The sequence below is a fragment of the Dermacentor albipictus genome, chromosome 10 (assembly GCF_038994185.2).
Source record: "Dermacentor albipictus isolate Rhodes 1998 colony chromosome 10, USDA_Dalb.pri_finalv2, whole genome shotgun sequence".
Lineage (NCBI taxonomy): Eukaryota > Metazoa > Arthropoda > Arachnida > Ixodida > Ixodidae > Dermacentor > Dermacentor albipictus.
The window spans coordinates 87,271,105-87,415,283 of record NC_091830.1 but is presented as its reverse complement, the minus strand read 5'-3'; the positions used below and the strand labels follow the sequence as shown (position 1 = coordinate 87,415,283).

Genomic DNA, 144,179 nt, shown 5'->3' with positions numbered 1-144,179 from the left:
GGTGAAAAACAGCTGTGTACAAACACACACGCACACACATACGAGCATAGCTCCCGGAATACAATAACTATACAAATCTAGCAACACAGTGGACATAGACGAAAACTAGCCATAAAATTATACAGTGTAAACTTTGAAGATTCAACTAACCACAATGTAAACAAAATTTAATCAATCAAAATTGAAGGAACTCGTACACATAAAATGCTACCTGCAAGGGTGTTATAAAAAGATCGTTTGACATGGTAGTTGCAATATCACCGGGCAGCTTGTTCTCCTCCGATAGTCAACTGTGTTTAACTTCTCTTTGTTCATATGATCTGTCTATGCACATTTTCGAAAAAAGGATATTATGAAAATATTTTAGTTTCTATTCTTGTGTTGAATGTTTTCCCATTTTGAAAGTTTCTTTAGCTCTCTGATAAGCTGCATTCAAGAGTGTAGTTGTGGATAGCAAACAAGATTCCCAATTCTTTTCTGTATTTTCTATGTCCAGCTTACTCCACTGATCTCACACCATCCACACATACGCAAATATTGGCAACACCTCGAATCTTATACAAACATTACATTGTTTCTTGTGAAGCGCTTTTGCCTGATGCGATCGATATGACGATGCCAGAGAAATTCTGGTGACCGATAGATGCCAAGGTATTTGAACTCGTTAATCAAAGTCATCAGCCCCTTTTCTTGTAATGGCATTATGAAAACTTATTGTCATTCTGAAAAATAGTACAATCACCCATGTTACTAATTATGAGGGTCAGTCGGAAAGTATTTTCCCATATTTTTTATTAACTAGAATACGACGCGATCCCCCGACCATGAGGTCAGCAGCTAAATGATGTAGCCGCGCATTAGCGCAGCATGTATTGAAGACCCTTATAGCATTAAATTGAATGTATTTGTCGTTAAAAAGGTGAAGATAATTCACCGTTCTGTGGTCGCTAAGTGTAAGTACTTGCTGTACTATTATTAGGATACATTCCTGGTGGAAATTTTTGAATCTAATTATGAATGTGTGTAATGAATGGCTGTTTGATATATCATTCTGGCAGTCAAAGATCTAAAGATTTGCCGGTTCAAGTGTCATGCACTTCATTTTTTCTTACTAAGCTCGCGAGTGAAAAAGAATGCTCATTGTATGCATAATAATAAATTTAATTATTGTTCTACAATACATAAATTCCTCGAACTGGCAAAAGTGGCAGTGCTTTCTGTGTTAAATCTTCCCATCACAGTGGGTTTTCAGATACGTCACATTCTATGTTTTTAACATCTTTGAATATGCATTCTATTTCTGACATGTACATAATTGTGTTTGAATGCCATTTTACATTATTTCATTTATTTCATCATTCATCATTAGTACAGAAGGAGGTCCCGGAGTTACAAGAACTGTCAGGGGGACCACCTATTAGTAATTTAACATTGCATGAATTAATACATTTTGGCAACATAGCAACGACAGACATCAGAAAACGCGAAGTTAATGAAAAAAAATAAACAAATCCAACAAGTTGCTTACAATAATTGCAGTTCAAAACACAGCAAATGAAACAGATACAGCGTATGAATAAATAAATATGTGGTAATTGACACGTTAATGAAACACAGGAATGACACATGTCAAAGAACACGGGGTTATTGCAACAGATAATTAAAAATAAATATGTGCTTACAATACGCAGAGTACAAATGTTATATAGGCTATGCGACAAAAAATTTGAAATGTCTAAGAAAGGATTAAAAAGAAGACAAAGGAAGATATAGAATAGCCAATAAATAAAGGCTGTCGATACAATAGGTAAGTACAGAATCATTGAAAACTGGGAAATAGATTTGCACACAATATATACTTATAGTAATGAATCAGTAGCCCGTTAGTAAATATTTCTTCGTCTCTCTCCTGAATGTTAATGTTGTGCGGCAGGCTTTAATATGGGGTGGTAATTTGTTCCAGTATTTAATGGCCGTAAAAAGGGAAGTAAACATTCCATAATTAGTGTTTATTCGAGGGAGTAAAAAATTGTTGTTAGAGGAAAATCTCGTATTGTTAGTGTTGGCAAGAGCAGAGTTATTAAATGCATCTAAAATTATTTCATGATTTAGTGTGCGGTATATTAGTAAAACCAATTTGAGCTGGAGCATGTAACGTAATGGTAGTATTTTTGAGGAACTGAAAATTGGTACTGCATGTGACATGTAACTGGAGAAAGTAATGATCCTCAAGGCTTGATTTTGTAAATGCTGTAGATGTATTATGTGCGAGCAATATGTGTTTCCCCAAACTGCGATGCAGTATTGCAAGTGACAGTGAATAAATGCGTAATAAAGTGAAGTTCTAACGTTTTGTGGAAAATACGAGCGCGTTAGGATTAGTACTCTTATTCCAAAGGCAATTTTTTTTGAGACCATGTCAGCATGCAAGTTAAATTTACGTTGGGGATCAAGTTTGACGCCAAGGAAGACAACTTCATGTGCAGGTGAGAGAACATGAGTTTGTAAGACGAGTGGTGGCGTGGGTGCGATGACGCGTCTATGTGTATGAAAAAGCATAAACTGAGTTTTCGAAGGGTTGATGTGAAGTTTGTTACTTGTGCGCCACGCAGATAAGTTGCTTAGGTCAGAATTTAGTCGTTTTATTACAGTATTTACGCATTTGCTATGAGTAAATATAGTCGTGTCGTCAGCATATAGAATAGATGAAGTACTGGTTAAACAGTGAGGAAGATCATTAATGTACACCAGGAAAAGTAAAGGGCCTAAAAGTGAGCCTTGTGGGACACCCCTAGTGACTGGTTTAGTACGTGAAAGTGAACCTCCGAAATTTACAACTTGAGTTCTGTTAGTCAAATAACTGCGGATGAGCGTAAGAGCTGGGCCACGAATGCCCAGAGCTAACTTGTAAAAAAGGATGTTATGACAGATGGTGTCAAATGCTTTACTGAAGTCAATGAAAACTGAACCAAAAATATGGGAGTTGTCAAGGGCATGTTTTATTTTGTCAGTGAATGATGTTATAGCTGTTTCAGTCGAATAACCGTGTTGGTCAGGTGAGAGAAGATTAAATTTGTGAAAGTAGTTTGTTAAGCGGGTTACGAGTAGTTTCTCAATGACTTTGCTAAAAAAAGATAGCATACAGATAGGACGGTAGTTTGAAATTAATTCTTTGTTACCTTTTTTTAATATGGGAGTTATTTTACCGTGTTTTAATTCATCGGGGAAAACGCCTGTTATGAACATGCAGTTAACAATGTGCGCGAGTACATCGGCGATATGGGATGATACTAATTTGATTTTAGAAGGGTGTAAATTATCAAGGCCGGGACCTGTAGTTCGTAAACTAGCGATTGAATCAGATACTTCTTTGGGTGATGTAGGGAACAAGTAAAATGAATAAGGGGTTTGCCTGAGTACTGGCTGTGGTATACTGTCTAGTGAATGATCATGTGTAGGACAGAAAAAACTATTGAATTCATTTGCGATGTCAGTGGCTTCCGTTACTACCCTTGTTCCTGTATTAAGTTGGTTCAGTGCGTGGTTTGGTGAAGACAGATGAAGAAATGACCTATTTGGTATCCCAGGTTTTGCGGGTGTTATTTGTGTGTTTAACAACCATTGTCTCGAAGTAGGAACGCTTGGCTTCTTTCAAGAGTCTGGTAAGTGTGTTAAAATAAGTTATGTACCGCGACTTTAAAGTTACATTAAAAGGTTGGCGCTTTAATTTTTTGTGGAGGTTATCACGTTTTTTAATACTTTTTAAGAGGGATCCCGTTATCCATGGGTTTCTAGGGGCGGAGAACATATGTTGTGTTAGGTTAGTACACTCCGAGCGTACACGCTTTTAACTTTGTTGTTAAATTGTTCGAATGCTAGGATTGGGTCTGTTATAGAAAGAATCGGGTTTCAGTCGATTTCAGCAATTTGACTAATGAACTTAGTGGTGTGAAAGTTTGCCGTTTTTATGTTTCGTTGGTACGGTGTGTTAATAGACTTTAATAGAACGAATATGGGGTAGTGGTCTGTTATGGGAACAGTGACTACGCCAGCACAATGCTCTAGGTGTAAGTTTGATAATACATGATCTATTAAAGTGTGAGATCCGGACGGAGGACATCTTGTGGGTACGGTTATTAATGAATCTAGGCAGTGTTCTGTGTAGACTGTTGTTTATATCTGTATTAAGTCATCTTGTTTTATCATCAGCCTCTTTTATGTCCACTGCAGGACGAAGGCCTCTTCCTGCGATCTCCAATTACCCCTGTGCTGCGCCAACCGATTCCAACTTGCGCCTACGAATTTCCTAATTACATAGCTCCACTTAGTCTTCTGCCGCCTTCGACTGACTTTCCTTGGTATCCATTCTGTAACCCATGGTCGAACGGTAATCTAACCGGCACATTACATGACCTGCCCAGCTCCATTTTTTTTTTCTCTTCGTGTCAATTAGAATGTCGTCTATACCCGTTTGCTCTCTGATCCAAACCGCTCTCTGTCTGTCCCTTAACGTTATGCCTAGCAATCTTCGTTCCATCGCTCTTTGCGCGGTCCTTAACTTGTCCTCAAGCTTCTTTGTCAGTCTCCTAGTCTCTGCCCCATATGTAAGTAACCGTCTTTTTCAATGATAATGGTAGCTTCCAGTCAGGAGCTGACAATGTCTGCCGTATGCGATCCAACCCATTTTAATTTTTCTGTGAATTTCCTTCTCATGATTAGGGTTCCCTGTTAATAATTGACCTAGGTAAACATACTCCTTCACAGACTCTAGAGGCTGAGTTGCGATCTTGAACTCTTGTTCCCTTGCCCAATTATTTATGAATATCTTCGTCTTCTGCAGATTAATCTTCAGCCCCACTCTTACACTCTCCCTGTTAAGGTCCTCGATTATTTGTTGTAACTCGTCCGCAGTGTTGCTTAATAGAACGTCATTGGCAAATCGAAGGTTGCCGAGGTATTTGCCGTCGACCTTTGTTCCTGAACCTTCCCAGTTTAATAGCTTGAATACTTCTTCCAAGCACGCAGTGAATAGCGTTGAACAGATTGTGTCTCCTTGTCTGACCTCTTTCTTTATGGGTATCTTCCTGCTGTGTAGATTTGAGGTGGCTGTGGAATCTCTGCAGATATTTTCCAGGGTATTTACGTAAGTGGTCTGTACTTCTTGATTACGCAATGCCTCTATGACTGCTGGTATTTCTGCCGAATCAAATGGTTTTTCTTAATCTATGAAAGCAACATAGAGAGGCTTATTGTACTCTGCGGATTTCTCGATAACCTGATTAATGACATGGATGTGATCCATTGTAGAATATCCCTTCCTGACGCCAGCCTGTTCCTTTTGAAGACTAAAGTCCAGTGTTGACCTTATTCTATTGGATATTATTTTGGTACATAGTCTATATAATACTGGGAGTAAGCTAATTGCCTATAATTTTTCAATTCTATAACGCCTCCCTTTTTGTGGATTAGTATAATGTTTGCATTCTTCCAGTGTACTGGGACCCTTGCAGCCGATAGATACTTCGTATAGAGAGTTGCCGGTTTCCTAAACATTACATCTCCTCCATCTTTGATTAAATCAACTGTTATTCCATCTTCTCCTGCCGCTCTTCTCTGTTTCATGTCTTGCAAGGCCCTTCTGACCTAATCGCCAGTTATAAGAGTAGTTTCTGTATCCTATTCATTACTGTTTCTAATGGAGATATCCTGACTCCTGAGGGTATTGTACAGGTCAGTATAGAATTGTGCTTGTTTTACTATATCTTCTAGGTTGCTGATGATCTTACCCTGCTTATCTTTCAGTGCATACATCTTGTTTTGTGCTATGCCACGTTTCGTTCTCACTGATTTCAGGCTGCATCCATTTTTTACGGCTTCTTCAGTCTTTCTCACGTTATAGTTTTGAATAACACTTATTTTTTCCTTGTTGATCAGTTTCGACAGTTCCATGAATTCAATCTGATCTCTTGAGTTGGACACTTTTATTATTTGTCGTTTCTTCATTAGGTGGCACCTAGAGCCCCAGGCGTGACACCACGGCTGGGGGAGGGGAGAGTCCCATTGACCCCCTGTTGCGTACTCCAGGGTAGCGTATCGTACTGCTGCCGAGTTCTGTACTGCCGATTACTGCCGAAACTCTAATCGAAGCTTGACCGACGGTACTTATTGGGTAGCGTGGCGTTGTCGGCGGGCTGCAGGCATCCGGTATTCCATGGCGACCAAGTAAGGGTGAGACGATTTCTACTGCGAAACTTGCACAATTTATTCAAAGGTTAGTGAAGATGAAGAAAAGAGAATAAAGTGATCTTAAAAGTACATTTCAGAGCCCCTTAAATAGGCTCTCTACAATCGTGGGAGGGATCTTGCTTCCGTTGACGTCACGTGACCAGCACACAAAGCCTGCTGCAAGGAGGAGACCGTCCCGCCTCCTGGAATTGTAGACGCTCGTCCGTCTCCTTTGCGCCTTGCTGGTTCGTGGAAGTTCTCCCGTAGACTTTGGCCGTTCTAGGAAAGGGTCCCTCTAAGGTAGCGCACACACACACAAAAGAGGCCTGTAAACACTGCGGGGCTTCCGGCAGACACTCGAAATGGTCATGGCGAATTATGAAGTCACATTTCATTTCGACGAGGCAAGGTGTGTGAAGGTCAGGTGAGAGAAATTCCTTTCTGCACGTGGTGCGGGATGCCAACCGTAGCAGGAACAGTCACACCTCATTTCGACGAGGCATGCTGAGAAGGTCGGGTGAAATCCCTTTCTGCACGTGGTGCCAGAGGCCAACCATAACAGCATCTCAGGCGGGGGAGGAAGATCCCGACGCGTAGGGACCAGCAGCCACTGTGCGAGGGATCGGCGTTTCAGTAGCAGAATTCCCCTTATAGGTGACAAAACCTTAGTTCGTAGCTAGTAGATTCCTGGGAGTTGTCATCAGTCCCTGTGGCGCTCTTGTGACTTTTCTCCGTGGTCCCGTCCGGTGAAATTGGGCTTGCAAGCAGGTCTCGCAACTTTTCGTCTTCTGTGTGGGCAAGCAATTACCCCAGAACAGTGCCGGACCCACAACCACAAAGCAGCGAGCACAAGGCCACCCTACACCAAGACACACGCGGCTTTAAAAAAAAAGCCGCTACACCTTTCCCATTCCCTATGCGCGTTCTCCCCACCTGGACACTAAAAACAGCCATTTTTTGAAAGCGTTAAGACGTGGTTATTAAAATCAGCTAACAATCGACTACACTTTGGGAAAAAAAAAACGTATGATTGAGCGTAAAAATGCCACGGAAATCTGGGTGAGCATGAGGCTTTCGTTACTTTGTGCCGGTGCAACGACTCAAACCGTCGGCATTGCCGTTAAGCTTACCCTTCCTGTAGCGAATATCGAAGCTGTACTGTTGAAGAGCCAAGCCACAGCGCAAAAGACGACCGTTTTTCGTAGACATGGCCTGCAGCCACGTGAGGGGACAGTGGTCAGTCACTATGGTGAACCTTGCACCAGCGATATTAGCCCCGAGAATTAGGAGTGGCGCCCTCTCGCGAGTGACGTCAGGGCCAGGACGCCGCTCGCTGCGGTACAGTGTACTAGAATACTGTAGCTCCGGCTCGCTCGGCTGCCGCGCGCGCTCGTTCCCTTCGTGTATGCTTGGGGTACGGGTGGCTCGAGCCGTACGTATTGAAGAATACGTCGGCTTCTTTCAGCTGCCATACCTTAAACACAGTTTCTTCTTCAAAAGCGTGTGAGCCGAGAAACTTTGCGGCTTGGATATCGCAAGCTAAGTAGTGTTAAAGGGGTCTACTAGGTTTTGCAATGCATATATGCGCCATGTCTATCGGTAAATTTTGACTAAAAAAAGAGTATCTGCAAATTCAACGCGCGAAGTTGTGTATGATGCTTCGCTAAACACTTAACATTCCTTTAGTATTTGGCTATGAGAGGCATTGCATTTTACGTGTTAGAAAAATTTGGTAATTGGCGTCAACATGTTATCTGATTTTAGAAAGACACTGCCCAGCGAAGCTCTCATCATGATTCCTATTACTCTGGTGTGTTGTTCTATTCAAATATGGCCATTCATTAATGCGTAAAAAATAGTTAGGCGTGCATTTCTTATGAAAAAGTTTGCTGCTACTTTCATCCCCCTCTGAAACAGGCCTCCAAAAAACGAATTGCTCATGGCTGCTAACACGATGGCGCGTCATGTAGAGTATTTACATAGTTAATTCACAAACACCATAGTAGCAATCACCTGAGAGAAAAGTTTCGTTGTTAAGATCGAGAGCCACTCAATTGAAAGTTATGAAATGTTTCATAGTGGCCCTCAGTAGCCTTTATCGACAATATGGCACACCCCTGATCACGTAACGGTAGCAATCGACTGTCCGTATGACGAGACACGCTATGTTCGCGAAACCCATCAGTTCATTACAACTTCGAATTAAAACCATAAAGCATGTTTTTTACAGCGCCAACTGGAATGGCTAAAGTATTCTCGAGCTACTACACCGCAGCTTAGATTTCCTGTATACAAAAGGAAAATTCAAGCACCTTCTGTCGCTTCGGCGTCGCTTCGGCTGGCACTGTAGCGTTGCCTTCAAGAGCTGCATTGTTGTCTAAGAAATTAGCTCTTTGAATAAATGTTCGCAAAGGAAGACGTCGTAAAAATATATTTGAGACGACCACCATAAGTATACAAGCAGAGAGAACGAGGGCGAACAAACGAAAACACCGCAGAAAGCGCCCGGACAACGCCCGAACTGTAGCAGACGACAGGCGCGAGTCCGTGCCCTGACGTCACGCGAGCAGCACTCGCAGCGCCGCTCGCGTTCGTTCTCGGGGCTAATAGCAAGCTAGTTTCTGCACCGCCCATGCTACGCAGGCGCATTCCTTTTCTGGTGCACTGTATGCTTCCTCACGAACTGAAACATACAGGGTGTTCGTTCTTGTCATCTCTCTTTTGACAAAGCACCACCCCCATACCCCTGTCGCTGGCATCACACTAAAGAATGAATGGCTTAGAGTAGTCCGGCGCGTTCAACACTGGCTGACTCGTTAATGCTTTCTTCAGCATACTAAAAGCCTTTTCTTTCGCGTCATCCCACTTTACCGTTTGTGGTTCTGTTTTTCTGAGAGCATCCGTTAAAGAACCCGCAATCTTGGAATACCGCGGGATATGTCTTTGGTAATAACCCGCCAAGCCCAGGAATGATCTGATGTCCCGCTTGGTGCGTGGTTGCGGGAAGTTGTCTATTGCGGTCAGTTTAAACTCAGAAGGCCGACGATGACCTTATCGTATTACGTAACCTAGAGAAGCTACCTCCGCGCGCCCTAATTGGGAGCCTTAACAGTTAAGTTGGCCTCTACGGTCTGCAGGTGTTTCATATGGTCGGCCCATGATGAAGAAGATTGCTATATCATCGAGATAGGGAAGTGCAAAGTCCTCCATTCCTCGTAGCACCTGGTCCATAAGGCTAGAGAAGCATTATGATGCATTCTTCAGTCCAAAGCTTGGGACTTTCGGACTAAAGGTTCCTATCGGGGAAATAAACGCTGCAAGCCTTCTTACCCTCTCGGTCAACGGAACCTGCCAGTACCCTCTGACTAAATCAAGCGTAGAGATGAAATTAGCATTGCTGACTTTCTCAAGCCTTTCCTCGATACGCGGTATTGGATATGTCTGGTCCTTCGTGAATAAATTGTGCCTGCGGTAGTTGATACACTGTCGCGGCTCCTTTCCTGGGCCTCAACTAAGATAAGAGGCGAGGTATAATTACTCTCTGCAGGCTCTATTACACCTAGCTCTAACATCTTGTTTATTTCAGCAGCCATGACTTCACGTTGACGAAGTGAAATGAGATAAGCTTTCGAACGAACCGAGTCATCCGATGAGGTTAACTCTATATCGTGAACGATCGCAGTGGTCCTGCCCGGTGTGTCTGAAGATACGTCTTTAAATTCATACACGAGTTCCCTCAGTTCGGCCCTTTGATTGGGATTCAACTCCCCCTGTTCTACTAACTTGTCAGTGGTGAATGGTCTCGTGAATGTCTTTTGCCTCCGTCGCTGCTGTTAACTCTGGAAAGTCGACAGGCATCTCCACAGGTTGGTTATTCAACGAGGGTTTCAGGATCATTACCTTATCCCCAACTTCAACGCGTCGTGTGCGAGCCGTCCTGTCATATAGGAATGCTCAGCATTGCTTTGTGCCTTACGCATTTCCTGCTCGGCTTACGTTCAAAAACTTTCTGCATTCTGCATTCTGCTTCGTGAGACATTTCAGGCTCTGCTGCTTTCCCGACCTCTTCATTAGCTGGTGTCAGTGGCGTAGCCAGAAATTTCGTTCGTGGGGGGCTCACTTTGCCGCTCGGCCTCCTCCTTACAGAATTAGTCGAGGGATATATATATATATATGGGAATCTCAAATGGGAAAATCTCAATGACGCTGTCCTTTGTTCGAATGTATGTTAATGTATTGCGCAGGAGCAGCTGTCACCGCTCGTGTATTGCGAGCAATTGCTCCGAAATTATAGTCGCAACAGAGAGCACATGTAAAAAAGCAGGAGTTCAGCAAAATATACGAGGGCGAGTCAAATGAGAGTGAGCCAATGCGAATATGTGATAAACGGGGTACTTTATTTAAAAGTAGTCACCATGAGTATTTAGACACTTGTCCTACTAACGAGTCGCGTAATTCCTGTCTCATAAAACTCCTTCGGTTGCTGCCTCAAAAATCTGTAAATGACTACACGTCATCTTCCGACACGAATCTGGTTCCCTTGAGCAGTTTTTTCAAATTTTACCAAATGTGGAAGACGCAGGGAAACAGGTCGGGGCTGCATGAGGAATGTTGCAACGTTTCGCACTTGAACTTTGCCAGTTTCGTATTAACCACATCAGCGACGTAGGAACGGGCAATGTTGTGAAGCAGCATGTTCCCAATGCTCAATTTTCCACGTCGTTTGTTCTTGATTGCGGCACGCAGCCGATGCGACCTTTCACAATATCTGAAACGATTTAGAGTCTCTCCAGGTTTAGAAAATTCGATAAATAATGGCCCCTAACGATCTAAAAAGAAGTCGACACTTTTCCGGCAGAAATGACGGCCTTTGTTTTCCTTTGGAGTGGTGAATCCAAATGCTTCCACTGTAAGCTTTGCCCTAGTGTTTCAGGCTAGTAGTAGCGGCACCATGAGTCATCCTCGGTCACAATTGCAGACAAAATGTCGTCACCCTCACCTGGGGTTCTTTGACGTGCACTTAAATCTAAGTACGCGGGTGTTTTCGCATTTTGCCTCCATCGAAATGCATCCACCTTGACCGGGATTCGATCCCACGACCTCGTGCTCAGCAGCCCAACACCATAGCCACTGAGCAACCACGGCCTTTTCAATTGTGTTGGGGATGATTGCACGGTGGCTTTGGCCCGGCCATGGATCGTCTTTGTAACTTTCATGTCCTTCTTTGAACAGTTTGCTACAATGCTTCACAGTGGCCAATGAAACGCATTGTTCAACGCATACGGCAGCCATATGGCGAATAATGTTTTTGGGGAAACATCTTCATTTGTCAAAAACCTCACGACACCAAGCTGTTCAACTTTTGGAGTGTCCATTATGCCACGTAACCCTGCTCAACCCAGTGTATGAGAGCATTAAAGAACATTTAACCTCACCTCTGCATGTCACTTGTAAATGAGATGCGTATGTGCTACGCGCATGCCTCGAAAATAATGAACCGAGCCATTATTGCCCGTGGCGGGTTGTCTCACTTTCATTTGACTCGCCTTCGTATATTAGGAATGCGAAGATACAATGGAATATACATATGTGAAGATACAGCGTGATACAGGGCAAAAATTAGCACTGGAAACGAAGTTCAGTGCGCATATACAGAAAACCTCGCAACAAGATGTTTAAATATACGTATAAGTCTCCAATAAATCTACGTACCTAAGAAAAAGTCACTATATATAATGCGTAAAACAAGGCAAATCAACAGGTTGCGCAACCACAGATTCACAGATCACAGCACCCCCCCCCCTTCCCTCCTCTCCCATAAGGTATCGCGTGCGACAGAAGGCGGCGCGCTTCCTCCCCGCTTTTCTCCATTGCGCACACAAGCGAACGCGCTGCAATCCGTCGAGTCCCCGCAATGCTGGTGGCGAGCGACTATGCATTGTTTCTTTTTCTCGTCTGCTAGCCAGAAAGCGTCCAAAACTCTGCCAGGTGAAAAGGCAGTCGGCCAGAGAAAAAACGAATGCGCATCCAAGTGCGCCGCGCGCACTTGGATGCAGCACGAGAAAAACGCATGCGCTCTGGCTGGATTGGCAGCTCGCGGGTTGCGAGAAAAAAAAAATATGAGAAAGAGGCTTAATGTATCCTCGCGAATAAAAGTCTAGGTAGAAAAATAAATAAGAACTTAGTTACAATGTTGGCTTTAGTGTCTTGACATGGATGCTTTGGCGCAAGTGAAAAAAAATTCATATTCTTTTCTGCGACCTTATGGCACAAATGAACCACCACAACGCTTTGTCTCATCGGACCTCGCTGCGTGCTTTGTCAACTTGTCTGATAGTATGTTGATTTGGCTTGTCTCGTTGTATGGCCCGACGTACGACTTCAGAAAGGTCGATGCACCTTTGGCGTCAAATGTTTAGAACAGCATTAAAGCCACAAAATTCCGGAATCCAAAATCTAAAGCACGACTTTGGAAATGTCAATGCACCTTTCGTATCAAAATATTATGAGAACTTTATACCCACAAAGTTTCAGAATTGAAATCCAAGCGCTCGGTAGATTCCGCGGCCTCCACGAGATGCTGAGACGAGCCTGCTCGCCATCAAAACGCCCTTGAAATTTTGTGCTTGGTGGGGCTCCTTGCGTTTCGGTATGTGACTCCCGATGCATGGGCATTTCCGAGAAATCCAGCCCGATTTCGCTGTGTTCGCGCAAAAATGTCTTTTCGAGCATGAATTCAGGACATTCTAGACAAAATCGAGCATGATTTCCGGCGCCGGGGGTTGTTTTGGTCGGCGGCGCATGACAGCGCGAAAAAATTTCGGGGGGGGGGGGCTCAAGCCCCATAAGCCCCCCCCCCCCCCTGGCTACGCCCCTGGCTGGTGTACTTTCCGCATTATCCCCTATAGGGCAGTCTTGTTCGGTACTGGTTGACGAATCCTCCGTCAAACCTGTTTTCTCCACCACTGGACACTCATACACTGCCTTGGCCGCGAGCTCCCTTGCCTTGGAATGAGTTAGGGCTTGCACTGTTCCCTCACTAAACCCACTTCCCTTGCGTCGTAGCAAATCTTTTGATTTTATAGAAAAGAAATACGGATACTGCGGCGGGAGATGTGCCGAGACGGCGGCTTCAGTGTCCAGTACTCCAAAAGGGCCTTCGATATGAATCTTGGCCAAAGGAAGACAAACACTGGAGGCATCTACGGCTTGCCTTATCGAAGCACATTTTCCTATGAATTGGCCTTCCTCTACGTACGAAGGATGCAGCACGTCCATTGTGGATGCCGAGTCGCGAATCACCCTACACGGTTTGCCGTCTACCACGAGGTCTCAAATGTATGGTTCTAGCAAGTTCAGATTTTCTTCATTACTACTTAGTGACATTAACACTAGTTTGCGATTCCTGCATCCCACGGAGATATGCCCCGTTTGCTGGCAGTTGTAGCAAACTATTGGTTTCTTGGCCTCGAAAGTTTTTTCTTCTGCCTTTCTGCACTCTTTACGGCTGGTTCCTTCCCTCCCTCGCTGTCCCCGTCACTAGTTTTCACCGAATCTGACTCTTCTATTGTTTTACACCGACTTGACTTTGACCGCCGCTTTGGCTTGTTGGGTCTGTATTTATTCATTTCCTTTTTAGGAGCTTCGTTGCCTTTGTCCGCACGGCGCCTTACGTACTCCTCAGCGAGATCGGCTGCTCTTGTGATAGTGTCTACGCTTGGCCTATCCTTAGCACAATATTTGATGTTTACTGGCAGCCGGTGGTAGAACTGTTCTAAAGCAACGCACTCTGAGCCATTCCTTCAGGTTTACCTCCAAGGTGTATGCAAAATCTGAGTATGGCTCACTTTTCATCTTCTCGACTTCCCTGAATTTTCTCCTAAATGCTTCTGCTGATAATCTCCACATGAAAATGGGCTCTGAATTTCGAGCTGGAAATGGTCTTTCCAGCCAGGTTTCCAACTGGAATCAGCCCTTCCAGCTAGAAATTTTCCAGAGCCAGCTGGAAATGGCACTTTCCAGCTTGAAGTGGGATCCACCTCAGCTGGTTTTTCAGCTGGAAGCAGCACTGCCAGCTGGAAGTTTTCCAGCTTCAGCTGGAAACAACTGGATACAGCATTTTTTAGCTGGAAACAGCGCTTCCAACTGGAAACAACTGGATGGAGCATTTTCCAGCCGGAAGTAGAATCTATCGACTGGAAAGTGGAGCTTCCCACTTGCATTAAGACATTTTTTGTATCTGCAACATGCCCATATTTAGCCCAAGGTGGTGTTTGTATAAGAACGAAGAGCTTTTACTCTTGCAGCAGCAAAAAAAAAAAATTATTTTTTTTCGTTTGTGTTGACAACAATCGTAATTGCATGAACTGCATGGAAATGCTCGTCACTCCGGGTACCTTTGATCGCGATCGGGATCGATAGCAATCTAAAGTGTCCTGTGTGATCGAGTTGCCAAAAAAAATATATCTCCAGGAAAAACTGCCACTTTTATTGAACCTTGCTTGTAGCAAACAAAAGCGACGCGCTCTTGGTCGACACTGAGTTATCTTGCTACATTGTCGACGTCGTCTAGCGAGGAGCTTGCCCGATTGGTCATGATGAGCCGTTGCACAAACGGCTAGTGTTTACAGCATAGCAATTCCTTCTCTAACAAAAAAGAGCCTTAACACGTGGCACCTTCAGCAGTTCAGGCTGCAATGACCGCTGCTCCTATTTTTTCCTGTCTGCACGACGCCGCTACAATCGCCGCCATATTTGTTGAATACTTAGGAGCTTTAGTCTCGTATCTTGTCTTGATCTGCTATTTTGACACTAATAATAATATAATAGCGTGTTATTGCAATATCAGTATTTCTCAAAAAAGCTCGGGTTTTTATTTTTTACAGCAGCATTACAAAGGCAGGCCGAATATAAAAAATGTCACGACGCCACGGGGCCCTAGTTTCGCACAGCACATGGCGGAGACTGTCACGGCGAGGCAATTTTGCGAGACAACGAGTCTCTCTCGGGTGTGCGTGTGATCAAGTTTTTGTGAGGAACCTGCATGATCTTGCGCATGAAGTAATTATTTTTGGACAGTTCCTTCTCTGGACGGTGTTACAAGTACAGGCAAGCGGCTATCAACGGTTGTTATTGCTGTACTTTGTGGTGTTGTGATTCACCAGTGCGGATCGAAGAGCACCGTTTTCTCCAGCCCAGATTCTACAATTTGGAGGTAATTATTTCACTTGCTTATGTTTTGAGCGTAAGTTAATGTTTATTTTTATCCTGTATGTTGGCAAGCTTGAGCATGATATCATAGGTCCCTGCTGTACGTGATGTTCGTATACAGGTTGATCATTTTTTTGTTTTGCGGAATTTGGTAGAAATGGCCTGTGGCAGATATAATTCTTGTCGCTGAGCGGAATTATTCGAAAAGGTGGACATTATTAGCATGCGAAATCGAAAGACATCTTCAAGTAATTAGCAAAAATTGACAAATTAACTTATTACCTTGCTGCGCACATTGCAATGTACGAATTGTAGCCTGTGAGTTTGCAAGATGGATCCACCTTAAATGAATTTCCAGAATTACATCAGTTTCGATATATTATATTCTAAAGTGTGAGACGAATAAGTGGGCGTTCCAGTTACTTTTGTGCTCCAATACATAAAAGAGCGTTTTGTTAAAAAAGTAAGTAGACCAACAGTGCACTTTTACGACGAGTTTGATGACATATTTCTAACTGGTGTCATTCTGGAAAGTAAGTCCAAGTGGATACGCCTGGCAATCTCAATGGCTACAATTCGTAGATTGCGATATGTGCCGTAATGTAATAAATTAGGAAGTTCATTATTGAATTTTTTAAAATTAGTTCAATATGTGTTCCGATTTTTCGTGCAATAATCTCCTCCTCTGAAGGATCCAGCTCAAGGACTAGAATTACGGTATCTTCAACAGGCGATTTGTTAAAAATTGCATAAAACTTAAAATTATCACGCAGCATATGTGAAGTGCTTGCCAGTTTGCGTAAGCCCCTTTTGTCTCCAATAGCCCACTTGAATATATTGCCGTGCAGTGTTTGTGCCCAATGTTGCACATACGTACGTCTATTAAATACCAGTGGGTATATGTCAATCTGCCCAACGCAGTAGAAGCACATTTATGGCGTGCTTTCACTGCAAGTGCGTGCTCGCAAACACGTTGCGTCGAATGGCAGGCATTTGAATTGGTGCAAAACAACAATAACATAAAAAGATTGGCCCTCAAGCTCCTGTGTTATTCAGCAGAGAAATGCTTCTTGGGAGGCTGTTGAGTTACATCACACGCCTAGTTCAAAATACAAATGAGCTCATTTGAATTCTATTTGCACTATAGCCACAGTCAATGGCGCTAAACAATTTAACAATCATTGCATAGCGTCTGCAGCTCAAGTTGAGAGCCTCTTGAGAGCTCAGGTTGAGGCCTTGCGCCACATAAACTGTAGAAGGGTCTGTGATAAAGGTAAACTGTGGTACTGTCCAAAGGCTGTTGATACAATCCACGTGATTTTGGTAAAGGTCACTGTTTACTAGAACTGAGTGGATTAAAGTGATGATTGTTTTAAAGTTCAGTCACTATGTCTAAATATTTTTTTCAGATGGGGTACAAGGAGAAGTGCAAGTGTATTCCACATCTTGAGGGAGATGCAAGATATGCTTCCGCAATCCTTGCTGCAAGTGTTCAAATAAATGGTTGCAAGTTTCAGTACCGTGCTGTTTCGGCTGCATGTATTTTCACCGGACCAGCTGGTCTTGCGGCCAGTCACATTAGGAACTAACTGTGACTTGCGACAGCAAGCTAAGATCCATGCGAGTTCTGGCCAGTTTGTATCCTGCTTGATGCGAGCTTACACCCTGAGATTTCACCTAAGCATGGCTAAACACCATGGTGTTGTCGCCAAGGCTCAACACCATGGCGACCGGTGCTGTGTGCCAGCCCGGTCTGTGGGTCTGTATACCCACAGTCCGGGCTGGAGGTTCTAGCTGGAACCTCTTCCAGCTGAATTACAGCTGGCATTTCTTGCAGCTGGATCCAGCTGGAAGACCTTCCAGTTGGGACATATGCCAGCTGGATTATGGAACCGGAAATTTCACCCAGCTGGATTTTTTCCAGCTGCCTTCCCAGCTAGAAAAGTATCCAGCTGGGTGAAATTTCCAGTTCCATAATCCAGCTGGAAGTAAAAACATTTTCATCTGGGGCGTACTTTTTAAGCAGCTTCGCTTTGACTTCATCGAAGTCCTCTGCTTCTTTCCCCATGTGGGCGGTGATATCAGCTACTTCACGTAGCAGTAGCGTAAGCAAGCGTTGCGGCCATGTGTTTCTCGTGAATTTTGCCTTCTCACACGTGTGCTCAAACTGTACCAGAAAAAGACCTATGTCCCCTCCTACTGCGTAGGGTGTCATCAAGTCTGTCATTCTGGACGAAAGTGGAAATTGGTTACAGTGCTATATGTGGTCATACTCGCCTTTACAAGTACGTATTTATAAACATCGTCTCAATGAAGGCAAATAACAGCCCTACTCTGTGGCTGGTTTAATAAGTACAGACAACTCTTTTTTTCCAATTTGACTCACCGACTTTGTATTGAAATGGGGGCGGAATGCAAAGACTCCAGTTTACCATATGCATTGAGTGCACGTTAAAGTACCTCAAGTGGTAAAAAGTAATCCAGAGTCCTCCCTTCCCCCCCTCCCTCCTCTCCAGTGATGTAGCCAGAAATTTCGTTCGGGGGGGGGGGGGTCACGTTGGAGCTTTGCCTCCCCACAGAATTTGTCGAAGGATCAAATACATGAATAATAACTGCATTATCATTGTCAAAGATGCTTAAAACCAATTCTTGAACGCTATGCACTGTCAAGACAAGTAAAATATGTTTTTTTTCACAAAAGAATGTATTCTTATGCTCTAAAATTTCTGCCAAAAATAACTGATATCAATGCTTCCATGTTGTTTGTATATTTATTAAGAAAGAAAATATCACACGAACTTTAGAGCTATATCAGTGCGAAACCAGCAAAGCAGTGCTTGCTGCTGATATGATAAATGTAAAGGCCGTGAAATGAACAAGTTGAGGACAAATGTGTGAATGATACTTTGTCATTTGAAAGCCTTGTTTACATTTTTGTACATATGCAACGGCCAGGGAAAAATCTCAGTGACGCTGTCCTTCGTTCCAATGTATTGTGCAGGAGAATTTGCTACCGGTTGCGTATTGTGATTGCGCCGAAATCGTAGTCGCAAGAGAGATGACATATAAAAAGCAGCAGTTCTGCAAAATATTAATTAGAAATTCGAAGTACAATGGAATGCACAAATGCGAAGATTGATAAAAAGCAAGAAAAGTGCCTCTAGAAACAAAGTTCACTGCATGTATCCACAAAATCTCGCAACAAGATATAAATCGAATCTATGGAATAAATGAAATGGGATCTGAACCTGGCAACATTTAACGTTAGAACGTTGTCTAGTGAGGTGAGTCTAGCAGTGTTATTGGAGGAATTAGAGGGTAGTAAATGAGATATAATAGGGCTCAGTGAGGTTAGGAGGACAAAAGAAGCATATACAGTACTAAATAGCGGGCACGTCCCGTGCTACCAGGGCTTAGCGGAGAGACGAGAACTAGGATTCAGATTCCTGATTAAAAAGGATATAGCTGGTAACATCCAGGAATTCTATAGCATTAAAGAGAAAGTGGCAGGTCCTGTGAAACTTAAGAGGTACAAATTGAAGGTCGTACAGGTCTACGCCCTTACATCTAGTCATGATGACCAGGAAGTCGAAAGCTTCTATGAGGACGTGGAATCGGTGATGGGTAAAGTCAAAACAAGATGCACTACACTGATGGGCGAGTTCAATGCCAAGGTAGGCAAGAAGCAAGCTGGAGACAAGTCAGCGGGGGGAATATGGCATAGGCTCTAGGAATAGCACAGGAGAATTATTAGTAGAGTTTGCAGAACAGAATAATATGCGGATAATGAATACCTTCTTCTGCAAGCGGGATAGCCGAAAGTGGACGTGGAGGAGCCCAAATGGCGAGACTAGAAATGAAATAGACTTCATACTCTGCGCTAACCCTGGTATCATACAAGATATGGACGTGCTCGGCAAGGTGCACTGCAGTGACCATCCGATGGTAAGAACTCGAATTAGCGTAGACATGAGGAGGGAACGGAAGAAACTGGTACACAAGAAGCCAATCAGTGAGTTAGTGGTAAGAGGGAAGCTATAGGAATTCCGGATCAAGCTACAGAACGGGTATTCGGCTTTAACGCAGGAAGAGGACCTTAGCGTTGAAGCAATGAACGACAACCTTATGGGCATCATTAAGGAGTGTACAATAGAAGTCGGTAACTCCGTTAGGCAGGATACCAGTAAGATATCACAGGAGACGAAAGACCTGATCAAGAAACGCTAATGTATGAAAGCCTCTAACCCTACAGCTAGAATAGAACTGGCAGAACTTTCGAAGTTAATCAACAAGCCTCAGACAGCTGACATAGGGAACTATAATATGGATAGAATTGAACATGCTCTCAGGAACGGAGGAAGCCTAAAAGCATTGAAGAAGAAACTAGTAATTGGCAAGAATCAGATGTATGCATTGAAAGACAAAGCCAGCAATATCATTACTATCATAAAGTGAGGTGGGCGGAACAGATTAAGAAGTTTGCACGGACAACATGGCCATAATTATGTAGTACATGACAGGGGTTGTTGGAGAAGTATGGGAGGGGTCTTTGCCCTGCAGTGGGCGTAAGAAGGATGATGATGATGATGATGATACCAAGCAGAGGGCTCTGGGCTCTTGTGGAATCTACTGAAGTGAACCTTGGCTCATTTTGTTACAGATTCTCAATTCTATAATTTATGGCCCATTATTTCAACTTGAAAAAAAGATGATCGGTCCCTAAGAGGGGGTTCCACCTAAGAAACATCAGAAAGAAAAAAAACGCACAATTTTTTTTTAATTAGTCATTAATTATGACCACAATGCATCAATCGCCACAAAACCTGTTATTGCCATTCCAAGGTGCATTAAGAGTGCGGTCGACACTTAGTACATAGCCAGAAAGCCAGCCATAGAGGCCTTGATGTTCCAAGAGCACAGCCTGTAAGATAATCCCAGATTCTCCGGAAACTGTAGTTGCAGATCACGCCGATGCAATTACACTGTGCCGCACTATAAGCGCTATGAAAGGCCTCATCTCTGAAAAAGATTTGCTGAACAGGAAAGACAAATATTCTAGATGCACAGCATGACCACATGGTTACTGCCATGTGGCCCATAATAGTGAAAAAGGCAAGCAAAGATATGAATACCCTACACCTGGTCCTCACATTTAACTGAATATCTCTGCCTGAGAAACGCACTGGAGCTCTTTGCAGCATTCCACTCAGACTACATTTCAAGTTCAAGAAGATGCTTCAAGTGCCAGTGCTATTGGCACAGTTTACAGTCTTGCCAGGGGAAACTTGCATGTGCAGAATGTAGTGTCCGTGAACACATATCTCGAACAACTGTGCAAACACATTCATGAAGTGCCCTAACTGCAGTGGTTCACGTGCTGCCTGCTCTGACTCGTGTGGTTTTTTCAAAAAAAGAAATAGAAATAATACAGCTAAATGTTCGAGAAAACATGTATTACCCCAAGGTGTGGAACACGCTCAGTTTTCAAACGTGAACTGTGCCATGCAGTTTGCAGGGTTGCATTTGTTGTTGACAGAATGTCAGTGCCTTGCTGACCAGCGTCAATGCTCCACTTCCATTAAGGCCCGCCACAGATGCATGGCTTGGAAGAATGAAAATTCCGCAGAAACTGTGCTGGAAAGACCATGCCACCTCCTCCAGCACTAAGACCAAGCTCACTGAGCTCTGCTCTCTTGACTCCTTGTCAAAGCCCAAGTTCTCCCTAGTAGAGACAATGCGAAGATTATCTATCAATACATTAAAATGGGTTGGCGAGGAATCGTTCTCTAGCTCTTTGCTAGGGCCTGTGGCTTTAGCATCTGGCGTATCAGCCTTGGGACCGAGAGAAAAGCAAGCACCCAAGAGTGCCAACAAAGACAGGCTGCAAAAAACTCCTCCAGATAATTACTCCGCTTAGTTTGAGTGCAAGCCATGTATGACAGTTACTTTTAATTCTCTCACACCTTGCATTGGCAGCTGCGTGAATATCGCAATAGAATGTTACCAGTCGGAAGTCTTTATGAGACTTACCTCAACCTGAAACTTACTAATTTATTAAAAATGATGGCATCACATGCCCATTCCACAGGTGGAGTGGCAGTTGCTCTATGAAGTTCCATATGTGAACCTCCATTTGTCATTGTGCTATAGTAATTTGAGTGATTTTTGATAACGGTGTAACGTATAGTAGTTCGAGTACTGACACTGATTACAGTCGATTCTGTTGGGAACACACACACATTTATTTCAATGAAACTGCAGCCATCTTGGAAGCCCCCGAACCCCAGGGTTGCCTTCCTTCATTACAAAGAGTGCCATACATGGACACTACATCATCCCCTCAGAGAAGGAAAAATCAGTTTTGCTTAAACACGAAGTCTTTCAGGTGCCTAGGTCGTTGCCTGGATCGTTGGGGGTACCGCTTAGAGACGGTCTTGGGAGCTGCTGATATGGCTTGGCTAGGAGTAGCTATGCTGGGGGTTGGAAGGTCACTGTTACTCGGCACAGCTTCATCATCCAGATATGGCATGTCGGTCGGGTCCTGATGTCGTTCCACTTGAACTGTGCTTGCATCTTTGAAGAAACTTGAGTTGCGACAAATCGACACTCCATCTCTGGATGCTGTGATTCTGGAGCCATTGACTTTGGTGATTGTGTATGGGTGTGGGTCATAGTAAGGCGAAAACTTGTTTGACCTGTCCTGTTTACAGAGGACTTGTTGTCCCACACACAGCTGGTTGTTACTTGTATGCCTCCGAGTGTCGACGTACCACTTGTTGTATGCTTTTCTTTTAGTGTCATTCTGTCTGGCCTCGTACTGAGCCGAGTTGTGAGTACCAGCGACAAGTGTCGGTAGAAGATTCTTCATGGGTCTCCCAAACAGAAGTTCAAACGGAGATTTCCCTGTGGAACTATGAGGTGTGGACCTATAAGCCAGGAGGAACGACTGAAGCTCATTAGTCCAATCCAAGTGGCTGACACGACTTGCGAGTATAGACTTCTTGAGGGTGCGCATGAATCTTTCTGCTTCCCCATTAGCCTCTGGCCACCGTGGGGTGATGCGGTGATGCTTGAACCCGAGCTCACTGGCGAACTCTGCAAAACTCTCACTCTGAAATGGTGAGCCATTGTCTGACTTTACAACTTCTGGACAGCCGAACTGAGCGAAAACAGTGCGCAGCTGCTTGATGACTGTAGGTGCTGCAAGAGTGTGTAGGATGCTAACAACTGGGTACTTGGAGAAATCATCCACCACTGCCATGGCATACTTGCCATCAGGGAAAAGGCCAGCAAAATCTAACGACAGTTCAGTCCACGGGCCTCGAGGCAGCTCCTGGATTGGCAAGGGATCTCGATGGTGTACTGGTGTGTTTGCTTGGCATGCCAGGCAACTCTTAACTGTCTGGTCCACCAAAGAGTCTATCCCTGGAAACCACACTTTCTCACGCAACAGCTGTTTTGTCTTGACGATGCCTTGGTGTCCTCGATGTGCAAGATGCACTGCCTTAGCGTGAAGTTGTGCTGGCAGTACTATCCGCGTGCCTCTTAACACAAGGCCTTCTTTGGAAACTGACAGTTCTGTCGCAACGCGAGAGAAGGGCATCAGAGTTGTGGTTTTCCACTCTTTGCCTTGCTGGGGTTGCTTTAGGGCTTTCTTGAGCGAGTTCATCACCGGGTCAGCGAGCGTTGCTTCGGTTACCTCCTCTCTGGTCATGGCACGAGGCAGGCTATGAGACACAATGAAGTTCACATACTGTTCGGCAACAGACTCCATGCACCGATATGGTGACGTGGAGTTTACTGGGTGTCGGGACAAGTAGTCAGATGGGTTACTTGGACCACTAGTGTGTTGCACTTCATAGGTGTATTGTTGAATTCGAAGTGCCAGACGCTCCAGCCGTGCTGAAGGCAGGGAGCAAGGGTTGCTGAGAATGCTGACCAATGGCTTGTGGTCTGTCAGTAGGCGGAATGCTGTCCCATACAAGTAGATGTGAAAATGCTCAATTCCCCACACCACGGCCAGCATTTCCCGTTCAATTTGAGAGTAGCGTGCCTCCACAGGAGAAAGAGCACGACTCCCATATGCTACCACTCTGGTTTCGCTTCCGGATGTCTGCGTGAGAATGGCACCAAGGCCATGAGGAGCAGCATCTACAATGAGTGCGATGTTCTTTCCTGGATCGAAGTAGGCGAGAGTTGTGGCCTCGGAAAGCTTTCTCTTCAGTTCGTCCAGGGCGTCTTGCTGTTTGTCTGTCCAACACCAGTCCTCTCCTTTGGCCGTGAGTTTCCTGAGTGGTTGGGTGAGGTGGGCCAAGTTGGGTATGAACCGACCACAGTAGTTAACGAGCCCGAGGAGACTCTTCACTTCACTGGCGCTGGAAGGTGGTGATGCACCTAAGATCGCAGACACCTTAGTGGGGTCCGGTTGCACACCGTTGCTGGAGAACACATGCCCGAAAAATGTAAGTTCCCGTTGGTAGAACCTGCATTTCTTGACGTTCAGTGTGAGACCACTTGCAAGTAGGCATTCCAATGTGGCCTTCAAAGCCTCATCATGTTCTTTCTCAGTCTTTCCATACACCAATATGTCATCGCTTACATTGAGCACGTTGGGGATGTTAGTTAGAACCTGACGGATGGTGTCCTGAAACACTTCGGCTGCCGAGTTGATTCCGAAGTTGAGTCTCTTGTATCGGAAGAGCCCAGCATGTGTGGAGAAAGTGGTGATCACACGGGATGATGCGTCAAGTTCTAGTTGGTGGTACCCATCTTTCAGATCGAGTTTGGAGAATAAGATGGAGCCGTTCAAAGCAGCAAAGATGTCGTCCACTGTGGGTGTGACGTGTCTCTCACGCTGGATAGCTTGGTTGGCACAGCGCATGTCAACACACATTCGAATGTGCTCGGGGTCATGTGGCTTCGGTACTGCGACAATTGGCGATACCCAGGGGGTTGGTCCTTCAGTCTTTTCGATTATGCCAAGGGACTGTAGCCTTTCGAGCTCTTTTTCCAGTGGCTTTCGCATAGAGAAGGGAATGCGTCTGTGAGGTTGGGCTACTGGTTGGACACTGGGGTCAACATGGAGGTGCACCTGGAAGTCCTTTAGACAGCCCACTCCCTTGAAAAGGTCTGGGTAGGCCATCCTCGGATCCAGTCTGTTGGTAACGTCTCCCACACTATACGTGATCTGGACTAGTCCTAGACGGGAAGCTGCAGAGAAACTGAGCAGTGGTGCACAGTCTCCAGACACAACGTAGAGAGTTTCATGGCTGCTGCTCTCCTTGTAGGTCATGACAACATCAAGCTTTCCAAGTAGCGGTAAAGGAGAACTTGCCCCATAAGCAAATACTTTCTTAGATGTCTTGGACAGCGTTTCCTTGCTTAGACGATTTTTTAAGTTGTTCGAACCGACGACAGACACGGTAGCGCCAGTATCAATTGTAAAACGGACGTCCTCGCCATCAAGTTTGATGTCTACCTGTGGAGATCCCTTAACTGCGTGACAGTGAGCGGAGGTCATGAAAACGTGTTCATCACTGTCAGGGCTGCTGTCGCGCACGACTGCGTGTACGGCTTTGTGTGCTGAACGACACACACTAGCAAAGTGTCCCGTTTTGTGACACGCAGTACACCGTTTGCCGAGAGCGGGGCAACTGGAGCGTCCCTTACTGTGAGGCCATGGTTTTCCGCAGTTGTAGCACGTCGCGTTTGCCCGTTGATGGCGCGGAGGCTCACGAGTCCGTGACGGCTCTTTCCCATGGTGCTTCGGCTGATGAGGTCGCGAGGTGCGCTCGGAGTTTACTGCAAGTGTAGACGCTGACGCCGAGTTTTCCTTACACTGCCGGCTTTCTTGCTCGATCACGGAGATGTCGTGCTCGACCTCTTCAAATAACCTGCCTTGTTTGAGAATTCCTTGCAAGTCGAGGTCATGCTGCATGGCATACCGGCGTAGACGTGTCGACGTTGTAGACAGCAATATTTGATTCTTGATTTCGGTGTCGTCATCGGCGAAAGCACAGTGCCTAACAAGCTGTCGTAGCCTGGCGTAAAATGCGTCGAGCGATTCGTTTTCCATTTGCTTGGCTTGACGGAAGCGGTATACCTCGAAGGTAGTGTTTACTCGGGGTGCGAAATAGTCATCGAGCTTCCTACGTGCTGCGGTGTAGAGAGGGGTTGCGTTACTGGAGCCACCGGTGCTTGAAATGGTAGACGCAGCTGCGGCTGCGGGAGGATCGGGTAGTGCACAGTACATGTCATACACTTCTTCCCCCACGTAGTGTAGTAGTATGGCCGTCTTCCGGGCATCGTCTGTGATACCGCAGGCTACGATGAAGTTTTCGAAGCGTTTCACCCACTTCAACCACTCGGTGCCGACGTTGTTGGCGTCAGTGGCACGCGCGTCGAAGAAAGGGAATGATGGAAGCATGTTGTGCGCCATACCGCAAAGTAGAAGCTTCGACAATGTGTGTTGATATCTTCGTTCTGCTTAAAATCGTTGCTTGGCAGCCTTCGCGAAGTTCAGACGCATCTTCGTCGCCATTGTAACGTATAGTAGTTCGAGTACTGACACTGATTACAGTCGATTCTGTTGGGAACACACACACATTTATTTCAATGAAACTGCAGCCATCTTGGAAGCCCCCGAACCCCAGGGTTGCCTTCCTTCATTACAAAGAGTGCCATACATGGACACTACAAACGGTGATAACAGTGTGCTCGTTATTCATACCACCAGCTTGTAGGCTGTTTCGGAAACTACGTTTATTGGCTTCGTTCTCCATGTGTTCTTGTTAGAGACGTAAACACTTACATCTCGTGGGTTGGGGTAGCATTCGATACTAGAGGCAAATTTATTGAGACTCTTCAAATGTCCTCCTGTTCAAGTATATTTAATACAAAGGAGCCTAGTTTTGCATTGGCTGTATTTCTGTTTAGACAAACACCTTAATTTTCACTGTATCATAGTGTAAACGGTGTTGAAGGTCTCCTCTTGGAGAGAGATTTCTTAAACGGCAAAAACACAGACATTCTAGATACGCTGCATGGCCAAGCGGGTACTGCCGTTTTGCGCACAACGATGAAAAAGCCAAGAGAAATGTGAACACTACATGCAGTCCTCACATTTAACTGAATGTGTCTGTCCACGAAACACATTGGAGCTCTCCTCAGCATTCAGTGACACTGGACATTTCAAATCTGGTACGTTCCAAATCCCAGCAGACTGGGCTAAGAGGCTTTCGGCTACTCCTGTTAGGAGTGAACCAGGGAACCCAGCTGAAGCCAGCCTAGCCAATTGATTGTCTAAACTCAAAGTCATCTTGTGAACACACGACTTCCTGAGCGCGGACTCAAGGCAGAGTAACACAGTTTCCCTCTTCACCAATTTCGAATGCGCTGAGTCAAATGGCAGAAGCCCTTTTTTTGCACGTGGAGAATAGCACGAATAAACATGATCCTTACCGAACTCAGTGCTAAGATCTAAAAACTTTAAAATGTTTCTTTGCGATAGTTCATGTGTAAAATCTAAGCCTTATCCATGTTGTCTAAAAATGGATAAAACATTAGCCACAACCTCTGTTGAGTTTAGACTCCCGTCCTTAGTTAAAATAATTAAAAAATCATTTACATACCTAAACACTTTAGAAACGTTTAGCTTGTGAAACATGGTACAATACTTGGTCCATTTGTGAAAGAAAAATGTTACATTACACAGGGGCGACACAGGATCCTATGCATATACCAGCTTTCTGCAGAAAAAACCGCTGGTCAAACATTATAAAAGTAGACTCCAGGTAAAACTTTAAAAGGGTTAAAAAGTCCTCAATGGAAACACCAGCAGAGTTCTGAAAAGAAATAGAATCATTCATTTCAATGCACTCCCTAACCGTAAAGACCAGAGCATCTTGGGGGAACATAATAAAATAAATCAACAATATCCACAGAAAAGGCAAAGCCCACACTGCTTTCAGTTCTCAGGATTTCACATACTTCATCCGATCGTTTCGTTAAAAACGGATCTTGTACATCTAGCTTACGCAAATTTTTTAACAGGTAAGAGCTAAGTTGCTTCGGCCATGCCCTTTTTTCCGTCACTATTGTTCTGATAGGCAGGTCTTGCTTGTGCATTTTTACTGAAAAGAGCACCTTCAGCGCATTACTTTTGCTTTTGTTAATTTCTTTCGCAAGACTGGCCAACCCCAGCCGCTCACACATTGCCACAGCGATGGCTTTGACTTTTGTAGATTTTACTGGAATAGGTGAAAAATTCTTTTTAATTGCCTGAGCTGCCCTTATCGAGAAGTTATCATCTGACATGACTACAAATCCGCCTTCCTTATCGGCTTGAAGAAGCGTTAGGCCATTCCTGCTAAAGAAAGACACAATGGCTCCGGTTGACATATCCTTGCGCCGTGTCCCGCTAGTGTTTTCAGCCCCAAGGAAGCTCGGAAGCGTTTGCTCCCAAATCGCCGAAACAAAAGAAAAAGGAACTGAAAAAGGCTGTGGAACCACACATGGGCGACGTTTCATGAAGTGTGCCGAAGGGACTGTCTACGACATCCTCCTTTCGTGCGGTAGTTACTATATATAGGTTAGACCGGGTGCTGTGTTAATGAGCGTGTCAGGGAGCATGAAAGAAATGTTGAGCAAATGAAAGAGGGCCCAAATTTGCCTAAGCACATCGGGACTTGTCCCTCACGCTCTTGTGAAGCACATAGGCAAGAAAGGCAGCTTGTGCATTAGCGATACTTCAATATCATTATATAAGGCCAAGTTGAGGTTTCTTGAGCGTGGTGCGTCATGAATGTTTGATCAGATGTGTGAATGAATGTTTGCTGTGTGCGCATGTGTTGACTGACGGTATATATGTGCCTGCGTTCTGTAAATAGAACAGTTGCGAGTGGCGCCCCGTCCCGTTCTCTTCTCTTGTGTGTGTCCGCTTAGTTGGCGTCTTCATGTTTTATAATGAACAGCTACCAACTAGCCCAACAAGAAGTACCAAAACAATTGTATCCTCTAAATTCTTGTATGCATGTACACACAAAATTTGGCTTAGATTGAGCCACACAAACTATTAACATTTTTTTTTGTACAAGATCTTGTAAAAACCCTGTAAGATTCAAGAGAAGGAGAAAAACTAAGTTTAAAATTCATAAAAATTTTTTTACTGTTGCATATGATCCATTTGCATGAAATTTGCCGAGAATGCAGAACAGTCTCTTCCAGTTTAACATTTTCCTACTGCGTTGGTTGTATCCTGATAACCCTTCTGAGCTTCCCTTTCCAGCCGGGCTTTCTTTGCTGTTCTCTGATGAAAGGATTTACCTTCAGCTCTCTGTGTTCCACATAATTTTTCATCCTTCTCTTTTCTCCTTGGTTTCCCATAGCTAACAATTGCTTAGGCATGATAACCAACTCCTGTAGAACCTCCTCGTAACCTATGTTGTACAACAGTATCGCTTTACAAGTGCCTATCCCCACGACATAAAGCCAATTGTTTGTCGCTGAAATACTTAGCCACGTTTTGGAGTTTACCCTATATACATTGAAACAGCACATTTCCCGCATAAGCCTCTCATGTGTAGGAAGCACAGCCTTCGCCTGAGCACTGCTGAGAAGTGAAGAATCAGCGAGTGTCGACTCGACCAGGGCCAGTGCTCGTTTGTTGTTGCACCAGGGAAGCTCGTGATGTCGCCAATAGCTGTGGTTGTTGCGAACCCTATCTGTAGAGAATGAATGGAATTATGAAGCTCCTACAGCTACCATGCCCCCAATAGATTCATTTTTTGCAATATTCTGGCTGTAGAAATGTCTTAGCACTCTTGCATGTATAAATACGATGTTGAAGCGTAAATATAGGATCAATATCGAGAAACATCATTTTTTAAAACAAAAATAATTTTTCGACTTGTACCTCTCCTTAATCGGCTAAGTCACACAATGGGATAGTTGATGGAGTTCCAGACAAACACCTCACACATAGTTTACGTTAGGCTCGACAATGCCTGTGGTCTTGGCAATAGTATACTACGGCAGGTTATTAGTTGCATTACCCAGAAATTACCGAGTGCGGTGCTTGCACAGAGGTGAGCCAGCTCATGCATACACTGCAAGAAGGCATTTTGGGCGCAGTTTCTATGTAAGGTTAGCGTAATATTTTTCTTAGGTTTACATTATTTATGAGTGCATTTGATTGTGTCATCTTTTGGGCTTAGCAGTACAAAATGTCTTGCAGTGAAACACCTCAAATTATAAAAATGTACACTAACAGTATTGCAGCAGCATCTAACCATTGAGCTTGGTTGTGTTAAATTTTGGGCACAGATGTGTATAGTGCAAGTAGAGCCCAGTTTCGGAAAAGAATGCTCTGACAGGTTGCCATATTTTCCGGGCAAAAATTTTTGTTTGCTGTGCAATGTATAGTATTTAGCTCAGAAAACTTGTATATGACCACCAATAAACCATGAAGTACTTGTAACAAAGTATTACGCTCAACATTAAAATGCAGCTTACAACTGCATTGCGTGTAGCAATGTTTGTGGGGCTGATACCCATGCTATGCATATGCTTCAGGTTTTCTTCATTGTTGATAATACTATCTCGTCGTGTGTCACTGGTGGACGAAGAGCGCCATGTTGGGACCCCCATCGTCTGCCATCTTGATATTAAGCGATGTTACTTTTTATTCGTGACTGTACATTGTAAAGCTTCCTGCATCTTCGTGACTGGTCCCTCCAGTAGTGTTGCTTTTGTACACACTATGATTTTATCTTTTTCTGCTAGGCTCACATATTTTCCCCTCTAGGTTCCTTATTGGAGTTTCATTATTGTTCTCTTTCAGCCTTTTCATTATAATTGCATGTAACCATTTCTCTTAGTAGGAATTCAGTGTTCAATATTGATTTTAAAAATTCAATTGGCGAAATTTGTCTCAATTCAAAAGTTGAAGTGTTTAGTGAATGTATATGGACACTGGGGTTCATATATGAATTTTTCATTCTTGTTGATGTTTTAATTTTTGCACTTATAATAGGTAATCTGTTGGTATAATTACCATTTTATTGTTTTGGGTGCTCCAAGTTGAGCTATCGCACTTGGAAGTGCACTTATTAGATGCAATAAATCCTAATTACACAACTGTTTTAAAAAACCAGTCACACAAATTGGTATCATGGTATATTTTAATTCTCTATATGTTCTAGCTACCTTTTAGTTTGCCTTCTTTGGTGCCTTTGCAAGAATCCTCTTCCTCTTTCTATTGTTTTAGTTCTGAAGGATTAATTGCAGATTGAAGACATCGTTTATTTTGTCTCTGTCGCTCTGGACGTAGTATGTTTTGGTTTTGCTTTGTTTTGTGAGACACATTTCATATATACTTACTAAAAATGCCTTTTACATAAAGTATATTTATTGTTGAGACGGCAGTGCTGGGACATTGGCAGCAATTAAAACCGTTTTATGCCAACTGGTTCCAGCTTTAATTCTATAGATTACCTTTCCCGTTTTGATCTTTTTTTTTGGAAGAACAGCCATCTTTTTTAGACAGCAGTCATTGAGGCAGAGTGTTTCATACTTTGCTGTTTTCATTTTTAGTCTTTTGCATAATCCGTGTGGTTTTTTTTCTTGCCCACACATGCATTTGCATGGCTATTTTCTGCTCATCAGCAATTGAGTGTTGCAAGCTTCTGATTATTGTGTTCATTTGTAGCACTGCTTGTCTTGAGTTAAACTAGTTCCTGCACAGCAAAACAAACATCTGGATCAGCCTCCTTGCAAAGTTAGCATCATTGTCTTAATTGGACACTTTTTATCTGTGTATGTGTTTATGTGTGCTAGAATGTGTTAAGATTGCTCAGAACTTTTATGCTTAAGAAAAGAAAGTATAGCAGAATAATGTAGCCGAAATAATTTTTGTGAACAAGAGCGTTTGTGGAGCAACATCCAAACCACTGAATACAGTTCTTATCATCGTTGCATGAGCATTGGTGTGTTTTCTAGATGTTCCACATCACAAGCAGAGGTGTTTGCGATCTACTGTGGAACCCCGTTGTAGTAATGTATCTAACAGCCGCTGCCCACGATGCATGTTCTGACAAGTGAAATTTTATTTTACAGATTGTTATGCAGTAATAACGGAGAGAATAAATACCTTCCATAAGACGAGAAAATGGTAATAACATTATTTGTGCACTCAACCAAAAGTGACTGGTATCAGTTCAAAGCTGCATGCTGCTAGCATTCTCATCTGTCGAATGTACACTGCGTTGCTTCTTGCATTTAAAAAGCAGTCGTTGCTCTTGTATGGCCCTATTTAAAGAGGTCACCTCAAGTGTGTTTTTGAAGCCAGCATCTATGTTTTTTACTGATGGGCTTGGGTACCCGACTGCTTGTTTTGGTATTGAACTTCCAGTTTCTTAAAGAGAAAAACTGAAAACCCTGCAGCAGCAGCTTGCAGTAATACTACACTCCCTGCCCTCTCACTTTATGATGTTATTACAATTCAAAATTTTTTCTCGGCAAAAGTATGTGTGAATTTTACCAGCTAGGTCATCGAGCAATCACACGTAAATATATCAGGCAAATCATGAATGGTCGACCAGCTGTGCTCTGTTCGGTCTCATCTTCATGAAATTACCTTCAATACTTCTTCAATGAAGAAAAAAGCAATCATTAGTATTACTGTCTATCTTGTGTTCTTTCGTTGGCGTTGCATAACTACAATTTTGTTTTCAAATGAAAAGCGTTACTGTGGTAACCTGTTCTAATTTATTTATGCAGCATTGAGGCCTTGCAGCTGTCAAGCTGCAACTACAATAAGTGAGAAGTCACATAATGGACGCCGCTACCACTGTAACTTCTGTGACTATAAGAGTGATAGTGTGTCTCATCTGAAAGCACACACCATAGTCCATAGAGGCGAGCAGCCGTTTGAATGCCATTTGTGCCCTCAGAGAGTCTCACTACAGAGCAATCTCAAGGTACACCTGCGCACTCACAATGGGGAGAGGTTATTTCAGTGCCCTTCATGCCCTCAGAGCTTCTAAGAGAACAGTCAAGACACACCTGTGCACTCATACAGTCAAGAGGCCATTTCAGTGCCCTTCATGCCTCTAGAGCTTCCATCAAAAGAGTAACCTCACCGTACACCTGCGCACTCACACAGGCGAGAGGCCATATTTCAGTGCTCTTGATACCCTCAGAACTTCCAACAAAAGAGTAATCTCAATGCACACCTGAGCGCTCATATAGATGAGAGGCCATATCACTGCTGCCTGTGTACTTGAGGCCTTTTCACATAGAAAACAGCTACGTAGGCACATGCGCCACCACAAGTGAAAGGGACAATTGGAGTGATAGATGTTGTGTTAGAGCTTTTTCTAACAAGTCATTCGACTGGTCATTCCAGGAGACCTTTAGAGTGCAAAAAAAGTCATGTAAGGTAAATCTAAAGCTGTAGCTCTATTATTATAATGATATGTCTTCATCATTACTGCTGAAGACTTCTATGCTTCTAATCAACTGCTGTAAAGTAGATTGTGCTGTCAGTGTGCATGTTTATACTTGCATGGAGTTTTACTTGATTTTACTTGTTTGTCTGATTTTGATTGTGCTTATTGTCTGACGGGTTTTAGAAGATTGCTGCCACAAAATAAACGATTCTTGTTCTGGCATTCTACGTTTGGTGTGTCTTGGATACTGCGTTCTCAGCCCTCGGCGCATGGTGTAGCAATGGCGATGAGAAACGTACCCACAATTTGAAAAGCAAGTTCTTTACTTAGTTCAATGTTGTGCCAAGTTACACCGTTTGACGATTGTCATGGCAAGTACACTTTAGTTGTCATTAGACTTGAGTCCTCCTTCTAAGGTAACAGCATTTCGGAGGATGCACCGAACAGAACACATCTTGTTTTGGCTCTCCTGGTCAAAGTGAATTGAAGTCCCCAGTAGGTGATGTTCTTCTTATAAAATGAAACAGTTCACCTACAACGAGGCGCTTGACATTTTGGAGGACTTCTAGGACCGGACGCCCAGCAAGGTAATCCTGCTGTGTTGGTGGTAACCTGATATCCCTTGTGAGCTTCCAACTGCAGCCGGGCTTTCTTTGCTGCACTCTGATAAAAGGATTTAGCTGCAGCTGTCTGTGTTCGGGAGATATTTTGATCCTTCTCTGGTTGCTCAGAGATCAGAATTCTTCAGTTGTCAGGATAGCCAACTCTTATATAACCTCCTCAAAGCCTATGGCCTTTGCTGAACAGCATGGCTGTAGGAGTTTCCATGTGCACAGGAAGAGACAAATTATTTTGTGGCACAGCGACCAAATCTTTCCGCCGAAATGCTCCGCTGTTTTGGAGTTTGCCCCGAATACAGCGAAACAGCACATTTTCGCTCATCATCCTTTCATAGTAGGAAGCACAGCCTTTGCCTGAGCACTGGTAAAAAGTGAAGAATCAGCTGTAGACTGAGCCAGGTCTAGTGCTCGTTCGTTGTTACACCAGAAAGCTCGTGATGTGAGCAATAGTTGTGGTATTTGTGTGCCTCATCTGTGGAGTACAAATGGAAAAATAATGACTCTACAGCTATCTATGCCCCAATTATTCTTCACAATCTTCTGGCTGGAGGAATGTATCAACCTTCTTGCACGTAGAAGTAGATTGTTGAAGCATAATTATGGAATCGATTAAAATCTAGAAACGATTTTTAGAACAAAAATTTCATTCTTTGGCCTGCATATCCCCCTACTAATCCCAGTTACACAATGAGATGGGCGATGGAGTTCCAGACGAACAAGTTACAGATAGATTACATTAGGCTACACAATGCCCGTTGTCTTGTAATTCTTTATGGGTAAGAAGGCAGTAGTAAACTATGGCAGGTTCTTAGTTGCATTCTCCGGGGCTTATGCAAGACCATTTTGGGCTTAGCTTCACTAAAATGTACCTCCATAAGTTATAATCTTTTTCTTCGGTTTAAAGTACTGATCAGGTAGCTTTTTCAGTTTCCTTTGTGATATTTATTGTAGTTGTTCGTCAGCTGAGGTTATGACATTTTCCGTGCTTAGCAAAACAAAATTCGTCATTGTGAAACAACTCGAACTAGGAAAATGTACACAAACTATGCTGCAGCAGCCTCTGACCATCGAAATGTTCTGTGTGATATATGTTAATTTGCGGCACAGATATCGATGTGTACCATACACGATAGAACCCAGTCTCAGAAAAACACTGCGACAATTTCACCATATGGTGGCACAAAACGTTTTCTTTGCTTTGTGGTTATATGGTAAATAGATCAGAAAACAACTACGGCAAAATCCCTGGCAAGACCCCTCCCCACTTCCCACTTTCGAGAGATTTGAAATTGGCGCTAACTACCCAGCAATGCCCCCTTCCCCCTTTAATCATTTTTACCGCTTTATCATTTTCACCGAACCTCCCGGCTACAGTCTATTTCGGTCAAATATTTAGAAACTTGCATACTAAATTAGATAACGTGAGGCAATTTAGTGAGAAAGGAATTTATTGCTTAGCTGCATTTCTGCCGAGGCCGGCCGAATATCTGGAGAGCCATCGCCATAGCCATAGTTGTGTCGTCGCCGCCAGGCGGCTTGGTCAAATGAATGTATTCTGAGTGGTGTTACATGTGAATTCAGCGCGAGATACATGTTGTGATTTTTCGTGCGATCCGTCGTACGACGCGTTGGCGTTTGACTTGCCGCATACGATGATTCGGTACACAAGGTAAGAAGATCGCCCCTGCTATTTTTTGAATGCCAGTGCAATAGCTCGCTTGGTGGGCCTTAGTTCTGTGAGTTGCCGCGATGCTACGCTATCCGGATCGTACTAAAGCCTAGAGCTCTTTAGGTACGGCGGGAACGACGAGGGCACAGGACGAGGGTGCCTGAACGGTCTCTCCCTCGCCGACTCTGCGTACAGGCCAACCGCGTCGTCCACTATTACGTCCGCCATGACATGTCTTGCTCCCTACCATAGCCTCCTTTATTTTTTTCTGAGGAGGCTATGTCCCTACGGAGCGCACTGCCGGTGTGTGTTTTGCAGCCAAAGCCATTTCGTGCAAAAGAGGCTGCACATAATAGGCATGCCTGTGCTCATACACTGTTTGCAGGCTTAAATTACATTAATTTAGCTCTCGCACTCGGTCTCCTATCACCGCAACTTCTCGGCGGTCGTGCCCGGGTCGTGCGCCCTGTCAGCCGCTCGGTGCAGTGTTAACGCGATAGCGTTAAGAGGCCTGTCTCGCAGAAAATCCGGTGTCCACGTTGGACTTCCCATCAGGAAGAGGAGGAATAAACGTTTATTTTTGAAACAATATTCTGGGGTAAGCCCCGGTTCTACTCTAGGTGGGAGGTCTCCTCACTCTAGGAACCGTCTGGCCTTCGCTGCCTCCTTGGCCCTGGCGACGAGACGACGTTGTTGTTCCAGGCCTTCGGAGACTAGCTTGGTCTCCCACGTTTCAATGAGGTCTTCGCTTTCTTGTCTGTCGTTATATTCTTTCGGTAAGGCGATGCGTCTGTATCTAGATGCCATGGACATCCAGGATCAGGTGCACCAAGGTGTCCGGTATGCCGCAGATTGGGCAGTGGTATCCTTGTAGCGTTGGGTATAGTCTGTGCTTGAGCATTCGGTGGGTGTAAGTTTTACTCTGTTGTCTTCGGAGTGTGGTACTTTCCTTTTGGTGAGCTTTGGGTGAGGTGGTGGGTACACCCTGCGTTCCAGCCTGTGATGTTGAAAGATCGCTGAGTAGGTGATGGGTACGGTCTCTGCCCCAACTCACACAGACCGAGCATTCACCGCTTCGTTCCCCTTAAGCCCCTCGTGCCCAAGAAGCCACGTTATGCAGGTGTAGGGGATCAGAGTGCTGAGGTGCTTCAATATCTCCAGTGCTTCTGTCGACACACGACCCTTATCGTAGGTAATGACAGCTACTTCAGAATTGGAAAAGGCAACAGCTGCGTCCATAGACGTGGTAGTTGCTAGGGCAATCGCTGTCTCTTCTGCAATTTCAGAGTTTTGTTCACGGATTGTGGCAGACGCTAGCTCTCTGCCCTGAGAATCTGGCGCTCAGGGTGTAAGCGTTTCTTTGCAGGTATTTGGCTGCGTTGGTGTATCTGGCATCCGGATTCTTGTGTCTTCGCCGTATGGCATCCACTTGGGCTTGTCTTTTTCCTTGTGGTGCGTGGGGTGCGTGTTGCGTGGAATTGGTGCTATGCACAGGGATTCGCGAATGTTTGGAGGAATTCTTTCCTTTCGGTCCGTGGCGGCTATAAAGGTTTCACCCTAGCTCAGCCATTGCAGCATTGATCTTCCAGTGGGCGTGAGCTTCAGTCGTTCCAACTGACTGGCTTTATGAGCTTCATCTTGTTCTTGCCATTTGTTGTGTACATCCATCTTGAGAAGTCTCGTAGTCGAAGCCGTAGATGGTAGGTCCAGGGTGATTTTAATGGCATTGCGTATTTCAATGTTAATTTCTTCAACATCTACATTCTTCAGCGCGAGGTGGCGCATGCCGTATGTTATTCGACTGGTGCGGAGTGCTTGCATCGTCCATAGCGTTTTGCGTTCTTTGAGTCCGCTTCTATAGCTCGCAACTCTCCTAACGAGATGTGTGAGCTGGGATAGCGTTCGCTGTAGGCGCGGGAAGGTGGCCGACCCAGACTTGTTTTTGTGGATGTGCAGCCCTAAAACTCGTAGGGTTCCCACTTTTGGAATAGGCGTTCCATTGAGTGTGACGTCAGGATCAGGTTCATCATAGCCGGGTGGTCTGCCTGTCATTCTTGAATTAAGAACGACGTGTTCCGACTTCTCGGAAGCACAGCAGAGGCCACATTTGTGCAAGTAGCTCTCGATCATATCTAGTGCTTCCTGTGGGCATGTTTCTTGCATTCCGGTGTTTGAGGCTGTTATCCATAATGTGATATCATCTGCATAAAAAGCACATCCTAGGTCTGGTATTGTGTTGAAGAGGCAGGGTAGCTTGATTATGGCGACGTTTAAAGCAATGGCGATATGACTGAACCCTGCGGGGTGCCTTTGCTCGGTAGTCAGAAGCTGTCGCTGCGCAGGGTGTATATTCCAACTATGGCCATGTGGCCCATGACGAAATACCTTACGCAGTCGTATGTCCGAGATTCACAGCCCAGGTCTTCGAGGTTGCAGAGGATAGCTTCGTGACTGACATTGTCAAAAGCTCCCTTTATGTTGATCGCTAAAATCAATGATTTGCTTCTAGTGCATTAACACGTTCTGCCTGAAACAGAACATAAAGTTTCGAAAATATCCATTGTCTTCGAGGTATGAGTTTAGCCGGTTGTGTATCATATGCTTGAAAAGTTTCCCTACACACAAGGTAAGGGAAATTTCAAGGTAAGGGAATTCTCAAGGCTGAGCTGTTTATCCCAGGCAGCCAGTAGCTCTCCTTTCTCCTAGCATGCATTGAAGTACTGGGGCAGGGTTGCGGTAGCCTGCTGTCAAAGGTTCCAGAGATGCTCGTTGATGATCGGATCTTTGCCCGTTCTGGTGTTTCTGGTGAGCGTCGATAGTGCTGCAGAGAGTTCAACATGTGTAAAGGGTTGGTCAAGTTCGGGGTTTGGTTTCCCACTGTAGACTTTGTCATGTGCCGTCATATTAATGGGTGGGTTGCCGCAGAGCTTCTGAATTTCTCGGAGGAGATTCTCTTCCAATCCAGCATGGTTGTGCACGAGGCTACAGAGGTGCTGTCTCTGCTGACTCTTTCTAGGGCCGCTGTCGAGAAGGGTGCAGGAGGTGCCACGTCTTCTTTGTGCTCAGGGTTCCCTGGAGGTTGTCGCAAAATGCGTGCCAGTCTGTCATCCTAATGTCTCTGTGTATGCCTGTGCTTTCTTGGTGAGGAGAGGAAATTTCCTTCTTTAATTTCTTGTTTAGCTTCTGTGTCTTCCACCTTTTGAGGAGAGCTGTTCTGGCTTCCCAGAGGTGGAGAAGCTGCGTGTCGATGGCTGGCGCTACTTCATTCAGCTGTATTGTTTTGGTGTGATGATCTGCCGTGTTGAGGACTTTGCTCAGCCCGTCATCTATGTTCTCGATGGCGGTCTCGACATTTAGCTCATCTAAAAATGACTTCCACTCCGTTACCCAGGCTGTTCCTACCCTTGCGGACGACTTGGGAGTGTGAGCCACGGTTAGTTGGAGGATGTGGCGATCGCTGCCCAGGGTTTCTGGGAGTCGGCTCCATTTCTTCGTGTCTTCCCAGTGGGCTGTGCTTGCAATAATCAGGTTCTCGATTCTCTGCACTTGAACACACTTTTTCACCAAAGTCTCGCTACGAGAAACCGCTGGCTCTTCCCATGGCTTGCATGAGGACGACATTGTTCCACTTTGCAAGCTCGAAGCCTGCTTGTGGGCTGAATACAACCTTGTAGTCGTCAACTGGTAGAGGTAGCATTCGGGGCTTTCGCTGTTGCGGTGGTGGTGACTTTTTATTCAATTGTTGCTTGGTTGGGCTGCTTTCTTGTGTCATTTGATTCTCTGTGTCCTTCTTGCCATTTCTGCCCCTCGTAATCCAGATGCTCTTGCGTTCAATAGTTCTTCCGCTGCTTGCATCATAATTCCAGGCAGTTTCTGCATTGCTTACTTCAGCCGGGCCCATCTGCATTGTGTTTGTATCTTCTAGCTGTTCTCTTGGTATTTTGATTGCTTCTACTGCTGCTTTGCTCATCTCGAGTGCTCTTAGTTGCTGCATGGGCAGGTGCCCGTGCTATGCCCTCAGATACGCTCGAGTGGCGCCAGCATGCACCACGGGGTTGCAGTGGCTTGTTCGGCATCTGCTTTACCCAGGTGGGTGTGCAGCCATTGCAGAAATAAGTAAATGGGGTACTCACTTGATGCTGGCTAGAGTCCGCCGATTTCTCTCGTCGTGCCAGTTATGCAGTTGGCGTAATTAGGTTGTTCACAGGCCATGATCCCGCTTAAGAGGCACGAGAAGCGCGGCTGTTCTCCACGGCCTCATTGCGGCTTTTTCCGACGTCCCATCAGCAAAAATATTTTTGAACCGCACATACCCAGGCCCTCCATATGCTGGAAGGAATTTACTGAACTAATTGAATTTTGCAAAGATACGTGGGAAAATACTAAACTACTCCTTACACACAACCTACTGACATGATAGACTCTTAGATTATAATGTGACTATACGAGAAAATTATTCTGTTACGCGAAAATTGAGACCCCTTTTCCAGCGTTTCTACAATTCATAGACTGCCAACGGCGTCCGCCATTTGCACGCACCGGTGCAGAAGTCCACGTAGCGGCGCACTCACTTCCTTGATACACTTATAGATGGCGCTTGCCTGCGCCAATTTTTAAAGCCCCTTAAAACTTCGTAAATTAACGGCACTCTTCTCTTCCGTCTTCACTCCTCTTTGTCCTTCCTCCCTCCCTCCTCGATCATGGCACCACCTACACCGCTCGAGCATAGCGGATGGCCTTTTCCACAGTTTACTGCATGCATTTCAAGGCAGTGCGCTTTAAGCGTTAGCATCGGCTTCTAGCTCCGAGTAACTTCATGTACAGCATAGCATAACAGAACTAGCCTGAAATCACGGGCTCGTGGCGCTGAAGTATTTCCATCTCAGCTTTTAATGCAATGGCGTTAAGGGCACTGTGCCACAGAAAATCCGGCATCAAACATTGTTTCGGCAAAAAGATGCTCGAACCGCACATACCTAGGCCCTATATGTTGCCCATGGCAGCTACTGAACTAAGTGAATTTCTCAAGCTAAAAGTCAGAAAAATCATAAAGCACGGCTTACACACAATGTATAGACAAAGTAGCGTCGGATTGTACTTTGACTACACTCGAAAAGATAATTCTGTTACGCGAAAATTCAAAGAAAACCCCTTTTAGGCATTTCTGCCATTCATAGACCGGCCACAGCGTCTGTCGTGCACGTGAAGGTGCGGCTGGCTTCGCCTAATTTGTACAGCTCACATGAAGATGTCATCGTCACACGAAACCGTATCATTCGTCACAGACTCCTAAATTCATCAAAATCTGCTTGTTCTGTCATTAGAGCTCGCCCCTGCCTTTTCTTTGCATTGTCCTCGTGTCTCCGTGCAAACTTTTTCAGTATTCATTAAAATGAATTGTTTTCTCATTCAAATTTACTTTTTTCGTTTGCCCGATAATATGCATAATTTTGCGCCCCCTTTACATATAAGAAAGTTCTATCGGTGACTGTACTTACTTGCATAAAAAGTCCAGTTTCAGTTCAACGAAATTTCAGTATAATGAGGCAAATTGCAAATTTTGCCGGCTTCATTATGTTGAGGTTTAAATATCTTTCCGAAGTGTGCAAAAGGCACATACAGTTTTCAGGCGTTAACTGTGCCAATGCAACTCACGGGGTTGCAAGGCAGCATATGGTGTCCACAGGAGGACAGTATATCTTTGCTGACCTCACCCTATTCTCAACCGACGGTAAGCCCCACCGCGTATGGGTGGTTTGGAACAGTAAAAATTCCACAGGAACTGTAGTGGAGCGACCAGCCATCTCCTCCTCCAACTCGCCAATGCTCCCAGTGCTCTGCCCAAGCCCATGGAGGTAAGCTGTTTTTACTCATGCCAAACCACAAGACCCCTCTTGTAGAGATGAGGTGAAGGTCACCTAGCATTACCTATTTAAGTACAGTTAAACCTCGTTACTACGAACACCACATTAACAAAGTTTTCAGAAAGCCCCTCCTGACTTCCTATAGTTTCGATGTAAAAGTATTTCAGTACTGCAAACTTCAGAATACTGAAGTTTTCAGAATTACGATCATTATTCCGTTTCCTTGTGAGGTCAACGCCTTGGTACCATGAGCTAATATTTAAAAATTTAAGGATTCTTGATTTCTTGGTAATGGAAGAGGGAATAGTCCAGAAAAGTTTGACATCCCACAAGTTACGCCGGAAGAAGTAAAGAAAGCTTTGGGAGCTTTACAAAGAAGGAAGGCAGCTGGGGTGGATCAGGTAACAGCAGATTTTTCCAGAAAAACTGTCCACCCTGTATATGCAATGCCTCTGGACCTCGAGCGTATTGGAAACTTGGAAGAACGCCAACATAATCTTAATCCATAAGAAAGGAGATGCCAATGACTTGAAAAATTATAGACTGATGGTCTTACTGTCCGTTGGCTACAAAGTACTTACTAAGGTAATTGCAAACCGAATCAGGAACACCTTAGACTTCTGTCAACCAAAGGACGTGTTCCGACTTCTCGGAAGCACAGCAGAGGCCACATTTGTGCAAGTAGCTCTCGATCATATCTAGTGCTTCCTGTGGGCATGTTTCTTGCATTCCGGTGTTTGAGGCTGTTATCCATAATGTGATATCATCTGCATAAAAAGCACATCCTAGGTCTGGTATTGTGTTGAAGAGGCAGGGTAGCTTGATTATGGCGACGTTTAAAGCAATGGATTTTGTAAGGACTACTCAACAATAGACCATATTCACACTATCAATCGGGTGATAGAGGAATGTGAGGAATATAACCGACCTTTATATACAGCTTTCATTGATCACGAAAAAGCGTTTGATTCAGTCGAAACCTCAGCAGTCATGGAGGCATTACGGAATCGGGGGATAGACGAGCCATATGTAAAATTACTGAAATATATCTGTAGCGGCTCCACAGCCACCATAGTCCTCCATAAAGAAAGCACCAAATCCCGATAAAGAAAGGCGTCAGGCAGGGAGATACGACCTCTCCAATGCTATTCACAGCATGTTTACAGGAGGTATTCAGAGACCTGGAGGTGGAAGAATCGGGGATAAGAGGTAATGGAGAATACCTTAGTAACTTGCGATTCGCTGATAATATTGCCTTGCTTAGTAACTCAGGGGACCAATTGCAATGCATGCTCACCTACCTGGAGAGGCAAAGTAGAAGGGTGAGTCAAAAAATTAATCTGCCGAAAACCAAAGTAATTTTAATAGTCCCGGAAGAGAACAGCAGTTTACGATAGGTAGCGATGCACTGGAAGTGGTAAGGGAATACATCTACTTAGGACAGGTAGGGTCTGCGGATCCGGATCATGAGACTGAAATAATCAGAAGAATAAGAATGGGCTGGGGTGTGTTTGGCAGGCATTCTCAGATCATGAGCAGCAGGCTGCCATTATCCGTCAAGAGAAATGTGTACAACAGCTGTGTCTTACCAGTACTCGCGTACTGGGCAGAAACCTGGAGGCTTACGAAAAGGATTCCAATTAAATTGAGGACGATGCAACGAGGTATGGAAAGAAGAATGATGGGTGTAACATTAACGTGGGGATAAGAAGAGAGCAGATTGGGTGAGGAAAGAAGTGTGATTTAATGACATCTTAGTTGAAATCAAGAAAATGAAATCGGCATGGGCAGGACATGTAATGAGGAGAGAAGATAACCGATGATCATTAGGGGTTACGGATTGGACTTTTAGAGAAGGGAAGCGTAGAAGAGGGCAGTAGAAAGTTATGTGGGCAGATGAGATTAAGAAGTTTGCAGGGACAACATGGCCACAATTAGCACATGACCTGTGTAGTTGGAGAAGTATGGGAGAGGCCTTTGCCCTGCAGTGGGGGTAGCCAAGCTGATGATGATGATTATTTTCTTATATCCTTCACAGCAGCCGAAGCAGTAGGCTAGCAAACAAGGTGCAGAGAGCGGACGTAATAGTGCATGAGTTCGCAAAACGTGAGAGCGTGCCCAAGAAAAAAAGAATGTGGGTGAGCGGAGGTGACTACGCATCAGGTTTTGCAAACGCTTGCTCTACTCAGAAAAGTGTTGCCTAGCAATGCAACCACGTCTTTTTTTCTTTCACCCTTCTTTCTATGCACACTTCTTTCTTTCGTGCTTTTTTCGGTGGCAATGCTAGCTATGCACGCAGTGAAATGTAACCTCCATACTCGCACATGTGCCACACTATCACAATTTGCACTTTCTAGACGTGCTTGTGCTTTGACATGGTTCAGGTGTCTGCCTTGAGCTAGAAAGATGTGGTATCCACCGCAAGAAATGTCAAATATAAGCAAAAAAGCAAGGGACATTCCACTTCGGAGGTGGCATGAAGCTACCTTTTTGTCGGTAGTTTTCTCAGCGTCAGCATCTATTTTGCGCACGTCACTCTGATTAGATGGTGCTTCGGTGGTGAGAGGCAGCAGAATCCATGGAAAATTGCAACAGTGCGTTTTGAGACCCAACAGCGATGTTTTTGGGGTTAGCTCATCTGCTGACAACTTATGAACTGATGTGCTGATGGGTGGAATGGTTAATTTTGGGGCTTTCAGTATAACAGTCTTTCAGAATAATGAAAAATTCATCACAGTCCCCTGAAGCTCAAACTCTTAGATGTCTCTTATGAAATACTGACAACATTGAAGGGCTTTTATTCCACATTCCTCAGATGGAATCGCAATTGCTGTACAGTCAACATGGGAGCATCCATATGTCACTTGAAGCTGTGTCCATACAAGTGATTTTATTTAGCAAGACAATCGCTGTGTTCTCTATATACACCACAGATCCCCAACTTAGAGGCCATTTTGAAAGCCTGGTTTGTACGCGTCCTTCTCCATACGTCCTTGTATGAGACCTGCACTTAAAGCTCAGTGTGGGGCAGGTCGGTATGTGATATTATTGGTGAACTCATTGAGAATGTTTAGATGTCCTATGGGACAAGTATAAGTAATACAACGTAGCCAACTTTTTTTCTAGCATCGTACATAATAGTTTTTCTAGAGTCGTCACATCCTCTCCATGCTCACTTCATTGCATGCAATGGCTGATGATTAAAATGCCTCTTTAGAAGTGCTAATGTCCCAGTGTTAATAGAGGGTATTGAAGAGTGTGCGTGTCCCTAATGTTTAAAGCGATGGTGTCTATGTGTTTTGGAAACTGGGATAAATTCAAGCAGCTTTCCAGCCTGACACCTCCATGAACATGACTCTTCATAGGTGAAATGACATGCCGTTTATTTTGAGCTGCACGCGAAATTCCCCCTCCATCTTCAAGCACTCAAGTCAACCCAAATCCTTTGTAAGGTGAGGAATGCAAATTGGCATCACAAAAAGTAGAATAAGACCTGGGTTTTAATTTAGTGCACCCAACATTTAAAATTCCAATCCCTTTTAAACAATGCAGAGCAACTTGGAGATGGGTGCGTCCAAAAACAAAAAAGGAGTAATTGGTCAAGGTGTATTTTGTCCATAAACTCTCACATATTCTATAAACTCTATAGAGTAGAGTAATAGAGCTAACACCCTCACCCTTGTTTATGTCACGGGCTATAGACTATGATAGCAAGCCTAGATATTTGGCGCACATTTGGGTGGATACATAGTTGACAAAAGTACTGGAAAAAATGTCTTGCACACAAGCATGACTGCTGAATTAAAATCAATTTGACCATTGCCTATGTTAGGACCAGTGAGTGTTTCTTTGTCATTCCAATTGTATTTATTTTAACCATGGGACATACAGATTTTGTCCCCAAGAGTGTTTTTAAGGAAATGTTTGTCTTCTTTTTCTTTTACAGCGAAGCTGTTAGCATCTCTGTGTCGGTCCTTGAGCATAAATTTTCATTGGCAATGGCTCATCCCCCTCGTAATGCAGAGGCTACAAGCAATCGGCAAAGTGAAGCGATCAGTGCAAACAATCATTGAAATATCTTGTGCAGCAAACAGAACAGCATACGTTTAAATAAAGTAGAAGCGCAAAAAAATACCTCAACCATAAATTAAGCGTTGCATAGCGCCCTTAGCAGTTGTACCGGTGGTTTTGGAAGAGTTTCGTTGGCCATCAATTTCCTTAGGGCTTCTATAGTGAGTGAATGTTTTTTTTTTATTCTGGACTTATACACCAGCATGTTTAGTTTGCTTTACTACATGGATTATCTGTTCGTTTCTTATCATTATCTTGAGCCGACGGGTCACTATTATCTTGGCACCCTATGGCCTTAGTAGGATTTGTGTCATTCTGTAAATCATCACCATTTAATGAACAATATTTGCTGGCAGATTATTCATGCCTGAAAAGGTTCGTGAAAATGTCGGTATAGGTAAGTCTGAAAAATGTTTCTACAATCACTCTGTACATACCTTGCTGCACATGGACAGTTAAATTTGTCGTTATGATGGTCTGTACACCTACACTTTCAAAATGCAGGCTGCTGTGTTTCAGGCTATGTCAAGAGAAGATACAGTCACTGCCAGCACTGAATATGCATTTGGCAACTTTCATACGGGTGGTATGCCATGCTCGCAGTCCACCTCAGCAGCGAAGATTAGTTACAGCAGACAATTCTGAAGAATTGCCCGTGATGTATAGTCTGAGGTCTTATAGGGAAGGAGGACTCTCTTTCATGGTCAACGCAAGATGGGCACCTTGTGTATATGTTTGTGGGGCTCCTAATTATGTTATTCAGATGCTTATTCTTGCCAAGTGCTTGTTTTGGTATTGTATTGGGAGTACTGGCTGCTGCATACTTTTAATCATGGCACATTCTCATATTTATGTTGCCCTGTGGCATTCATTGTCCTGAAGACCACAAAACAATGAAAACTAGGCACAGGCATAAACTACGTATAACTTGTGCCAACATTGGATGCAGACAGTGTTGGTCAAGTTTGTGATACAAGAAAATAAATATGCTAAGGAACTGGCAGTAATGTAAACTGCTTTGTTGCTGTGCGTACGCAAACTTACTTTTATCTGAATAATATGAAGTGTGTCATGAAAACATTAGTGGAAACATTACACTTTGCAGTAGTGGCTGTATGCACGAAGGCTACACACCAACTCAACTTGCTTTGCAATTTTAGAGCAAGAGCTCCACTATTCTATGTCTCTCAAGGCCATTTGTCGTGTCGCATTGACTTTGAGGCGGTACGTGATCCGTTGCGGAAAGGTGTCGCAACTGCGTTCACACTGAGCGTAGCCGCTGCGAGCGCAATAGGAGAAGGTTAATGTGCTAATATAGTCGGACGTACCGTGAGCACGCACACATGTTATGTCATGTTGGCAAGAGCATCAACGTCTATAGTTCGACCCTTCGACTGGTGCTTCGATGCACTGTCGCAGCCAATCCGCTTTGAAGCACCCAGCATCGAGCGAGGCTTGTCCACGCACCGATTAGGTCGTGGTATAAATGCTCCTTTAACAGCTGCTTCGCTGGCACTTGGTCGCTCAGTCTCTCACCATGGATGGCACGCCGGCTGGGCATTCTGTGCCTGCGCTTTAGCGCAAGTTGCAGGCTGAGTCCAATGATCCAGTAGAGATAGCTAGATGGCATGCTGCGAAATTCCAAGAAAGTGCTAAGTTGCCTGCTAAAGCTGCGGTGCAAAAGGAAGCCTAAGTAGCTTGTTATAGAGAATCTTGCCAAGCCCGTAAGTGTCCCAAGATCAAATGTGCTGCAGTTGCCGTCATAGTTCAGCAACACAAAGAACAATAAGGAGAAGATGAAGCCATCAATATAAGCAACGGCACCCAGGTAGCTTGACTGCGATTGCCAGGTTTCACAGTGACTTTACGGACAACCTGTTCCTCAATGTGTGTAACGTGTATGAAAGACTGCGGCCCAACTTTACTAAAGCATTATGTGCATAGTCTTGCAAAACCAAGCCAAACAGACATTTTGCTGTTGATGACTACGTTTACAAGAGCTAAACCTTAGCCAGTTTTTTTTAAATGTACAGCCAAAACCCATTATAGTGAACAACCTTGTGGGCTAAGAAATAGCTTGATCTATCAGGTGATTTGATATACACAAAGTCGCCTATAACGTACCCAGATAAGCTTTTTTTTTTGTTATGCAATTCTAAAATACCGACGACTTGTTCTTAAGGGCTGCAATCATGAAACATACTCAAACTCTTATCCAGCAAACTCTTGGGCTATGGCTGGATGTGCATGGAATAGATGTTTCATTTGTTCGTCCTTTCTAGACTGGACTCTGGCAGTGTAATCAATTGATCAGCACATTCGGCCTGCAAAATGGGAGAATAGTCCAAAGATATTTATTACTCCCATGCAAATATTCAACATTTTTAATGCAAATCAAATAGTTGTTGCTTTTTTCTTTCTTTCGTATTGTTTGAGAAGTCACTATCTGAAAGTTTGAATATTCACTTCTCTTGAATATCTGGAGAACAACATCACTTATTGGAGTCTTTATCGATAGAAAACAACTAAATGGAGTTGTGTTCCTAATGACACTTCTGTAGGGGAGCTGCAGTGGCTGCACCACTTCCTGATTCAATGCACGTTGCAGATATAATTTCTGCCGAATTTGTTCCCAATGGTTCATTATGCACGCCTCACTTTTTGGCAGCGTGTATGCGAATTAGTGGTCTCGACGTAGGCAAAACAATTTATTATTTGCCCAATTGCACCATAGTTTTGCCCCTTTAAAACAATATGCAGTGCTATAGCATTGCTCTCGTCTTCTTGAAGGAATTCGAAATTCTATCTACATTTGTTTGTCAGTTTGCAAACAATGTTGCATGCATTTAGATATGTCTGTAGTTGAGCCATGTAAATACAATGCATAAGCCTTTTTTTTTAGACAAGCATAAAGCAAGCTATATTTCATTGTGTTTAGAAATAAAATATTAGATTTAATGTCTTGAGATTGGTTTCTCGAACACAATGGACGGGCTTAATTCGACTCCGGTTCATTCAATTTTTGGTTATTTCTAACTCTGCCGAGACTCCTGACCAACGTCCATGCATTTCTATGCTCCCTAAATTCTGTTATTTCGATCCTAGGGTTAGCTTTTGCCGGATAATTCAAACTTGACAAGTGAACAGGCAGGCGACTGACCCCTACTGAGACCCCATGTAATGACCCCTTTAGTAGGAGCGTCTGTCTTGACGGAGCTTATGAGGAAATGGTTGCTTTGAACACATGTCATCGTTAGTCGAAAGCGCCGCTTTTTTTCTCTCTAGGAAAATTGTCAAGCAATAAGCCTAGCTCACAATGTCCTATTACAGTAATTAGCCGATTAAGATGCGTGCTTGCCTTTATTCTTGAGAATAAATTGAGCCGAAAATTGCCTGCACGCTGCAGTCTCGCAATAAAACCAAACTGCATTTACAGCATTTGTATGTTTTACCACAGAACGCGGCCTTATTGCTGCGAAGATAACTGTATGAAACTGCGTGGCAAAGCCCTCTTTAAAAAGCTGGGCGCCCATTGCGCACCACTTTTTCTTACCAAAATATTGGGCGCGCATTAGATTTCTACTTAAGGAGCTATCATGTCATTTCTACGTCTGCTTTCTACTTTGCAAACATAGAAAGTGTGCATGCATTTGATTCGGGGGCATGTTAAAATCTGGCGACTACTGGCAAATGAATCTGCAGCCTGTCATTATCTTTTTGCACCTAGTGTTTCTTTGTTGTAATTGGTTGTTCATATCCTGTAATACAAATTCAGTTAGCTAGACCCCTTTTAGGGCACTAAATAAATGATTCTGTTTGATGACTTTGCATTGTTTATTATTGTTGATACAGTAAAACCCTGTTAACTCAGAGATTTGAGATACTTCTCCAGAGTATTACACAAGAGGTTCTCTAGAGAAGAACTGAAAAATATATGGGGTTGATACAAAGCCGGAGAAAATTTTCAGCTTAACCGATATTTTCAGGTATCAGCGTTCAAGTTAATGATGGCTTACTATATTTCCATGCTTGGACTTATAGCATGTAATCAACTTATTCAGTTTCGTATGCTGTTTATGTCCTGTTTACTGCTCCAAGAGAATTTGAGCGATTGCACTTGGAAGTTCGCTTCTGATTGCCATTGAATGCACTGGTATGACAAATATTAATCAGCAATTTAAGTTACTAGACAGCTGTTAATATGCATCGGCTTATCCCATCTCCACATTGGTACAACTACAGTTATGACAGTTCTGCTGGCACAGGCGCTTCATCTTTCTCTAGTAATATTTCTTTGAAGCGCCTGAAAAATTCTTTGTTTTTTAATAATAAAAGTAACAGGGAACCTCTTTTTTAATATGATAATAGCTTCTCAGCGTTGTCTAATTGTTTCTGTGTGCTCCCTGGAATGGTACGAATTGAGCACAAGCATTATTTCTTCCATAGAAGCATTTTTATGGCGGTACAATACTGTTAGCACTGCAGGCAACTATTGCATACTGTTCATTTCACAACACGCAGAACAGTGATCACTTACACTGGGTGATACAAGTATAGACTGAACAGATCTAGATAGATTCGTAAACATTTATTCTAGTATTTTCTTCTAGCAGGTTCATGTCTGTACCTTTTAATAAAAGGAAAAAGAATCCCATATCATTAACATTTTATTACCTGATTGACTGATGCCATAATTTTGAAGTTTGCACTGGCACTAGTCATCTTCTGGCGAATAAAGTCTTCAGAGAAAACCATAAACACTTCACTTAAAACTTCTATTGCAGCCTGCAAGTCCACAATAATGGTTACCTTACTGCTAGGCAGCCAATAAAAGGTACGCATGAATAAGAATTTGCGATTTTGAACACGAATCTGAACCTATACAGCTTCATATGACCTTACATCAACTTGAACATTATTTTTGTGTGCTTCCAGGAATGGAAAAGTGTGCAAGGCTCTGACTTAAAATGGAGCCTAGTAGAGATTTTTATAATTTCTATATGCAGTTTATAAAAGAATATTTAAAATCAGCCATGAAAATCCTTTTCTTCTAGGTGTATCATTTAAGTAAAAAATTTAATCATAAGCATAGCTATCGAGAGCATTGATAATTGATATCCTTAAATAATACAATAATTGCAAGACACGTGCATCCTCTGAATTCCTGTACATGTGCACACAAAATTTGGCTTCGATTGGGCCACACTTTACAAAAATATTTTTTTGCACAAGTACTAGTACAAACAAAGTAAGATTGAAAAAAAAAGATGAAAGTCAAGTTGAAAGTTTATAAACTTGGTATTACTGTTGCATATGATCCATTGTGTGAAATTTGGCGAGAACGCAGAACAGTCTTTTGCAGTTTAACATTTTCCTGCTGTGTCGGTGGTATCCTAACTCTAGCGAGCTTCGCTCTTCTGGTGGGCTTTCTTTCCTGTACTCTGATGAAAGCATTTAGCGATAAAATGCATTCCACCGAATTATTTGGTTCTTCACTTGTCTGTTTGGTATCCCAGAGCTAACAGTTGCCGAGTTGGCATGGTTACCAACTCCTGTAGAACCACCTCAAAAGTTATTTTGTACAACAGTATGGATTTAGAAGTGACTGTCTCCACAGCATGAAGCCAATTGCTGGTGGTTGAAATTCTTAGCTGTGTTTTGGAGTTTGTGCAGTATACAGCGAAGCACCAAATTTTGGCTCATCCTCCTCTCATATGTAAGAAGCACAGCCTTCGCCTGAGCACTGGTGAAAAGTGAAGAATCAGCTGTTGTCGACTCAGGCAGTGCCAGTGCTCGTTTGTTGTTGCACCAGGAAAGCTTGTGATGTCGCCAGTATATCTGTGGTTGCGAACCTCATCTGTAGGGCATGAATGGAAATTTGAAGCTCTTACTGCTGCGGTGCCCCCACTAGATTCATTTTTTGCAATATTCTTGCTGGAGAAATGTCTTGGCATTCTTGCATGTAGAAATACGATGTTGAAACATAAATATAGAATAAAAATGTAGAAACACTAAATATTTAAACAAAAATAGTTTTTCGGCTTGCACCTCTCCTTAATCAGGTTAGTCACACAATGAGATAGACGATAGAGTTCTAGACGAAGACCTCGTACATAATCTATATTAAGCTGTACATTGCCTCCCGTCTTGTACTTTTTGAGGAGTAACAGAGCAATAGCATAGTATGGCAGATGATTAGTTGCATTCTCGAGGATTTACATATCGCGGTACTCTCACTGAGCTAAGCCAGGTCATGCAAGCAATGCAAGAGGACATGTTGAACTTACCTTCTCTGCGAGGTTAGCACAATTTTTTTCTTCAGTTTACCTCAGGTATGAATGCATCTGTTAACATCATTCACATTGTTTGTGCTTAGCAATGCAATATGTCCCGTGTTGAAGCAGCTCAAGGTATGCAAATGTACATGAACAGTGTTGCAGCAGCATCGAGCTTGGTGTGCGTTTAGATTTGGGGTGTGTACAGTGCAAGTAGAAACCAGTTTTCAGAAAAACGCTGTGATAGGTTACCATGTGTTGCATACAGAAATTTACTTTGTTATGTGTTATATAGTAATAGCTTGGAAAACAACTATTTAAGCACCATTAAACCATAAACTAGTTGTAATGACATCTTACTCTCGAAATTAAGATGGAGCTCACAACTGCATTGTGTGTTGTAATGTTTTTTGGCCTGGTAACTATGCTTGAGCTTCTCTTCATTGTTAATAACACTTTGCCATCCTCTTTCTCTCTAGGTGTATGTCACTGATGGATGAAGAGCGCCATGTTGTGGCCCCCGCCGTCTACCATCTTGATAATATGCGATGTCACTTTTTATTCGTTTCTGTACATTGTAAACCTTCCTGCATCTTTGTGACTGGTGCCTCCAGTAGTGTTAGTGATTTACATAATATGATTTGATATTTTTCTTCTACGCTCACATATTTTTTTCCCTGTAGGTTCTTCCTTGGCGTTTTGTTTGGTTCTTATTCTGTTTCAGCCTTTTCATTATGTTTGCATGTTAGCATTTCCTTTAGTTGTATTCACTGTTTCATGTTGATTAGAAATTCTGTTTGCTCAATTTGCCTCAGTTCAAAAGTGGCAGTGTTTGTTGAATGTATGTGCATTTTTAATTTTTGGTGATGTTTAAAACCTTTGACAGTCAATGACGTAAAAATACGGCGCCGCGAACACGTCCGAAAATGGTTGATGGCATATATTTACGGTGCAGTCTCTACGTTTAAAAAGCACGCCAATTTCCTAACTTTTTCTTTTCTGTCGTACTGCCACTATGTGGGCATACAGGGAATTCTTTTTGCGCGCCTCCCTCTCTCGTTTTTCGTCGCATGGTTTGTTTTAGCACTAGTTTGTTCCTGCGCATCTATATACTACCGCTTGCACATTGGCGCGTGTGCGCCAGTTTGGATTTTGTTTCGCAGGCGGTTTTGGCTTTTTGTGCTTTCAAAACTGATGGCTATCTCGTTACTACTCGCTCAAAGGGCGACCGCTTGTTTCTCGCTTGTTTCCTGCTCACAAGGGTGCGCATAGGAAGGATGCCGCTGTGCATGCATTCTTGTTTTTTCTTTAGACCTGCGAGAACTGATTGCCCTAGCTGGTTGGCAATAAGATGAAGATCAGCGGAAGTTTGTCACAGGTGTGGCTTTTTTGATGCGCACACAACCAAACAGTTTTCTTGAGTGCGCACACCTATGCAGTTCGATTACGCTATGGTCGTACATATTAGTGTAAGAGCAGGAACATTTGAGACTTGCGAAATATTCTGTTGGGCTGCTGAGCACGAGGTCGCGGGATCGAATCCCGGCCACGGCGGCCGCATTTCGATGGGGGCGAAATGCGAAAACACCCGTGTGCTTAGATTTAGGTGCACGTTAAAGAACCCCAGGTGGTCAAAATTTCCGGAGCCCTCCACTACGGCGTGCCTCATAATCAGAAAGTGGTTTTGGCACGTAAAACCCCAAATATTATTATATTACTTGCGAAATATTCTCGTGTGCGGATTTTCAAAGCCTTCAACTAAGTGCATAAAAATGCGTCAAATTTTTAATTGTGATAAGTTTATTTCCTTTTTTATTCTTGTTATTCATGAATGAAGTGTGCATATATAGCAATGTAAAAGATTTTTTTTCTCATTTTACGGTCACCCTAGAAAAATTACAGTAAATTTTTTTCAAAATAAGTCCCTAAGAAGATTTGGAATCCGCATTAAAAGAAATCGACCCTGGGTGGTCGCATATGGCAAAAAAAAATCAACCCTCAAAGGGTTAATTCTTGCACTTGTAATATGTAATCTTTTGGCACCTTTAGCACTTTATTGTGTCTTGTGCTCCAAGGCTAGTTGAGTGATCGCACTTGCAAGTTGACCTAATACAGGCAGTAGGTCTTGATTACACCACTGTTTGAAGAAACAAATTCACTGAAGGTGGTCTGTGATCCGGGTAGATATATTTTATTTCTGTATTTTATACTTTTATTGTGATAGCAATTACGTGGGCAATCCAGGCGCATTGCTGACCTCAGTCAGTGTCGCCATGAGTTTCGTGTAAAGCCCAAGGGCGATAAAATCGTCGATGCGCACTTTGTGCTGTACGTGCGATTGACAGTGTTCGAGGATGAGCCAGCAAATGTGCCTTAATCTTGCCTGCGTGAGCGAGGAAAGTGGGCCGGAAGCATGTCCTCTTCTGTCCTATGCGACGTACAGCGGTGAGGCGAGGGTCTATACCAGTGGCAGGCGCTTGTGGTGTTGCCGTGCGGTTGCCGTAACTCGAAACCAGCTTGCGACGTGGCCAAAGTGCACGCCCACAGTGGCCTCACTTTTAAAAGGATCTGCGATGTTTGCAGAGTGCTCGCAGTTCCAGTAGCTTTGTATGCTCTGTGCTTTTGATGTTTCGTTTGCATTGAAACGAGAGATGCATGAAGGTCAATTCACTTGTTGCTGCTGCCACGATTCCTCACTCCAGCATTTTCACAGCAAGTTTCCGCGGTCATGACGCGAGATGTTGAAGTTCATGTGTACCTGTGCGCACCTGGCACTGTGCTTGTTAATTTAATAAGCGAATGTGTACAAGTTTCTACGGCCGGTAAATGTACTTTCCTTACTTTGTCTAGCTATCTAATAATTTGCTGTCGCAATCAATGCTTCGGCTTTCGGTCAAAACTGCGACTTTTTTGCAGTGTGTCTTCTTTGGTACGTTTAGAAGAATCATCCCTCTGTTTCTACAGTCTCAGCTCTGAAGCATTAATTGCAGATTCAAGACATTGTTTCTTTTCTCTCTTGTGTACTGGACATAGTATCTTTTGCTATTGCTTTGTTTTATGAGACATGTTTATATAGATATATACTAAAAGTGTGTTATAAATCAAATATATTTATTATTGAGGCAACTGTGCTGGGGCTATGGCAGCGAAGCATTTCTTATGGCGACCGGTTGCTTCTTTCCATACATTACCTTTTCTTTTCTCGAGTCTTTTGAATTGTGAAATTTTATTTCATTTGTTGATGTAGAAGCTTTTGCGCAGGAGTCGGTAAAACTGGGTTTTCCATACTTTGTAGTTTTTATTTTCAGTGTGTTGTATAATCTGTCTGGTTTCTTTTCTTGTACTTGCATGCATGTGCGTGGCCATTTCCTGCTCATCAGCAACCAAAGTATTACAAGCTTCTGATTTTTGTGCTCATTTTGTCACCTGTAAAGTCAGATTGTTGTTGTCCTAATTGAGCAGTTTTCGTCTTAATTGAGCAGTACATGTTAAGGTTGCTCAGATCTTATATGCTTAACCTAAGTAAGTATGACACAATAATGTAGCTGAAAAATAATGTTTGCGAACAAGAGCATTGCTGGAGCAACATCTAGACCACTGTATGCAGTTGTATTGACCGTTGAACATTGGCGTGTTTTCTAGATGTTCCAAATGTCAAGCAGCGGTCGGTGCAGTCTACTGCTGAACCCTGTTGTAGTTATGTCGCCAGCAGCCGCCACCCACGATGCCGGTTCAGCCAAGAAAAATTTTATTTTATGCAGTATTATGCAGTAATAGGAGAGAATAAGTACCTTCCATAAAACGACAAAGTAGTGGTTTTAACGTAGCACATTCGACTAAAAGTAACTGGTACCCGTTCAAAGCTGCTTCCTGCTAGTATTCTCGTCACCTGAGGAACCACACACTGCATTGCTTCTTGCATTTAAAAAATAGTTGTTGCTCTTGTATGGTCCTATATAAAGCGGTCGCCTCAAGTGTATGTATTTGTGAAGCCAGTAGCTATGTTTCTTACTGATGTGCTTATGTACCAGACTGCTTGTTTTGGCATTGAACTTCGGGTTTCTTTGATAGAAAAACTGAAAACCCTGCGACAGCAGCTTGCAATAATGCTACAATCCTCGTTCTCTGACTTTATGATGTTCCTAAAATTAAATTTGCTTTCTTTGCGAAAATGTCTCAATTTTTCCATCTGGGTCATTGAGCAATCACCCATAGCATATTTCCCAGTCTACAAGTCTTTTTTCTTTCGGAAATTTTCGTTGGTGCGTCTTATACACCGGTAGAACTTGTATACAGCTCTTTCCTGTTTCTTTTTCTTTTCTTTTTTTTTGAGGTACACGGTTGTCAAAATCGTATTGGATGCTATGGCCTCTAGCAACCCGCTGGGTTTCCTCTGGCAGTTGCTACAGGTTGTGTGCGCGCTATGGCGCTACCGGGTTCTTTTGTGATAGAGTTGGGAAGCACACAGTGCGAGAAGGATGGAGCAGCAATGTGAGTGGTGGAAGGCCACAAGTCGACAGACTACGAAGTCGGCGCATCTCAGCTCGCTTTCAAGATACGCGCGTGCCTTTGTGCAAACTGCGCAGTTGCTACGACAGTACAAACCTTCCTCCCGTGTCCGCTTTCCACCTTTATGCACGACTTGGCTTACAGTTGCACACTTTAAATTGCACATACAACATAGATGGCGCACGGGGACGATGTTATTGCCCTTGGAATTCATGCAGTATAAAGCAGCGGCCATGATGGCAGAAATACACAATATGACCATGACCTGCGTTCACGAAGTGAAATGTCACTGTATTTTAAGTCGCTTACCGACTGAACGGCTGCGTCTTATACACTGGTGCGACTTATATACCATTTTGTTCTGAAAAACTGCAGTTCTGAGGGGGGTGCGATTTGTAGAAGAGGGACTTATACACTGGAAAATTCATATACCGCAAATAAAAAATAATAGATGAGCCGTACTTCGTTTGTCTAATCTGAAATTACCATCAATATTTCTTCAATAAAGAAAACAGCAATTGTCAGTATTGGTATCTACATTGTGTTTTTTGCATTGGCATTTCATAATTTCAATTTTGTTTTCAAATCAAAAGCATTGGTATGGTAACCTGTGATAATTTGTTTATGCAGCGTCGAGGCCTTCCAGCTGTCAAGCTGCCACTACGGAAAGTGCCAAGTCACATCAGGGACGCCGCCACCACTGTAACTTCTGTGACTATAAGACTGATAATGTAGGTCATCTGAAAAGACACACCATGTGCCATACAGGCGAGCGGCCGTTTGAATGCCATTTGTGCCCTCAGAGCTTCGCACATAAGTTTAATCTCAAGGTACACCTGCGCACTCACACAGGCGACAAACCGTTTCAGTGCCCTTCATGCCCTCGGAGCTTCAACGGAAAGGGTAACCTCAACGAACATCTGCGTACTCACACAGGTGAGAGGCCATTTCAGTGCCCTTCATGCCCTCAGAGCTTCTCACAAAAGGGTAATCTTAAGGCACACGTGCGCACTCACACAGGCGAGAGGCCATTTCAGTGCCACTTATGCCTTAAGACGTTTACATTGAGATGCAACCTTAATAGGCACAAACGCCATCACAAGGGCAAGTGACCCTTTCAATGCTAATTCTGTTTTAAGAGCTTTTTCGTTAACTCCTTATTTACTTGTCGGAACTGTGCAAGTGTCAATGAACCTCTGTAAGACATATAAAGCTTTGTGTCTAGTATCAAAGATATGCCTCCATCATTACTACTTGTGTATTCTTATGCATATAGGAAACTGCTGCAAAGTAGACTTCTATGAGTGCGCGTGCATAGCTTCCTGCCATCCAGTGATAGTGCTTGTTTATGCTTGCAGCAAGTTTTACTTGATTGTATTTGTTTGTTTGATCTTGATGGGTGGCTATTAAAAGACACCTGCGACAAAATAAATATTTCTTGTTTTGGCAGCGTACGTCTGCTGTCTTAATACTTTGTCTCAGCCTGCCAGCGTGGTGTAGCAATGGCAACAAGAAATGTATTCACATATTGGAATGCAAGGGCTTTGCTGTTTGTGCATTGTAGTGACAAGTACCACCGTTTGATGAGGCAACAGCATTGCAAAGGATGCAAATAAGACAATACTTCTTGTCTTGGCTCTCAGATCAAAGTGAATTGACGTATTCAATGGGTGATGTTCTTGTAAGATGAACCAATTCACCTACAAGGAGGCTGTTGAAATTCTGGAGGTCTTCTAGAAACCCAGGCCAAACCAGGTTGGAGAAAAAGCTTCAGATTTTAATTCCTATGCAAAATGAAGACAAATCACCGCAGCAGTTGATTGTCGAGCTCGGACACGCTGACAAATGCAACTTTGGTGACTGTTCACAATCACCAAAAGCCAAGTGTCGGTGCTGAGTAATGAAGTCATCCGTGGCGTGCAGGACATGTTTTGTGAAGGCGTCGATGAAAATGGACCTTGGCGCCCTGTTATGCGTCATTCCCTGCAACGTCTACAACATACACTGCACAATGTGGCTTAAAACCAAGAACACAGACTTAAGGTTGTCCTGGTAACTGGGAGCTCTAGCTAAGGCTGGCAAGGTTACAATGACAGTTTGCTATGAGTGCAAGTCATTGACTGCTTCCATGACAGTAATTCATCATTCAGGGCCATGTTTATCTGGTTGCAACCTTATTCGAGCCCTGAACAATCTCAGGTGCTACAGTCCGAAACCTCAGGAGTAGTAGCAGACGACATAAGGACCTCAAGGAAATGTTGCAGTATCAGCGTCTTCAAGCCAGAACTAGGTCCGTTCAAAGCTCTGCCTGTTCACCTGTACGTCAAGAGGGGAGCCCCTGTGTAGTTGTCAAGGCAAGGCTACTGTCGTATGCAGTGCGAGACAAGGTGACTGAAAAGCTTGAAAGGCTAGTCAAGTCGGGCGTGCTTTCTCCTGTGACTCACTGAGGATAGGTTACACCAATTGTGCTGGTACTGTAGAAAGATGGATCTGTTGATCTGTGTTTACTACGACCTAACTGTAAATGCAGCATGTGTCACAACATAATCTGCTTCCAGTCGTCGATATTTTTTCAGCAGTGCACAATGGAGACATCTACAGCATTTTCGATTTGTAGGGTACCTATAACCAGATTCTATCTGATGAAACGTGAAAGAAGTTGAAGACCATCACTACCCACAAAGGGTTGCTTTCCTTCAATCGACTACATTTTGGAGTGTCTTACTCACCAGCTATCTTTCAGCGCATCGTGAAAAGTATGCTTGGCGGTCTGACAGGCGTACAAGCATGCATGGATAGGTTACTGGTTTTCAGAAGGGAAATGCAACAGTAGATGGATCTCAAGGCAGTCCACCAGCATTTTCGTGAATGTGGTGTGAAAATATGGAAGCATAAGTGTTCTTTAATGAATGTGAGCAAGCTCCATTTTTACATAAGTCTTCTCGCTTATTGGAGCAGTTTACGTACTGAGCTTGGCAACGATGCTTGCTTTGTTGTGCAACTTTGTAAAGGATCGTCATTTGAAATTCTCATCGAAGCAGCAACAGTCCTTAGAACAATATGAAAGCCCTCCGAAATGTCAGAATGCTCACATATTCTGATGCAACGAAGTTGCTGCGCCTCCAGTGCAACACATCTACACATAAGTAGAAGCGGTGCCCCTTCGTGTACATTGCCCAATACAAATCAAAAGCAGCTCCACTCTTTGAAGTTTACCACTGTCCTCCTCTCCCGCGCTTTACCTTGACGCTGGGCCTTCCCATTGGCTGAAAACCGTCGTGTTTCCTCCCGTGCCTTTTTGTTGGTTGTTTTTTGCTTCCGCCGCCTTCACGGTTCCAAACATTGCGAGTGGTGTATCCAGGCACCATGTTTCACACCTCCATTTTGCTTTTGTACGAATTCGTATGTTTGCAATGCAGTGTTGCTGTGCCTTCGATTACAGCACAAGTGAAAGGGATGGCACGCAACTATTCTGTATTCCATCTGCCAAGTGAGATTCGGCCCAGAGGGAGGTTTGGCTTCGAAGAATCAGCTGGGGTGATTTCAACGCAACGCAATGGTCCCGGCTCTCTGAGGTAGGCGAGCGATTCTTTGCTCTTCACTAACCTCATATGCTGCCATTTGTTGTACGCGGCTACATTAGTTTTTGCTTTTCCCAAGTGTCGCATGTTTCCGCTGCATTTGCAACTTTCTTGCCCGACTTCAATCAAGTAGTCTTCAAACGCACATGCTTTTTGTCGACTCAGCCATACATTTCATGTGCAGTCTTTGCTTGACCTGAATGTATGCTAGCAGCACCTTTTGAATGTATCACCGTTCGTAAAAAATCGGTGACGGTATGTAAACACACAGGTGCGCTTATTACGTTTGAAACATTATAAGCCGGTATTTCTCTTTAGTACCTTATTCACCCACATCAAACCGTTATGAAGTGTGACGAAATGTATTGCGGCAATGGCAACACCGTCGGGACCCTACCTTGAACACAATCTGCGATGCCGACAAAGAGTGCCGACTATTGATATAGATTTGTGCTTTGTGTTCTCGCTGCTTGCTTAGGGTTGAACAGAGATGAATGAAGAGCGTCTGCAAGTTCAGCACCGTGTAGGGGAAGCCACGGTTGACAGAACAGAGAGTGGAGCCCAGCACAGGTGGAGGAGATGGCACTAACTTTATTTCATTTAGCGGCTTTACCATCGTGTTGCCAGCATAGACAAACCTATAGGGTTCTGTCTCCAAACACTGGTCCAAGCCGAACGAAGTAGTTCACAGATGAAGCAGAAGTCCTTAGCATTTTGTTTTGGCATAACCAAGTCAGGCAAAGCCAAGGTATGTGACGTAGGTTTGTTTCATCATTGTATAGTGGCACACACCTACTGGCGCACACAGAGTTAACCTAGTTGGCATTGAAGAGACTCATTAAAGACCAGTACTGAGCTTGTACATACCCGTTGCTCCAAGTTGGCATCAAGTAGTTTCTTCAAACTGCAGTACGTACCCAGTCGCGTACCTAAAGCGACGCATGACATCGTGGAAGGGGTTCATTCAAGAGCTGCATGTATGTACTGTTAAGATCTGCCAGTGCGGAATGTGATCTTCCAGCCTCTGCTGCCCTACTATGAGCAATCACTTCTTCAGGTTCACAATACGTTCCCTCGGACAGACCAGCGGCGACACCAAGGCAAAATGCACTTGACAGCTGTGAGGTTGATTTATGGCACGACGCTGAGACCAAGAAACTCCTGGAAAAATTTGTTATTCGCAGATTCATTATGGTCACTTCTGGGCCATACCAGGAGCCAAAGTGCCCAATTGCAGTCAAGTGTGACAACCCTGACTGCAGGCATCCCTTTCTTAGGACAGTGAGCCATGCGGGCCCAGGGGTATTTATGTGATGTTGTTCAGTGAACAAATGTTCCGGAGCGATTGTGTGCACTCGCACTCCAATGCAACTACAAGCACTCTGATTTGATGATGGTGTAACGGCAGATTTCACTGGCCTAGCATCCCTTTCTTTATCCTGGAGAGTAAGCCATGTGCGCACGGCGGTATTTATCCGATAGCGTTGAGATATATGTTTTGGAGTGATTGTACACACGCCCTCAAGGCAGCTGCGAGCGCTTCGATTGCAAGATGATGTGACCGAGGATTTCACTGGCCTAGGGATCTAGGGAGGACAGAAAGGCTAAATGCGGACACCTGTGCTATTCTACTGTGCTCTGATGTGTGCTCACCAAAAAGATGTAGCCTTCTGACCTGTAGTTCATGCTATGATAACGATATACTGCACTCCGTGCTCCAGCCAGTACAAGTACCTCTTGTTCTGTGTAAATAAGCTTCACTTTCCAATGTAAATGAGCACTCTTCCGTTCCTAATCCTTTCAACCTTGTACTCTTCACTAAAGGAGCAATCCTTGTGAAGAGAACTCGCATGATGACATGGGCCCGCTTGGCCTCAGTATGAGTGTCGGTTGAAGCCTTGGCCAAGCCTCGGCCAATGTGTTCTCTGTCTCCCTGCCAAGCAGAGGGCTATGGGTCCTCGCGAAAATTATAGGAGTTTACCTTGGCTTATCTTGTTGCAGACTCATACAGTAGTATGGATCATGCTTTCAACTAGAAAAAGATAGGCCCCAAGAAGGGGTTCAACGAAAGAAACTTCAGAAGGAAAAACATGATTTATTAAAATATTCCTAGTGAATAATTGCATTGACAATTCACCAATCCCCACAATACCTGTTATTGCCATTGCACAGTGCATTAGGAGTGTGGTCAGCACTGATTACAAAGCCAGCATCAGGGTCCATGCTTTTCCAAGCACAGAACCTGAAAGACAATACAAAAACCTCCAGAAACGGAATGTAATCACAGATCAGACAGAGGCAGTTACAGTGTACTGCAGTATAAATGCTATCCAAGGTCTTCTCTCATTAAAATATATTACGCAACAAAGGTATTGTAGATGACCAGCATGACCAAGTGGTTACTGCCACTTGGCACCTAATAGTGAAAAAGGAAGGCAAAGATGTAAGTGCCCTACACCTAGTCCTCACATATAACCGAGTATCTCTGCCTGAGGAAGGCCGTATAGCTTTTCACAGTGTTCCAGTCATAGTGTACATTTCAGACACAAGAAGATGCTTCAAGTGCCAGTGGTATTGTCATTGTTCACTAACTGTTCATGGGAATCATGCACCTGCAAAAGTGTAGTGAAGGTGAACACATCTGGAACAACTGTGCAAACACATTCACTATGTGCCGCAACTGTAGTGGTTCAGGCACTGCCTCCTCTCAGTCACTTATTATTTTCAAAAAAGAAAGATAATCCAGCTAAAGGTTCAAGAAAACACATTTTCCCAAAAGTGTGCAACATGCCAAGTTTTCAAACATGAACTATGCCATGCAGTTTTGCAGGGTTGCCGGGCAACCCGTAGGGGTGTCTGCATCAGCAGGTGTTTGGTGAGTTGCGCTACCATGTACCCGAGCACATGACTGTTGGACCCTCCCGCTTGTAGCTAGCTGTGCGTGGCTTAGCCGTGTCCGGGGAAAAGGGGACCCTGGGGGTTGAGCCGATGCTGAGCGTATGGACCTCTAAGGCCCCTCGGCGGAGGCAACACACCTGTTTGGCGTTGGCTTCACGTAGACGGCACCTCCGGATTGACCGTCCTGGAGTATGTATGCAGTTAACTTTTCCTGTCCTCGTGTTCAACCCTTTTCTTTCGCTCTCACCTTTTCAGCTTTCCTGTCTTGTTTTCACTTCTCACTTCTGAATTTCTCAGCGGCAAGGGTAAACCTCGTGTAGTTATGCAACCTTGGGTATGTTAGGTTATAGCGGCGATGCATGGCTGGTATCTGCAGGTATTCTTCCAACTTTGTTGGGCTCGGTGGTGGGTGGCTGCCGTTGCTGCTGAATTTTCCAATTTTATATGGCAAATGCTTTTCCACCACTACGTGATCGCTCCCTGAAGAGGAGACGCATTGATAAAACATTCAATTTTTTCATGCAACCAAAAGTCTTTTCCCCAAGTACCATGTTGTTCACAGTCAGTATGAAACTAAGACAGTACGAATGATCTCACCATTTCCTGTAGCCAAATCTCTTACTGATGCAGTAAGTCCAAGTTATAAAGTAGCGAAGGTGGGAACCGGCAGTCTTCTCGATGTTCACAACAAACCACAGTACGACATGCTCTTGAAGCTTGTAGCGCTCAGATACATTCCAGTTTCAGTAGGCCCACATAGGTCAATGAACACAGTGCACTGTGCCATCTTGGAAGATGACGTTGTTGAACTTAGCTAAAGTGAACTACTAGAGGAATGGCAAGAACAGAACATTGTCAAGGTGCAAAGAATAAAAATAAGGCGATATGACAAGCAATTACCAACTAGGCGCTTAGTCATTTCTTTGGGAACCAGCAACCATGCTGAATTATTTGAAACCAGTTACTGTAAGCTTCATGTCAGGCCATACATCCCAAATCCGTGTCGCTGCTTCAAGTGTTAGAGTTTTGGGCGTGTGTCGCAAAATTGCAGAGGGCGTGTTGTTTGTGCTAAGTGTAGCTGCAGTGACCACTCTTCTGACGTCTGCCCTTCAGCAACCCATTGTGCCAACTGTGAAGGAGACCACCCTGTCTACTCGCGATCCTGCGCCACTGGAAAAAAAGAGAAACAAATAATGGAACTGAAGGTTAGTCTAAATCAATGTTTCCCAGAGGCGCGTAAGTGTTCCCATTCAATCAGTCAAGTCCTTTCTACACCGATTTGGCACACCGGGGGGCAGGGCCACGTCATTTGTGGGCTTCTAAAGTAGCACAAAGTTTCACAGCGGTCATGCCACCAGCGCCCTACTTGCCCCCCCGCCCCCGCCCCCTCTCCGGCTGTAGTAGGTAGTGTTGTTCTGGCCCCTGCCAAGGAGCACCAGCACACCCTCAGGCCTGCCAGACCCAGGGCCGCTGCCCATGCAGATAGGCTGTTAAACCCCCTTAACATGCCCGATAAACAGGCACTATCCACCGTCTCAGATGAGGTGATGGATACGAGCACAACGGCGGTCTCAGACGCCCAAGGAACGGCAAAACTCATGCGCCAAGAACAAAAAAAAAATGCTATATCACAGGTTCTGGAAAGGTCTTATGAGCTAACTTAATCTATATCTCTTAGACACACAGCACGACACAGATATAACATGGATACACAAATAATGCATTGGAATGTCCGGGTTTTACAGCACGATCAAGATGACATTAACCCATTCGCGGGGTGCCCGCCGTGCGCATGTGCGGGCCATCCGTGCCTCGCATTTTCTCACTGAAAGCCCCAACGCGTCATGAGCGCCTAAGCAAACTATGTGATGGACACTGATAAAAATACATTCATCAACATTTAAGAAATATTCACACTTTATTTTGTGAAGGTTTTAGAAGTCAGAGGCGTTTCACCGTGTGAAAAATCTGAAAACACTGAGGCATGTGCAAAGCAGCACCCCTCTTTTCGCTCTCCCATTTGCATTCAGTTTTCTTTCCTTTAGCCTACACACCTGGGATTGCCTTCTGGCTAGTCATCGCTGCCGCTATCGAAGAGGATATCCAATATCTCGCGATCAGAGAGGGCATGCCATCCACTGGGTGCCAGAGATCACTAAAAAAAAAGAAAACATATACAAGTTCGTTCAGAAGACACAACTCGGTACTGCCATCAATCAGTAATATATCCAAGCATCTTCACACTAGGTGATAAGTGCTCTTGTCTATCAACAGCAACAGCTTTATGTTGATAGCTGTTTATCAACAGCTGTTTATCAACAGCTATCAACAGTTGCGGTCCAGGAGGTGCTCTTTTATAAGCTGGTCACAATTGCCTCCCTATACACCCCTCCGAACTGCCGTTTTTCAAAAACAAAATTTCATAGCTTTATCTATGACATGCTTAAACCCTATATTGTCGTAAGAGATTTTAATGCACGCAACTCTCTTTGGAGAGGTTGTCGTAATGCCAGAGGGTGCTTAGTAGAAGACCTCCTTTTCTCTACGGATGCTTGCTTGCTAAAAGGCAAAGAGCCTACATTCTACTGTCGCAAACAAAACATTCTCATCTATCGATTTAAGCATCGCATCGAGTATACCCTTGCCGCATCTTTAGTGGAGTGGATTATGCATCACTATGGGAGTGACCATTTCCCCATTGTCACGAAACTAACAAAAGGTGGTGAGTGCTTTCTACATGTTCCCTGGTGGGTTGTTGATTGTACCGACTACAACGGTACAGGGAGCTTGCGCATTTGACCTGGAATGACATCTGTACACTCTATCGATGATGCAGTGGCATATTTCACGGCATTTGTGGTGGATGGGGTGTCAGTAGGAATCCCCGAAACAAATGGATTGCGCTGTAAGCGACATCTTCTCTGCTGGAACGACCAGTGTAAGGAAGCGCATAGAAATCAAATTAATGCTTAGAGCCATCTCCGAGATTCTGCAGGTACAGAGAATCTGATCGTTGTCAAGAAAATAAAGTCTGAGAGGAGAGGGACATGCCGTCGTGCCAAAAGGGAAGGTGCAAAAATAATTTGCACCATTAATTCTGATACTGATGAAAGAATAGCCTGGAACAGAGAACAAAATCAAAGGTCTGCAGACTCATCCGCTACCATTAGTGAACACACAGGCAAATAATCTTGGAGATCAAGCTGATTCACTAGTGGCACATGTTGAGCACATTTCTAGCTCATCCCATTATTCAGATACATTCCTGAGGTACCACCAAAAAGTGGAGCAACTACCTCTGAATAGGAAAGGGAAAAGAAGTGAATCTTGCAGCCATCTTTCACATGGCAGAATTTCAGGCTGCACTAAATTGTTGCAATAAGTCGGCTGCTGGAAACGATCGAATAGTTTATGAGGTGATTGAGCACCTACACCTCAAAGCGCACGACACACTCCTATATTTAAACGCCATATTCTTTGCCAGCTACATTCCGTCCACCTAGAAGCAAGCAGTCATAGTTCCTGTTCTTGAAAAAGACAAGGACCCGTCTTTGGTCAGCAGCTATCGGCCTATAGCTCTAATAAGGTGCCTATGCAAGCTTTTGAAAAAATTACTAACCAGCGCCTGATCCATCTGCTTGAAAGCAACAAAACACTAGGTCCCTTGCAGTGCGGCTTCAGGGAACGTAGATCCACAACAGGTAGTCTTGTTTGCATCGAGACAAATATCCGTGTTGCCTTTGTGCATAGTTTTTCTTGTCGGTATTTTTAGACATGGAGCCCTTTGGTTTTCGGAACCCTTCATGACCTGGCTGGAATGGGCGTCCAAGGCAATTTGCTAAACTTGATTCGAAGTTCTCTCCAACCACACATTTCATGTTCGGGTTGGTAACGACCTGCCTCGTCCATTTACTCGGGAAACTTGTTTGCCACGAGGTGGAGTGCTGAGCTGTAGTTTATTTGTTGTAAAAATGAACTCGCTCTAGACCATCATACCACGTACAATGTTGTATGTGGATGATATCCAAATAGGTTACAAATTATGTAATTTGAGTACCTGCAAGCGAGAAGTGCAGCTTGGCTTGAATAAATTGTCTAAGTAGGCGGACGGGAACGGTTTTAAACGAGAAGTGCAGCTTGGCTTGAATAAATTGTCTAAGTAGGCGGACGGGAACGGTTTTAAACTAACCCCTCGAAAAATCTATGTGCATTCTCTTCACAAATGAGAAGTGTAAAACCGGGCCCCGTTAATGATCTTAATAGAGAACGGCTATCTGTGAGCCATGAGCATAAATTTTTAGGCCTCATTTTAAATTTTAAATTAGCTTTTATCGCACAATTAAATTTTTCGAAAATGAAGTGCCTGAAGACAATAAATCTACTCAAGCTCTTGTCCTGCACATCTTGGGGAAGTCAGAAGATTTGTCTTGAGCTTGTGTGAAAGTCTTATACAGTCAGACTTTGACTATGGAGCCATTGTCTATAACTATGCCGCACCGAGTGCTTTGAAGTTTTTCGATTCCGTCCACGGCTTGGGTATCTGTCTTGCTACAGGTGCATTCAGGACTAGTCCTGTAGAAAGCCTGTACGTTGAATTCAACAAATCGTCTCTACATCTCCAAAGGATATATTTAAGTTTCCGCTATCCCCTCAAGGTGAAATGAGATTTCCATCATCCATGCCATTCAGTTATTCACGACCTGTCCACGGCTAGGCTGTTCTGTAACCACCCAACCACTAGGCCACCTCTGACCCTCCAGTTGGAAGCACTGTCCGAAGAAACGGGTGCCTCGCTTCTAGAGAATGTCTTAATGGCTCCTACGTGGCTTCTACCACCATGGGAGTGTCAGAATATCCAGTGTGACGTCTCTTTCATAGAAACATAAAAACGAGCACCTCAAGCACACATACATTCACATTTTCTTGAGCGTCGGGAGTAGTATTCCTGTGCTGAACTTTACACAGAAGCAGTTGTGTTGCAACATATTTCTATGGCCCCTTGTGGTGTTGCTTACGTAGCAGTAGGACCATCGTTTTTAATGTCTAATAAATCAAACCCCGGCCCTCAGTCCCCAGCAGCTGCGAAGCAACTGACCACGGCGGCGGTCAGACCTGCGACGCTGCAGAGGGTGCTAAGAATCACTGGCTCCGGACAGGCCGCCATTGGAATATGAACCTGGCAACGTTTAACGCTAGAACGTTATCTAGTGAGGCGAGTCTAGCAGTGCTATTGGAGGAATTAGAGGGCAGTAAATCGGATATAATAGGGCTCAGCGAAGTTAGGAGGCCAAAAGAAGCATATACAGTGCTAAAAAGCGGGCACGTCCTGTGCTACCGGGGCTTAGCAGAGAGAAGGGAACTAGGCGTCGGATTCCTGATCAATAAGAATATAGCTGGTAACATACAGGAATTCTATAGCATTAACGAGAGGGTGGCAGGTCTTGTTGTGAAACTTAATAAGAGGTACAAAATGAAGATTGTACAGGTCTACGCCCCTACATCCAGTCATGATGACCAGGAAGTCGAAAGCTTCTATGAAGACGTGGAATCGGCGATGGGTAGAGTGAAAACTAAATACACTATACTAATGGGTGACTTTAATGCCAAGGTAGGCAAAAAGCAGGCTGGAGATAAGGCAGTGGGGGAATATGGCATAGGCACTAGGAATATCAGGGGGGAGTTATTGGTAGAGTTTGCGGAACAGAATAATATGAGGATAATGAATACCTTCTTCCGCAAACGGGATAGCCGAAAGTGGACGTGGAGGGGCCCGAACGGCGAGACTAGAAATGAAATAGACTTCATACTCTGCGCTAACCCTGGCATCATAAAAGATGTGGACGTGCTCGGCAAGGTGCGCTGCAGTGACCACAGGATGGTAAGAACTCGAATTAGCCTAGACCTGAGAAGGGAACGGAAGAAACTGGTACATAAGAAGCCGATCAATGAGTTAGCGATTAGGGGGAAAATAGAGCAATTCCAGATCAAGCTACAGAACAGGTATTCGGCTTTAACTCAGGAAGAGGACCTTAGTGTTGAAGCAATGAACGACAATCTTGTGGACATCATTAAGGAGTGTGCAATGGAAGTCGGTGGTAACTCCGTTAGGCAGGATACCAGTAAACTATCGCAGGAGACGAAAGATCTGATCAAGAAACGCCAATGTATGAAAGCCTCTAACCCTACAGCTAGAATAGAACTGGCAGAACTTTCGAAGTTAATCAACAAGCGTAAGACAGCTGACATAAGGAAGTATAATATGGACAGAATTGAACATGCTCTCAGGAACGGAGGAAGCCTAAAAGCAGTGAAGAAGAAACTAGGAATTGGCAAGAATCAGATGTATGCGTTAAGAGACAAAGCCGGCAATATCATTACTAATATGGATGAGATAGTACAAGTGGCTGAGGAGTTCTATAGAGATTTGTACAGTACCAGTGCCACCCACGACGATAATGGAAGAGAAAATAGTCTAGAGGAATTTGAAATCCCACAGGTAACGCCGGAAGAAGTAAAGAAAGCCTTGGGAGATATGCAAAGGGGGAAGGCAGCTGGGGAGGATCAGGTAACAGCAGATTTGTTGAAGGATGGTGGGCAGATTGTTCTAGAGAAACTGGCCACCCTGTATACGCAATGCCTCATAACGTCGAGCGTACCGGAATCTTGGAAAAATGCTAACATAATCCTAATTCATAAGAAAGGGGACGCGAAAGACTTGAAAAATTATAGACCAATCAGCTTACTGTCCGTTGCCTACAAACTATTTACTAAGGTAATCGCAAATAGAATCAGGAACACCTTAGACTTCTGTCAAGCAAAGGACCAGGCAGGATTCCGTAAAGGCTACTCAACAATAGATCATATTCACACTATCAATCAGGTGATAGAGAAATGTGCGGAATATAACCAACCATTATATATAGCTTTCATTGATTACGAGAAAGCATTTGATTCTGTCGAAACCTCAGCAGTCATGGAGGCATTACGGAATCAGGGTGTAGACGAGCCATATGTAAAAATACTGAAAAATATCTATAGCGGCTCCACAGCCACCATAATCCTCCATAAAGAAAGCAACAAAATCCCAATAAAGAAAGGCGTCAGGCAGGGAGATACGATCTCTCCAATGCTATTCACAGCGTGTTTACAGGAGGTATTCAGAGACCTGGATTGGGAAGAAATGGGGATAAAAGTTAATGGAGAATACCTTAGTAACTTGCGATTCGCTGATGATATTGCCTTGCTTAGTAACTCAGGGGACCAACTGCAATGCATGCTCACTGACCTGGAGAGGCAAAGCAGAAGAGTGGGGCTAAAAATTAATCTGCAGAAAACTAAAGTAATGTTTAACAGTCTCGGAAGAGAACAGCAGTTTACAATAGGCAGCGAGGCACTGGAAGTCGTAAGGGAATACATCTACTTAGGGCAGGTAGTGACTGCGGATCCGGATCATGAGACAGAAATAATCAGAAGAATAAGAATGGGCTGGGGTGCATTTGGCAGGCATTCTCAGATCATGAACAGCAGGTTGCCATTGTCCCTCAAGAGAAAAGTGTATAATAGCTGTGTCTTACCAGTACTCACCTACGGGGCAGAAACCTGGAGGCTTACGAAAAGGGTTCTACTCAAATTGAGGACGACGCAACGAGCTATGGAAAGAAGAATGATAGGTGTAACGTTAAGGGATAAGAAAAGAGCTGATTGGGTCAGGGAACAAACGCGAGTTAATGACATCTTAGTTGAAATCAAGAAAAAGAAATGGGCATGGGCAGGACATGTAATGAGGAGGGAAGATAACCGATGGTCGTTAAGGGTTACGGATTGGATTCCAAGGGAAGGGAAGCGTAGCAGGGGACGGCAGAAAGTTAGGTGGGCGGATGAGATTAAGAAGTTTGCCGGGACGGCATGGCCACAATTAGTACATGACCGGGGTTGTTTGAGAAATATGGGAGAGGCCTTTGCCCTGCAGTGGGCGTAACCAGGCTGATGATGATGATGATAAAATTGAATCCACATACATGGATTTTTACACTGAAGCATATACAATACTCTTTGCAGTTAAACACATCCAGCAAACGAATATCGCTAGGGCCAAGGCGTAGCGGTTTGGGACTTTTTTAAGCTTGTAGCACAGCTCAGAACGAGCAAAAAACGAAGGTGGAAGGGGTAATAAAAAGGAATGGAGAACAGGGTGAGCGCTCACCCTGGCGCTGACCCTGTTCTCCGTTCCTTTTCATTACCCTTTCCACCTTCCTTTCTTGCTCGTTCTGAGCTGCGCTACAATCCTAAAAAAACTCACTAGGGCCGTTGTGTTCTCTGATTCATTGAGTGTAGTCTGAGCCCTAGTGAACCTACGAAAGCATAAAAAATGAACCATATACATTACTATGCTCACCCTTTAGTGGTAAACAACTCATCAGCCTAAGCTGGGTACCTGGCCAGAGTGGTAGAAAAGGCCAATGAAGCTGCTGACAGGAATGCTACCTCAGCAGCTCTTAGCGACACCTACACAAACATACCCATCCCAGCCTCAGATCTTAAACCACACTTATGTCATAAGCTGAAGATGCACTGGCAGAAAGTGGAATACTCGGGTATCCAATCAACTGGACTTAATCAAACCTGCATTAGGCCACTGGATATCGGAAAAAAAAACATCATGATACAATGAAGTGCTGCTTTGTCGATTAAGAATAGGTCATACATATGGCACCCACTCTTACTTATTGACTGGAGGGGGATCCACCTACATGTCAATGGTGCAGCAAAGGCCTTACAGTTTTCCATGCCCTCGTCCGGTGCAGACGAATAGAAACTGAGCATAAGAAGTAATTTCACTCTGCATATCGTCAACATATTTCGCTTCACCCAGCATTTTTTTTTGCTCACGAACCGCTTTTTAACCTGAAAACAGTTTGTGTGTTTTAGAGTATGTTAGTATGTTGGAAATAATTTGGCCACTGTGTGTAGCACAGCTTTGCCTTTGAGGCTGTAGCTGCAATGAGATCAGTTGTTACAGCACGCGCCTCTCAGTTCTTCAAGAGCTTTGTGAAGGCAGTAGTGCCTGTATTGATATTGTTATATCGCTTCTTTGTAGTGAAATCTTTATGCTGTTTTATCATGAGTCATGATCATTTTGTTGCTTACATATTTTACACTCCATACAGTGACCCAATCCTATGCCTCTTTACAGCCACATTACATCTACATTTTCAACTCAATTCAATATATAGAAAATTCACAGCATACGTCCTGGCGCTCTTTGGCCATAGCTGGCCCTTGCGCCATTAAACACCACACACCATCATCAGGGTTGTGGGGCAGCATCTGCTGTCGACAGGATGACAATACAGCCTTGCTGACCGGGGCCAACGCTCCAATTCCAGTAAGCCTGCCACAGATGCATGGCTTGGAACAATGAAAATTCCACGGAAGCTGTTCTGGAAGGACCGTGCCACCTCCTCCAGCACTAAAACCGAGCTCACTGAGATGTGCTCTCTTGACTCCTTATCGAACCCCATGTTCTCCCTTGTAGAGACGATGCAAAGCTCATCTATCATTACATTAAAATAGGTCAGGGAGGAATTGTCCGCCTTTGACTCGCCTTCAGTTCTTTGCTAGAGCCTGTTGTGGTACGTCTGACTTATCCTCCTGAGCACCGAGAGAAGAGCATCCTCCGGAGAGCGTAAAGAAAGATTGGCTGCGATTAACTCCTCCAGATAACTCTGCTGCTAAGTTTGAGTGCCACACATGCACAGCACTTGCTTTTAATTCTCTTACACTTTTTGGTGGCAACATGAATATCACAATAGGATGCTGGAAGTCAGAGGTACTTTGTCTTCAAGAGACTCACCTTGTCCTGAAACATACAAATTTCTTAAAATCAATGACACATGCCCATCAGACAGGTGGAGTGGCAGTTACTGTAGAAAGTTCCATCACATGTTAACATGTGAACCTCCATACGTCACTTCAAGCTGTAGTAGTTTGAGCAATTTTTTATATTAAGGTGAAAATAGAGTGGTATTCATACATACCACCAGATCACCTACTTGGAGGCTGTCTTTATAGTCAGGTTCACTGGCTTCCTTCGCAATGCGTTCTTGCCAGATGTCTAAACACTTGCACTCATTGTGGGTTGGGTGACCATGCGATACTAAAGGCAAACTTATTGAGCATTTTGAAATGTCCTCTGGTTCAAGTATATTTAATACAAACAAGCCCACTTTTGCATTCGCTGCAATTGCTAAACAGACCATTTCACTGCCCCGCAGTCTAAATGCTATCCAAGGTCTTCTCTTGGGGAGCAATTTGTTTAACGACAAAGACACAGACATGCTAGAAACGCAGCATGGCCAAGTGGATACTGCTGTTTTGTGCACAACGATAAAAAGCCAAGAGAAATGTGAATACGACACCTAGGCCTTACATTTAACCGAATATGTCTGTCCACAAAAGATACTGGCTTTCCTCAGCATTCAGTGGCACTGGACATTTCAAACCCAAGATACTCCAAATACCGACAGTCTTGGAAAATCGCATGTGCGCTAAATGCAGTGAACATGAATTCAACTCAGACGATTGTGCGAATGCATTTGTGAAGGGCCTTAACTTGCAGTGGTGCTGATGATGACTGCCCTCGTGTGTGTGTCATTTTCAGAAGAAGAGATAATCTAGGTACAAGTGTGAGAAAAGATATATTTCTCCAAACTATGCACAGGGCACATATTGTGTTCAGGCATTAATTGTGCCGATGCAGCTCGCAGGGTTGCGAGGCGAAATTGTGGTTTCCACAGGATGACAGTAGAGCCTTGCTGACCTGGGCCTATCTTCCACGCACCATAAGCTCCACCGCAGATACGTGGTTTGGAAGAGTGAAAATTTCACTGTAGTGGGTGGATTGTAGTGGAGGGTCCACCAATCTCCTCCTCCAGCTCCGAACATTTCCAGCGCTCTGCCCAAGTACACGAAGGTAAGCTGTCTTGACTCATGCCAAACTCCAAAGCGCCTCTTACAGAAATGAGGTAAAGATCATTTAGCATTACCTATTGAAGTAGTAGCTGGCCCATCCGCTTTAGCACCAAGAGTACAGCATGTTTCTGAGCGTGCCAAAAAAAAAAAGGACTATGAGTAACTGCTCCAAATAAGCCTGTCATTTAGTTTGACTACCACCCACACATAATTTTTTTATATCTCTTCTAGGTTTCAGTGGCAATGCAAGAAGCACTATAAGATCTTAGATGTCTCTTATGAAATACTGACAACATTGAAGTGCTTTTATTCCACATTTCTCAGATGAAATGGCAATTGCAACATGGGAGTATTCACATGCCACTTGAAGCTGTTGCCATACGGGCGATTCTATTTAACAAGACAATAACAGTGTGTTCTTTATATACACTACCAAACCACCAAGTTAGAGGCGATATTGAAAATCTGGTTCATCTTAGTCCTTCCTCGTACATTCTTGTTGGAGACATATATGCACTTGCAAATCACTGTGGGGCAGGTCAGCATGTGATGTTATTGGCAAAGTTATTGAGAATCTTCAGACGTCCTCTGTGGCAAGTTCATTTAATACAAAGTTGCTTACTTTTTGTAGCATTACACATAACAGTAATTTTTCATAAGACGTCACAGTCTCTGCATCTGCACTTCTTTGCCTGCATTGGCAAATGATTAGATAGGCTATTTGGAAGTGATAATTTTCAGTTTTACTTGAGTCAACTGAAGAATACAGATGTCCTTTATGTTTGAAGTGATGGAATCTACGTGTTCCAGACTGGCATAAATTCAAGGAGCTTTCCACCCGGACAGCTGCATGAACACAACTCAACATAGATGAAATGACATACCATAGACGACGCTGCATGTAAAATCATGCCTCAATCATCAAGACCTCGAGTCAACCCAAAGCCTTTGTAAGGTGACGAATGCAAACTAGCATCAGCTAAAGTAAAAGGCCTGGCTTTTATTTTTAATGCTCCCAGCATTTAAAAACCTAATAGCTTTTAAACGAGGCAAAGCAACAGGTGTCTCAGACAGCAAACAGGAATAATTGGTTAAGGTGCATTTTGTCAATAAAGTCGCACATATTCTAGAAGCTCTATAACAGGGTGTGCAGGTTAAAAATGCTGGCCACCTAACCCTTGTATGTGTCACGGGCATTACAATACAATGTCACGGGCAAGGGGATACACTTGGCGTCCATTTTGAGTGAACATGTAGTTTTCAACACTATTGAAAAAAGCTTCTTGCATATGAATGTGATTGCTCTCTAGATGTCATCACCATTTATTGAAGCATATTTTCTGATAGGTTATTGAAGCCTGAAAAGAGTTGCAGAAATGTTGGATTAATTGCCAGTCTGAAACAAGTTTCTACAAAAACAGTCTGCATACCTTGCTGCGTGTGGGCAGGGAAACTTGTGATAGCGATGGTCTGTACAGCTGCACTTTCAAAGTGTAGGTTGCTGTGTTTCAGTCAATATGAGAATGAAATCAAAGTCACTGCCAGCCACAGACGACATGGGACACTGACAGGGGCTGCCTAGTTAACCTGTCTCTTAGATTATAATGTGACTATACGAGAAAATGTAATTATGTTACGCGAAAATTGAGACCCCTTTTTCGGCGTTTCTACAATTCATAGACTGCCAACGGCGTCCGCCATTTGCACGCACCGGTGCAGGAGTCCACGTAGCGGCGCACTCACCTCCTTGATACACTTATAGATGGCGCTTGCCTGCGCCAATTTTTAAAGCCCCTTAAAACTTCGTAAAGTAACGACACTCTTCTCCTCCGTCTTCACTCCTCCTTGTCCTTTCTCCCTCCCTCCTCGATCATGGCACCACCTACACCGCTCGAACATAGCAGACGGCCTTTTGTACAGTTTACTGCATGCATTTCAAGGCAGTGCGCTTTAGGTGTTGGCATTGGCTTCTAGCTCCGAGTAACTTCATGTACAGCATAGCATAACAGAACTAGCCTGAAATCACGGGCTCGTGGCGCTGAAGTATTTCCATCTTGGCTTTTAATGCAATGGCGTTAAGGGCACCGTGCCACAGAAAATCCGGCATCAAACATTGTTTCGGCAAAAAGATTCTCGAACCGCACATACCTAGGCCCTCCATGTTGCCCATGGCAGCTACTCAACTAAGTGAATTTCTCAAGCTAAAAGAAAGAAAAATCATAAAGCACGGCTTACACACAATGTATAGACATAGTAGCGTCGGATTGTACTTTGACTACACTTGAAAAGATAATTCTGTTACGCGAAAATTCAAAGAAAACCCCTTTTAGGCGTTTCTGCCGTTCATAGACCGGCCACAGCGTCTGTCATGTGCACGTGAAGGTGCGGCTGGCTTCGCTTAATTTGTACAGCTCACATGAAGATGTCATCGTCACACGATACGGTATCATTCGTCACAGACTCCTAAATTCATCAAAATCTGCTTGTTATGTCATTAGAGCTCGTCCCTGCCTTTTTTTTGCATTGTCCTCGTGTCTCTGTGCAAACTTTTTCAGTATTCATTAAAATGAATTTTTTTCTCATTCAAATTTACTTTCTTCGTTTTCCCGATAATATACATAATTCTGCACACCCTTTACATGTAAAAAAATTCTGTCGGTGACTGTACTTATTTGCATAAGAAGTCCAGTTTCAGTTCAACGAGTTTTAATATAATGAGGCAAATTGCAAATTTTGCCGGCTTCATTATGTTGAGGTTTAAATATCTTTCCAAAGTGTGCACAAGGCACATACAGTTTTCAGGCATTAACTGTGCCAATGCAGCTCACCGGGTTGCGAGGCAGCATGTGGTGTCCACAGGAGGACAGTATAGCTTTGCTGACCTCACCCTATTCTCCACCGACGGTAAGCCCCACCGCATATGCATGGTTTGGAACAGTAAAAATTCCACAGGAACTGTAGTGGAGCGACCAGCCATCTCCTCCTCCAACTCTCCAAGCTCCCTGTGCTCTGCCGAAGCCTATGGAGGTAAGCTGTTTTGACTCATGCCAAACCACAAGACTCCTCTTGTACAGATGAGGTGAAGGTCACCTAGCATTACCTATTTAAGTATAATTAAACCACGGGACGTATTCTGAAACGTTCGCCGCGGCGAACTTTTCGCACTGGCCACGCCTCCGCCGTAGCGGCGCGCTCTGAATGGCTGCTTTGACAAAACCGGAAATTGAGGTGGCGCAAGTGCATTTCCGGTTTTGTCAAAGCAGCCATTCAGCGCGCGCCGCTACGGTGGAGGCGTGGCCAGTGCGAAAAGTTCGCCGCGGCGAACGTTTCAGAATACGTCCCCACGTTACTACAAACACCACATTAACAAAGTTTTCAGAAATTTCGTCCTGACTTCTTATAGTTTCGATGTATAAGTATTTTAGTACTCGAAACTTCAGAATACTGAAGTTTTCAGAATTACGATCATTATTAAGTTTTCCTGTGAGGTTAACAATGCCTCAGTACCATGAGCTAATATTTAAAAATTTGAGGTTTCTTGATTCTTAATAATGGAATAGGGAATAGTCCAGAGGAGTTTGACATCCCACAAGTAAAGCCGGAAGAAGTAAAGAAAGCTTTGGGAGCTTTACAAAGAAGGAAGGCAGCTGGGGTGGATCAGGTAACAGCAGATTTGTTGAAGTATGGTGGGCAGATTTTTCCAGCAAAACTGGCCACCCTGTATACGCAATGCCTCAGGACCTCGAGCGTATTGGAAACTGGGAAGAACGCCAACATAATCCTAATCCATAAAAAAGGAGATGCCGAAGACTTGAAAAATTATAGACTGATCGTCTTACTGTCCGTTGGCTACAAAGTACTTACTAAGGTAATTGCAATGGAATCAAGAACACCTTGCACTTCTGTCAAGCAAAGGACCAGGGAGGATTTTGTAAAGGCTTCTCAACAATGGACCACGTTCACACTATCAATCAGGCGATAGAGGAATTTGTGGAATATAACCAACCCTTATATAAAGCTTTCATTGATTACGAGAAAGCATTTGATTCAATCGAAACCTCGGCAGTCGTTCAGGCATTATGGAATCAAGGTGTAGACGAGCCGTGCGTAAATATACTGAAAGATATCTATAGCGGCTCCGCAGCCACCGTTGTCCTCCTTAAAGAAAGCAGCAAAAGCCCAATAAAGAAGGGCATCAGGCAGGGAGATACGATCTCCAATGCTATTCACAGCAGGTTTGCACGAGGCATTCTGACCTGGATTGGAAAGAATAGGGGATAAGAGTTAATCGAGAATACCTTAGTAACTTAGGGGACCAATTGTAATGCATGCTCACTGACCTTTACAGGCAAAGTAGAAGGGTGGGTCTAAAAATTAATCTGCAGAAAACTAAAGTAATGTTTAACATGTTCTGAAGAGAACAGCAGTTTACGATAGGTAGTGAGGCACTGGAAGTGGTAAGGGAATACATCTACTTAGGGCAGGTAGTGACCGCAGACCCGGATCATGAGACTGAAATAATCAGAAGAATAAGAATGGGCTGGGGTGCATTTGGCAGGCACTCTCAGATCATGAACAGCAGGTTGCCATTATCCCTCAAGAGAACTGTGTAACAGTTGTGTCTTACCAGTACTCGTGTACAGGGCAGAAACCTGAAGGCTTGCGAAAAGGATTCCTATTAAATTCAGGACGACGCAACGAGGTATGGAAAGAAGAATGACGGGTGTAACATTAACGGGGGGATAAGAAGAGAGCAGATTGGGTCCCCGCAGGGGCGTCTGCGTCAGGAGGCGTTTGGTGTGTTGCGACACCACGGACCCGAGCACACGAGGGTTGGACCCTCCCGCGTGTAGTCGTGCGCGGCTTAGCCGTGTCCGGGGAAAGGGGGATCCTGGAGGTTGAGCCGATGCTGGGTGATCGGACCTTTAAGGACCCCCGGCGGAGGCAACACACCTCTTTGGCCTCTGCTTCACGTAGACGGCACCCCCGGACTGACCCACCCGGGGGAAATCGGTAGTTGCCTTTTCCTGTCTCTCTCTCCCTCCAGCCTTCGTCTTTCTCTCACTTTCCACCTTTCCTGTCTTCTCCTAGCTTCCGTTTACTTCCAATTTTTCCAGGCAGCAAGGGTTAACCTTGTGTGAATAACCAACCTAGGTTATCTCATATTTGGTTATAGTGATAACGTACAGCTGGCGTTTGCAGGACCTGTTTTTACAGTCCCTGTAACGTCCCCTTGTAGGGCTCCACGGTGGGTGGTTGGCGTTATCGCCGAAAATTACATTTTCTATGGCAAGCTCCTTTCCTCCAATTCCTGATCGCCCTCAAAAAAGAGGGCGCACCGAAGATGTATTCCAGTTCTTTGGCCGTCAAAGACCGAACTTCCCACGCTATCATGTCATCCACTCTGAAAAATCCGATAAACAAGTACGAAATATCTCCCCTTTTCTAGTTTCCAAGTCCTTAACTGATGTCCTTGGTCCAGGCTACAAGGTATCAAGGCTGGCAAGTGGCGATCTCCTGTTAGAACTACATGACCAGAAACAATACGAAAAGTTGCCCAGTCTAGTGTCATTTGGGGATGTTCCATTGACAGTAACTCTTCACCGCACTCTGAACACCACCCGCGGCGTTGTGTCTGATGACGATTTGCTCCAGCTGACAGAAGCTGAGCTCTTGGAGGGCTTCAGTGAGCAGAACGTTGTCAATGTCAGAAGAATTAAGATCAGAAGGGATGGTAAAGAAATTCAAACGAAGCACCTAATACTCACATTCGGTTCAAGTATTCTGCCCGAGTCTGTAGAGGCCGGGTACATCAAGCTCCGTGTCAGACCATATGTACCGAACCCCCTAAGGTGTTTCAAATGCCAGCGTTTCGGCCACAGCTCGCAGAGCTTCCGAGGCCGCCAAACATGTGCGAAATGTAGTGCCCTTGAACACGCCACTGAAGCATGTAATAACTCTCTCCACTGTGTAAACTGTGACGGGGATCACGCCGCGTACTCGCGGTCGTGCCCCTCGTGGAAAAAGGAAAAAGAAATTGTAACTATAAAAGTAAAAGACAATATTTCGTTCAAAGAGGCACGAAGGCGGGTATCATACCTGCCCAAGAAAACCTTTGCCGATGTGGCGCGTCAGGGGGCAGCGTCACAACGGCCTCCGGCGGCTGTCCGACCCTCAAGCAGTGAGTCGGCAGTTACGCCATCTGCCCCCGCGGCTGTTGCAGCTAGCGCTGCTCCGTCAACCGAGGAGAAGGGATCATCGACCCCGAAGGTGGGCGCAGCCGAGGCTGCCTCAACCTCCCAGGTCCCTTCCAGCGCTGGCAACGGCCGGCGCAGCCAAATCCCCCAGGGAACCCCATCGACCTCCGGGCTGGTGGGCGCAGGGGTCTTGCCCTCCAAGGCGAGACTCTCCCTGGTGACTTCTCGCTCGCAAGAGCAGGTGTCCGGCGCCTCACAAGAGGCAATGGACACTACGCCTATCCTCCAGGGGTGCCAAGCGCCTAAGGAGCGGCGAGGTTCACTCGAACGCTCCAGAAAGGGCAAAACTCGCGTTACAGGGCCTCGAAAGGGCTCTGTAATTTAATCACTGTAATTTCCATAAACACTACTTCTGTTTCTGTACACACAGCACATATTATCTCCCAATATGAATACACAAATAATTCAATGGAACGTCAGAGGTCTTCTCAGAAACCTTGATGACGTGCAAGAGCTCATTCAAAAACACAATCCAAAAGTGCTGTGTCTACAGGAAACACACTTAAAACCAAAACACACAAATTTTCTTCGACAGCACATTACTTTCTGCAAAGATCGCGACGATGCTATGGCATCATCTGGCGGTGTTGCCATTGTAATTCAAAAAAGCATAGCGTGTCAATGTTTACAGCTACGAACGGCCCTCGAAGCAGTGGCGGTTCGAGTTGTCCTGCTGAACAAACTCATCACTATTTGTTCGATTTACGTACCCCCGCATTACCAACTAAACAAACATGAATTTCAGTCCTTGATAGATCAATTGCCAGAACCTTATCTTGTTCTTGGCGATTTCAATGCACACAGCAGCTTGTGGGGAGACTCTCGTATTGATGCGCGAGGTCGTCTCGTTGAGCAGTTCCTTTTTTCTTCTGGAGCGTGCCTTCTCAATAAGAAAGAACCCACATATTACTCTCTTGCAAACAGAACCTTTTCGTCAATAGATCTTAGTATAGTTTCCGCGTCTATACTGCCCGAACTCGAATGGGAAGTTACGAGCAATCCTTACGGGAGCGATCACTTCCCCGTACTGCTAAGAACATCTAAAGAAAATGAATTTCCTCCACAAGCTCCTAGGTGGAAGATACATACAGCCGACTGGGAGAAATTCCGAACACTTACTAACATCTCGCTGGCTGATATGTCTTCTTTAGAAATCGATGCAGCTGTGGAGTACTTTACAGCCTTCATCATAGATGCCGCAACTAAATGTATATCACAAGTAAATGGATTGGCAGGCAAACGGCGTGTCCCCTGGTGGAACGATGATTGTAGGATCACTCGTAAGAAACAAAATAAAGCGTGGGGGTTGCTACGCGCCTCCCCCACTGCGGAGAATCTTATCAATTTTAAAAAAGTAAAATCCCAAGGCAGGCGAACCCGCCGACAGGCCAGAAGAGAGAGCTGGCAGAACTTTTTAACAGGTATCAACTCGTATACAGATGAGGCCAAAGTCTGGAACAGGGTTAGTAGAATAAGAGGGCGACAAACATACTCCCTCCCTTTAGTAAACACACAAGGCGAAACCCTGCAAGACCAGGCAGATTCACTTGGGGAGCACTTTGAGCGTGTGTCAAGCTCAATCAATTATTCCCAGTCCTTTCTTAAACATAAAGAAATAATAGAACGTCAGCCAATCATACGGAAATCCAGGCAGAATGAACAGTATAACCGGCCTTTCGGTATTGCCGAGTTGAGAGCTGCCTTGAACACATGTAAAAGCACTGCACCGGGACCAGACAGAGTCATGTATGACATGATCAGGCACCTACATACTGACGCACAAGTTACACTTCTTACACTATACAATACTATTTGGGCTTCGGGATACCTCCCATCCACATGGAAAGAAGCGATTGTGGTTCCTGTCCTAAAGCAGGGAAAAGACCCTTCCTTGGCGGCTAGTTACCGTCCGATAGCTCTAACTAATTGTCTGTGTAAGCTTTTTGAAAAAATGATAAATCGCAGACTTATACATTTCCTTGAGCTCAACAATATACTCGACCCTTATCAGTGTGGATTCCGAGAAGGGCGGTCCACAACCGATCATCTTGTGCGCATGGAAGGAAATATCCGCGATGCCTTTATACATAAACAGTTTTTTCTATCGATATTCCTCGATATGGAGAAGGCATATGACACGACATGGCGTTACGGGATCTTACGAGACCTGTCGGAAATTGGCATCCGTGGAAATATGCTGAACACATTTGAAAGCTATTTGTCAAATCGTACCTTCAGAATAAAAGTCGGCAATGAACTCTCACGTCCCTTTACGCAAGAAACTGGTGTACCCCAGGGAGGCGTGCTCAGCTGCACTCTCTTTATCGCAAAGATGAACACGCTACGTGCTTCACTACCACCTGCCATTTTTTATTCCGTATACGTAGATGATATACAAATAGGCTTCAAATCCTGCAACCTTACAATATGCGAAAGACAGGTACAGCAGGGCTTGAACAAGGTTTCCAAGTGGGCAGACGAAAACGGATTTAAGGTCAACCCCCACAAAAGTGCTTGTGTTCTCGTCACAAGAAAGAGAGGCCTGGTCCTAGATCCTTGTGTAGAACTGGGCGGACACCAAATTCCTGTCAGCAAAGAACACAAATTCCTTGGTGTTATTCTTGACTCTAGGCTCACTTTCATTCCTCACATAAAACATGTTGAAGAAAAATGTCTACAAACAATGAACCTACTTAAAATCCTATCATACACAACATGGGGTAGCGACAGGAAGTGCCTGTTGAATCTTTACAGGAGCCTAGTTCGGTCGCGAATAGACTATGGAGCCGCAGTGTATCACTCTGCCGCCCCGAGCGCGCTAAAGATGTTAGACCCCGTACACCATCTGGGAATCCGTCTGGCCACTGGGGCATTTAGAACAAGCCCTGTTGAAAGTTTGTATGTTGAGTCCGATGAGTGGTCACTCCATTTTCGGAGAACTTACATCAGCTTCAACTATTTTCTGAAAGTGCGCTCTAATAAGGAACATCCGTGTTTCACAACCGTTAACGACTTGACATGTGAAACACTTTTTCATAACAGACCCTCTGTGAGACTTCCTTTCTCACTGCGTACAAGAGAACTTAGCACGGAAATGGATGTCCCAATTCTCAACCAACGCCTAATGCCTCCAGCTAGGCTAGTACCACCCTGGGAGTGGCAGCTGATATAATGTGACACATCCTTTGTACAGGTCACTAAACATGCGTCAGAGACGCATATCAAAATGCACTTCTTGGAGCTCCAGTACAAGTACTCGTGCACAGAGTTTTATACAGACGCTTCTAAGTCGCATGCCGGGGTGTCCAACGCAGCCATTGGCCCATCCTTCTCGGAATCCGGTGTACTGCACCCTGAAACAAGCATATTTACGGCTGAGGCCCATGCACTACTGTCGGCTATGAAACATATCAGAAAATCAAATATTCAAAAAACAATTTTATTTACAGACTCCTTAAGCGTGGTAAAAGCCTTGAAGTCACACTGTAAACACAGAAACCCCGTAATTATTGAGCTCTATTCCGTCCTCTGTAGAGCGTATATGTCTAACCAGCATGTCATTATATGCTGGGTGCCTGGACATAGGGGCGTCGAGGGTAACGTTCTAGCAGACCAGATGGCCACATCAATTTCATTGCATACAGTCAGTCCTACTGCTTCGGTCCCTGTCACGGACCTGAAGCCTTTCTTAAGAAGGAAACTGCGAAACCACTGGCAACGTAAGTGGGACGCAGAAGTAAATAACAAACTGCACGTGATAAAGCCACAGTTAGGTTCTTGGCCCTCCGTAACAAAATCACAGCGAACAGATGTCCTATTCTGTCGCCTCAGAATAGGACACACATTTGGTACACACAACTTCTTACTCACTGAAAATGATCCTCCAACCTGCGGTAGATGCGGGGTGAGGCTGACCGTCCTCCATGTCCTCCTAGAGTGTCGGAAAGCCGAATCTGACAGAAAGAAACATTTTCCGTTAGCATACCGGCAGCATATTCCCCTTCATCCTGTAATGTTACTCGGCCCAGAACCGCTCTTCGACACTAACGCAGTCCTAAGTTATCTGAAAGATGTTGTGTTGCATGTTGTTAGCCCAACATGTTCGTAGCGTCTCCTCTCTTCAGAGGATGGCGCTGCGATAGTTCTTTCGTGTAGCACGTGCCTCTAGGCCCTTGTGTTTCAAGGGCTCTGGCGAGGCAACAGTGCTCCAGGCATTTTTACCATCTCATATATTTTCTATTCTGCATCATTCTTTCACGATGGATTTTAGTGTTCATAGTATTCGTCATCTGTCATCGCCATAATTTTATAACAAGTTAATTTTACTCACTTTACAGCGAATATTTTTAGGCCACTTTACAGCCAAGTCACATCTTCCATAATACATCGTCAACATTTCCACTTGTCATGGCGCTCTTTGGCCAAACCTGGCCCTTGCGCCACAAAAAACGACACATCATCATCGTCAGCAGATTGGGTGAGGAAAGAAATGTGATTTAATGACATCTTAGTTGAAATCAAGAAAAAAAAAATTGGCATGGGCAGGACATGTAATGAGGAGGGAAGATAACCGATTATCATTAGGGGTTACGGATTGGACTCCAAGAGAAGGGAAGCGTAGCAGAGGGCAGTAGAAAGTTATGTGGGCAGATGAGATTAAGAAGTTTGCAGGGACAACATGGCCACAATTAGCGCATGACCTGGGCAGTTGGAGAAGTGTGGGAGAGGCCTTTGCCCTGCAGTGGGCGTAGGCAGTCTGATGATGATGATGATTTTCCTATATCCTTCACAGCAGCTGAAGCAGTAGGCTAGCAAACAAGACGCACAGAGAGGATGTAATGGCGCATGAGTTCGGAAAACCTGAGAGGATGCCCAAGAAAAAAAGTACGTGGGCGAGTGGAGGCGACTCCACATCAGGTTTTGCAAGTGCTTGCTGCACCCAGAAAAGTGTTGCCTAGCAATGGAACCGTGTCTCTTCCTTCTTTCACCCTTCTTTCTATGCACACTTCTTTCTTTCTTGCTTCTTTCGGTGGTAATGCTAGCTATGCACGCGGTGAAATGTAACCTCCATACTCGCAGATGTGCCACACAGTCACAATTTGCACTTTCTAGACGTGCTTGTGCTTTGACATAGTTCAGGTGTCTGCCTTGAGCTAGAAAGATGTGGTATCCACCGCAAGAAATGTCAAATATAAGCAAAAAAGCAAGGGACATTCCACTTCGGAGGTGACATGAAGCTACCTTTTTGTTGGTAGTTCTCTCAACGTCAGCATCTGTTTTGCACTCGTCACTCTTATTATACGGAGCTTCGGTGATGCGTGGCAGCAGAATCCATGGAAAATTGCAACAGTGCATTTTGAGACCCAACAGCGACGTTTTCGTGGCTGGCTCATATGCTGATGCCTTATGAACTGATGGGCGTATGGGCGGAATGGTTAATTTTGGGGCATTCGCTATAACAGTCTTTCAGAATAATCAAAAATTTATCACAGTCCCCTCTAGTTCGAAATCTTAGACGTTTATTGTGAAATACTGACAAGATTGAAGGGCTTCTATTCCACATTCCTCAGATGAAATGGCAATTGCTGTACAGTGTGCATGGGAGTATCCATATGTCACTTGAAGCTGTATCCATACAAGTGATTTTATTTAACAAGACAATAACTGTGTGTCCTCTATATACACCACAGATCCCCAACTTAGAGGCCATATTGAAAGCCTGGTTTGTCCGCGTCCTTCCCCATACGTCCTTGTATGAGACCTGCACTTTAAGCTCGCTTGAGGGAGGTCAGTATGTGATATTATAGGTGAACTCATTGAGAATCTTCAAGTGTCCTATGGGACAAGTATAGGTAATACAACGTAGCCTACTTTTTTTCTAGCATGGTACATAATAGTTTTTTCTAGAGTCACATCCTCTGCATGCTCACTTCCTTGCATGCAATGGCTGATGATTAAAATGCCTCTTTAGAAGTGGTAATGTCCCAGGGTTACTAGAGGCTATTGAAGAGTGTGCATGTCCCTAATGTTTAAAGCGATGGTGTCTATGTGTTTTGGAAACTGGGATAAATTCAAGCAGCTTTGCAGCCTGACACCTCCATGAACATGACTCTTCATAGGTAAAATGACATGCCGTATACTTTGAGCTGCACGCAAAATCACCCTTCCATCTTCAAGCACTCAAGTCAACCCAAATCCTTTGTAAGGTGAGGAATGCAAATTGGCATCACAAAAAGTAGAATAAGACCTGGGTTTTAATTTAGTGTACCCAACATTTAAAATTCCAATTCCTTTTAAACAATGCAGAGCAACTTGGAGATGGGTGCATCCAAAAGCAAAAAAAGGAGTAATTGGTCAAGGTGCATTTTGTCCATAAACTCGCACATATTCTACAAACTCTATAGCACGGTGTGTAGAGTAATAGAGCTAACACCCTCACCCTTGTTTTTGTCACGGGCTATAGACTATGATAGCAAGCCTAGATATTTGGCGCACATTTGGGTGGATACCTAGTTGACAAAAGTACTGGAAAAAATTTCTTGCGCACAAGCATGACTGCTGAATTAAAATCACTTTGACCATTGCCTAAGTTAGGACCAGTGAGTGTTTCTTTGTCATTCCAATTGTATTTATTTTAACCATGGGACATACAGATTTTTTCCCCAAGAGTGTTTTTAAGGAAATGTTTGTCTTCTTTTTCTTTTACAGCGAAGCTGTTAGCATCTCTGTGTCGGTCCTTGAGCATAAATTATCATTGGCAATGGCTCATCCCCCTCGTAATGCAGAGGCTACAAGCAATCGGCAAAGTGAAGCGATCAGTGCAAACAATCATTGAAATATCTCGTGCAGCAAACAGAACAGCATACGTTTAAATAAAGTAGAAGCGCAAAAAAATACCTCAACCACAAATTAAGCATTGTATAGCGCCCTTAGCAGTTGTACCGGTGGTTTTGGAAGAGTTTTGTTGGCTATCAATTTCCTTAGGGCTTCTATAGTGAGTGAATGTTTTTTTTTTATTCTGGACTTATACACCAGCATGTTTAGTTGTCTTTACTACATGGATTATCTGTTCGTTTCTTATCATTATCTTGAGCCGACGGGTCACTATTATCTTGGCACCCTATGGCCTTAGTAGGATTTGTGTCGTTCCGTAAATCATCACCATTTAATGAACAATATTTGCTGGCAGATTATTCATGCCTGAAAAGGGTCGTGAAAATGTCGGTATAGGTAAGTCTGAAAAATGTTTCTACAATCACCCTGTACATACCTTGCTGCACATGGACAGTTAAATTTGTCGTTATGATGGTCTGTACACCTACACTTTCAAAATGCAGGCTGCTGTGTTTCAGGCTATGTCAAGAGAAGATACAGTCACTGCCAGCACTGAATATGCATTTGGCAACTTTCATACGGGTGGTATGCCATGCTCGCAGTCCACCTCAGCAGCGAAGATTAGTTACAGCAGACAATTCTGAAAAATTGCCCGTGATGTAAAGTCTGAGGTCTTGTAGGGAAGGAGGACTCTCTTTCATGGTCAAAGCAAGATGGGCACCTTGTGTATATGTTTGTGGGGCTGCTAATTATGTTATTCAGATGCTTATTCTTGCCAAGTGCTTGTTTTGGTATTGTATTGGGAATACTGGCTGCTGCATCCTTTTAATCATGGCACATTCTCTTATATTTATGTTGCCCTGTGGCATTGATTGTCCTGAAGGCCACAAAACAAATAAACCTAGGCAAAGGCGTAAACTACGTATAACTTGTGCCAACATTGGATGCAGACAGTCTTGGTCAAGTTTGTGATATAAGAAAATAAATATGCTAAGGAACTGGCAGTAATGTAAACTGCTTTGTTGCCGTGCGTACGCAAGCTTACTTTTATCTGAATAATATGAAGTGTGTCATCAAAACATTAGTGGAAACATTACACTTTGCAGTAGTGGCTGTATGCACGAAGGCTACACACCAACTCAACTTGCTTTGCAATTTTAGAGCAAGAGCTTCACTATTCTATGTCTCTCAAGGCCATTTGTCGTGTCGCATTGACTTTGAGGCGGTACGTGATCCGTTGCAGAAAGGTGTTGCAACTGCGTTCGCACTGAGCCTAGCCGCTGTGAGCGCAATAGGAGAAAGTTAATGTGCTAATATAGTCGGACGTACCGTGAGCACGCACACGTCATGTCATGTTGGCAAGAGCATCAACGTCTATAGTTCGACCCTTCGACTGGTGCTTCGATGCACTGTCGCAGCCAATCCGCTTTGAAGCACCCAGCATCGAGCGACGCTTGTCCACGCACCGATTAGGTCGTGGTATAAATGCTCCTTTAACAGCTGTTTCGCTGGCACTTGGTCGCTCAGTCTCTCACCATGGATGGCACGCCGGCTGGGCTGTCTGTACCTGCGCTTTAGCGCAAGTTGCAGGCTGAGTCCAATGATCCAGTAGAGATAGCTAGATGGCATGCTGCGAAATCCCAAGAAAGTGCTAAGTTGCCTGCTAAAGCTGTGGTGCAAAAGGAAGCCTGAGTAGCTTGTTATAGAGAATCTTGCCAAGCCCGTAAGTGTCCCAAGATCAAATGTACTGCAGTTGCCGTCGTAGTTCAGCAACATAAAGAACAATAAGGAGAAGATGAAGCCATCAATATAAGCAACGGCACCCAGGTAGCTTGACTGCGATTGCCAGGTTTCACCGTGACTTTACGGACAACCTGTTCCGCAATGTGTGTAACGTGTATGAAAGACTGCGGCCCAACTTTACTAAAGCATTATGTGCATAGTCTTGCAAAACCAAGCCAAACAGACATTTTGCTGTTGATGACTACGTTTACAATAGCTAAACCTTAGCCAGTTTTTTTTAAATGTACAGCCAAAACCCATTATAGTGAACAACCTTGTGGGCTAAGAAATAGCTTGATCTATCAGGTGATTTGATATACACAAACTCGCCTATAACGTACCCAGATAAGCTTGTTTTTTTGTTATGCAATTCTAAAATACCGACGATTTGTTCTTAAGGGCTGCAATCGCGAAACATACTCGAACTCTTATCCAGCAAACACTTGGGCTATGGCTGGATGTGCATGGAATAGATGTTTCATTTGTTCGTCCTTTCTAGACTGGACTCTGGCAGTGTAATCAATTGATCAGCACATTTGTCTTGCAAAATGGGAGAATACTTCAAAGATATTTATTACTCCCATGCAAATATTCAACATTTTTAATGCAAATCAAATAGTTGTTGCATTTTTCTTTCTTTCGTATTGTTTGAGAAGTCACTATCTGAAAGTTTGAATATTCACTTCTCTTGAATATCTGGAGAACAACATCACTTATTGGAGTCTTAATCGATAGAAAGCAACTAAATAAAGTTGTGTTCCTAATGACACTTCTGTAGTGGAGCTGCAGAGTCTGCACCACTTTCCAATTCAATGCACGTTGCAGATATAATTTCTGCCGAATTTGTTCCCAGTGGTTCATTATGCACGCCTCACTTTTAGGCAGCGTGTATGCGAATTAGTGGTCTCGACGTAGGCAAAACAATTTATTATTTGCCCAATTGCACCATAGTCTTGCCCCTTTAAAACAATATGCAGTGCTATAGCACTGCTCTTGTCTTCTCGAAGGAATTCGACATTCTATCTGCATTTGTTTGTCAGTTTGCAAACAATGTTGTATGCATTTAGATATGTCTGTAGTTGAGCCATGTAAATACAATGTATAAGCCTTTTTTTTTAGACAAGCATAACGCAAGCTCTATTTCATTGTGTTTAGAAATAAAATATTAGATTTAATGTCTTGAGATTGGTTTCTCGAACACAATGGACGGGCTTAATTCGACTCCGGTTCATTCAATTTTTGGTTATTTCTAACTCTGCCGAGAGTCCTGACCAACGTCCATGCATTTCTATGCTCCCGAAGTTCTGTTATTTCGATCCTAGGGTTAGCTTTTGCCGGATAATTCAAACTTGACAAGTGAACAGGGAGGCGACTGACCCCTACTGAGACCCGATGTAATGACCCCTTTAGTAGGAGGGTCTGTCTTGACGGAGCTTATGAGGAAATGGTTGCTTTGAACACGTCATCGTTAGTCGAAAGCGCCGCTTTTTTTCTCTCTAGGAAAATTGTCAAGCAATAAGCCTAGCTCACAATGTCCTATTACAGTAATTAGCCGATTATGATGTGTGCCTGCCTTTATTCTTGAGAATAAAATTGAGCCGAAAATTGCCTGAATGTTGCAATCCCACAATAAACCAAAACTGCATTTACAGCATTTGTATGTTTTACCACAGAACGCGGCCATATTGCTGCAAAGATAACTGTATGAAACTGCGTGGCGAAGCCCACTTGAAGAAACCGGGCGCCATTGTGCACCAATTTTTCTTACCAAAAAATTGGGCACACATTAGATTTCTCCTTTCTTAAGGAGCTACAATGTCATTTCTACGTCTGCTTTCTACTTTGCAAACATAGAAAGTGTGCATGCATTTGATTCGGGGGCATGTTAAAATCTGGCAACTACTGCCAAATGAATCGGCAGCATGTCATTATCTTTTTGCACCTAGTGTTTCTTTGTTGTAATTGGTTGCTCATATCCTGTAATACAAATTCAGTTAGCTAGACCCCTTTTAGGGCACTAAATTAATGATTCTGTTTGATGACTTTGCATTGTTTATTATTGTCGATACAGTAAAACCCTGTTAACTCAGAGATTTGAGATTCTTCTCCAGAGTATTACACAAGAGGTTCTCTAGAGAAGAACTGAAAAATATATGGGGTTGATACCAAGCCGGAGAAAATTTTCAGCTTGACCGATATTTTCAGGTATCAGCGTTCAAGTTAATGATGGCTTACTATATTTCCATGCTTGGACTTATAGCATGTAATCAACTTATTCAGTTTCGTATGCTGTTTATGTCCTGTTTACTGCTCCAAGAGAATTTGAGCGATTGCACTTGGAAGTTCGCTTGTGATTGCCATTGAATGCACTTGGTATGACAAATATTAATCAGCAATTTAAGTTACTAGACAGCTGTTAATATGCATCGGCTTACCCCATCTCCACATTGGTACAACTACAGTTATGACAGTTCTGCTGGCACAGGCGCTTCATCTTTCTCTAGTAATATTTCTTTGAAGCGCCTGAAAAATTCTTTGTTTTTTAATAAGAAAAGTAATTAGATAGAATTCATGCACAACAGGGAAGCTTTTTTTTAATATGATAATAGCTTCTCAGTGTTGTATCTAATTGTTTCTGTGTGCTCCCTGGAATGGTACGAATTGAGCACAAGCATTATTTCTTCCATAGAAGCATTTTTATGGCGGTACAATACTGTTAGCACTGCAGGCAACTATTGCATACTGTTCATTTCACAATATGCAGAACAGTGATCACTTACACTGGGTGATACAAGTATAGACTGAACAGATCTATATAGATTCGTAAACATTTATTCTAGTATTTTCTTCTAGCAGGTTCATGTCTGTACCGTTTAATAAAAGGAAAAAGAATCCCATATCATTAACATTTTATTACCTGATGCACTGATGCCACAATTTTGAAGTTTGCACTGGCACTAGTCATCTTCTGGCGAATAAAGTCTTCAGAGAAAACCATAAACACTTCACTTAAAACTTCTATTGCAGCCTGCAAGTCCACAATAAGGGTTACCTTACTGCTAGGCAGCCAATATAAGGTACACATGAATAAGAATTTGCGATTTTGAACACAAATCTGAACCTATACAGCTTCATATGACCTTACATCAACTTGAACATTATTTTTGTGTGCTTCCAGGAATGGAAAAGTGTGCAAGGCTCTGACTTAAAATGGAGCCTGGTAGAGATTTTTATAATTTCTATATGCAGTTTATAAAAGAATATTTAAAATCAGCCAAGAAAATCCTTTTCTTCTAGGTGTATCATTTAAGTAAAAAATTTAATCATAAGCATAGCTATCGAGAGCATTGATAATTGATATCCTTAAATAATATCCCCGCAGGGGCGTCTGCGCAAGCAGGCGTTTGGTGTGTTGCGACACCATGGACCCGAGCACACGAGGGTTGGCCCCTCCCGCGTGTAGCCGTGCGCGGCTTAGCCGTGTCTGGAGAAAAGGGGAACCTGGGGGTTGAGCCGAAGCTGGGTGTTTGGACCTTTAAGGCCCCCCGGCGGAGGCAACACACCCCTTTGGCCTCGGCTTCACATAGACGGCACCCCCGGACTGACCCACCCGGGGGAAACCGGCAGTTGCCTTTTCCTATCCCCCTCTCCATTCTGCGTCTTTTTCTCTTCCTTTCAATCTTTCCTGTCTTCTCGTCTCTTCTGTTTACTTCCGAATTTCCTGGCAGCGAGGGTTAACCTTGTGTGGGTGGCCAACCTTGGGTACTCCAGATTGGGTTATAGCAGCACCGTACAACTGGCGAGGGCTTGTCTTATACATAGGATCTGCTCCGTCCCCATGTTGGGCTCGGTGGTGGGCGGTTGGCGCTGCTGCCGAACTCAAGACCCCTATATGGCTTCAAGTAAACCACTATCCCTTGATCGCCCTCTGAAAAGAGGGCGCACCGATGCAAGCTTCCAATTCTTTTTGAAGAGCAATGAGGAACATTTCCTTAAGTACCATGTCATACACAGTGAAAGCAACACAAGCGTGCGCAAATTCTCCCCCTTCTTGGTGGCGAAATGCCTTGCAAGCACGATAGGACCTGGATATAAAGCCACAAAGATGTCTAATGGAGACCTACTCCTTGAATTAAAAGATAAAATCCAATATGAGAAAATGAATGACCTGTAATGCATAGGCGATGTAGCGGTCACTGTGTCCGCACATCGAACCATGAACACGAGCCGTGGAGTAATCTCCGAAGACGACTTCATGGACCTTACTAACGAAGAGCTGCTTGAAGGTTTTCAGGACCAAAATGTCATCAAGGTAGAAGGAATTCTAATCCGCAGGAATAACGAACAACTTCGAACAAAGCACATTTTACTAACCTTTGGTACCAGTGTGTTGCCTAGTACAGTGGATGCAGGCTATATCAAAGTACGTGTAAGGCCGTACATTCCAAATCCTCGACGGTGCTTTAAGTGCCAGAGGTATGGGCACGGTTCCCAGACATGCCGAGGACGGCAGACTTGCGCGAAATGCAGCTCGAACGATCATGCATCAGACACTTGCGACTCATCTCCACATTGCGTGAACTGTGACGGAAGCCATCCAGCTTACTCTAGAACGTGCCCTAAGTGGAAGAAAGAAAAAGAAATCATTACATTAAAGGTCAAAGAAAATATAACATTTCACAAAGCAAGAAAACGTCTGTCATACCTGAATCACACGAGCTTTTCCGAGGTGGCGCGACGGAGGGCAGCGTCACAAATCCCTCGGGAGTCTACCGCGGTCACTGACAGTGGCCCGGTAATCACTCCGCCTGCCCCCCTGGTTGCTGCAGCAAGTGCTGCTCCATCAAAATCGAAAGTGGACCTGCCGACTCCAGTCCCGCAGGCCCCAAAGCTAATCCGAACTCCACGGCCTGGGACGCGAGTTTCAGCGCCTAGTTCACGATCCTCCAGCACCTCGGAAAAGGTTATGGAGGTCGATAAAAAATTGCCGGCGTCATCGACGCCAAAAGATCAGCGCTCTCAGGAGCGCGCTAGGAGAGATAAAATTCCTGTAATTACTCAAAGAAAGGGTCCGGTAACCTAAACGGTTACCGCCCTAGTATACATATCCATCTATCTTTACTACGTGCTCTTGAACACAGACAACCAAAATCTTCCTCGATATGGCTACACAAATAATTCAATGGAATGCCAGGGGCCTATTTCGCAATCTAGATGATATCAAAGATCTACTAGCGGAATATCAGCCACGTCTGTTCTGTGTTCAAGAAACACATTTAAACTCTACACACCAGAACTTCTTAAAACAGTACATAGTTTTCCGTAAAGATAGAAATAATGGTAATTCTTCTTCTGGCGGTGTGGCAATCATAGTCCAAAAGTCAGTTGCATGCCAGCATGTATCACTCCAAAGTTCATTTGAAGCAGTGGCTGTTCGGGCTATATTGTTCAAGCAACTTATAACTATTTGCTCTATATATTTACCGCCTGATGAAAGGTTTGATATTGCTGAATTTGAAAAGCTGATTGACCAGCTTCCCGAACCTTATATATTAATCGGAGACTTCAATGCTCACAGCACATTCTGGGGTGACTCAAGATGTGATGCGAGAGGACGGGCAATAGAGAACTTCCTTCTTTCTTCTGGAGCCTGCGTATTTAACAAGGCAGAGCCAACCTTTTACAGTTCCACACACAACACGTTTTCATGTATAGATTTAGCAATAGGGTCAGCGTCACTTCTTCCATACCTGGAATGGAGAGTTATCAGTAATCCATATGGGAGCGATCATTTTCCTACACTCCTAGAAACAACGAAATGGCACGATGGACCAGCTTACCCCCAAAAGTGGAAAATTCATAGTGCAGACTGGTCAAAGTTCAGAATCATATGTAAACTGTGCTTGGAAGATGTGGACCACCTAGGTGTAGAGGAACTGGCCAGCTACATCACTGAACATATCCTCTGTTCTGCTAAAAACTGTATACCTCAGTCCTGCACAGATAAACCCAATCCGAAGCCGTGGTGGAACAAAGACTGCGAAACTGCAAAGAAACGCCAGAACAAAGCATGGAGTAGATTTTCACGCTATCCAACCACAGAAAACCTAATAGAATTTAAGCGCTGCAAAGCAAATGGACGCCGTATCCGCCGAATATCCAAAAGAGAAAGCTGGACACGCTACATATCCTCAATAAACTCATACACGGACGCTAGCAAAGTATATAATAGGGTACGTAAACTAAAAGGACAACGTCCAAATCCTTTTCCTCTCGTCAATAGCTCTGGTGAGTCAATAGATGTTCAAGCAAACACTCTTGGCAAGCACTTTGAGAGAGTATCAAGTTCAGAAAACTATTCCGAAACTTTCTTAAAGCATAAAAGAAAAGCTGAAAATATTCCTCTGCGTCCAAACAAGTCATCAGAAGGGTACAATAGACCGTTAACATTCCATGAACTCAAGCTTGCCCTAGGCTCTTGTGGTAGCTCGGCTCCAGGTTCTGACGCAATAACTTATGAAATAATCAACAATCTGCCTCATGAGACCCTAAACTGCCTGTTAGGCCTTTACAATAAGATATTTGCTACTGGTCAAATACCTTCATCTTGGAAAGAAGCAATAGTCCTACCAATACTCAAAGACGGCAAAGACCCTCCCTTAGTTAACAGATACAGACCAATTGCACTCACTAGCTGCTTACTTAAAGTGTTAGAAAAAATTATTAACCGTCACCTTGTGTTCTTTTTCGATTATAATAGTATATTCGACCCTCGCCAATCTGGCTTCCAAAGAGCGAGGTCAACAACCGATAATCTTGTTCTGCTCGAGTGATATATACGTGATGCATTTGTACACAGCCAATACTGTCTGTCTGTATTCTTTGATCTTGAGAAGGCATATGATACTGCCTGGCGATACGGTATTCTGCAAGACCTGTCTTCCTATGGAATTTGTGGTAGTATGCTGAATATTTTGCAAAATTACTTATCTGAAAGGAAGTTCCGCGTTAGAATTGGCAATGTACTATCGCGTACTTTTATTCAAGAAAACGGTGTACCACAGGGAGGAGTGCTAAGTTGCACACTTTTTATAATCAAAATGAACTCTCTCCGCTCTGTTATACCTTCAATGGTATCGTATTCCGTCTATGTGGAGGACATCCAAATCAGCTTTAAATCTTTCAACCTGTCCATATGTGAACGCCAGATACAGTTGAGTGTTAATCGGCTCACGAAATGGGCAAACGAAAACGGGTTTCGATTTAATGTAGAAAAGACTTCCTGTGTGCTGTTTTCCAGACGAAGAGGTGTATGTCCTGACCCTTGCATTACCATGCATGGGAGAAACCTGGTAAATAGAAAAGAACAAGAATTTCTTGGTATAAAATTCGTTAGTAAGCTAACCTTCACGCAGCATATAAAACAGTTGAAGCTGAAATGTCTTAAAACCATGAACCTTTTAAAGATTTTATCCCATCAGTCGTGGGGAACAGATAGGTATTGCCTCCTATCTCTTTTTAAAAGCCTTGTGTTGTCACGCATAGACTATGGATGTATTGTTTACCAGTCTGCTTCAAAGACAACACTTAAGCAACTCGATCCTGTCTATCACTTAGGTATCCGCCTAGCTATTGGTGCCTTTAGGACGAGCCCCGTCCAAAGTCTATACGCAGAATCGGATCAGTGGCCGCTGAATTATCAACGTACATATCTGGGAGTCACCTATGCAATAAGAATCATGTCACTAAAACACCACCCATGCAAAGCACTCATAAGTGATCAGTCCACAAACCAGTTGTACTTAAACAGGCCTTCACACGCCCCACCGTTCCCGTTGGCAGTAATATCTGTTGCGGAAAAACTCGGAGTACTTTTCACAGATCTACAGGAAAGTGACAATGCTGAACCTATTCCACCCTGGGAACAATGTACAGTTACCTGTGACTTGTCCTTTAGAGAACTGAACAAAAAGAGTTGTCCAAGTGCCCTCATCCAGCAACATTTCTTGGCCCTTGAAGACAAGTATAGGTCAACGGCATTTTTCACTGATGCTTCGAAGTCGGCAACTTCGGTATCATGTGCAGCCCATGGCCCAAACTTCTCCAACGCTAAAACCTTACATAACCATAGCAGCATTTTTACAGCCGAAGCGTATGGTATCCTGATCACTGTTGAATACATAGTGCAGCACAAGATACAAAAGTCCATAATATACACAGATTCCTTAAGTGTTGTCACAGCCCTGTCCTGTGGCAAAACAAGCCGAAACCATGTATTAAACATGCTCCTTAAACACATTCACCTAGCATATAAACAAAACCTAGCTCTTGTTGTATGCTGGGTGCCAGGACACTCTGGGATTGCAGGCAATGAAATGGCAGACAAGAATGCTGGACAAGCGGCTCATCGGGATATTATTGATGTAAGCTGGGTACCTGGTGTAGATATGAAACCTGCTGTACGAAAGGCGCTTCATAACCATTGGCAAGCGGAGTGGGACAAGCAAGTGGAAAATAAGCTGCACCTGCTTAAACCGCGATTAAACAAACCTTTCCCACTGAAGCTTGATAGGCACACCGAAGTCGTCCTAGCACGACTCAGAATAGGACACACTTATGGCACATACAAACACCTATTGACTGCTACTGACCCCCCGACGTGCACACGCTGCGGTGAGAACTTAACCGTCCTACATATCCTCATTCAATGTCCCGAACTTCACCAAGAGCGATTAGCTCATTTTAAGGAACTCTACACACACCATATACCACCCCATCCCTCGATGTTCTTATCAGAAGATGCACTTTTTAACTTTAAAAGAGTGCTTAATTATCTTGCTCAAGCTAACTTTCTAGATATCATCTCATTCCATGCTAACCATCAGACTGTGCCTCACAGGTGAAGTACAGTCTGATGCACATAAGTATGTCTGAGCTCTTGCACTTCTTGCGTAGGCAAGAATTGTACAGCAAGGGACTCGGGCAATCCGCAACAATTTACCATGTGTCCCTATAACCTATAATTTTAGAATTCATCCACCAGTATTTATAGATTTCTTTTACGTGTAGGCCTCTATACAGCCTCTATTTTAAGTCACAGCACCAAACCCACAATTTTACTAAACAAAAACATATGTCCTGGCGCTCTTTGGCCTTAGATGCCCTTGCGCCATTAAACTCCAATCATCATCATCATCTTAAATAATAACACGTGCATCTTCTGAATTCTTGTACATGTGCACACAAAATTTGGCTTTGATTGGACCACACTTTACAAAAATATTTTTTTGCACAAGTACTAGTAAAAACAATGTAAGATTGAAAAGAAAGATGAAAGTCAAGTTGAAAGTTTATAAACTTGGTATTACTGTTGCATATGATCCATTGTGTGAAATTTGCCGAGAACGCAGAACAGTCTTTTGCAGTTTAACATTTTCATGCTGTGTCGGTGGTATCCTAACTCTAGCGAGCTTCGCTCTTCTGGTGGGCTTTCTTTCCTGTACTCTGATGAAAGCATTTAGCGATAAAATGCATTCCACCGAATTATTTGGTTCTTCACTTGTCTCTTTGGTATCCCAGAGCTAACAGTTGCCTAGTTGGCATGGTTACCAACTCCTGTAGAACCACCTCAAAACTTATTTTGTACAACAGTATGGATTTAGAAGTGACTGTCTCCACAGCATGAAGCCAATTGCTGGTGGTTGAAATTCTTAGCCATGTTTTGGAGTTTGTGCAGTATACAGCGAAGCACCAAATTTTGGCTCATCCTCCTCTCATATGTAAGAAGCACAGCCTTCGCCTGAGCACCGGTGAAAAGTGAAGAATCACCTGTTCTCGACTCAGGCAGTGCCAGTGCTCGTTTGTTGTTGCACCAGGAAAGCTTGTGATGTCGCCAGTATATCTGTGGTTGCGAACTTCATCTGTAGGGCATGAATGGAAATTTGAAGCTCTTACTGTTGCGGTGCCCCCATTAGATTCATTTTTTGCAATATTCTTGCTGGAGAAATGTCTTGGCATTCTTGCATGTAGAAATAGGATGTTGAAACATAAATATAGAATAAAAATGTAGAACAGTAAATATTTACACAAAAATAGTTTTTCGGCTTGCACCTCTCCTTAATCAGGTTAGTCACACAATGAGATAGACGATAGAGTTCTAGAAGAAGACCTCGTACATAATCTATATTAAGCTGTACATTGCCTCCCGTCTTGTACTTTTTGAGGAGTAACAGAGCAATAGCATACTATGGCAGATGATTAGTTGCATTCTTGAGGATTTACATATTGCGGTACTTGCACTGAGCTAAGCCAGGTCATGCAAGCAATGCAAGAAGACATGTTGAACTTAGCTTCTCTGCTAGTTTAGCACAATTTTTTTCTTCAGTTTACCTCAGGTATGAATGCATCTGTTAACATCATTGACATTGTTTGTGCTTAGCAATGCAATATGTCCCATGTTGAAGCAGCTCAAGTTATGCAAATGTACATGAACAGTGTTGCAGCAGCATCTTGCCATTGAGCTTGGTGTGCGTTTAGATTTGGGGTGTGTACAGTGCAAATAGAAACCAGTTTCAGAAAAACGCTGTGACAGGTTACCATGTGTTGCAAACAGAAACTTACTTTGCTATGTGTTATATAGTAATAGCTCAGAAAACTATTTAACCACCATATTAAACCATGAACTAGTTGTAATGTCTTGCTCTCAATATTAAAATGCAGCTCGCAACTGCATTGTGTGTTGTAATGTTTGTTGGCCTGGTAACTGTGCTTGAGCTCCTCTTCATTCTTGATAACACTTTTCCACCCTCTTTCTCTCTCTAGGTGTATGTCACTGATGGATGAAGAGCGCCATGTTGTGGCCCCCGCCGTCTACCATCTTGATAATATGCGATGTCACTTTTTATTCGTTTCTGTACATTGTAAACCTTCCTGCATCTTTGTGACTGGTGCCTCCAGTAGTGTTACTGATTTACATAATATGATTTGATATTTTTCAGCTACGCTCACATATTTTTTTTCCTGTAGGTTCTTCCTTGGCGTTTTGTTTGGTTGTTATTCTGTTTCAGCCTTTTCACTATGTTTGCATGTTAGCGTTTCCTTTAGTTGTATTCACTGTTTCATGTTGATTAGAAATTCTGTTTGCTCAATTTGCCTCAGTTCAAAAGTGGCAGTGTTTGTTGAATGTATGTGCATTTTTAATTTTTGTTGTTGTTTAAAACCTTTGACAGTCAATGACGTAAATATACGGCGCCGCGAACAAGTCCGAGAATGGTTGATGCCATATATTTACGGTGCAGTCTCTACGTATAAAAAGCGCGCCAATTTCCTAACTTTTTCTTTTCTGTCGTACTGCCACTATGTGAGCATACAGGGAAGTCTTTTTGCGCGCCTCCCTCTCTCGTTTTTCGTCGCATGGTTTGTTTTAGCACTAGTTTGTTCCTGCGCATCTATATACTACCGCGCTCGCACATTGGCGCGTGTGCGCCAGTTTGGATTTTGTTTCGCAGGCGGTTTTGGCTTTTTGTGCTTTCAAAACTGATGGCTATCTCGTTACTAATCGCTCAAAGGGCAACCGCTTGTTTCTCGCTTGTTTCGTGCTCACAAGGGTGCGCGTAGAAAGGATGCCGCTGTGCATGCATTCTTGTTTTTTCTTTAGACCCGCGAGAACTGATTGCCCTAGCTGGTTGACGATAAGATGAAGATTAGCGGAAGTTTGTCACACGTGTGGCTTTTTTGATGCGCACACAACCAAACAGTTTTCTTGAGTGCGCACACCTATGCAGTTCGATTACGCTATGGACGTACATATTAGTGTAAGAGCAGGAACATTTGAGACTTGCGAAATATTCTCGTGTGCGGATTTTCAAAGCCTTCAACTAAGTGCATAAAAATGCATCAAATCTTTAATTGTGATAAGTTTATTTCCTTATTTATTCTTGTTATTCATGAATGAAGTGTGCATATATAGCGATGTAAAAGATTTTTTTTCTCATTTTACGGTCACCCTAGAAAAATTACAGTAAATTTTTTTCAAAATAAGTCCCTAAGAAAAATTGGAATCCGCATTAAAAGAAATCGACCCTGGGTGGTCGCATATGGCAAAAAAAAATCGACCCTCAAAGGGTTAATTCTTGCACTTGTAATATGTAATCTTTTGGCACCTTTAGCATTTTATTGTGTCTTGTGCTCCAAGGCTAGTTGAGTGATCGCACTTGCAAGTTGACCTAATACAGGCAGTCGGTCTTGATTACACCACTGTTTGAAGAAACAAATTCACTGACGTTGGTCTGTGATCTGGCTAGATATATTTTATTTCTGTATTTTATACTTTTATTGTGATAGCAATTACATGGGCATTCCAGGCGCATTGCTGACCTCAGTCAATGTCGCCATGAGTTTCGTGTAAAGCCCAAGGGCGATAAAGTCGTCGATGCGCACTTTGTGCTGTACGTGCGATTGACAGTGTGCGAGGATGAGCCAGCAAATGTGCCTTAATCTCGCCTGCGTGAGCGAGGAAAGTGGGCCGGAAGCATGTCTTCTGTCCTATGCGACGTACAGCGGTGAGGCGAGGGTCTACACCAGTGGCAGGTGCTTGTGGTGTCGCCGTGCGGTTGCCGTAACTCGAAACCAGCTTGCGACGTGGCCAAAGTGCACGCCCGCACTGGCCTCACTTTTAAAAGGATCTGCGATGTTTGCAGAGTGCTCGCAGTTCCAGTAGCTTTGTATGCTCTGTGCTTTTGATGTTTCGTTTGCATTGAAACGAGAGATGCATGAAGGTCAATTCACTCATTGCTGCTGCCATGATTCCTCACTCCAGCATTTTCACAGCAAGTTTCCGCGGTCATGAAGCGAGATGTTGAAGTTCATGTGTACCTGTGCGCACCTGGCACTGTGCTTGTTAATTTAATAAGCGAATGTTTACAAGTTTCTACGGCCGGTAAATGTACTTTCCTTACTTTGTATAGCTATCTAATGATTTGCTGTCGCAATCAATGCTTTGGCTTTCGGTCAAAACTGCGACTTTTTTGCAGTGTGTCTTCTTTGGTATGTTTAGAAGAATCATCCCTCTGTTTCTACAGTCTCAGCTCTGAAGCATTAATTGCAGATTCAAGACATTGTTTCTTTTCTCTCTTGTGTACTGGACATAGTATCTTTTGCTATTGTTTTATGAGACATGTTTATATAGATATATACTAAAAGTGTGTTATAAATCAAATATATTTATTATTGAGGCAACTGTGCTGGGGCTATGGCAGCGAAGCATTTCTTATGGCGACCGGTTGCTTCTTTCCATACATTACCTTTTCTTTTCTTGAGTCTTTTGAATTGTGAAATTTTATTGCATTTGTTGATGTAGAAGCTTTTGCGCAGGAATCGGTAAAACTGGGTTTTCCATACTTTGTAGTTTTTATTTTCAGTGTGTTGTATAATCTGTCTGGTTTCTTTTCTTGTACTTGCATGCATGTGCGTGGCCATTTCCTGCTCATCAGCAACCAAAGTATTACAAGCTTCTGATTTCTGTGCTCATTTTGTCACCTGTAAAGTCAGATTGTTGTTGTCCTAATTGAGCAGTATTTGTCTTAATTGAGCAGTACATGTTAAGGTTGCTCAGATCTTATATGCTTAACCTAAGTATGACACAATAATGTAGCTGAAAAATAATGTTTGCGAACAAGAGCATTGCTGGAGCAACATCTAGACCACTGTATGCAGTTGTATTGACCGTTGAACATTGGCGTGTTTTCTAGATGTTCCAAATGTCAAGCAGCTGTCGGTGCAGTCTACTGCTGAACCCTGTTGTAGTTATGTCGCCAGCAGCCGCCACCCACGATGCCGGTTCAGCCAAGAAAAATTTTATTTTAGGCAGTATTATGCAGTAATAGGAGAGAATAAGTACCTTCCATAAAACGACAAAGTAGTGGTTATAACGTAGCACATTCGACTAAAAGTAACTGGTACCCGTTCAAAGCTCCTTCCTGCTAGTATTCTCGTCACCTGAGGAACCGCACACTGCATTGCTTCTTGCATTTAAATAATAGTCGTTGCTCTTGTATGGTCCTATATAAAGCGGTCGCCTCAAGTGTATGTATTTGTGAAGCCAGTAGCTATGTTTCTTACTGATGTGCTTATGTACCAGACTGCTTGTTTTGGCATTGAACTTCGGGTTTCTTTGATAGAAAAACTGAAAACCCTGCGACAGCAGCTTGCAATAATACTACAATCCTCGTTCTCTGACTTTATGATGTTCCTAAAATTAAATTTGCTTTCTTTGCGAAAATGTCTCAATTTTTCCATCTGGGTCATTGAGCAATCACCCATAGCATATTTCCCAGTCTACAAGTTTTTTTTCTTTTGGAAATTTTCGTTGGTGCGTCTTATACACCGGTAGAACTTGTATACAGCTCTTTCCTGTTTCTTTTTCTTTTCTTTTTTTTTTTAGGTACACGGTTGTCGAAATCGTATTGGATGCTCTGACCTCTAGCAACCCGCTGGGTTTCCTCTGGCAGTTGCTACAGGTTGTGTGCGCGCTATGTCGGTACCGGGTTCTTTTGTGATAGAGTTGGGAAGCACACAGTGCGAGAAGGATGGAGCAGCAATGTGAGTGGTGGAAGGCCACAAGTCGACAGACTACGAAGTCGGCGCATCTCAGCTCGCTTTCAAGATACGCGCGTGCCTTTGTGCAAACTACGCAGTTGCTACGACAGTACAAACCTTCCTCCCGTGTCCGCTTTCCACCTTTGTGCACGATTTGGCTTACAGTTGCACACTTTAAATTGCACATACAGCATAGATGGCGCACGGGGACGATGTTATTGCCCTTGGAATTCATGCCGTATACAGCAGCGGCCATGATGGCAGAAATACACAATATGACCATGACCTGCGTTCACGAAGTGAAATGTCACTGTATTTTAAGTCGCTTACCGACTGAACAGCTGCGTCTTATACACTGGTGCGACTTATATACCATTTTGTTCTGAAAAACTGCAGTTCTGAGGGGGGTGCGATTTGTAGAAGAGGGACTTATACACTGGAAAATTCATATACCGCAAATAAAAAATAACAGATGAGCCGTACTTCGTTTGTCTAATCTGAAATTACCATCAATATTTCTTCAATAAAGAAAACAGCAATTGTCAGTATTGGTATCTACGTTGTGTTTTTTGCATTGGCATTTCATAATTTCAATTTTGTTTTGAAATCAAAAGCATTGGTATGGTAACCTGTTATAATTTGTTTATGCAGCATCGAGGCCTTCCAGCTGTCAAGCTGCCACTACGGAAAGTGCCAAGTCACATCAGGGACGCCGCCACCACTGTAACTTCTGTGACTATAAGACTGATAATGTATGTCATCTGAAAAGACACACCATGTGCCATACAGGCGAGCGGCCGTTTGAATGCCATTTGTGCCCTCAGAGCTTCGCACATAAGTATAGTCTCAAGGTACACCTGCGCACTCACACAGGCGACAAACCGTTTCAGTGCCCTTCATGCCCTCGGAGCTTCAACGCAAAGGGTAACCTCAACGAACATCTGCGCACTCATACAGGCGAGAGGCCATTTCAGTGCCCTTCATGCCCTCGGAGCTTCTCGCTTAAGTGCAATCTGAATAATCACTTGCGCACTCACACAGGCGAGAGGCCATTTCAGTGCCACTTATGCCTTAAGACGTTTACATTGAGATGCAACCTTAATAGGCACAAACGCCATCACAAGGGCAAGTGACCCTTTCAATTCTAATTCTGTTTTAAGAGCTTTTTCGTTAACTCCTTATTCACTTGTCGGAACTGTGCAAGTGTCAATGAACCCCTGTAAGACATATAAAGCTTGCTGTCTAGTATCAAAGATATGCCTCCATCATTACTACTTGTGTATTCTTATGCATATAGGAAACTGCTGCAAAGTAGACTTCTATGAGTGCGCGTGCATAGCTTCCTGCCATCCAGTGATAGTGCTTGTTTATGCTTGCAGCAAGTTTTACTTGATTGTATTTGTTTGTTTGATCTTGATGGGTGGCTATTAAAAGACACCTGCGACAAAATAAGTATTTCTTGTTTTAGCAGCGTATGTCTGCTGTGTCTTAATACTTTGTCTCAGCCTGCCAGCATGGTGTAGCAATGGCAACAAGAAATGTATTCACATATTGGAATGCAAGGGCTTTGCTGTTTGTGCATTGTAGTGACAAGTACCACCGTATGATGAGGCAACAGCATTGTAAAGGATGTAAATAAGACAATACTTCTTGTCTTGGCTCTTAGATCAAAGTGAGTTGACGTATTCAATGGGTGATGTTCTTGTAAGATGAACCAATTCACCTACAAGGAGGCCGTTAAAATTCTGGAGGTCTTCTAGAAACCCAGGCCAAACCAGGTTGGAGAAAAAGCTTCAGATTTTTATTCTTATGCAAAATGAAGACAAATTACCGCAGCAGTTGATCGTCGAGCTCGGACAAGCTGACAAATGCAACTTTGGTGACTGTTCACAATCACCAAAAGCCAAGTGTCGGTGCTGAGTAATGAAGTCATCCGTGCCGTGCAGCACATGTTTTGTGAAGGCGTCGATGAATATGGACCTTGGCGCCCTGTTATGCGTCATTCCCTGCAACGTCTACAACATACACTGCACAATGTGGCTTAAAACCAAGAAGACAGACTTAAGGTTGTCCTGGTACCTGGGAACTCTAGCTATGGCTGGCAAGGTTACAATGACAGTTTGCTATGAGTGCAAGTCATTGACTGCTTCCGTGACAGTAATTCATCATTCAGGGCCATGTTTATCTGGTCGCGACCTTATTCGAGCCCTGAACAATCTCAGGTGCTACAGTCCCAAACCTCAGTAGTAGTAGCAGACGACATAAGGACCTCAAAGAAATGTTGCAGTATCAGCGTCTTCAAGCCAGAACTAGGCCCGTTCAAAGCTCTGTCTGTTCACCTGTACGTCAAGAGGGGAGCTCCTGTGTAGTTGTCAAGGCTACACAGGGGCTACTGTCGTATGCAGTGCGAGACAAGGTGACTGAAAAGCTTGAAAGGCTAGTCAAGTCGGGCATGCTTTCTCCTGTGACTCACTGAGGATAGGTTACACCAATTGTGCTGGTACTGTAGAAAGATGGATCTGTTGATCTGTGTTTACTACGACCTAACTGTAAATGCAGCATGTGTCACAACATAATCTGCTTCCAGTCGATATTTTTTCAGCAGTGCACAATGGAGACATACACAGCATTTTCGATTTGTAGGATACCTATAACCGGATTCTATCTGATGAAACGTGAAAGAAGTTGAAGACCATCACTACCCACAAAGGGTTGCTTTCCTTCAATCGCCTACATTTTGGAGTGTCTTACTCACCAGCTATCTTTCAGCGCATCGTGAAAAGTATGCTTGGCGGTCTGACAGGCGTACTAGCATGCATGGATAGGTTACTGGTTTTCAGAAGGGAAATGCAACAGTAGATGGATCTCAAGGCAGTCCACCAGCATTTTCGTGAATGTGGTGTAAAAATATGGAAGCATAAGTGTTCTTTAATGAATGTGAGCAAGCTCCATTCTTACATAAGTCTTCTCGCTTATTGGAGCAGTTTACGTACTGAGCTTGGCAACGATGCTTGCTTTGTTGTGCAACTTTGTAAAGGATCGTCATTTGAAATTCTCATCGAAGCAGCAACAGTCCTTAGAACAATATGAAAGCCCTCCGAAATGTCAGAATGCTCACATATTCTGGTGCAACGATGTTGCTGCGCCTCCAGTGCAACACATCTACGCATAAGTAGAAGCGATGCCCCTTCGTGTACATTGCCCAATACAAATCAAAAGCAGCTCCACTCTTTGAAGTTTACCACTGTCCTCCTCTCCCGCGCTTTACCTTGACGCTGGGCCTTCCCACTGGCTGAAAACCGTCGTGTTTCCTCCCGTGCCTTTTTGTTGGTTGTTTTTTGCTTCCGCCGCCTTCACGGTGCCAAACATTGCGAGCGGTGTACCCAGGCACCATGTTTCACACCTCCATTGTGCTTTTGTACGAATTTGTATGTTTGCAATGCAGTGTTGCTTTGCCTTCGATTACAGCACAACTGAAAGGGATGGCACGCAACTATTCTGTATTCCATCTGCCAAGTGAGATTCGGCCGAGAGGGAGGTTTGGCTTCGAAGAATCAGCTGGGGTGATTTCAACGCAACGCAATGGTCCCGGCTCTCTGAGGTAGGCGAGCGATTCTTTGCTCATCACTAACCTCATATGCTGCCATTTGTTGTACGCGGCTACATTAGTTTTTGCTTTTCCTAAGTGTCGCATGTTTCCGCTGCATTTGCAACTTTCTTGCCCGACTTCAATCAAGTAGTCTTCAAACGCACATGCTTTTTGTCGACTCAGTCATACATTTCATGTGCAGTCTTTGCTTGGCCTGAATGTATGCTAGCAGCACCTTTTGAGTGTATCACCGTTCGTAAAATATCGGTGACAGTATGTAAACACACAGGTGCGCTTATTACGTTTAAAACATTATAAGCCGGTATTTCTCTTTAGTACCTTATTCACTCACATCAAACCGTTATGAAGTGTGACGAAATGTACTGCGGAAATGGCAACACCATGGGGACCCTACCTTGAACACAATCTGCGATGCCGGCAAAGAGTGCCGACTATTGATATAGATTCGTGCTTTGTGTTCTCGCTGCTTGCTTAGGGTTGAACAGAGATGCATGAAGAGCGTCTGCAAGTTCAGCGCCGTGTAGGGGAAGCCACGGTTGACAGAACCGTGAGTGAAGCCCAGCACAGGTGGAGGAGATGGCACTAACTTTATTTCATTTAGCGGCTTTACCATGGTGTTGCCAGCATAGACAAACCTATAGGGTTCTGTCTCCCAACACTGGTCCAAGCCGAACGAAGTAGTTCACAGATGAAGCAGAAGTCCTTAGCATTTTGTTTTGGCATAACCAAGTCAGGCAAAGCCAAGGTATGTGACGTAGGTTTGTTTCATCATTGTATAGTGGCACACACCTACTGGCGCACACAGAGTTAACCTAGTTGGCATTGAAGAGACTCATTAAAGACCAGTACTGAGCTTGTACATACCCATTGCTCCAAGTTGGCATCAAGGAGTTTCTTCAAACAGCAGTACCTACCCAGTTGCGTACCTAAAGCGATGCATGACATCGTGGAAGGGGTTCATTCAAGAGCTGCATGTATGTACTGTTACGATCTGCCAGTGCGGAATGTGACCTTCCAGCCTCTGCTGCCCTACTATGAGCAATCACTTCAGGTTCACAATACGTTCCCTCGGACAGACCAGCGGCGACACTAAGGCGAAATGCACTTGACAGCTATGAGGTTGATTTATGGCACGACGCTGAGACCAAGAAACTCCTGGAAAAATTTGTTATTCGCAGATTCATTATGGTCACTTCTGGGCCATACCAGGAGCCAAAGTGTCCAATTGCATCAAGTGTGACAACCCTGACTACAGGGATCCCTTTCTTAGGACAGTGAGCCATGCGGGCCCAGGGGTATTTATGTGATGGTATTCAGTGAACAAATGTTCCGGAGCGATTGTGTGCACTCGCACTCCAATGCAACTACAAGCACTCTAATTTGATGATGGTGTAACGGCAGATTTCACTGGCCTAGCATTCCTTTCTTTATCTGGGAGAGTAAGCCATGTGCGCACGGCGGTATTTATCCGATAGCGTTCAGATATATGTTTTGGAGTGATTGTACACACGCCCTCAAGGCAGCTGCGAGCGCTTCGATTGGAAGATGATGTGACCGAGGATTTCACTGGCCTAGGGATCTAGGGAGGACAGAAAGGCTAAATGCGGACACCTGTGCTATTCTAGTGTGCTCTGATGTGTGCTCACCAAAAAGATGTAGCCTTCTGACCTGTAGCTCATGCTATGATAACGATATACTGCACTCCGTGCTCCAGCCAGTACGAGTACCTCTTGTTCTATGTAAATAAGCTTCACTTTCCAATGTAAATGAGCACTCTTCCGTTCCTAATCCTTTCAACCTTGTACTCTTCACTAAAGGAGCAATCCTTGTGAAGAGAACTCGCATGATGACATGGGCCTGCTTGGCCTCAGTACGAGTCCCCTCTGTGACATCCCACTTATGTGATCGGTATGACGAGGTCAGAGGAATTCAGGTGAGAAAAGGGTACTTGGCAACTCACTAATCGGTGTCATCAGCCCTTCTTTTTTTTCTTGTAAAGCTTTTATGAACTCCTCTCTGTATGTAACCTGCATGTGTGAGTGATCATAGCTCCCAGACCCCTTATTAATGTCAGTCTGCAAAACAGTAAAATTATCTTTGTTCATAATTGTCTTCTATGGCACAGAATTGCCAGCATATGGTGTCATATTTCATTTCATTTATTTTTCCCTTAAAGGCCCGAAGGCATTACATAAGGGGGGAGCAAAATCAAAGTCAAAGAGAAAAATTTTTTTTTTGACAAAAGAGAACAATAACAAAAAAAGAGTATGTAACAGTAAAATGTTCTTGTCACGCGTATACAATGCAAAGTAAAATTCACGGGATTGAAACACGAGAAAAAAAGAGAAAAAATATAGATATATATATATGAAACACTCAATGAATACACGAGAAAAATACAGTGAAAAAGGAATCACAAGCGAAAGAAGTAAAAATAGAAAATAATCAGCTGTTCAGAGTGCCGAATTGAATATGACAGGAACCTTTTGCCCTCATGAAAAATGGTCATTTAGTTTATCCCGGAATGTTTTGCGGTTAGTGCATGATGCGATGGTATTTGGCAGGCCATTCCATAGTGCGATCGCGTCCGGAAGAAATTATGACTTTAAAGCTAAGGTGCGACAGTTGCCAGTTGACAGTTGATGTGGTGTAATATTTCTAAATATTTGTCATGTAAATTAATAACAGCAGTGGTACAAACACTCAAGCTTGTGGTACACCCGGAGTCACTTCGACTTCTTTAGCATGGCAGGTGTGCATAATGACCCTCTGAACCCTAGGTGTAAATATTCTTTAATCCATGCAGTTACTTAAATTTATATGTTATACAATTGCATTTTTTTTTGTCAGGGGGACAGAGTAAAAGGCGTTTTTAAGATTGCATAACAGTTCAGTGAAGTGAGAAACATTTAAGCAATGCATTTGCTAAATCGTGCGAGTGCAGTGAATTGTGTTATGCAGGAATAGCCTTGCAAAAGCCATTGTGTACGATATTGAGTAAAATATATCTGTTCAAGTGATCGATAACAGAAAAAAAGATGTGTTCAAGAGTCCCCTACATGTGGCACTTGTTAATAAAACTTCGGGGTAATTCGTAACAATGCTACAGCAGTTAGATTTTAACAGCAGCACATAATTTGCGATTTTCCAGTCTTGAGGTGAGGCTATTTCTCCTAGCGACCTTGTCAAAATAGATATTTTTTCTCTGAGAATGCACTTGAACGACACTTTTTGTGTCGTCAAGCCTGCAGCTGTTACTCGCTTAACGTTGCTGAGTAGTTTTGGTGGATTACAGTGATAAGGAGCCTGTGTTTCGTGGGTTTGCTATCCATTTCACAATACCAAGGATGAAAGTTGCCATATTGTGTGCATACTTGAACACCAAGTGTAAAAAAATATTGAAGCAAGCAGCTTTCGCGAGATTGTTGTCTATTTACAGTCTTGATCAAGGAGTGCAATCAATGACATGCTCTCAACTGTTGCCTTAAATGTACGCCCATAAAGCTTTTGGATTCTATTTTATGCATTGGTAGCATGTGTCCAAGAACATGTTCTTCGCTTTTATTAGTGCATCCTGCATTGAAGTTCCTGGGATTATAATGTGTCCTTAAAGGGAAACTAAAGCAAACCATAAAACAGTTGAGACAATGCATTGTTTGAGAACCCTGCAGGCAGTCATTTCAAGATAATAGTTTGATTATTAGATGAGTAAATGAAACATGATTTTGGCTTCTAGTGCGAAGTGAAACACGGACACAAAAAAGAGCAGACAGGACGAGCGCTAACTCTCAACAAAATTTTTATTAAAACGAAGAACACACCCTGTCTGCTCCTTTCTGTGTCAGTGTTTCACTTCGCGCTAGAAGCCAAAATCATGTTACCGTACCAACTCGCCCAACTGTCTATCCTTTTGAGTAAATGAAAGTCGAAGTATCAGTATTTGAAGCAGCAGAAGCTTGATGTGGGCGAGTTGGTTATGCATATTTGATGAAAAGAGCGCTACGAAGGCGCGGACGAAAGAACATGTCTGTCATACATGTTGTTCTTTCGTCCGCGTCTTCGTAGCGCTCTTTTCATCAAACAGTATTTGAATTTTGCGCCGGAACCCCGACGCCGGTATGTCAGTGAGACGTCAGGGATTCCAAAGTATGTTTTCGCTTTACGGCCGCGTTGGCCAATTAAAGGTTCCCGAAACTTGCAATGTTTAATGCTTTGCTCCTTTAGAACACAATGTGGTCAATCTGTTTCGCTATATAATTAAGTAGGCTGTAGAAGATGCCATCAAAATTCATGACGTCACAGCGACCAGCGGCGAGAACTTCATTAGGGCGTCACCACCTGTCTTTCATTTTTGCACTTTTTCTGATTTACCAAGTGCCTTATTGTGGTTAGAATGGTGTTTTTGGTGTCATAGAAAGGTAATTTACCGGTACAGAAGAAATCATTTTTCTCTTTAGTGTCCCTTTATGTATGCCAAAACTTTCTCATGATGAGCCATAGCTTCACAGGAGCACTTTCAGTGATCAAGGTGTTGATATTTTCCACCAACGTGCGCTTTGAGCTGTTACAACCAATTGCTTACGTTACCATGGCAATACGTCGAAAGGTGGAGGGTAACAAACTGCAAATGGTGTCGGTTGAAGCCTTAGCCAAGCCTTGGCCTATGTGTTCTCTGTCTCCCTGCCAAGCAGAGGGCTGTGGGCCCTCGCGAAAATTATAGGAGTTTACCTCGGCTTATCTTGTTGCAGACTCATTCAGTAGTATGGATCATACTTTCAACTAGAAAAAGATAGGCCCCAAGAAGGGGTTCAACGAAAGAAACTTCAGAAGGAAAAACATGATTTATTAAAAAATTCCTAGTGAATAATTGCATTGACAATTCACCAATCCCCACAATACCTGTTATTGCCATTGCACAGTGCATTAGGCGTGTGATCAACACTGATTACAAAGCCAGCATCAGGGTCCATGCTTTTCCAAGCACAGAACCTGAAAGACAATCCAAAAACCTCCGGAAACGGAATGTAATCACAGATAAGACAGAGGCAATTACAGTGTACTGCAGTATAAATGCTATCCAAGGCCTTCTCTCATTAAAATATATTACACAACAAAGGTATTGTAGATGACCAGCATGACGAAGCGGTTACTGCCACTTGGCACCTAATAGTGAAAAAGGAAGGCAAAGATGTAAGTGCCCTACACCTAGTCCTCACATATAACCGAGTATCTCTGCCTGAGAAAGGCCGTGTAGCTTTTCACAGTGTTCCAGTCATAGTGTACATTTCAGACACAAGAAGATGCTTCAAGTGCCAGTGGTATTGTCATTGTTCACTAACTGTTCATGGGAATCATGCACCTGCAAAAGTGTAGTGAAGGTGAACACATCTGGAACAACTGTGCAAACACATTCACTATGTGCCGCAACTGTAGTGGTTCAGGCACTGCCTCCTCTCAGTTACTTATTATTTTCAAAAAAGAAAGATAATCCAGCTAAAGGTTCAAGAAAACACATTTTCCCAAAAGTGTGCAACATGCCAAGTTTTCAAATATGAACTATGCCATGCAGTTTTGCAGGGCTGCAGGGCAACCCGTAGGAGTGTCTGCATCAGCAGGCGTTTGGTGAGTTGCGCTACTATGTACCCGAGCACATGACTGTTTGACTCTCCCGCTTGTAGCTAGCTGTGTGTGGGTTGGCTGTGTCCGGGGAAAACGGGACCCTGGGGGTTGAGCCGATGCTGAGCGTATGGACCTCTAAGGCCCCTCGGCGGAGGCAACACACCTGTTTGGCGTTGGCTTCACGTAGACGGCACCTCCGGATTGACCGTCCTGGAGTATGTATGCAGTTGCCTTTTCCTGTCCTCGTGTTCAACCCTTTTCTTTCGCTCTCACCTTTTCACCTTTCCTGTCTTGTTTTCACTTCTCAATTCTGAATTTCTCAGCGGCAAGGGTTAACCTCGTGTAGTTATGCAACCTTGGGTATATTAGGTTATAGCGGCGATGCATGGCTGGTATCTGCAGGTATTCTTCCAACTTTGTTGGGCTCGGTGGTGGGTGGCTGCCGTTGCAGCTGAATTTTCCAATTTTATATGGCAAATGCTTTTCCACCACTACGTGATCGCTCCCTGAAGAGGAGACGCATTGATAAAACATTCAGTATTTTTATGCAACCAAAAGTCTTTTCCCCAAGTACCATGTGGTTCACAGTCAGTATGAAACTAAGACAGTACGAATGATCTCACCATTTCCTGTAGCCAAATCTCTTACTGATGCAGTAAGTCCAAGTTATAAAGTAGCGAAGGTGGGAACCGGCAGTCTTCTCGATGTTCACAACAAACCACAGTACGACATGCTCTCAAAACTCGTAGTGCTCAGAGACATTCCAGTTTCAGTAGGCCCACATAGGTCAGTGAACACAGTGCACTGTGCCATCTTGGAAGATGACCTTGTTGAACTTAGCTAAAGTGAACTACTAGAGGAATGGCAAGAACAGAACATTGTCAATGTGCAAAGAATAAAAATAAGGCGATATGACAAGCAAAAACGAACAAGGCGCATAGTCATTTCTTTGGGAACCAGCAACCTTCCTGAATCAATCGAAACCAGTTACTGTAAGCTTCATGTCAGGCCATACATCCCAAATCCGTGTCGCTGCTTCAAGTGTTAGAGTTTTGGGCGTGTGTCGCAAAATTGCTGAGGACGTGCTGTTTGTGCTGAGTGTAGCTGCAGTGACCACTCTTTTGACGTCTGCCCTTCAGCAACCCACTGTGCCAACTGTGAAGGAGACCACCCTGTCTACTCCCGATCCTGCGCCACTGGAAAAAAGAAAAACAAATAATGGAACTGAAGGTTAGTCTAAATCAATGTTTCCCAGAGGCACGTTAGTGTTCCCATTCAATCAGTCAAGTCCTTTCTACACCGATTTGGAACACCGGGGGGCTGGGCCACGTCATTTGTTGGCTTCTAAAGTAGCACAAAGTTCGACAGCGGTCATGCCACCAGCGCCCTACTTGCCCCCCCCCCCTCTCTGGCTGTAGTAGGTAGTGTTGTTCTGGCCCCTGCCAAGGAGCACCAGCAAACCCCCAGGCCTGCCAGACCCAGGGCCGCTGCCCATGCAGTTAGGCTGTAAAACCCCCTTAACATGCCTGATAAACAGGCACTATCCACCGCCTCAGATGAGGTGATGGATACGAGCACAACGGCGGTCTCAGACGCCCAAGGAACGGCAACACTCAAGCGCCAAGAACAAAAAAAAATGCTATATCACAGGTTCTGGAAAGGTCTTATGAGCTAACTTAATCTATATCTCTTAGACACACAGCACGACACAGATATAACATTGATGCACAAATAATGCATTGGAATGTCCGGGTTTTACCGCACAATCAAGATGACATTAACCCATTCGCGGGGTGCCTGCCGTGCGCATATGCGGGCCATCCGTGCCTCGCATTTTCTCACTGAAAGCCCCAGCGCGTCATGAGCGCCTAAGCAAACTATTTGATGGACACTGATAAAGATACATTCATCAACATTTAAGAAATATTCACACTTTATTTTGTGAAGTTTTTACAAGTCAGAGGCGTTTCACCGTGTGAAAAATCTGAAAACACTGAGGCATGTGCAAAGCAGCACCCCTCTTTTCGCTCTCCCATTTGCATTCAGTTTTCTTTCCTTTAGCCTTCACACCTGGGATTGCCTTCTGGCTAGTCATCGCTGCCGCTATCGAAGAGGATATCCAATATCTCGCGATCAGAGAGGGCATGCCATCCACTGGGTGCCAGAGATCATTAAAACAAAAGAAAACATATACAAGTTCGTTCAGAAGACACAACTCGGTACTGCCATCAATCAGTAATATATCCAAGCATCTTCACACTAGGTGATAAGTGCTCTTGTCTATCAACAGCAACAGCTTTATGTTGATAGCTGTTTATCAACAGCTATCAACAGTTGCGGTCCAGGAGGTGTTCTTTTATAAGCTGGTCACAATTGCCTCCCTATACACCCCTCCGAACTGCCATCTTTCAAAAACAAAATTTCATAGCTATATCTATGACATGCTTGAACCCTATATTGTCGTAAGAGATTTTAATGCACGCCACACTCTTTGGAGAGGTTGTCGTAATGCCAGAGGGTGCTTAGTAGAAGACCTCCTTTTCTCTACAGATGCTTGCTTGCTAAAAGGGAAAGAGCCTACATTCTACTGTCGCAAACAAAACATTCTCATCTATCGATTTAAGCATCGCATCGAGTATATTCTTGCCGCATCTTTAGTGGGGTGGATTATGTATCACTACGGGAGTGACCATTTCCCCATTGTCACGAAACTAACAAAAGGTGATGAGTGCTTTCTACATGTTCCCTGGTGGGTTGTTGATTGTACCGACTACAACGGTACAGGCAGCTTGCGCATTTGACCTGGAATGACATCTGTACACTCTATCGATGATGCAGTGGCATATTTCACGGCGTTTGTGGTGGTTGGGGTGTCAGTAGGAATCCCCGAAACAAATGGATTGCGCTGTAAGCGACATGTTCTCTGCTGGAACGACCAGTGTAAGGAAGCGCATAGAAATCAAATTAATGCTTAGAGCCATCTTCGAGACTCTCCAACTACAGAGAATCTGATCGTTGTCAAGAAAATAGTCTTAGAGGAGAGGGACATGCCGTCGTGCCAAAGGGGAAGGTGCAAAAATAATTTCCACCATTAATTCTGATACTGATGAAAGAATAGCCTGGAACAGAGTGAACAAAATCAAAGGTCGGCAGACTCATCCGCTACCATTAGTGAACACACAGGGAAATAATCGTGGGGATCAAGCTGATTCTCCAGTGGCACATGTTGAGCACATTTCTAGCTCATCCCATTATTCAGATACATTCCTGAGGTACCACCAAAAGTGGAGCAACTACCTCTGAATAGGAAAGGGAAAAGAAGTGAATCTTGCAACCATCTTTAACATGGCAGAATTTCAGGCTGCACTAAATTGTTGCAATAAGTCGGCTGCTGGAAACGATCGAATAGTTTGAGGTGATTGAACACCTACACCTCAAAGCGCACGAAACACTTCTATATTTTAACGCCATATTCTTTGCCAGCTACATTGCGTCCACCTGGAAGCAAGCAGTCATAGTTCCTGTTGTTGAAAAAGACAAGGACCCGTCTTTGGTCAGCAGCTATCGGCCTATGCAAGCTTTTGAAAAAATTACTAACGAGCGCCTGATCCATCTGCTTGAAAGCAACAAAACACTATGTCCCTTGCAGTGCAGCTTCAGGGAACGTAGATCCACAACAGGTAGTCTTGTTTGCATCGACACAAATATCCGTGTTGCCTTTGTGCATAGTTTTTCATGTCGGTATTTTTAGACATGGAGAAAGGATATGGCACTACTTGGTGTTTCGGAACCCTTCATGACCTGGCTGGAATGGGCGTCCAAGGCAATTTGCTAAACTTGCAAAAGGATAGACAGGAAAGCCTCTATAATTTCCCCACGAGGGAAATTATAGAGGCTTTCCACATAAAAAGATTAGGAGACACTTGTGTCAGTCATGCTTCGTTGTCTCTGTTAGATTGCGAATTCCAGTACCTTCGCAATACGTGTACTAATCTGAAATAATTTTTGTTCTTTGACTTCCATACCCACTGACATGTTTAACTGATGCTTTTACATTGTCATTTTCTGATGCTACGGTTTTTGCAATCACCTATATATATGTGTTCTTCGTTTCAATAAAAATTTAGTTGAGAGTTAGCGCTCGTCCTGTCTGCTCCTTTCTGTGTCTGTGTTTCACTTCGCGCTAGAAGCCAATATCTTGCTAAACTTGATTCGAAGTTCTCTCTCCAACCACACATTTCATGTTCGGGTTGGTAACGACCTGCCTCGTCCATTTACTCGGGAAACTTGTATGCCACGAGGTGGAGTGCTGAGCTGTAGTTTATTTGTTGTAAAAATGAACTCGCTCTAGACCATCATACCACGTACAATGTTGTACGTGGATGATATCCAAATAGGTTACAAATTATGTAATTTTACTACCTGCAAGCGAGAAGTGCAGCTTGGCTTGAATAAATTGTCTAAGTAGGCGGACGGGAACGGTTTTAAACTAAACCCTCAAAAAATCTATGTGCATTCTCTTCACAAATGAGAAGTGTAAAACCGGGCCCCGTTAATGATCTTAATAGAGAACGGCTATCTGTGAGCCATGAGCATAAATTTTTAGGCCTCATTTTAAATTTTAAATTAGCTTTTATCGCACAATTAAATTATTCGAAAATGAAGTGCCTGAAGACAATAAATCTACTCAAGCTCTTGTCCTGCACATCTTGGGGAAGTCAGAAGATTCGTCTTGAGCTTGTACGAAAGTCTTATACAGTCAGGCCTTGACTATGAAGCCATTGTCTATAACTATGCCGAACCTAGTGCTTTGAAGTTTGTGGATTCCGTCCACCAGTTGGGTATCTGTCTTGCTACAGGTGCATTCAGGAGTAGTCCTGTAGAAAGCCTGTACGTTGAATTCAACAAATCGTCTCTACATCTCCAAAGGATATATTTAAGTTTCCGCTATCCCCTTAAGGTGAAATGAGATTTCCATCATCCATGCCATTCAGTTATTCACGACCTGTCCACGGCTAGGCTGTTCTGTAACCACCCAACCACTAGGCCACCTCTGACCCTCCAGTTGGAAGCACTGTCCGAAGAAACGGGTGCCTCGCTTCTAGAGAACGTCTTAATGGCTCCTACGTGGCTTCTACCACCATGGGAGTGTCAGAATATCCAGTGTGACGTCTCTTTCATAGAAACATCAAAACGAGCACCTCAAGCACACATACATTCACATTTTCTTGAGCGTCGGGAGAAGTATTCCTGTGCTGAACTTTACACAGAAGCAGTTGTGTTGCAACATATTTCTATGTCCCCTTGTGGTGTTGCTTACGTAGCAGTAGGACCATCGTTTTTAATGTCTAATAAATTGAATCCACATACATGTATTTTTACACTGAAGCATATACAATACTCTTTGCAGTTAAACACATCCAGCAAACGAATATCGCTAGGGCCAAGGCGTAGCGGTTTGGGGCGAGTTGGTATGTCGTGACTTTTTTAAGCTTGTAGCACAGCTCAGAATGAGCAAAAAACGAAGGTGGAAGGGGTAATGAAAAGGAATGGAGAACAGGGTGAGCGCTCACCCTGGCGCTGACCCTGTTCTCCGTTCCTTTTCATTACCCCTTCCACCTTCCTTTCTTGCTCGTTCTGAGCTGCGCTACAATCCTAAAAAAACTCACTAGGGCCGTTGTGTTCTCTTATTCATTGTGTAGTCTGAGCCCTAGTGAACCTACGAAAGCATAAAAAATGAACCATATACATTACTATGCTCAGCCTTTAGTGGTAAACAACTCATCAGCCTAAGCTGGGTACCTTGCCAGAGTGGTAGAAAAGGCCAATGAAGCTGCTGACGGGAATGCTACCTCAGCAGCTCTTAGCGACACCTACACAAACATACCCATCCCAGCCTCAGATCTTAAACCACACTTATGTCATAAGCTGAAGATGCACTGGCAGAAAGTGGAATACTCGGGTATCCAATCAACTGGACTTAATCAAACCTGCATTAGGCCACTGGATATCGGGAAAAAAACATCATGATACAATGAAGTGCTGCTTTGTCGATTAAGAATAGGTCATACATATGGCACCCACTCTTACTTATTGACTGGAGGGGGATCCACCTACATGTCAATGGTGCAGCAAAAGCCTTAGTTTTCCATGCCCTCGTCCGGTGCAGACAAATATAAACTGAGCATAAGAAGTAATTTCCCTCTGCATATCGTCAACATATTTCGCTTCACCTAGCATTTTTTCTTGCTCACAAACCGCTTTTTAACCTGAAAACAGTTTGTGTGTTTTAGATTATGTTAGTATCTTGGAAATAATTTGGCCACTGTGTGTAGCACAGCCTTGCCTTTGAGGCTGTAGCTGCAATGAGATCAGTTGTTACAGCACGCGCCTCTCAGTTCTTCAAGAGCTTTGTGAAGGCAGTAGTGCCTGTATTGATATTGTTATATCGCTTCTTTGTAGTGAAATCTTTATGCTGTTTTATCATGAGTCATGATCATTTTGTTGCTTACATATTTTACACTCTATACAGTGACCCAATCCTATGCCTCTTTACAGCCACATTACATCTACATTTTCAACTCAATTCAATATATAGAAAATTCACAGCATACGTCCTGGCGCTCTTTGGCCATAGCTGGCCCTTGCGCCATTAAACACCACACACCATCATCAGGGTTGTGGGGCAGCATCTGCGGTCGACAGGATGACAATACAACCTTGCTGACCGGGGCCAACGCTCCAATTCCAGTAAGCCTGCCACAGATGCATGGCTTGGAACAATGAAAATTCCACGGAAGCTGTTCTGGAAGGACCGTGCCACCTCCTCCAGCACTAAAACAGAGCTCACTGAGGTGCGCTCTCTTGACTCCTTATCGAACCCCATGTTCTCCCTTGTAGAGACGATGCAAAGCTCATCTATCATTACACTAAAATAGGTCAGGGAGGAATTGTCCGCCTTTGACTCGCCTTCAGTTCTTTGCTAGAGCCTGTTGTGGTACGTCTGACTTATCCTCCTGAGCACCGAGAGAACAGCATCCTCCGGAGAGTGTAAAGAAAGATTGGCAGCGATTAACTCCTCCAGATAACTCTGCTGCTAAGTTTGAGTGCCACACATGCACAGCACTTGCTTTTAATTCTCTTATACTTTTTGGTGGCAACACGAATATCACAATAGGATGTTGGTAGTCAGAGGTACTTTGTCTTCAAGAGACTCACCTTGTCCTGAAACATACAAATTTCTTAAAATCAATGACACATGCCCATCAGACAGGTGGAGTGGCAGTTACTGTAGAAAGTTCCATCACATGTTAACATGTGAACCTCCATACGTCACTTCAAGCTGTAGTAGTTTGAGCAATTGTTTATATTAAGGTGAAAATAGAGTGGTATTCATACATACCACCAGATTACCTACTTGGAGGCTGTCTTTATAGTCAGGTTCACTGGCTTCCTTCGCAATGCGTTCTTGCCAGATGTCTAAACACTTGCACTCATTGTGGGTTGGGTGACCATGCGATACTAAAGGCAAAGTTATTGAGCATTTTGAAATGTCCTCTGGTTCAAGTATATTTAATACAAACAAGCCCACTTTTGCATTCGCTGCAATTGCTAAACAGACCATTTCACTGCCCCGCAGTCTAAATGCTATCCAAGGTCTTCTCTTGGGGAGCAATTTGTTTAACGACAAGGACACAGACATGCTAGAAACGCAGCATGGCCAAGTGGATACTGCTGTTTTGTGCACAACGATAAAAAGCCAAGAGAAATGTGAATACGACACCTAGGCCTTACATTTAACCGAATATGTCTGTCCACAAAAGATACTGGCTTTCCTCAGCATTCAGTGGCACTGGACATTTCAAACCCAAGATACTCCAAATACCAACAGTCTTGGAAAATCGCATGTGCGCTAAATGCAGTGAACATGAATTCAACTCAGACGATTGTGCGAATGCATTTGTGAAGGGCCTTAACTTGCAGTGGTGCTGATGATGACTGCCCTCGTGTGTGTGTCATTTTCAGAAGAAGAGATAATCTAGGTACAAGTGTGAGAAAAGATATATTTCTCCAAACTATGCACAGGGCACATACTGTGTTCAGGCATTAATTGTGCCGATGCAGCTCGCAGGGTTGCGAGGCGAAATTGTGGTTTCCACAGGATGACAGTAGAGCCTTGCTGACCTGGGCCTATCTTCCACACACCATAAGCTCCACCGCAGATACGTGGTTTGGAACAGTGAAAATTTCACTGTAGTGGGTGGATTGTAGTGGAGGGTCCACCAATCTCCTCCTCCAGCGCCGAACATTTCCAGTGCTCTGCCCAAGTACACGAAGGTAAGCTGTCTTGACTCATGCCAAACTCCAAAACGCCTCTTACAGAAATGAGGTAAAGATCATTTAGCATTACCTATTGAAGTAGTAGCTGGCCCATCCGCTTTAGCACCAAGAGTACAGCATGTTTCTGAGCGTGCCAAAAAAAAAAAAGACTATGATTAACTGCTCCAAATAAGCCTGTCATTTAGTTTGACTACCACCCACACATAATTTTTTTATATCTCTTCTAGGTTTCAGTGGCAATGCAAGAAGCACTATAAGATCTTAGATGTCTCTTATGAAATACTGACAACATTGAAGTGCTTTTATTCCACATTTCTCAGATGAAATGGCAATTGCAACATGGGAGTATTCATATGCCACTTGAAGCTGTTGCCATACGGGTGATTTTATTTAACAAGACAATAACAGTGTGTTCTTTATATACACTACCAGACCACCAAGTTAGAGGCGATATTGAAAATCTGGTTCATCTTAGTCCTTCCTCGTACATTCTTGTTGGAGACATATATGCACTTGCAAATCACTGTCGGGCAGGTCAGCATGTGATGTTATTGGCAAAGTTATTAAGAATCTTCAGACGTCCTCTGTGGCAAGTTCATTTAATACAAAGTTGCTTACTTTTTGTAGCATTACACATAACAGTAATTTTTCATAAGACGTCACAGTCTCTGCATCTGCACTTCTTTGCCTGCATTGGCAAATGATTAGATAGGCTATTTGGAAGTGATAATTTTCAGTGTTACTTGAGGCAACTGAAGAATACAGATGTCCTTTATGTTTGAAGTGATGGAATCTACGTGTTCCAAACTGGCATTAATTCAAGGAGCTTTCCACCCGGACAGCTGCATGAACACTACTCAACATAGATGAAATGACATACCATAGACGACGCTGCATGTAAAATCATGCCTCAATCATCAAGACCTCGAGTCAACCCAAAGCCTTTGTAAGGTGACGAATGCAAACTAGCATCAGCTAAAGTAGAAGGCCTGGCTTTTATTTTTAATGCTCCCAGCATTTAAAAACCTAATAGCTTTTAAACGAGGCAAAGCAACAGGTGTCTCAGACAGCAAACAGGAATAATTGGTTAAGGTGCATTTTGTCAATAAAGTCGCACATATTCTAGAAGCTCTATAACAGGGTGTGCAGGTTAAAAATGCTGGCCACCTAACCCTTGTATGTGTCACGGGCATTACAATACAATGTCACAGGCAAGGGGATACACTTGGCGTCCATTTTGAGTGAACATGTAGTTTTCAACACTATTGAAAAAAGCTTCTTGCATATGAATGTGATTGCTCTCTAGATGTCATCACCATTTAATGAAGCATATTTTCTGATAGGTTATTGAAGCCTGAAAAGAGTTGCAGAAATGTTGGATTAATTGCCAGTCTGAAAGAAGTTTCTACAAAAACAGTCTGCATACCTTGCTGCGTGTGGGCAGGGAAACTTGTGATAGCGATGGTCTGTACAGCTGCACTTTCAAAGTGTAGGTTGCTGTGTTTCAGTCAATATGAGTATGAAATCAAAGTCACTGCCAGCCACAGACGACATGGGACACTGACAGGGGCTGCCTAGTTAACCTGTCTCTTAGATTATAATGTGACTATATGAGAAAATGTAATTCTGTTACGCGAAAATTGAGACCCCTTTTCCAGCGTTTCTACAATTCATAGAATGCCAACGGCGTCCGCCATTTGCACGCACCGGTGCAGGAGTCCACGTAGCGGCACACTCACCTCCTTGATACACTTATAGATGGCGTTTGCCTGCGCCAATTTTTAAAGCCCCTTAAAACTTCGTAAAGTAACGACACTCTTCTCCTCCGTCTTCACTCCTCCTTGTCCTTCCTCCCTCCCTCCTCGATCATGGCACCACCTACACCGCTCGAGCATAGCAGACGGCCTTTCGCACAGTTGACTGCATGCATCTCAAGGCAGTGCGCTTTAAGCGTTGGCATCGGCTTCTAGCTCCGAGTAACTTCATGTACAGCATAGCATAACAGAACTAGCCTGAAATCACGGGCTCGTGGCGCTGAAGTATTTCCATCTCGGCTTTTAATGCAATGGCGTTAAGGGCACCGTGCCACAGAAAATCCGGCATCAAACATTGTTTCGGCAAAAAGATTCTCGAACCGCACATACCTAGGCCCTCCATGTTGCCCATGGCAGCTACTCAACTAAGTGAATTTCTCAAGCTAAAAGACAGAAAAATCATAAAGCACGGCTTACACACAATGTATAGACATAGTAGCGTCGGATTGTACTTTGACTACACTTGAAAAGATAATTCTCTTATGCGAAAATTCAAAGAAAACCCCTTTTAGGCGTTTCTGCCATTCATAGACCGGCCACAGTGTCTGTCATGTGCACGTGAAGGTGCGGCTGGCTTCGCTTAATTTGTACAGCTCACATGAAGATGTCATCGTCACACGATACGGTATCATTCGTCACAGACTCCTAAATTCATCAAAATCTGCTTGTTATGTCATTAGAGCTCGTCCCTGCCTTTTTTTTGCATTGTCCTCGTGTCTCCGTGCAAACTTCTTCAGTATTCATTAAAATGAATTTTTTTCTCATTCAAATTTACTTTCTTCGTTTTCCCGATAATATACATAATTCTGCACACCCTTTACATGTAAAAAAATTCTGTTGGTGACTGTACTTATTTGCATAAGAAGTCCAGTTTCAGTTCAACGAGTTTTAATATAATGAGGCAAATTGCAAATTTTGCCGGCTTCATTATGTTGAGGTTTAAATATCTTTCCAAAGGTTGCACAAGGCACATACAGTTTTCAGGCATTAACTGTGCCTATGCATCTCACAGGGTTGCGAGGCAGCATGTGCTGTCCACAGGAGGACAGTATAGCTTTGCTGACCTCACCCTATTCTCCACCGACGGTAAGCCCCACCGCATATGCATGGTTTGGAACAGTAAAAATTCCACAGGAACTGTAGTGGAGCGACCAGCCATCTCCTCCTCCAACTTGCCAAGCTCCCTGTGCTCTGCCAAAGCCTATGGAGGTAAGCTGTTTTGACTCATGCCAAACCACAAGACCCCTCTTGTACAGATGAGGTGAAGGTCACCTAGCATTACCTATTTAAGTATAGTTAAACCACGTTACTACAAACACCACATTAACAAAGTTTTCAGAAATTTCGTCCTTACTTCTTATAGTTTCGATGTATAAGTATTTTAGTACTCGAAACTTCAGAATACTGAACTTTTCAGAATTACGATCATTATTAAGTTTTCCTGTGAGGTTAACAATGCCTCAGTACCATGAGCTAATATTTAAAAATTTGAGGTTTCTTGATTCATAATAATGGAAGAGGGAATAGTCCAGAGGAGTTTGACATCCCACAAGTAAAGCCGGAAGAAGTAAAGAAAGCTTTCGGAGCTTTACAAAGAAGGAAGGCAGCTGGGGTGGATCAGGTAACAGCAGATTTGTTGAAGTATGGTGGGCAGATTTTTCCAGCAAAACTGGCCACCCTGTATACGCAATGCCTCAGGACCTCGAGCGTATTGGAAACTGGGAAGAACGCCAACATAATCCTAATCCATAAAAAAGGAGATGCCAAAGACTTGAAAAATTATAGACTGATCGTCTTACTGTCCGTTGGCTACAAAGTACTTACTAAGGTAATTGCAATGGAATCAAGAACACCTTGCACTTCTGTCAACCAAAGGACCAGGGAGGATTTTGTAAAGGCTTCTCAACAATGGACCACGTTCACACTATCAATCAGGTGATAGAGGAATTTGTGGAATATAACCAACTCTTATATAAAGCTTTCATTGATTACGAGAAAGCATTTGATTCAATCGATACCTCAGCAGTCGTTCAGGCATTATGGAATCAAGGTGTAGACGAGCCGTGCGTAAATATACTGAAAGATATCTATAGCGGCTCCGCAGCCACCGTAGTCCTCCTTAAAGAAAGCAGCAAAAGCCTAATAAAGAAGGGCATCAGGCAGGGAGATACGATCTCCAATGCTATTCACAGCGGGTTTGCACGAGGTATTCTGACCTGGATTGGAAAGAATAGGGGATAAGAGTTAATCGAGAATACCTTAGTAACTTAGGGGACCAATTGTAATGCATGCTCACTGACCTTTACAGGCAAAGTAGAAGGGTGGGTCTAAAAATTAATCTGCAGAAAACTAAAGTAATGCTTAACATGTTCTGAAGAGAACAGCAGTTTACGATAGGTAGTGAGGCACTGGAAGTGGTAAGGGAATACATCTACTTAGGGCAGGTAGTGACCGCAGACCCGGATCATGAGACTGAAATAATCAGAAGAATAAGAATGGGCTGGGGTGCATTTGGCAGGCACTCTCAGATCATGAACAGCAGGTTGCCATTATCCCTCAAGAGAACAGTGTAACAGTTGTGTCTTACCAGTACTCGTGTACAGGGCAGAAACCTGAAGGCTTACGAAAAGGATTCCTATTAAATTCAGGACGACGCAACGAGGTATGGAAAGAAGAATGACGGGTGTAACATTAACGGGGGGATAAGAAGAGAGCAGATTGGGTGAGGAAAGAAATGTGATTTAATGACATCTTAGTTGAAATCAAGCAAAAAAAATCGGCATGGGCAGGACATGTAATGAGGAGGGAAGATAACCGATTATCATTAGGGGTTACGGATTGGACTCCAAGAGAAGGGAAGCGTAGCAGAGGGCAGTAGAAAGTTATGTGGGCAGATGAGATTAAGAAGTTTGCAGGGACAACATGGCCACAATTAGCGCATGACCTGGGTAGTTGGAGAAGTATGGGAGAGCCCTTTGCCCTGCAGTGGGCGTAGGCAGTCTGATGATGATGATGATGATTTTCCTATATCCTTCACAGCAGCTGAAGCAGTAGGCTAGCAAAGAAGACGCACAGAGAGGACGTAATGGCGCATGAGTTCGGAAAACCTGAGAGGGTGCCCAAGAAAAAAAGAATGTGGGCGAGTGGAGGCGACTCCACATCAGGTTTTGCAAGCGCTTGCTGCACCCAGAAAAGTGTTGCCTAGCAATGGAACCGCGTCTCTTCCTTCTTTCGCCCTTCTTTCTATGCACACTTCTTTCTTTCTTGCTTTTTTCGGTGGTAATGCTAGCTATGCACGCGGTGAAATGTAACCTTAATACTCGCACATGTGCCACACTATCACAATTTGCACTTATTAGACGTGCTTGTGCTTTGACATGGTTCAGGTGTCTGCCTTGAGCTAGAAAGATGTGGTATCCACCGCAAGAAATGTCAAATATAAGCAAAAAAGCAAGGGACATTCCACTTCGGAGGTGACATGAAGCTACCTTTTTGTTGGTAGTTCTCTCAACGTCAGCATCTGTTTTGCACTCGTCACTCTTATTATACGGAGCTTCGGTGATGTGTGGCAGCAGAATCTATGGAAAATTGCAACAGTGCGTTTTGAGAGCCAACAGCGATGTTTTTGGGGTTAGCTCATCTGCTGACAACTTATGAACTGATGTGCTGATGGGTGAATGGTTAATTTTGGGGCTTTCGCTATAACAGTCTTTCAGAATAATCAAAAATTTATCACAGTCCCCTCTAGTTCGAAATCTTAGACGTTTCTTGTGAAATACTGACAAGATTGAAGGGCTTCTATTCCACATTCCTCAGATGAAATGGCAATTGCTGTACAGTGTGCATGGGAGTATCCATATGTCACTTGAAGCTGTATCCATACAAGTGATTTTATTTAACAAGACAATAACTGTGTGTCCTCTATATACACCACAGATCCCCAACTTAGAGGCCATATTGAAAGCCTGGTTTGTCCGCGTCCTTCCCCATACGTCCTTGTATGAGACCTGCACTTTAAGCTCGCTTGAGGGAGGTCGGTATGTGATATTATAGGTGAACTCATTGAGAATCTTCAAATGTCCTATGGGACAAGTATAGGTAATACAACGTAGCCTACTTTTTTTCTAGCATGGTACATAATAGTTTTTTCTAGAGTCACATCCTCTGCATGCTCACTTCCTTGCATGCAATGGCTGATGATTAAAATGCCTCTTTAGAAGTGGTAATGTCCCAGGGTTACTAGAGGCTATTGAAGAGTGTGCATGTCCCTAATGTTTAAAGCGATGGTGTCTATGTGTTTTGGAAACTGGGATAAATTCAAGCAGCTTTCCAGCCTGACACCTCCATGAACATGACTCTTCATAGGTAAAATGACATGCCGTATACTTTGAGCTGCACGCAAAATCACCCTTCCATCTTCAAGCACTCAAGTCAACCCAAATCCTTTGTAAGGTGAGGAATGCAAATTGGCATCACAAAAAGTAGAATAAGACCTGGGTTTTAATTTAGTGTACCCAACATTTAAAATTCCAATTCCTTTTAAACAATGCTGAGCAACTTGGAGATGGGTGCATCCAAAAGCAAAAAAAGGAGTAATTGGTCAAGGTGCATTTTGTCCATAAACTCGCACATATTCTACAAACTCTATAGCACGGTGTGTAGAGTAATAGAGCTAACACCCTCACCCTTGTTTTTGTCACGGGCTATAGACTATGATAGCAAGCCTAGATATTTGGCGCACATTTGGGTGGATACCTAGTTGACAAAAGTACTGGAAAAAATTTCTTGCACACAAGCATGACTGCTGAATTAAAATCACTTTGACCATTGCCTAAGTTAGGACCAGTGAGTGTTTCTTTGTCTTTCCAATTGTATTTATTTTAACCATGGGACATACAGATTTTTTCCCCAAGAGTGTTTTTAAGGAAATGTTTGTCTTCTTTTTCTTTTACAGCGAAGCTGTTAGCATCTCTGTGTCGGTCCTTGAGCATAAATTATCATTGGCAATGGCTCATCCCCCTCGTAATGCAGAGGCTACAAGCAATCGGCAAAGTGAAGCGATCAGTGCAAACAATCATTGAAATATCTCGTGCAGCAAACAGAACAGCATACGTTTAAATAAAGTAGAAGTGCAAAAAAATACCTCAACCATAAATTAAGCATTGTATGGCGCCCTTAGCAGTTGTATTGGTGGTTTTGGAAAAGTTTTGTTGGCCATCAATTTCCTTAGGGCTTCTATAGTGAGTGAATGTTTTTTTTTTTATTCTGGACTTATACGCCAGCATGTTTAGTTTGCTTTACTACATGGATTATCTGTTCGTTTCTTATCATTATCTTGAGCCGACGGGTCACTATTATCTTGGCACCCTATGGCCTTAGTAGGATTTGTGTCATTCCGTACATCATCGCCATTTAATGAACAATATTTGCTGGCAGATTATTCATGTCTGAAAAGGGTCGTGAAAATGTCGGTATAGGTAAGTCTGAAAAATGTTTCTACAATCACCCTGTACATACCTTGCCGCATATGGACAGTTAAATTTGTCGTTATGATGGTCTGTACACCTACACTTTCAAAATGCAGGCTGCTGTGTTTCAGGCTATGTCAAGAGAAGATACAGTCACTGCCAGCACTGAATATGCATTTGGCAACTTTCATACAGGTGGTATGCCATGCTCGCAGTCCACCTCAGCAGCGAAGATTAGTTACAGCAGACAATTCTGAAAAATTGCCCGTGATGTATAGTCTGAGGTCTTATAGGGAAGGAGGACTCTCTTTCATGGTCAATGCAAGATGGGCACCTTGTGTATATGTTTGTGGGGCTCCTAAGTATGTTATTCACATGCTTATTCTTGCCAATTGCTTGTTTTGGTATTGTATTAGGAATACTGGCTGCTGCATCCTTTTAATCATGGCACATTCTCATATTTATGTTGCCCTGTGGCATTCATTGTCCTGAAGACCACAAAACAAATAAAGCTAGGCAAAGGCGTAAACTACGTATAACTTGTGCCAACATTGGATGCAGACAGTCTTGGTCAAGTTTGTGATAAAAGAAAATAAATATGCTAAGGAACTGGCAGTAATGTAAACTGCTTTGTTGCCGTGCGTACGCAAACTTACTTTTATCTGAATAATATGAAGTGTGTCATCAAAACATTAGTGGAAACATTACACTTTGCAGTAGTGGCTGTATGCACGAAGGCTACACACCAACTCAACTTGCTTTGCAATTTTAGAGCAAGAGCTCCACTATTCTATGTCTCTCAAGGCCATTTGTCGTGTCGCATTGACTTTGAGGCGGTACGTGATCCGTTGCAGAAAGGTGTTGCAACTGCGTTCGCACTGAGCCTAGCCGCTGCGAGCGCAATAGAAGGTTAATGTGCTAATATAGTCAGACGTACAGTGAGCACGCGCACATGTTATGTCATGTTGGCAAGAGCATCAACGTCTATAGTTTGACAGTTCGACTGGTGGTTCGAAGCACCCAGCATTGAGCGACGCTTGTCCACGCGCCAATTAGGTCGTGGTATAAATGCTCCTTTAACCGCTGCTTCGCTAGCACTTGGTCGCTCAGTCTCTCACCATGGATGGCACGCCGGCTGGGCTGTCTGTGCCTGCGCTTTAGCGCAAGTTGCAGGCTGAGTCCAATGATCCAGTAGAGATAGCTAGATGGCATGCTGCGAAATTCCAAGAAAGTGCTAAGTTGCCTGCTAAAGCTGTGGTGCAAAAGGAAGCCTGAGTAGCTTGTTATAGAGAATCTTGCCAAGCCTGTAAGTGTCCCAAGATCAAATGTACTGCAGTTGCCGTCGTAGTTCAGCAACATAAAGAACAATAAGGAGAAGATGAAGCCATCAATATAAGCAACGGCACCCAGGTAGCTTGACTGCGATTGCCAGGTTTCACCGTGACTTTACAGACAACCTGTTCCGCAATGTGTGTAACGAGTATGAAAGACTGCGGCCCAACTTTACTAAAGCATTATGTGCATAGTCTTGCGAAACCAAGCCAAACAGACATTTTGCTGTTGATGACTACGTTTACAAGAGCTAAACCTTAGCCAGATTTTTTTAAATGTACAGCCAAAACCCATTATAGTGAACAACCTTGTGGGCTAAGAAATAGCTTGATCTATCAGGTGATTTGATATACACAAACTCGCCTATAACGTACCCAGATAAGCTTGTTTTTTTTGTTATGCAATTCTAAAATGCCGACGATTTGTTCTTAAGGGCTGCAATCGCGAAACATACTCAAACTCTTATCCAGCAAACGCTTGGGCTATGGCTGGATGTGCATGGAATAGATGTTTCATTTGTTCGTCCTTTCTAGACTGGACTCTGGCAGTGTAATCAATAGATCAGCACATTTGGCGTGCAAAATGGGAGAATACTTCAAAGATATTTATTACTCCCATGCAAATATTCAACCTTTTTAATGCAAATCAAATAGTTGTTGCTTTTTTCTTTCTTTCGTATTGTTTGAAAAGTCGCTATCTGAAAGTTTGAATATTCACTTCTCTTGAATATCTGGAGAACAAGATCACTTATTGGAGTCTTAATCGATAGAAAACAACTAAATAAAGTTGTGTTCCTAATGACACTTCTGTAGGGGAGCTGCAGTTGCTGCACCACTTCCCGATTCAATGCACGTTGCAGATATAATTTCTGCCGAATTTGTTCCCAATGGTTCATTATGCACGCCTCACTTTTAGGCAGCGTGTATGCGAATTAGTGGTCTCGACGTAGGCAAAACAATTTATTATTTGCCCAATTGCACCATAGTTTTGCCCCTTTAAAACAATATGCAGTGCTATAGCATTGCTCTTGTCTTCTTGAAGGAATTCGAAATTCTATCTGCATTTGTTTGTCAATTTGCAAACAATGTTGCATGCATTTAGATATGTCTGTAGTTGAGCCATGTAAATACAATGTATAAGCCTTTTTTTTAGACAAGCATAAAGCAAGCTATATTTCATTGTGTTCAGAAATAAAATATTAGATTTAATGTCTTGAGATTGGTTTCTCGAACACAATGAACGGGCTTAATTCGACTCCGGTTCATTCAATTTTTGGTTCTAACTCTGCCGAGAGTCCTGACCAGCTCCATGCATTTCTATGCTCCCTAAGTTCTGTTATTTCGATCCTAGGGTTAGCTTTTGCCGGATAATTCAAACTTGACAAGTGAACAGGCAGGCGACTGACCCCTACTGAGACCCCATGTAATGACCCCTTTAGTAGGAGCGTCTGTCTTGACGGAGCTTATGAGGAAATGGTTGCTTTGAACACGTCATCGTTAGTCGAAAGCGCCGCTTTTCTCTCTAGGAAAATTGTCAAGCAATAAGCCTAGCTCACAATGTCCTATTACAGTAATTAGCCGATTATGATGTGTGCCTGCCTTTATTCTTGAGAATAAAATTGAGCCGAAAATTGCCTGAATGTTGCAATCCCACAATAAACCAAAACTGCATTTACAGCATTTGTATGTTTTACCACAGAACGCGGCCATATTGCTGCGAAGATAACTGTATGAAACTGTGTGGCGAAGCCCTCTTTAAAAAGCCGGGCGCCCATTGTGCACCAATTTTTCTTACGAAAAAATTTGGCACGCATTAGATTTCTACTTAAGGAGCTATCATGTCATTTCTACGTCTGCTTTCTACTTTGCAAACATAGAAAGTGTGCATGCATTTGATTCGGGGGCATGTTAAAATCTGGCGACTACTGCCAAATGAATCGGCAGCATGTCATTATCTTTTTGCACCTAGTGTTTCTTTGTTGTGATTGGTTGTTCATATCCTGTAATACAAATTCAGTTAGCTAGACCCCTTTTAGGGCACTAAATAAATGATTCTGTTTGATGACTTTGCCTTGTTTATTATTGTTGATACAGTAAAACCCTGTTAACTCAGAGATTTGAGATACTTCTCCAGAGTATTACACAAGAGGTTCTCTAGAGAAGAACTGAAAAATATATGGGGTTGATACAAAGCCGGAGAAAATTTTCAGCTTAACCGATATTTTCAGGTATCAGCGTTCAAGTTAATGATGGCTTACTATATTTCCATGCTTGGACTTATAGCATGTAATCAACTTATTCAGTTTGGTATGCTGTTTATGTCCTGTTGACTGCTCCAAGAGAATTTGAGCGATTGCACTTGGAAGTTCGCTTCTGATTGCCATTGAATGCACTGGTATGACAAATATTAATCAGCAATTTAAGTTACTAGACAGCTGTTAATATGCATCGGCTTACCCCATCTCCACATTGGTACAACTACAGTTATGACAGTTCTGCTGGCACAGGCGCTTCATCTTTCTCTAGTAATATTTCTTTGAAGCGCCTGAAAAATTCTTTGTTTTTTAATAATAAAAGTAACAGGGAACCTTTTTTTTAATATGATAATAGCTTCTCAGCGTTGTGTCTAATTGTTTCTGTGTGCTCCCTGGAATGGTACGAATTGAGTACAAGCATTATTTCTTCCATAGAAGCATTTTTATGGCGGTACAATACTGTTAGCACTGCAGGCAACTATTGCATACTGTTCATTTCACAACACGCAGAACAGTGATCACTTACACTGGGTGATACAAGTATAGACTGAACAGAACTATATAGATTCGTAAACATTTATTCTAGTATTTTCTTCTAGCAGGTTCATGTCTCTACCGTTTGATAAAAGGAAAAAGAATCCCATATCATTAACATTTTATTACCTGATGCACTGATGCCATAATTTTGAAGTTTGCACTGGCACTAGTCATCTTCTGGCGAATAAAGTCTTCAGAGAAAACCATAAACACTTCACTTAAAACTTCTATTGCAGCCTGCAAGTCCACAATAATGGTTACCTTACTGCTAGGCAGCCAATAAAAGGTACGCATGAATAAGAATTTGCGATTTTGAACACGAATCTGAACCTATACAGCTTCATATGACCTTACATCAACTTGAACATTATTTTTGTGTGCTTCCAGGAATGGAAAAGTGTGCAAGGCTCTGACTTAAAATGGAGCCTAGTAGAGATTTTTATAATTTCTATATGCAGTTTATAAAAGAATATTTAAAATCAGCCAAGAAAATCCTTTTCTTCTAGGTGTATCATTTAAGTAAAAAATTTAATCATAAGCATAGCTATCGAGAGCATTGATAATTGATATCCTTAAATAATACAATAATTGCAAGACACGTGCATCCTCTGAATTCTTGTACATGTGCACACAAAATTTGGCTTCGATTGGGCCACACTTTACAAAAATATTTTTTTGCACAAGTACTAGTACAAACAAAGTAAGATTGAAAAAAAAGATGAAAATCAAGTTGAAAGTTTATAAACTTGGTATTACTGTTGCGTATGATCCATTGTGTGAAATTTGGCGAGAACGCAGAACAGTCTTTTGCAGTTTAACATTTTCATGCTGTGTCATTGGTATCCTAACTCTAGCGAGCTTCGCTCTTCTGGTGGGCTTTCTTTCCTGTACTCTGATGAAAGCATTTAGCGATAAAATGCATTCCACCGAATTATTTGGTTCTTCACTTGTCTCTTTGGTATCCCAGAGCTAACAGTTGCCGAGTTGGCATGGTTACCAACTCCTGTAGAACCTCCTCAAAACTTATGTTGTACAACAGTATGGATTTGGAAGTGACTGTCTCCACAGCATGAAACCAATTGCTGGTTGTTGAAATTCTTAGCCGTGTTTTGGAGTTTGTGCAGTATACAGCGAAGCACCAAATTTTGGCTCATCCTCCTCTCATATGTAAGAAGCACAGCCTTCGCTTGAGCACTGGTGAAAAATGAAGAATCAGCTGTTGTCGACTCAGGCAGTGCCAGTGCTCGTTTGTTGCACCAGGAAAGCTTGTGATGTCGCCAGTATATCTGTGGTTGCGAACCTCATCTGTAGGGCATGAATGGAAATTTGAAGCTCTTACTGCTGCGGTGCCCCCATTAGATTTATTTTTTGCAATATTCTTGCTGGAGAAATGTCTTGGCATTCTTGCATGTAGAAATATGATGTTGAAACATAAATATAGAATAAAAATGTAGAAACAATAAATATTTAAACAAAAATAGTTTTTCGGCTTGCACCTCTCCTTTATCAGGTTAGTCACACAATGAGATAGACGATAGAGTTCTAGAAGAAGACCTCGTACATAATCTATATTAAGCTGTACATTGCCTCCCGTCTTGTAGTTTTTGAGGAGTAACAGAGCAATAGCATACTATGGCAGATGATTAGTTGCATTCTCGAGGATTTACATATCGCGGTACTTGCACTGAGCTAAGCCAGGTCATGCAAGCAATGCAAGAAGACATGTTGAACTTAGCTTCTCTGCGAGGTTAGCACAATTTGTTTTCTTCAGTTTACCTCAGGTATGAATGCATCTGTTAACATCATTGACATTGTTTGTGCTTAGCAATGCAATATGTCCCGTGTTGAAGCAGCTCAAGTTATGCAAATGTACATGAACAGTGTTGCAGCAGCATCTTGCCATTTAGCTTGGTTTGCGTTTAGATTTGGGGTGTGTACAGTGCAAGTAGAAACCAGTTTCAGAAAAACACTGTGACAGGTTACCATGTGTTGCAAACAGAAACTTACTTTGCTATGTGTTATATAGTAATAGCTCAGAAAACTATTTAACCACCATATTAAACCATGAACTAGTTGTAATGTCTTGCTCTCAAAATTAAAATGCAGCTCGCAACTGCATTGTGTGTTGTAATGTTTGTTGGCCTGGTAACTGTGCTTGAGCTTCTCTTCATTCTTGATAACACTTTTCCACCCTCTTTCTCTCTCTAGGTGTATGTCACTGATGGATGAAGAGCGCCATGTTGTGGCCCCCGCCGTCTACCATCTTGATAATATGCGATGTCACTTTTTATTCGTTTCTGTACATTGTAAACCTTCCTGCATCTTCGTTACTGGTGCCTCCAGTAGTGTTACTGATTTACATAATATGATTTGATATTTTTCAGCTACGCTCACATATTTTTTCCTGTAGGTTCTTCCTTGGCGTTTTGTTTGGTTATTATTCTGTTTCAGCCTTTTCATCATGTTTGCATGTTAGCATTTCCTTTAGTTGTATTCACTGTTTCATGTTGAATAGAAATTCTGTTTGCTCAATTTGCCTCAGTTCAAAAGTGGCAGTGTTTGTTGAATGTATGTGCATTTTTAATTTTTGTTGATGTTTAAAACCTTTGACAGTCAATGACGTAAATATACGGCGCCGCGAACAAGTCCGAAAATGGTTGATGCCATATATTTACGGTGCAGTCTCTACGTTTAAAAAGTGCGCCAATTTCCTAACTTTTTCTTTTCTGTCGTACTGCCACTATGTGGGCATACAGGGAATTCTTTGTGCGCGCCTCCCTCTCTCGTTTTTCGTCGCATGGTTTGTTTTAGCACTAGTTTGTTCCTGCGCATCTATATACTACCGCTCGCACATTGGCGCGTGTGCGCCAGTTTGGATTTTGTTTCGCAGGCGGTTTTGGCTTTTTGTGCTTTCAAAACTGATGGCTATCTCGTTACTAATCGCTCAAAGGGCGACCGCTTGTTTCTCGCTTGTTTCGTGCTCACAAGGGTGCGCATAGGAAGGATGTCGCTGTGCATGCATTCTTGTTTTTTCTTTAGACCCGCGAGAACTGATTGCCCTAGCTGGTTGGCGATAAGATGAAGATTAGCGGAAGTTTGTCACACGTGTGGCTTTTTTGATGCGCACACAACCAAACAGTTTTCTTGAGTGCGCACACCTATGCAGTTCGATTACGCTATGGACGTACATATTAGTGTAAGAGCAGGAACATTTGAGACTTCCGAAATATTCTCGTGTGCGGATTTTCAAAGCCTTCAACTAAGTGCATAAAAATGCATCAAATCTTTAATTGTGATAAGTTTATTTCCTTTATTATTCTTGTTATTCATGAATGAAGTGTGCATATATAGCAATGTAAAAGATTTTTTTTCTCATTTTACGGTCACCCTAGAAAAATTACAGTAAATTTTTTTCAAAATAAGTCCCTGAAAAGAATTGGAATCCGCATTAAAAGAAATCAACCCTGGGTGGTCGCATATGGCAAAAAAAAAAATCGACCCTCAAAGGGTTAATTCTTGCACTTGTAATATGTAATCTTTTGGCACCTTTAGCATTTTATTGTGTCTTGTGCTCCAAGGCTAGTTGAGTGATCGCACTTGCAAGTTGACCTAATACAGGCAGTAGGTCTTGATTACACCACTGTTTGAAGAAACAAATTCACTGAAGTTGGTCTGTGATCTGGCTAGATATATTTTATTTCTGTATTTTATACTTTTATTGTGATAGCAATTACATGGGCACTCCAGGCGCATTGCTGACCTCAGTCAATGTCGCCATGAGTTTCGTGTAAAGCCCAAGGGCGATAAAATCGTCGATGCGCACTTTGTGCTGTACGTGCGATTGACAGTGTGCGAGGATGAGCCAGCAAATGTGCCTTAATCTCACCTGCGTGAGTGAGGAAAGTGGGCCGGAAGCATGTCTTCTGTCCTATGCGACGTACAGCGGTGAGGCGAGAGTCTACACCAGTGGCAGGTGCTTGTGGTGTCGCCGTGCGGTTGCCGTAACTCGAAACCAGCTTGCGACGTGGCCAAAGTGCAAGCCCGCACTGGCCTCACTTTTAAAAGGATCTGCGATGTTTTGCAGAGTGCTCGCAGTTCCAGTAGCTTTGTATGCTCTGTGCTTTTGATGTTTCGTTTGCATTGAAACGAGAGATGCATGAAGGTCAATTCACTCATTGCTGCTGCCATGATTCCTCACTCCAGCATTTTCACAGCAAGTTTCCGCGGTCATGATGCGAGATGTTTAAGTTCATGTGTACCTGTGCGCACCTGGCACTGTGCTTGTTAATTTAATAAGCGAATGTGTACAAGTTTCTACGGCCGGTAAATGTACTTTCCTTACTTTGTATAGCTATCTAATGATTTGCTGTCGCAATCAATGCTTTGGCTTTCGGTCAAAGCTGCGACTTTTTTGCAGTGTGTCTCCTTTGGTACGTTTAGAAGAATCATCCCTCTGTTTCTACAGTCTCAGCTCTGAAGCATTAATTGCAGATTCAAGACATTGTTTCTTTTCTCTCTTGTGTACTGGACATAGTATCTTTTGCTATTGCTTTGTTTTATGAGACATGTTTATATAGATATATACTAAAAGTGTGTTATAAATCAAATATATTTATTGTTGAGGCAACTGTGCTGGGGCTATGGCAGCGAAGCATTTCTTATGGCGACCGGTTGCTTCTTTCCATACATTACCTTTTCTTTTCTTGAGTCTTTTGAATTGTGAAATTTTATTGCATTTGTTGATGTAGAAGCTTTTGCGCAGGAGTCGGTAAAACTGGGTTTTCCATCCTTTGTAGTTTTTATTTTCATTGTGTTGTATAATCTGTCTGGTTTCTTTTCTTGTACTTGCATGCATGTGCGTGGCCGTTTCCTGCTCATCAGCAACCAAAGTATTACAAGCTTCTGATTTTTGTGCTCATTTTGTCACCTGTAAAGTCAGATTGTTGTTGTCCTAATTGAGCAGTATTTGTCTTAATTGAGCAGTACATGTTAAGGTTGCTCAGATCTTATATGCTTAACCTAAGTAAGTATGACACAATAATGTAGCTGAAAAATAATGTTTGCGAACAAGAGCATTGCTGGAGCAACATCTAGACCACTGTATGCAGTTGTATTGAGCGTTGAACATTGGCGTGTTTTCTAGATGTTCCAAATGTCAAGCAGCGGTCGGTGCAGTCTACTGCTGAACCCTGTTGTAGTTATGTCGCCAGCAGCCGCCACCCACGATGCCGGTTCAGCCAAGAAAAATTTTATTTTATGCAGTATTATGCAGTAATAGGAGAGAATAAGTACCTTCCATAAAAGTAGTGGTTATAACGTAGCAGATTTGACTAAAAGTAACTGGTACCCGTTCAAAGCTCCTTCCTGCTAGTATTCTCGTCACCTGAGTAACCGCACACTGCATTGCTTCTTGCATTTAAATAATAGTCGTTGCTCTTGTATGGTCCTATATAAAGCGGTCGCCTCAAGTGTATGTATTTGTGAAGCCAGTAGCTATGTTTCTTACTGATGTGCTTATGTACCAGACTGCTTGTTTTGGCATTGAACTTCGGGTTTCTTTGATAGAAAAACTGAAAACCCTGCGACAGCAGCTTGCAATAATGCTACAATCCTCGTTCTCTGACTTCCATCATCATCATTATCAGCCTGGTTACGCCCACTGCAGGGCAAAGGCCTCTCCCATAGTTCACCAACAACCCCGGTCATGTACTAATTGTGGCCATGCCGTCCCTGCAAACTTATTAATCTCATCCGCCCACCTAACTTTCTGCCGCCCCCTGCTACGCTTCCCTTCCCTTGGGATCCAGTCCGTAACCCTTAATGACCATCGGTTATCTACCCTCCTCATTACATGTCCTGCCCATGCCCATTTCTTTTTCTTGATTTCAACTAAGATGTCATTAACTCGTGTTTGTTCCCTGACCCAATCTGCTCTTTTGTTATCCCTTAACGTTACACCTATCATTCTTCTTTCTATAGCTCGTTGTGTCGTTCTGACTTTATGATGTTCCTAAAATTAAATTTGCTTTCTTTGCGAAAATGTCAATTTTTCCATCTGGGTCATTGAGCAATCACTCATAGCATATTTCCCAGTCTACAAGTCTTTTTTCTTTCGGAAATTTTCGTTGGTGCGTCTTATACACCAGTAGAACTTGTATACATCTCTTTCCTGTTTCTTTTTCTTTTCTTTTTTTTTTTTGAGGTATACGGTTGTCAAAATCGTATTGGATACTATGGCCTCCAGCAACCCACTGAGTTTCCTCTGGCAGTTGCTTCAGGTTGTGTGCGCGCTATGGCGGTACCGGGTTCTATTGTGATAGAGCTGGGAAGCACACAGTGCGAGAAGGATGGAGCAGCAATGTGAGTGGTGGAAGGCCACAAGTCGACAGACTACGAAGTCGGCGCATCTCAGCTCGCTTTCAAGATACGCGCGTGCCTTTGTGCAAACTACGCAGTTGCTACGACAGTACAAACCTTCCTCCCGTGTCCGCTTTGCACCTTTGTGCACGATTTGGCTTCCAGTTGCACACTTTAAATTGCACTTACAGCATAGATGGCGCACGGAGACGATGTTATTGCCCTTGGAATTCATGCAGTATATAGCAGCGGCCATGATGGCAGAAATACACAATATGACCATGACCTGCGTTCACGAAGTGAAATGTCACTGTATTTTAAGTCGCTTACCGACTGAACAGCTGCGTCTTATACACTGGCGCGACTTATATACCATATTGTTCTGAAAAACTGCAGTTCTGAGGGGGGTGCGATTTGTAGAAGAGGGACTTATACACTGGAAAATTCATATACCGCAAATCAAAAATAATAGATAAGCCGTACTTCGTTTGTCTAATCTGAAATTACCATCAATATTTCTTCAATAAAGAAAACAGCAATTGTCAGTATTAGGATCTACGTTGTGTTTTTTGCATTGGCATTTCATAATTTCAATTTTGTTTTCAAATCAAAAGCATTGGTATGGTAACCTGTTATAATTTGTTTATGCAGCATCGAGGCCTTCCAGCTGTCAAGCTGCCACTACGGAAAGTGCCAAGTCACATGAGGGACGCCGCCACCACTGTAACTTCTGTGACTATAAGACTGATAATGTATGTCGTCTGAAAAGACACACCATGTGCCATACAGGCGAGCGGCCGTTTGAATGCCATTTGTGCCCTCAGAGCTTCTCACGAAAGTACGATCTCAAAGTACACCTGCGTACTCACAGAGGGGAGAGGCCATTTCAGTGCCCTTCATGCCTTCGGAGCTTCCAACAAAAGACTCATCTCAATGTACACCTCCGCATTCACACAGGGGAGAGGCCATTTCAGTGCCCTTCATGCCTTCGGAGCTTCCAACAAAAGACTCATCTCAATGTACACCTCCGCATTCACACAGGGGAGAGGCCATTTCAGTGCCCTTCATGCCCTCGAGGCTTCTCACTTAAGAGCACTCTTACTGATCACCTCCGCACTCACACAGGTGAGAGGCCATTTCAGTGCCACTTATGCCTTAAGACGTTTACAATGAGAGGCAACCTTAATAAGCACCTGCGCCGTCACAAGGGCAAGTGACCCTTTCAATGCTAATTCTGTTTTAAGAGCTTTTTCGTTAACTCCTTATTTACTTGTCAGAACTGTGCAAGTGTTAAAGAAGCTCTGTAAGACATATAAAGCTGTGGGTTTAGTATCAACGATATGTGTTCATCGTTACTACTTGTGTATTCTAATGCATATAAGAAACTGCTGCAAAGTAGGCTGCTATCACTGCGCGTGTATAGCTTCCTGCTATCCATTGATAGTGCTTGTTTATGCTTGCAGCAAGTTTTACTTGATTGTATCTGTTTGTTTGATCTGAAGGGTGGCTATTAAAAGACACCTGCGACAAAATAAATATTTCTTGTTTTGGCAGCGTACGTCTGCTGTGTCTTAATACTTTGTCTCAGCCTGCCAGCATGGTGTAGCAATCGCAACAAGAAATGTATTCACATATTGGAATGCAAGGGCTTTGCTGTTTGTGCATTGTAGTGTCAAGTACCACCGTTTGATGAGGCAACAGCATTGCAAAGGATGCAAATAAGACAATACTTCTTGTCTTGGCTCTTAGATCAAAGTGAATTGACGTATTCAATGGGTGATGTTCTTGTAAGATGAACCAATTCACCTACAAGGAGGCCGTTGAAATTCTGGAGGTCTTCTAGAAACCCAGGCCAAATCAGGTTGGAGAAAAAGCTTCAGATTTTTATTCTTATGCAAAATGAAGGCAAATTACCGCAGCAGTTGATCGTCGAGCTCAGACAAGCTGACAAATGCAACTTTGGTGACTGTTCACAATCGCCAAAAGCGAAGTGTCGGTGCTTAGTAATGAAGTCATCCGTGGCGTGCAGCACATGTTTTGTGAAGGCGTCGATGAAAATGGACCTTGGCGCCCTGTTATGCGTCATTCCCTGCAACGTCTACAACATACACTGCACAATGTTGCTTAAAACCAAGAAGACAGACTTAAGGTTGTCCTGGTAACTGGGAGCTCTAGCTATGGCTGGCAAGGTTACAATGACAGTTTGCTATGAGTGCAAGTCATTGACTGCTTCCATGACAGTAATTCATCATTCAGGGCCATGTTTATCTGCTTGCAACCTTATTCGAGCCCTGAACAATCTCAGGTGCTACAGTCCCAAACCTCAGGAGTAGTAGCAGACGACATAAGGACCTCAAAGAAATGTTGCAGTATCAGCGTCTTCAAGCCAGAACTAGGTCCGTTCAAAGCTCTGCCTGTTCACCTGTACGTCAAGAGGGGAGCCCCTGTGTAGTTGTCAAGGCAAGGCTACTGTCGTATGCAGTGCGAGACAAGGTGACTGAAAAGCTTGAAAGGCTAGTCAAGTCGGGCGTGCTTTCTCCTGTGACTCACTGAGGATAGGTTACACCAATTGTGCTGGTACTGTAGAAAGATGGATCTGTTGATCTGTGTTTACTACGACCTAACTGTAAATGCAGCATGTGTCACAACATAATCTGCTTCCAGTCGTCGATATTTTTTCAGCAGTGCACAATGGAGACATCTACAGCATTTTCGATTTGTAGGATACCTATAACCAGATTCTATCTGATGAAACGTGAAAGAAGTTGAAGACAATCACTACCCACAAAGGGTTGCTTTCCTTCAATCGACTACATTTTGGAGTGTCTTACTCGCCAGCTATCTTTCAGCGCATCGTGAAAAGTATGCTTGGCGGTCTGACAGGCGTACAAGCATGCATGGATAGGTTACTGGTTTTCAGAAGGGAAATGCAACAGTAGATGGATCTCAAGGCAGTCCACCAGCATTTTCGTGAATGTGGTGTGAAAATATGGAAGCATAAGTGTTCTTTAATGAATGTGAGCAAGCTCCATTCTTACATAAGTCTTCTCGCTTATTGGAGCAGTTTACGTACTGAGCTTGGCAACGATGCTTGCTTTGTTGTGCAACTTTGTAAAGGATCGTCATTTGAAATTCTCATCGAAGCAGCAACAGTCCTTAGAACAATATGAAAGCATTCCGAAATGTCAGAATGCTCACATATTCCGATGCAACGAAGTTGCTGCGCCTCCAGTGCAACACATCTACGCATAAGTAGAAGCGGTGCCCCTTCGTGTACATTGCCCAGTACAAATCAAAAGCAGCTCCACTCTTTGAAGTTTACCACTGTCCTCCTCTCCCGCGCTTTACCTTGACGCTGGGCCTTCCCATTGGCTGAAAACCGTCGTGTTTCCTCCCGTGCCTTTTTGTTGGTTGTTTTTTGCTTCCGCCGCCTTCACGGTGCCAAACATTGCGAGCGGTGTACCCAGGCACCATGTTTCACACCTCCATTGTGCTTTTGTACGAATTTGTATGTTTGCAATGCAGTGTTGCTGTGCCTTCGATTACAGCACAAGTGAAAGGGATGGCACGCAACTATTCTGTATTCCATCTGCCAAGTGAGATTCGGCCCAGAGGGAGGTTTGGCTTCGAAGAATCAGCTGGGGTGATTTCAACGCAACGCAATGGTCCCGGCTCTCTGAGGTAGGCGAGCGATTTTTTGCTCATCACTAACCTCATATGCTGCCATTTGTTGTACGCGGCTACATTAGTTTTTGCTTTTCCTAAGTGTCGCATGTTTCCGCTGCATTTGCAACTTTCTTGCCCGACTTCAATCAAGTAGTCTTCAAACGCACACGCTTTTTGTCGACTCAGTCATACATTTCATGTGCAGTCTTTGCTTGGCCTGAATGTATGCTAGCAGCACCTTTTGAGTGTATCACCGTTCGTAAAAAATCGGTGACGGTATGTAAACACACAGGTGCGCTTATTACGTTTGAAACATTATAAGCTGTTATTTCTCTTTAGTACCTTATTCACCCACATCAAACCGTTATGAATTGTGACGAAATCTACTGCGGCAATGGCAACACCGTGGGGACCCTACCTTGAACACAATCTGCGATGCCGACAAAGAGTGCCGACTATTGATATAGATTCGTTCTTTGTGTTCTCGCTGCTTGCTTAGGGTTGAACAGAGATGCATGAAGAGCGTCTGCAAGTTCAGCACCGTGTAGGGGAAGCCACGGTTGACAGAACAGAGAGTGAAGCCCAGCACAGGTGGAGGAGATGGCACTAACTTTATTTCATTTAGCGGCTTTACCATCATGTTGCCAGCATAGACAAATCTATAGGGTTCTGTCTCGAAACACTGGTCCAAGCCAAACGAAGTAGTTCACAGATGGAGCAGAAGTCCTTAGAATTTTGTTTTGGCATAACCAAGTCAGGCAAAGCCAAGGTATGTGACGTAGGTTTGTTTCATCATTGTATAGTGGCACACACCTACTGGCGCACACAGAGTTAACCTAGTTGGCATTGAAGAGACTCATTAAAGACCAGTACTGAGCTTGTACATACCCATTGCTCCAAGTTGGCATCAAGGAGTTTCTTCAAACAGCAGTACGTACCCAGTCGCGTACCTAAAGCGACGCATGACGTCGTGGAAGGGGTTCATTCAAGAGCTGCATGTGTGTACTGTTAAGATCTGCCAGTGCGGAATGTGATCTTCCAGCCTCTGCTGCCCTACTATGAGCAATCACTTCTTCAGGTTCACAATACGTTCCCTCGGACAGACCAGCGGCGACACCAAGGCGAAATGCACTTGACAGCTATGAGGTTGATTTATGGCACGGCTCTGAGACCAAGAAACTCCTGGAAAAATTTGTTATTCGCAGATTCATTATGGTCACTTCTGGGCCATACCAGGAGCCAAAGTGCCCAATTGCAGTCAAGTGTGACAACCCTGACTAAAGGGATCCCTTTCTTAGGACAGTGAGCCATGCGGGCCCTGGGGTATTTATGTGATTGTGTTCAGTGAACAAATGTTCCGGAGCGATTGTGTGCACTCGCACTCCAATGCAACTACAAGCACTCTGATTTGATGATGGTGTAACGGCAGATTTCACTGGCCTAGCATCCCTTTCTTTATCTGGGAGAGTAAGCCATGTGCGCATGGCGGTATTTATCCGATAGCGTTCAGATATATGTTTTGGAGTGATTGTACACACGCCCTCAAGGCAGGTGCGAGCGCTTCGATTGGAAGATGATGTGACCGAGGATTTCACTGGCCTAGGGATCTAGGGAGGACAGAAAGGCTAAATGCGGACACCTGTGCTATTCTACTGTGCTCTGATGTGTGCTCACCAAAAAGATGTAGCCTTCTGACCTGTAGCTCATGCTATGATAACGATATACTGCACTCCGTGCTCCAGCCAGTACGAGTACCTCTTGTTCTGTGTAAATAAGCTTCACTTTCCAATGTAAATGAGCACTCTTCCGTTCCTAATCCTTTCAACCTTGTACTCTTCACTAAAGGAGCAATCCTTGTGAAGAGAACTCGCATGATGACATGGGCCTGCTTGGCCTCAGTATGAGTCCCCTCTGTGACATCCCACTTATGTGATCGGTATGACGATGTCAGAGGAATTCAGGTGAGAAAAGGGTACTTGGCAACTCACTAATCGGTGTCATCAGCCCTTCTTTTTTTTCTTGTAAAGCTTTTATGAACTCCTCTCTGTATGTAACCTGCATGTGTGAGTGATCATAGCCCCCAGACCCCTTATTAATGTCAGTCTGCAAAACAGTAAAATTATCTTTGTTCATAATTGTCTTCTATGGCACAGAATTGCCAGCATATGGTGTCATATTTCATTTCATTTATTTTTCCCTTAAAGGCCCGAAGGCATTACATAAGGGGGGAGCAAAATCAAAGTCAAAGAGAAAATTTTTTTTTTTGACAAAAGAGAACAATAACAAAAAAAGAGTATGTAACAGTAAAATGTTCTTGTCACGCGTATACAATGCAAAGTAAAATTCACGGGATTGAAACACGAGAAAAAATGAG

At 43.5% G+C, this 144,179-nt stretch overlaps 1 protein-coding gene and 3 long non-coding RNA genes across 17 annotated transcripts; all 4 read left to right on the top strand.

Moving 5' to 3' along the window:
* The first annotated feature begins 15,133 nt into the window (after positions 1 to 15,133).
* LOC135910228 (uncharacterized) lies at positions 15,134 to 16,951 on the top strand. Its single transcript, XR_010566952.1, has 2 exons — positions 15,134 to 15,439; positions 16,845 to 16,951. It is a non-coding gene; the product is annotated as an uncharacterized lncRNA (long non-coding RNA).
* A 14,278-nt stretch (positions 16,952 to 31,229) lies between these two features.
* LOC139051060 (uncharacterized) lies at positions 31,230 to 33,104 on the top strand. Its single transcript, XR_011509214.1, has 2 exons — positions 31,230 to 31,603; positions 32,212 to 33,104. It is a non-coding gene; the product is annotated as an uncharacterized lncRNA (long non-coding RNA).
* Positions 33,105 to 35,028: 1,924 nt separating this feature from the next.
* LOC135910263 (zinc finger protein 771-like) lies at positions 35,029 to 104,279 on the top strand. Of its 13 annotated transcripts, none has more exons than XR_011509200.1 (8): positions 35,029 to 35,171; positions 40,951 to 41,026; positions 49,891 to 49,940; positions 56,521 to 56,826; positions 59,333 to 59,465; positions 73,166 to 73,341; positions 76,164 to 76,244; positions 103,460 to 104,279. XR_011509200.1 is itself a non-coding variant. In XM_070528027.1 (8 exons), the coding sequence occupies exons 2-8, from the start codon at positions 40,995 to 40,997 to the stop codon at positions 103,571 to 103,573; spliced, it is 636 nt and encodes a 211-aa protein (XP_070384128.1). In that variant the 5' UTR covers positions 35,029 to 35,171; positions 40,951 to 40,994; the 3' UTR covers positions 103,574 to 104,279. The 13 variants fall into 13 exon arrangements, 4 of the variants coding, with proteins under 4 accessions (XP_070384128.1, XP_070384127.1, XP_070384129.1 ...); XR_011509198.1 differs by having other exon boundaries at positions 73,129 to 73,341; XM_070528027.1 differs by lacking the exons at positions 73,166 to 73,341; positions 76,164 to 76,244 and adding an exon at positions 99,035 to 99,173 and having other exon boundaries at positions 56,521 to 56,621; positions 56,760 to 56,826.
* Positions 104,280 to 104,907: 628 nt separating this feature from the next.
* On the top strand, positions 104,908 to 139,697 carry LOC135910233 (uncharacterized). Of its 2 annotated transcripts, XR_011509208.1 has the most exons (4): positions 104,908 to 106,409; positions 108,236 to 108,351; positions 113,177 to 113,267; positions 138,791 to 139,697. It is a non-coding gene; the product is annotated as an uncharacterized lncRNA (long non-coding RNA). The 2 variants fall into 2 exon arrangements; XR_011509207.1 differs by lacking the exon at positions 113,177 to 113,267.
* The last annotated feature ends 4,482 nt before the right edge of the window (positions 139,698 to 144,179 follow it).

Coding starts and splice junctions, on each gene's coding strand:
- LOC135910263 (XM_070528026.1), top strand. CDS start 40,995: ATGCTCCCAGTGCTCTGCCCAAGCCCATGGAG. Junction 56,827..59,332: donor ACATCTGCGTACTCACACAG/GTGAGAGGCCAT, acceptor CTTCGATTACAG/CACAAGTGAAAGGGATGGCA. Junction 59,466..99,034: donor AATGGTCCCGGCTCTCTGAG/GTAGGCGAGCGA, acceptor TTCTCTCTCTAG/GTGTATGTCACTGATGGATG.